This window comes from Cupressus sempervirens, chromosome 9 (assembly GCF_028749045.1).
Source record: "Cupressus sempervirens isolate cs-2001-9-10 chromosome 9, ASM2874904v1, whole genome shotgun sequence".
Taxonomy (NCBI): domain Eukaryota; kingdom Viridiplantae; phylum Streptophyta; class Pinopsida; order Cupressales; family Cupressaceae; genus Cupressus; species Cupressus sempervirens.
In genome coordinates, this window is record NC_143126.1 from 329,996,953 (window position 1) to 330,141,131 (window position 144,179).

General features: G+C 36.7%; 1 protein-coding gene across 1 annotated transcript; it reads right to left on the minus strand.

The window, feature by feature from the left end:
* Window positions 1-24,530: 24,530 nt before the first annotated feature.
* Window positions 24,531-103,503, minus strand: LOC149538693 (pescadillo-like protein). Its single transcript, XM_089800025.1, has 15 exons — window positions 103,302-103,503; window positions 103,173-103,220; window positions 101,376-101,461; window positions 101,142-101,270; window positions 73,717-73,836; window positions 73,499-73,624; window positions 71,680-71,764; window positions 71,441-71,551; window positions 71,075-71,168; window positions 70,569-70,903; window positions 48,957-49,064; window positions 48,649-48,770; window positions 48,276-48,495; window positions 47,844-48,071; window positions 24,531-24,992 (listed from the first exon to the last, which is right to left on the minus strand). Exons 2-15 carry the CDS (start codon window positions 103,194-103,196, stop codon window positions 24,909-24,911), a joined length of 1,872 nt encoding a protein of 623 aa, XP_089656151.1. The 5' UTR covers window positions 103,197-103,220; window positions 103,302-103,503; the 3' UTR covers window positions 24,531-24,908.
* Between the last annotated feature and the right edge of the window lie 40,676 nt (window positions 103,504-144,179).

The window sequence follows — 144,179 nt, forward strand, 5'->3', positions numbered from 1 at the left end:
TCTTTTCTACCAAAGTTCTTTTGTAAATATCCTATTGATAGACTTCAAATAGATCATCCACCACCAAATCATTATTTCTTTTTGTGCAATTTTATTGGGAGATCATATGCACCTAGTGATTGTCATTATGAAAAGAAAGAATGAATTTCTTGATTTCCTCTATTGTGAGTTTCTTACTTAATTCCTTATCTATTATTAGTGATCATTAAGAGGATACTATTTTTGTTGTATTCTTGTGTGTGTTATTAGTCACAATCATTATCTTCAAAAATGAATAGAGTTTCGTAGAAATTTAAGAAAACACTCACAATGTCTTTATTTTCATGATACCAAATATTGTTATCTTCAAGGGGCCTAATTTCTTCTCTATATTTTTTTTTATTTTTCAATTAAGGAAAACTTAGCACCTATATATGCTTCCATGCTCTAATTATAGCCCCTTGGGCTTAAAGAGTTCAAAATTTTATGCTATTGCGTTTAATAATTTTAATTTGTTCATTAAGGTTCACTAAGGTTATTGTTTCAACTTCCATTAGATTGTCTTGAATCATACATTATTTCTTCCTTTTTTTTATTCCTTCTATCTTCCATATAGACTTGTGCAATCTTGGAGTGTATATTATATCTTCCTATTTTCTATTGCCTCCCTCTCCCCTATAGCCTTAAGCAATCTTTGTAAGTTGTCTACTAGTGAGTTTCAATAGATTTGTTTGTCCTTCTATGATTAACTACTTGGGTAATGCTTATGAGGGTAGAAATTCCATCTACACAACCTTGGTTTTTTCGAGGATTGGTGTTTAGCTTAAAGAGCCCTCCTTTAAAGTTGGTAGGTGCATGTCTATTTTCAAATGCAAAATTGAGGTTTTAATAGGATGGCAGTATGAAAATGCACCCCAAATCACTTAAACAACATTGTTATCACTATTTCCAATAAAACAAATGTTGGCTCCTTGTCCATAAAATCTATTCAACCTCCAATAAACTCTTCCACCTATATCTTGATTGTTGCACTGTTTTTGTTAGATCCCCTAATTGTGATTATTCTTTCCTTTGAGAGGATCAATTAATTCCATTATTATTTTCATCCCTCTCGAAAAAATATACATTCCCTTTCCATCTTCAAGGTCTCCCTCCTTTCTTATCCTCTTTATACTCTACCATATTAAAATCACCCATCAAGACCCAATGAATCCTATCAAGGGCATTAATCATTCACTGCTACAAGGAGGCCCTTTCTTGGTGTTGCCATTAGGCGCATAGATTGGACACATTCTGAACTTATCTTTGAATTTAGTTCTTTCAAGCCAATGACATCGATTACAGATGGAGAATCCATGGTTCGAGATAAATTTACTCCAATTTTCATTGACTATAACTATTATTCATATTCTTCCTTTATTATGGTCAATATGAAATGTCTCGGATCCCCTCCAAATAAATTTCAGAATATTGATTAGATGGAATTCAATTGCTTGAAAATCTTCAAGGAGTAATAAATCTTTATTTTTATTTTTATTTCAAAAATACTTAATTACATACTTCCTATTAGGGCAGCCAAGTCTCTTTACATTTCGCCTAACAAAATTGATCATAGTTAGCTTTAGGGCGATAATCTAATCTAGCATTTATGCAATAGATTATTGAAACAAGCATGAGGTTCATTTCCTCTACCTCTTTTTTTCATCTTTGATTGCATTTTTTTGTCTTACTCAGTGCTTTCCTCTCTCCTATCTCTTCCCAATATACTCCTTTCAATCATTTCCCCCTCTTCTTTTCCAAGGGTTTGATCATAATTGTTAAGACAATCAATGCAGGTTATTTTTCCATTATCATCACTATCAGTGAGTCCACCTTAACTTATAAAGGAAAAGTTTAATTAGTCTTGTCTGATAAAGGGCCATTATTAATATTTATTTCCTCATTGATAACATCCAAGCATGATGCATTACCCTCACCAACCAGAGCTAGGTTATTGTTGTAATCATATATGTTAGATGCTTGCTTATTAATAGTGTTGTAAATTTTAATTTTGTTTGGCTCTTCAATATTATTATTTAATGCAGCCCCATTCTTATCTAATGTGTTTCTAGTACTTTAAGGATAAAAAAAGGTGTTGGTTATTCATTGTTTGACTTTACTCAATTCTTTAATCTTTCCAAGAACTATTTCTTAAGTATTTTTCTTTCTAGGCCTTTTCACTTCGTTCCTTTGAATCTTCATTATATTTTTATATGTTATTCAACCACCTTTTTTGCATTATCAATAATAACAATAGTTTCCATCCCAATTACCTTTTGAAAAAAAAATTCCATTTCATCTTTTGGGAGTGACCTCAATGAGGTAGATTGTTCCAATAGGTTTGAGAATTTAGAGGAGAAATCTTCAACATTGTGCCAAATCATTTTAACAATAATCCACCTTGGTGTAGACCAGAACAAGATTTCATCCTAGAAGTTATTGGGGGCTCAAGGAGTGGTTTTGAATGAGGGTTTTCCCACATTCCAAAAGTTTTCACACGAATCTTTTCTTATTTTTTTATGATTCTCCAAAAAAGCCAACATAATCCTTCTTGTGTCATTTTATAGAATGAAAACACTTTCCTATTTTTATTCTCAAAATAAAATAAGCAAATTATTAACAAATTTGGGAGGCAAACTATTATTATTTTAAGCATGTGAAAAAAAAGCCACATTCTTAATCTTGTACTCTTCTTTTTGAATGGTAGCAACCATTTCCATATTAGGGTTAAGTTATAAAACCTTGGTAAGCAAAGTATCTTTACCTCCCTCTATTTGTGAGTTGATTATTCTCCTTCCTTGACCTTCAATGTCCCATGAAACATTTCTTTTGATAATTAAATCAAGAAAAGCCTCTTTTAGTGCTTATTCTATTTCCTAGGATTTAAGAGCTCCCTTAAAGGTTTTGTAGGTATGGACTTGTTAAAGTTTTTTTAACTTCATCTTACTTAGTCTTCTCCCTCCTCTCAACATTTAAGAAACAACCATCCATACAATGTACGTGAGAGGTTGACTCAATTTGCAAAGTGTAATCAAGTCATGACTAGGGTTACACACCATTGACATGACACACACACACAAGCAAGAGAGGACACACCACACCACATACAAAATAAAATCATAAAATGTGGAAGAATGAAAAGAAAAAATAAAGTAGAGGAGGAGGAGCCTTGGGGGTACACAAAGCCTTGAAAACCCTACTAAGGGTCTTGTTGATGCATACACCTCCACTCTCGATGCAAATCAATAAAAAATGAAGAACAAGAAACTTAGTTTTATTTTATCATATTTTCTAAAGGTTTTCCAAATCTTGAGAAAAATTTCTATAATAAATAAATATTTTGAACAAAAGTGAAATATGGAAGAAGAAATCAATAACTAAAAAATTACATAAATCATAACATGACTTGTTTCTAAGACGAAGTTGGCAACAAACCTACTCGCAATTGCAAGTCCTCACTACATAGATTATTTGAAACAAACTTAGAAATACAATGAGCTATTCCAACAAGTAGAATAACAATAGCCTTCTCAACACTAAAAAATTCCTACAATTTCACTCCACACCTAAAACTTTCGAGGCTCAAACCACTATCCAAGTGTACCGTCTTAAAATGGTTGCACTTCGTTTTGAGATCTTTTAGCCCTCACTAGTGTAGTTTTGTTCTCTTTCTCTTCTTCCCAACCTTTCTCATATTTCTAGATCATCTCTTATCTTCCAGAATGATCCTTTAGGTATTTCTTTATAACCTTTTTGGTCATATCTTATGTCAGTTTAAGTTTCTCCTAATTCTTTCTGCATCTTCTCCAAGGCCTTTGAGACCCCTTTCTAGGACTCCTCTCAAGAATAAGTTGACATAAATTGACCTATTCTGGAATAGGTTGACGTGTTCCTAGAAGGTCTTCCTCTTCCTCGAGGAATTTTGATTGGGAGGCTCAAAGTGCCTTGGGTTTGCCAATTATTTAATCTCGCTCCTAGGTCAACCTACTTTGTTTTCAATCTTGAAAACTAGTATACAAGGATGTTTGGATATTTCATTTACACACACACATGCTATTATCATCCATCAAGGGAAAGTATACACATGTTCAAGAGAGTTTAAGCAAGCATCTTTTAGCCTTCTTCAAGTTCAAGCATTTCCTTCTTGTATCAAGATTCTTCACTCAAGATGGTAGAGGAGTTTGGCTTCTCAGGAGGAGATCCGTCATTCCAAATCATTTAAAATATTTCATCCTTCATCATGTCACATACATTCCTATTCTTGAGGTTTTGGCTTCTTTGATTTCCTTATGATTTCTTTTAGTCAAGGCTATTACATTTGCATACTTGATCACATATCAAATTCAATTGCATCTACAAAGGTAATTGTATCTCTCAATTGATATTCAATCCCACTACATGAACACATTCCCTTTATGAGTAGATTTACATTTAAATTTTAAGTTTGGTTCCTCTATCTAGGGCTTGAACAAGACAAGCCCTCGTCAAACCAAAACAAAAACTAATTTTAACAATGTTGAGAAGCAAGATAGCAAAATTGTGACCACATATATGAAAATCATTTGTTGAACCATTTCTGAAGAAGTTGGGTAGACTTTGCTACTATGTCTCGGGAACACAATGACTTTATCATCAAGTGTCTAGAGAATGTTGCAGTAGGTCAACATCTTCTTAAAGCCTTGAGAGAAACATCATTTTCTGGGTTTTCTATTGTGATCACAAATCTGTAGTCGAAAGTTCCCTTACTCTCATATTTGTGACATTTGGAGTGAAAAGGCATATTCCTCTTCCACATTTCATGGTGAGTATTTTATCATTTATTTCATCTTTTAGTGTAGACCTATTTTTATATCTTAATTGGGTTGACTGTAGATATTTGGGACCTAGATCTATATCTTTAATCAAATTTTACTTTGCATAAAAGAGTACTTTCTTGCATACTTCCTTGATATCGTTTGAGTTTGACATTGACATCCCTTTATCCCTTTGGGTTTTGGTAAGCTAACTTGCATTATATTTAGAGTTTTGTTTGGAATTCCCTCTTTCTCTTGTATTGAATGTTATTGGTAAATGAAGGCCCTACCCTATTGCATACTTCCATTTATCTGTTAAATATTTTCGTGAAGCTAACTTGTCTCCATTTTTAATTTATTTTGGTGTTAGATCCCTTGATCTCCCTTATTATTCATTTGCATTACGTGAATTGGATTTGGTTATTTAGTAGTTAGATCTTCTTTTTGCAACAATGTCATTTTCTAAGACATTATGATGCCTAATGCTTTTTATGTTAACTCTTGTGCTTGCATCTCTTTATCATGCCAATGATGTTTATGCAAGTTTCTTTCATTTTATGATGCTCATGTCTTAGCATGTTTTTCTTGCATATTTTTTTTATGAGGTTAATTAATATATGAATTTCTGATAAAATATATTTTAAGACAATCATTAGACTTTCATGTGGATTTTTCATTCATCTTTTGGATGACATTAGATATTTTGTTATTGATGCTCCTAATCCTAATAGTCCCCATGATCAATCCCCTCCTACCCCTTCTACCTTCAAAGTATGATTCAAGGTCATGTTATTAACCAGTTCTTCAATGACCCATCTTCTTCACCATATCCCACTCCTAACCCTTAATCTCCTATACATACAACTTCTAATTCCATTCCTTCTTACACTAAACTCACTTGTCACCATCAAGATAAACCATTCTCTCCATCCACCCTTCACACTACTTAAACAATGAGCTACAGTAATATCACTAGACAAGGTCATGAGGGTTTAGGTCTTGGTATCTATGAGCATGATATTAAGCTCCCCATCCACATTCCTCGCCAACACCCTCAACAAGGCCTTGGTTATATTTTTATAAGGAAAATGAGTTTTGAAGGGACCCTGAAACTCGTTAACATTCCAAATACACCAAAAGATAGTCAATGACCCTTATACATGACTAGTCCTAACAAAAAATAGGTTCAACATCAAAAACATTCTATCCCACTGACAATAAAACAAAAGAATAGGTTTTGGACACAGGGACCTGCACCCCACAATAAAAAATTGGCAGTGACAAAAAGTGAAACAATTAAGCACCAACTACCTATACATAAGAAACATCAACCCTAAGAGTTCCCCTTGGATGTCAACTTGTGATATCTAAGGGACATGTCAAAAGGAAGAGAAGGTTTCCTTGAATGTTTACCTTTGACTGTAATCCATTCATTTTCGACCTTGGCTGCCTCACCCTGCCAAGCCAACAAATCTTTAGAGCCAATAGAAACAAAGCAAAGTCCCATAGAAGTAACTTTCATAGTAGTAGTCACTTTGGAGGGTCTAGCAAAAACTAAATCCACACAAGAATCCCCATCTACTTTAGTAGTGCCAACAACAATAATACTATGATCTGTAGCAACTGGCTGAAAAATGTTTACCTCCAACCAAAGATGAACCATTAGAAATACCAGAAGAGACTAGACCGACATTAACAACCTTGTCTTGAGAGGGGACATAAGAGGGGCGTGCAACCCCTTCTAGAGAGTCCTGCACTGTTACTAGTCCAGAGGACCCATGTATAACTTGTGAAGGAGAAGGATTCTCCTCTTGCTAGGGGAAAGATTTGGTAACTGTATAATGTTGGGACAAGGCACCTTTCCACCACAATGAAGGCTTCTTGGATTTTACCTTGTCATTGTCATGCTTCGCTGCCACATGACCAATTTTAAAGCATTTTTTGCATCTAAAGGGGAGCCCTTCATAATCCAAAGGCTAAATCCAAGGCCCCTTTGGAGAAAAAAGTTTAATCTCTGCTGCCAAGCCCTTGGAGGCATCAATGTCAAGAAGAACACAAGAATAGGTAGTGTGAAGAATATCAAAAGGATCAATATCAACCATTAAAAGTCTCCTAATGCCTCCCCAATTTCTTCAAGAACATAATCTATCCAAAGATGAAGAGGAAGGTTAAGAAGATGAACCCAAATTTACATCTTACAAAAGGATTCTGAAGATGGATTGAAGTCCTTATGCCATGGCTTAATCATCAAGGGAAAATGATTTTCCCAAGTAAAAAAATGGTCACAAAGGATCTTCTATCCTATGGATTGTTGAATCTAACAATAAAGAAGCCTTTAGCTAGGGGGAAGGTCTAGACAAAGTGAGAGATATGAGGTTCCTAGTGGTTAGAAACCCAAGCATGGAGCCCAGGGAGTGTGGGCTAGAATCCCCTAAACCTACAAATGACCACATCCTCAAGGAGAGCATTATTCCTTTGATCAATATTTGAAACAATCTCTTCCTCCAAATTAATCCTAATGGAGTGAAAAATTGGGTAAGGTTATGTCCTTTAAATAGAATCCCTAGGAACCTTGCCCGAAATAAGGGTATGACCATACGAAGGAACCAAAATATCTGCAGACCTCCCAGTAGATATGCTAACTACAAAAGCCTTCACCCCTAAACCAACAAGCCCTGGAACCCCCACACTAGCAACTTATTGGTTAGGGCACACAGGGGTCACCAATGCAAAATGTTGAGGCAAAGAGCAATCTATAGAAGAGGATGAGCATCCAACACCATCACTTGCACCAGGTGCACAAACTCACTTCGAACACCCAACCATGTCCCCACCAAGTGATGGGGTTGCCACACCTGCACACACGACAGACATGCAAGAACCCATAGGAGGGAAAATGACAATAGCATGTGGACCATGCTCCAAATATCCAACACCTTTAGAGATCAAATCCCCTCTAGCCCTCTTCCCTGTAGGAGCACAAAGATTTTCCCCATTGTCCTTTGAAATCCTGATATGCCCTGGAGAACCCATTAGAGCCCAATTTCAGTTTCTATCATTTCCCATACTCCTCATTTCCCTCCTCAACGACCTCCTATTCATCTAATTTTTCTAATTCCAATCTTATCTCCTAATGATAATCAAGAAGCCTTTGTGTTACAAGTCTATTGTCACCTTTTGACTGCACCTAAATTAAGATGTCAACCTTGTCAAAAAAATGCTACTGCTCGATTTTCATGCCCCCTTTGCTATAGTAATGAACACTTACTTTGTGATCGTATGGAATTCATTTTGTATGTTCATGATAAAATAGAAAATGATAAGATTTCTTATACACAAGAAATTTCATTCCTTCATAAAATAACTTAGCATTTCTCCTCCTTATTGGAGCCACTCTATATTATTTTACATAATATGTTCAAAAGTGGCACAATAGGTCTTTCACTTTGTCCCTCTTTACTGGGGGCCAAAGTTCATCTCTTCTTGGGATCAAAGTTCATCTCTTCTTGGGATCTATTTCAGCTTCTTGGCACATGTTTTCTATACTTAATATCCTATCTACAAAACACACATTTGGTATCTTGGGAGACATGTTTTAGTGCGCTTAAATATATCCCTCCTTTTTCCTTTCTAAATGTGTATTCTTTAGAATGTGTTTGCATTGATTTATTGTGTTACATTTTGATGTGCAATTTTATCTTTGTATTATACATGTTATAAGGGATCTATCGTAGAGGATTATTGTCCTTTTTATCTTGTAAGGATTCATTATATCTTTCATGTTTTTTAAAGTAGGTGTAAAATGGTATCTTGTTATCTCACTCTTTCATTTCTCTACAACTTAGCATTAATTTATGGTACATTCTTATCCATGGGTATGTAATCCTTTGTTTCATGCACAACGCGTGATGTAGAGTAAGCACAAAGGAAGCAAAATTTACTTCAAACCTTCTTCCCAAACCTCCACACTTCACAAAGGGTTATTCAATGGCTTGGCTCACTTCCCAATATAAAATACTCTAATTTTACTCACTCTTCAATAGGGTCTAGTCTTAACTCCTCAAACAAGACAAAAAAACTACTACTTCCTACTTGGAGCAAACAAGGTTTACTACCCCAAAATGACAAAATGTTGAAATTGATGCACTTGGATTTACTATCACCAAACAAGGCCTAAAACAACTTCAACTTGACCAAAAAAAGACAAATCAACTATTGGATCCACTCCCAACAACCCACAATGCAAGATGCTACATTTGACCTAGTAGCCCATTAGGCCTCCTAATCCAGTTTTTCACCAATAACTCTAAACTCTTCCAAAGGACCTGGCTAACAAGATGCAATTTTGAATACCCTTTTCCAAGTGCTGATAAACTCCAAAGTTTCAAGGTTTTACTCCAATCCATCATGCCTCAACCAAACCATGCACACAGGCCTAATTAGTTACTTTAGGTGTGGTCTACAAAGTAAATGAAAAAGGATGGGTTCATGAAATCAAACCTTCACCTTCAAAGTGTTCTCCCAACTCAAACAAGGATGTTTTTTTCTTACACCAAGTCCCCAACTTCCTTCCTTCTCATTATCCAACCAATTTGCATAAAAACAAGGTCAAATACATAAGGATATTTGACCTAGGGCTTGCTCCCATAATTCACTACTGCAACCTCCTATTCCAAGACTTTGAAAATATGAAAATACATTACTCTAACTTGCTCCATGCCAATTTGGAACAAATTCCAACACTGGAGATTCAAGGTAGGGCCATTTGTTTGGCCAAACCCTGATTTTGGGGGTTTCACAGGGCAGTGAGCAAAGAAATTCAATAACTTGAATGCTATAAATGATGAAAACTTGAAACCAAAACCAAAACTTCACAAATGAACAGGGCTATCAAATCAATGCAGAATTTTTACCCTCCAATTGTTAAATGTCGTACTGTATGGAAAAATCAAACAAAATTGTCTTGGAATAGAAGATTTTATTCATCAAAACAAGTATAATCAGTACCTAGATCCATCAGATTCTTAGAGCCTTTATAGGCCATTTTAGGTGGGTAGAACCACCTTATGGTAGTTTTAGCCATTGGGAATGGTTGTATCAAAAAGTTGTCAAGAAATTGCAAAAGTTGCTAAGCAACTTTTTGCAATTTTTGTAATTTTTGCTATTTTACCACATCTTCTTCCAAATTAAATTCTAACCATTCCTAAATGTTCCCCTAATGCTCTAAACACTCAAACTACCCTAGAAAACATGAAACAAACCAAATTCCACCTTATTTGGACCAAATGATACCTAGGTTTATAATTGCACCATGGGTTCTTATATCCATTACATGGGTGGATGGTCTTAGGGAGATCATTTGATCAATCTCTAGACCTTATTACATCAAATAAAAAATGCGAGTGTTATTGCCTATCAATGTCTTTCCATACCTTGGATTTGCATGCTTGTCATTTAATAATCATATATAGTTTACTTCATATGTGATATCATTTCTAGCATCTTATGTTATTTGGAATTGCATATCCTATGAGATTTATGTCCTTTCTCTATGGTGTTGCATTATCTTACGTCTTGTTTGATATAGAGTTTTTTTTTGTGCACTACTTGATCATGATTGTTGTTTACAATCCATCTTTATATCTTAGAAGATTATGTTTTATAATCTACGATAGACTTTTTTTTCTTGCCTCATGCTTCAGGGGTAGGGTTCTCCAAGGAACTAAGTCTTCATCACGACCATCTCTTATGTATAAGAGGGGTGCATGTCTTTGATCATCACATCTTTATTTGCAAAACTATGTTCTTCATAAATATCTACCCTTTTGTTGTGGATTCAATGTTTGTCATCCTTCATCCAAGGATTCCCATCCAACCTATACACAGGGGGCTGAAAAGGTGCATTCTTTTTCTTCTTCCCCTCTTTTGTCTAGAAGTTGTTATCTTTGTTTAGACACTCCTCTTGAAGGTGGATGTCTTGTTAACAAGATCTCTTCCTTTGAAGGGCCCCTTCTCATAAGTGACATATCCTATCATAATTTATCTGTTTTCTTAAGTTACAAGAGTCACCACTCTTTGGTAAGTTTGTGGCATACATTATCACTTAAAGGATGCCTCCTTATTGCTAGAAGTAGTTATCATTGATTCTCTTCCTTATGATGTTTATGGCTACATAGTCATTGTAAGGAGGGGGCATACATATGCCCTCCTTGTACCATAGTTTACTTTTTATGCACTTTTATTTTTACTTTTTACATGCCACTTCCTAACATGTATCAATGACATCTCCATCATAGGGAAATACATTTGCATTTTATATTTACAGTGTCACTCTTAATGGGTATTGATGATACTTCTCCATCCCAAGGAACACGCACACACAAATTTTCTCTACAGATAATTAATCCTTGTCCATCCAAAAAGAGCACAAACATATTTACACTCTGTGGTGATACCAAAGAATTGATCCATGGGTGGCCACACATACACATGCATGCCAAGTCTTTGACGGGTGCATGAGATTGACTACTGGGTAGACAAACTCGCTAGACTAATTGATCCTTTTTTTTTGGTGATTCATTGTAAGACACAAACCTTATTGGGTGAGAGAATGACTCTCTCTCTCTCTCTCTCTCTCTCTCTCTCTCTCTCTCTCTCTCTCTCTCTCTCTCTCTCTCTCTCTCTCTCTCTCTCTCTCTCTCTCTCTCTATGCTCTGATGCTAATAGGACATAATCATGAGGGATATGCTCCTTTGTGGTGCTCTTGCCTTCCTTATGTGATCCCTTATGCTTTGTAATAGCCTTCCAAATATGATATTGATGGGTGAGGCATTTCTTTAGTTGGCAATCACTAGTCAATTTGGATTTTGGTACTAATCCTTTTTTGTGCCTTTTGATTTTGTTTTTGCTTTCTTTATTTGTTTCCTTTTTCTTTTTTTTTGTGTTCTTATGCATGAGAATGGATTTAGGATCTTGGGTTTGGGGTCTTATGTCCCTGAACTTGGTGATGTTCTATCTTGTTATGACATCGTCTCTACCTCCTTCCTTTACCAAGAGTATGACTTGCCTTATACTCTTGCTAAAGTGGGGGCTAAATGTACCATCTTAAAATGGGTGCACTTCATTTTGAGCCCTTTTAGCCCTCCTTAATGTAGTTTTGGTTTCCTTCTCTTCTTCCCAATCTTTCTCATATCTCTAGATCATCTCTCATCTTCTAGAATGATCCTTTAGGTGCTCTTTTATCACCTTTTTGGTCATATCTTTCAACATTTTCAGTTTCCCGCTTCTTTTGCACCTTCTCCAAGCCTCTAGGACCCCCCTCAGAAATAGGTCAACCTTTTCCAAGAGGAATTTTGATTGCAGAGCCCAAAGTGCCTCGAGTTTGCCAATCATTTACTCTCACTCCCTGGTCAACTTCCTTTGCTTTTTATCCAAAAAGCTAGTATATAAGGAGGCTTGGGCATTTTATTTACACACAAGATATTACCATCCATCAAGAACATAAATACACACATTCATGAGACTTCAAGAAAGCACCTTTAAGAATTCTTCAAGTTCAATCATTTCCTTCTTGCATCAAGCTTCTTCCTTGAAGATGGTAGTGGAGTTTGGCTTCTGAGGAGGAGATCCATCATTCCAAATCATTTAAGATCTTTCATCCTTCATCATGGCATGTCACATACATTCCTATTCATGAGGTTTTGGCTTATTTGGTTTCCTTCTGGTTTCTTTGAGTCAAGGCTATTACATTTGCATACTTGATCACATATCAAATTTAGTTGAATTACAATGGTAATTATATCTCTCATTTGATATATTCAATTCTACTACATGATAACATTCCCTTTATGAGTAGATTTACATCTCAATTTCAAGGTTGATTCCTCAATCTAGAGCTTGGCCATGGTGAGCCCTCATCAAAGCAAAATAAAAATGAATTTTTACTATGTATGAGAGTATGATAGCAAAATTATAATTATAGAATTTGAAAATCATTTGCTGACCATTTCCAAAGAAGTGGGGTCAACCTTGCTACGGTGTTTCGACAACTTGATGAGTTCATTGTAAAGCATCTGGAACATGTTCTACCATGTCAACGTCTTCCTAGGGCTCTAAGAAAAATAACATTTTAAGTGTTTTTTGTTATGATATTGAATCCACAGTCAGAAGTTGCCTCACAGTTTAGATCCAGGATTTTTGTATTGAACAAGCATATTCCTCTACTCATTTCAAGGTGAGTACTTAATCATCTATTTCATCTTTTAGTCTAGACCCATATCTTAATTGGGTTGATTGCCTATATTTGGGACCTAGATCTATATTTTTAATTAAACTTTACATTGGATGAAAGAGAACTTGCTTGCATACTTCCTTGATATAATTTGATTTTACCATTGACATCCCCTTTTCCCTTTGGACTTTGCTAATCTAACTTATGTTATTTTGAGAGTAATGTTTGGAAACCCCTCTTTCTCTTGTATTGAACGTTAGTTGTGAATAGAGGCCCTACCCTATTTTCTACTTCTGTTTATCCATTAAACACCAAGGATTTATATACATAAGAAAAATACTTAGCCTAAAAATTACTAGTATTTCTCAAAACCACAAATTCACATAACACCTCATTTAGGGTAACCATATCGCTAGTAGTGTCCAAAACCTCAAATCCACACATGATACCTCATTTAGGGCATCCATATTAGGCGACACACATCACAACACCTTTTCTTCATATTCTAAGGTTCTCGTACATATTTTATGAACCAACTCAAAATAGCCAATTCCCTTTGACTTGCATCTTACCAAAAAAAAATTTCCTCTTATAGAATGTCATGCCCTAATTAACCTAGGTATTCTATTTTACGTCATTTAGCAATCTCAACCTTATGCCATATGCAACACCCCCCAGTGGAACCATACTCTAATTTTCCATAGGATTACCAATTAAGGTATGGTGTATATTTAGGAATATAAATTGCCAACTTTCTATTTGGATCTAGGCCTTCAACTAGGCTAGTTATCATTTAGCTAGCAACCATGTACACATATGTGCGTGCATGTACCCAATTTGCATAGCATTCATACCCAACATTAGTTAAATTAGCTAGATCAGAATTGAATGTATTGTGCATCATCAAAATGCTTGAACAATATGTAAATTTGTTGCCTAGTTTTATAAAAAAAATTGAGCAAAAGGCATATAGCCTATACTATATTAATATAAAGAAATTTTACTTGGATGGAAAATGATGCCTAGTTTATTACTTGCAATATGGAAAGACTATTGCTTGATCAAATATCTTATTACTCTTCTTTGGTTTCTTTGATTTGTTGTTTTCCTAGTTTTCTACTTTGCTTTTATGTATTCCTTTGACTTACTTTTATTTATAATGTCTACTTCAATGCTTTGACTAAATTCTCCTTTACTATCTATTGGTGGAAGGGTCACCCTTCTTTATATCCTCCAATATGAAGGAGAGTGGAGAATCACACCTCTTCACAATGGTTACGACCTTTCACAATTACCACCCTTTGAAAGAGTCGCTTCATTATCTTTTATCATACCTTTCTTCTTCAGCATATTTATTTTTGTTGCTCAAATTTTCCTTCCCCCCCCCCCCCCCCCCATGTCCCATTTTAGATGAACTCTTTAGATCCCTTTGATATTTCACGTAAGGGGAGCCACACTCTTCATTGCATGCCTTTTGACCATTCATTAAACTTAATAAAAACTATCTTATATTTTTATAGTTTAATTTTGTTATTATTAATATAACCTATTTCTCAAAGGAGAGAACAAACCATATTGTGTGAATTGTGTGAAGGTTTTCCTATTCAATTTTGGTATCCTTATCTTTATAAGGATCTATTTTTCATAAATTTCTAAGTTAGCTCAATCACATAAAAGATCTTCATTTGTAGGTAAACTATTTATAACTATAAATATAATATTTATTATAGTCCATGAAAATTCTAAATTGGTGCAAGGGTTTCAATTCAATGTTGCTTACCATATTTCACTGTCCTTGATCAAAGTTGGAAATTGACGACTTCTTGCAAATGTGGAGCTTCTTAGAACATTTATTTGTTGTTGGGGCAATGTGAAAAAATATTGTAGCATTCCCAACCCACAAATTATTTAATTGAACATGAAACCTTATACAATCCTATGTTTCTAACAATTGATATTATTGGATTATAACCAAACTTTAGTCTGAAGTGTATTATCATTTGGATGAAGAATTGAAGATTGGTTTCTTCATTGTTTTCAACCTTTAATCTTCCCCAATGTAAGACATATCTTGGGAACACTAAATAAAATAAACCCCAATATTTTTTTAAAGTTATATCCTTTTGATTATTTGAAAACATTTGATAAATTTTGTTGAGTTAGTACTGTTTATTTACTTGAAAAGAGAGTGGGGTCAAAATTCATCATTCAAGATCTCCCAATATTAGATTTAAGGAGACTTGTCACTTTTTCATTATAATTATTCTTGAAATCATCAACTAGTTTTATGATTTTTTTAATAAACATGACAGTCGGATGCAATCATTAAAGTCCATTACTAAGAGTATGAAGAGTTCCAAATTTCTAACTGTGCTAATGTCAAGTAGACACTTGAAGATACACGTATAAAGTTGTATTGTCCTAAAAAGTAAAACACTTGATTTGGCTCAATTTGGGGCCATTTTTTAGTCCAATTTAATGTGTTTCTTATGGTAGGACCTCATATTGTACTTAAATACACATTTAATTCAAACATAGGTCCTTCTCCTCCAATCTTGTTTAAACTCGAGGTTGGCTTTGACTTCCATGCATGATTACCTAATTTGTGCTCAATTTAGGACCATTTTTGGGTCCACTTTAGTGTGTTTCTTATGGTAAGATCTCATATTGTACTTAAATGCACATTTAATTCAAACATAGGTCCTCCTCCTTCAATCTCATTTAAACTCGAGGTTGGCTCTGACTTCTATGCATGATTACTTACTTTTCCTATCTTATCACAAAATTTATTTTTCCACATGGGACTTGTGCATTTACTTTAGGATTTTGGGATTTGCCTTGATCTCCTAGAAGGTTGTAATTTTTACCACCACTTCTTATGAAACTTTCCTATTTCCCAACAAATTTTGAGGTAATTTTACTTGGACTGGGTCAACATGTCAACCTTGTCCTAGTGTTTTGAGCACAAGTTTCGCCCGGAGCCCAATGGCAAGATTTTCTTCTAAGGTGAAATTGCATTTGGCTTGACAAAATTTGGATCTTGAAATATGTGTAAAAGGCATCAAATCCTCTTTTTTTCACATCCCCATTACATCCACAATCTACATATACATATTGCAAATAAGTTATTATACATCCATTGTGCATTCAAGAGATCCACGTGCAAGCGAGCATCCATTAGTGGAGGCATCCATTATCAACCATTCTAGTTCAAGGAAGACATCATGAGCCATTAAGCATTCAATTTTTCATTTCATCATGCATTCAAAACATTTCCTTCCGTAGATCTAGCTTCTTTCCCCCATTGGAGGTCAAGCAAAAGAGTGTGCAATCAAGGAAGGATCTATTCAAGTTTAAGGAAGCTATTATGAGCCATTAAGAATTCAATTTTTAATTTCATCATGCATTCAAGACATTTCCTTCCATAGATCTATAACTTCTTTTCTCCCATTGAAGGTCAAACAAAAGAGTGTACAATCAAGGAAGGATCCATCAAAACTTCTCACTCTTCCTCAATCCAATGTCAAGGCAAATTACAACATCTATTACATGAGGCTTTGTCTTACATGTTTTCTTTTGGTTTTTGTGTTGAGTCAAGACTATTCCATCAATATACTTGATTATATCCTAAGAGACAATTTCATCTACGTGGTATGATTTACTCCATTATTTAGATCAAGTCTCTGCTACATGGAATCCCTCTTTCAATTTCATTTACTTCATTTCAAGTTTGATTCTTAAACACGAATTTGACTTAGGCAAACTCCTCCTCGCAACCTTCTCTTCTTTTATGTGTGCATGAATAGGTTGCAAAGTTGTAGATCTAAATTTGGAAGGTATAGACACAATCACAGATTGTTAAGGATTTTCATCAGAGTTGGAGCTATTGGGACTAGGTCAACTCTTCTTCATCGAATTTGGAGCTATTAGGATGGATTCTACTTGTGCCATTTTCGGTAGTGATGTGGTTGGTTTGGATGTTGTCACTACTGGCACTGGTGTTGGTGTCCCCGTTGATCTAGTGGGTTCTCCTTTGCTAGCAAAGGGGGTCTTTCTGCTAGGATTGGCTTTGTTGTTGCTAATACTTGTGTTGTTGGATTTGTTATTGGTGGCGTGGTTGGTTTGGATGTTGTTGTTGCTAGCACTTGCACTAGTCTCCATGCTGGCCCAGTGGGTTCCCTTTTGCTGGCAGAGGTAGTTTGTGTTGGGCTTGTTGGCAATGTTGATTGTGTTATTTTTCACTGTGGGAAAAGAGAGAGCCCCTCATTGGGTCGAATGCTGCCACAAAATAACATTACATGTCTAGCAAACCACATCAAATCAATGAAAGAGTAAGGATAGTTGGGCTTTTTGTAGATTGTGTTGGGCTTTCTAGCAGTGCTAGTTATGTTGTTGATACTTCTATTGCTAGATCTATTGTTGGTGGCTTTGTCCAAATTTCTATTACTAGATTTGTTGAGGTAGATTTGATTATTCTAGAATAATAGGAAGTGATTTCACTGGTTAAGGAGGGGTGGATCCCAATTATTGAAAAACATCATGAGAAGCGCTATCCTCATTTTGATATGATGCTTCACTCCCAAAAGAATGGAGGTAAAGGAAAATCCTTGTGTTTTCCTCTTTCTATTTGGTTGATGATTTTCTTTCCCTTGGGGCAAAGTGGGTCTTCATTCTTGTCATTTTTTCCACTTCTAGTCTCTTCTAGTTTTGTTTTAGGTTGTTGCATTTCTCTTTGGAGCTGATTTGGTATTTATGCTTAGTTGAAAATCTTCTTGTTGAGAAACTGCAAATGGTTTTGGGGTCCCTTCAAAACATGTTTTCAACTAAATCAAAAAAGTTCTTTGTAGCCCCAAGGCTAGGTCAACTATTCTCCATAGTCTTGTATTTTTTGGCTCAAAATTACACAATAGATAGTTAGATGCATCAAATTCCCAAATCTAGAGTTGTAGCAAAATTTGACTTTCCTGCAATTATCAAAATTGGGTCCAAAGTTCAAATTTCTTGTTCTTGTTTCAAGGTGAGTCTATTCCTCCTATTTTCATCTTGTAGTTACTTTCATAGATCAGATCTACTTTTCTATAATCATTTATCACATATCATATTCATATCAATCATAGTGTTCTTAAGGAATCCTAGTACCTTCCTTTACTTAGATCTTGCATTAACCCATGTTCGTCACTTTAGTTGTGTTAACCAAATCTAGTTTAAGGGTGGGTTTGTATTCTTGTGTTTAGGGCCTTTCCCAACAAAAGAATTCGGTGAGTGATCTACATCCTAATATTGCTTGACATTTTCCTCTATATATTTGGTGAAGGAGACCAAGGTAGGGCCCGGAACATGTTAGGGTCAATTTTCTAGTATTGTTTCTTAACCACTTCTTGCTGGTGGTTTTGATTATTAAAAAAGATAATGAAGATTCCTTTTTGAACCAAGCGGAAGTGAGAAAATTGAAACCCAATTTTATTGATCCAAATATTGTGCACCCAATCATTCATAAATTTTCTTGAGGGAATATTATCTACATCTTGTGCTACCAAGAATATTAAATAATCTTTTAGCCTACTCTTCTCACTCTTAATTGTTATGGATATTTGTGTATTAGGTTTGATAACATAGGAATTACCAATCTTACCTCCCTCATCTATCTAGAGTCAACGTGAACCTAATTAGTTCTTTTTGAAGAAGCATGGGCTATCGGGTAGAGCAGAAATGCCTTCAACAATATCTTTGAAACCCTTTGCATTTCTTTTAATCCTCCCTACCTTGTCTTTGGAAGCGTCATTCTATTGATGCTCAGAGCCCATAAAAGATCAATCACAACCTATGAATTAAATGTTATTAATGGGCGAGGGGACCTTCCGTCAAGGGAAAGGTTTCCTCGACGGTCGTGCCCTAGTTGCAGACCTCAATCCTCAACCTCCCTTCATTTTCACCTACCTTGCAATAAATCTTTTCATTGAAGGAAGAATAAAATATGGAAGACAAAGCCAATTAGAATCACCAAAATAATTAGATATATAACAATCTCAAAGACTACTCCCACGTACAAATATTTTAGAATATGCATAAGTATTTTGGAATATCCACAAATATTTCAAAATGTGCACAGTTAAGGCATGTTTCAATATGGTATCCAATTATGATGATTACAACATATAGAGGGTGATTCTCTAGAGTATTAAGTTGATGTCGCAATTTCTTTCCATGCCTCTAGAAAGATCCCAATATGGAGTTTTGTTATGCTTCCATTACATTAAAATACATAACCTAAGTTGGGGGCTTCCAAATACAAGTTTGCTGACATTGGAATAGCGTGTGCATGGATTATTACGAAGTAGCTCACACATGATCGTATTCTTTGCATACTTTGTTTAGGGTTTTCTAGAGTAGAACTATGCTAGATAGCTATGGGTATGTAGGTTTATGTAAAAAAAATTAATTCTTGTGGTTGTTTGTAATGTGGAGAAAGAGTATGACTAGGAGATTCTCACAATGGAGCATTACTCAATTGTTTCCAATACATTTCATTTCCATAACTTAATATTGGAGTGTATGCACCCTCAAAAGTCTGTGCACTTCCTGTAATGTCCCTCTAAAATAAGATTTAATAATTAATAGTAAATAAATAATGAGATATAAAAATAATGAATATATAATAATGATGATAAATCTATTATTATTATCATATTTAATTATTATACTTTTAATAGAAGAATATATAATTAATATAATTTAATAATTCATAATTACATACCTTTACTAATAAATGTAACTACATATTATAATTGAAATCTAAATATATACTAATCAAATATTTTAATGTAAAGGAATATGCTAAATATTAAATTATGAATAGCCACGATGGTCAACTTATACTCATATATTAGAATGGAAGAATGTCGACAGGAGGGGAATATGGACGGTAACCAAGAAGAGTATTAAATAAGATTTCCTCCTAACATCGGATCAGCAGACCTACTTTTACATCAATGGGGTTAATATCTGAGCACACTCCATAATTCATTTGGTTTATATCGTCTAACAACATTTAATCTTGTAACACTCAATCTGGTTGAAGCACCCATAACACTTCGCCCGGTTGAAGCAAAGGTAGATCCTCCATTGGAGGGGTTGCCGGAATACGAATTGCATGGGCAGGGTCCTGTACCCTCAATAAAATCCACAAACTGCGTACCTGGTATTGAAGGGATCATCAGATATATATTGTTGTCGCGTGTGGAAAGAACATATATGTTAGTTATGAATTCGATGTTCACAATCATCATTGGGTAGTAACTGTATAAATTGGAGATAAACAATTGCATTTGATTACTTTACAAACAATTGCATTTGATTACTTTACAGACTATAGCATAAGTCAGTAACAAGAGGTTAGCATCATTCCAGGGTATCAACGATAGAAGCCTCCACAACATTGATCATGTAAGGAAGGGAGAAAACTCATATACCAATAATAATAGCTAAGCTTCAGACAGCAAATAAGAGAGACGAGTCATCTCTAAATGATAAAGATCACAGAGCAGTTAGAAGAGACGCTCTAATAATTAAATAAAGAATACCCTTGCAGACTACAGCAATAGAAATAATAACTTAATTTCTCTCAGTACATACTCATCAAGTATTTAAATATACATCCGGTGCACAACGCAAATGATGGATATCCGTGATTTGAAGATGAAGCAAGAGGAACTTGATAAAAAATAATGCTCCCTATAGACCGAAATAGAACAGCAGCTGAAATCATGGGCATCTATTTGCAGCAACCCCATTTCTTCCTCCCCTCCTTCCGCTACTCTCTCTGGCATAGAGAAGCTTGTCCAAACTAAGATAGCAGATGAAAGGGTCAAGCATGCCTGTGAGCTAAACTTGAGGGTCCGCCGTCTCCCTCTTCCTTGCCCCAAACCTCTTGTAGCAGGCTACTCCTTCCTTAAAGACCAACTCGATAGTACTGACAGTTCACTTGTTTGTGCCTGGGTTGGGCATGACAATACCCTCTTTATCCGGTTACTTTCACTTGTTAATGGCCCTCGGACTCTTAGGGCAAAGAGGAAACTCTTCTCTCTCCCTATCAAGATTTATCTTGATGAGGATCTCACCAGATCGCAGGTGGCAGAACTTAAGGAGGCTTGGGCTCTCGTTGTAGCTGCCAGACAGGAAGTTAAATGGGCAGTGATCAGAAACCTCAAGGCTTTCGAGAGACTTTACCCACTGGTTGGGAGTTGAGATCAAAGTAGGTCCTAAAGGCTAGGTGGCTGCACTTCTCTCTCTCTCTCTCTCTCTCTCTCTCTCTCTCTCTGAGCTTGGATCCCTACTCCTTGTCAGGGTGATTCTTGCTCGCTTCTTCTTCTTCTTCCTCTTCTTACTCTTTTGGTTTTTGTTCTTGTTCTTTCGCAGACACCATTTTGTGTTCTCCTGTTTGTTGCTTTCATGGTTGTATGTTCTCGGTCCCATAGACCTTTGTTGGTCTTTCTTTGGACATTAATAGAATTATCTTATCTTATCAAGGTCGAGAATAGAGGTTTCAGTATTCATTACTCCAATTAGAGGCTAAGTCATTACATAGACCTCAATATATTATACTCTATCAGATACAAATTTATCTTCAATTCATATTCCATATCAAAAAAGTAGATATACAAATCATTCTTGCTGAAATCAATAGATATAAAAGTGACCTTATTCCTAGGATATTAATAATATCAATTCCCTAGTCACTATTACATTCATAACATATAATTTAAGAGATAAATAAATAAAATCATATAATTTGGGATTTGTAGGCAATCGTCCTCCTACTATTCATTATACTCAAGCAAAGGGACATTACACTTCCCTACTTTCATAACAACATAATGTTTTATTGAAATGTAAATTTTATTTCTAGAACTTAATATTGGAGTGTATGCACGTTGAGAAGTCTGTGCACTTCCCTTTTTTCATAACAACATAATGTTTTATTGAAATGTACATTATGTTTGGTGATGAGGATGTGGAGTGTTGACTTGGTGGTTAACATCTCTTTGGAGATTTGTGTTGTGGATCCAAGTAAGTCTCGACATTTGCATTAGGCATTAAAGTTTGAGCTTTAGCTGCAAGGGCAAATGCTACCTACAAGTGGTATCAAAGCCCTTGTGATGCAGGAGCATCTCAAGGTAGTTGGTCATCTTGCATGTTGCAGGGATTTTGGTGGAGTTGTGTGGACCTATTTGGGACTTGGTTAATTGTTTTTGTTGTATTTAATAATGTTGTAAGCCTTTTCAGGTATTTGGTATTTAATTTATATAGGAGGCTTACTTGTGGCTCTACATGTAATTAATATAAGGGTTATTTATTTTGTAGCTTACTAAGCCAACTTGTGGTTTAGTTGGGTATAAGTAAAGGATCTCGTGGAGCCTTTATGCATTCATTTCATCCATTCGGAGGAGTGAGTCTAGAGAGTAGCTGAAGGGCAATTATTTCCTGAGTATGTGAACAGAGCGTCGAATGTGAGGAAATTTACAACATGATTTTGATTAGTCATCCATCTTGGAGAAGAGGAGGTAGTAGAGGAGTGAATTTTGAGAAGGGCTAGTAGTTGAGGCTTGGGAAACAAGGATATTGCTTGGTGGGCTTGCAAATATCAATTGGATCTTCTTTGCAAGTTTCTACTAGAGTGTAGATCTGAACTAGCTAGGGTTTGGATTGGATCTTGAGAGATCTTGCAGAACTATTACTTTCTTTCTATTTGGTCGTAACTGGGAAGGCCTTACAGCCCGGCACATTGCATGTAATCAATTATTTTATGAATAAAGAGTTGCATTTGGTATCAGATTTTGTATCTTATATTGTGTTTCTACTATGTGGTTATTTGTTGAGGGCTATGACATCTCCTTTAGGGATTCTCCTGCCTTGCGTTGCATCACCTTAGGTCACGGATTTAAGTCTCCCTTCAATTGGAGTTGAAGGTCCGATTGGTGTTAGGGGGGAGATTGTTGAGTGTTGACTTGGTGGTCAGCACCTCCTTGGGGATGTGTTGTGGATCCGAGTAAATCTCAGCAATAATATCGAAAATTAAAAGTTCGAGCTTTTGGTGCAACGGCAAATGCTACCTACAAAGGACTTGTGTACCAAGAAACAATTGAAATGGTATGAGAATATCAAGGGTACAAAACTTAAATGTAAAGGCAAAAGAGGCTTTACAAGAAGAAACAACTATTAAATCAAACTTGCTACACAATCTATTGAGAGTAGTCGATGAGAATACCTATCTTTGACTTCAAAAAGATTAATCACAATCTTTTGAAATAAGGTCATGTAAACATTTGTTTGGAAGAGGTATCAATATGGCCATCATAAGAGATTACTAAGGAGATGAAAATTTAGCACTAATGAATAATCTATGCACGTGTACAAAAATTTAATAAGAAAAGAATATAAGTAGGTTATAGGATTACATCCTTTAGCAAACATCCATATTAACTTTAAAATGGTCTCTAAGCTGATTAAGAAGAGGCAATATAACTTAAATTCTAGTCTGTCGCTATTTAGGTTAAAGTAAAAATATACAAGATATTGGTTGCAACCATCGTACCTAAAACAATGAAACAAAAAGGGAGAGTCCTATGGTTATTTCAATTAAGGACAACATGATCAACGTTGGCGTAGATCCCCGTGTTGAATCAAGTGTGAATCATTATTTCTTAGGATATTACTCGATGCAAAGTGAAGAAGAATGTATGTTTAGAGGGGTAACTTTTTCCTATAACATCATACCTTACATGTTGAAAACGTGCCAGCAATGTTATTCATCATAGCATATATGTTTGGATACCCAACTAGTAAATAGATATATATTCTAATACTTGATTTTATGTGTATTTATTGTAGATGTATTCGAGGGCTTAATTTTATCATGCCATATACGTTTTCATACCCAACTAATTGATGGACGAATATTCTTATGTTGATTTTATGTGTGTACACATATATATATATACTCATACACATACATACATATTCTTATATGAGTTTACATTTGTACACACGCACACGCACACATTTGGACACACACACACACACACACATGTAGACATGTGAAATGAGTAAACATTTCCATTAGTTTTGCTTAATTTAAGCAATTCACATAGCAGCATTTAATAATGCCAAATTTGCTGGATGCAAGATACAAATTGCTTTTTGCCACAAGAGCTAGGCTAAACATCTAATCTACAACCCAATAAATCTATGAAATGAACTAAAACTATCAATAGCCAAATGCTCATAATAGGTTGCCAAGAAACAAGAAGACACTTTTAAGCATTTTTTACCAAGAGGGTACATCTCTGCAGATGGTATACAATTAAATTTTATATATGGAAGGCCATATTGTAGAAAAAGCTGGCCTAAGAATTAAAGAAACGAAACAAAATTTGGAAGTTAGCATGTGCTGGAATTTACTTTTCAAAAGGTGTGCTGAGCATGTGCTGGAATTTACTTTTCAAAAGGTGTGCTGCAGTGCTTAACTTTAAAGCATATGTTTAATAGCCCAAGCGACAGCTGATGAAGATTATGCAATGGAAATTTTACACTAGAATATGCAATATGGCAGAGAATATTCCCCAAGATTTGGAAGCATTCCCACTCATTCTTGATCACCTTATCTGAATACAATAGAAATACCTCTCACATGATGTCTATCACCACCAATTGCCGATACATTAGAAACTCCTTGAAGGATAAAAATTGTTTTAAATACATGGAAACTACTAACCCCTAGTATAAGTATCATTATATTTTCCTTTCAATGGAAAGCATATGATATAACATGCATTATACCAAAGAATGTTTTTCAGCAGTTGGAAATTGTCTCAGTCTTTCTTGCCTACTTTGTCTACTTTCTGTTTCCTTTCTTCAAGGAGCTTGACATGCGCTTTCTTTTTGGCTTTACCCATCTGCATAAATGAGCCAAAAAAATAAGTTCTACATTTCCATTACTGTATAGTAGTTTATAACGCAATTTAGGACAGCATTTCAACCAAAACACTGTAGAAACAAAAAAGCACTAAAATCATATGTCTCAAGAAAGCATAAACCCTGACAGGTATTTTCAGCTTTCAAGCATTGAAAACAATAGCTTGTACAATAGCATCTCAAAAGCCAACAATAAAGAAAACATGATGAGTACTGACCATAATTTCTCTTTCATTAATAAAATAATACATAACCAAAAAAAGAGCTTTTGACTTTTTTTTAAATTTTGAAGCATTAAAAAACTATCAGGAACTATTATACTACTTTCAAACACAAGAATTACAGAACATCGGGCTTATCCATCTTTAGGTACTACAAACAGAAGAGTACGGATCCTCTTTCAAATAGTCAAAAGCTACAAACACCAATGAACTTGTTCACACACACAATAATGCTTCTTTCTCCAACACATTTATTATATATGGAAGAATCCAACTCCAAGAACAAACTTAAAAATCATGTATGACCTTAAAATATATTAACAAACAAACATAATGCAGCAATTGATTCCATGTAATATTGTTTTCATTTATCTTTTCTATTTAATTTGTTGGAGCACAAGCTCCTTCAAATATGTTGTAGAAGCGACAGGGAGAAAGAAACGCACAAATGTTTTAAACCAGGAACTTAATATTACTGTTCTAAAAGTATACATAAGCTAAAACTGGCAACAGAATGATTAAAAACTGAATCTCGTGCTCAGAGAAGGTAAATTAGAACAGTGACCAGTGCAAGCTATTCTTAAATAAATGCTTGAGCACAAATATATGAAGAGACCACCTTTTATCAATCCTTGCGTGACTTCAAAACCACTCAGTTTTACTACTATTTGGTTCAAATTTCCAATGAAAAAGCAAAAAAGGAGCAATGGTAGACTACAATTTAATAAAATTTGAACAAAAAATGTTGTTTCCAGAAAATATTAGTGGACTGTAGAGCTCAGACTTCACTAAAACATGAAGTGTCCTTGCATAACACAGAATGCCTATGAAATGAGAGACTCCAATCTCTGGCATTTTTAATATAAAAGTAGACTAGTGATATTGAGATCAGGGATTGTATATGGCAGATGCTATTGAGATCAGGGATTGTATATGGCAGATGCTAATGAGCACTGATGTTTACGCATTCGAAAGTACAAACATAAACTCCTTACAAGAGCTGCATGATTGGAAAACAAAGGAAGCAACTTTACCGCTGCATTCCATTTGATGAACTCTTCTGTCTCCAATAAGTATTATATTCTTAACAGGTTTCCCACATGACAAGTATTAAGAACTATAGAAGTCACTAAAAATTGTTATTTACATCACAAAAAATAATATAATAGATAAAAGTTAAACCATTGCTTTCATTGTTCTTGAGATAACAGGACTAATTTGAGAGTAGTGTGATTGTCTTTGTAATTAGTCCTTATGAACTAAGGATGATTGCGGATCCCAATACAGCACGGCTGCTCAAACGTAACATTGATATAATAACATCATTAAAAACACCACTGGTATTTAGTGTGATTGACGGATTATTATAGATTTATAAAACTGAAGTATGCACTGTCCCACTAAAATTGTTTTGTTTTGTTTTTGTGCTTTTTTGTGACTAAATACTTCAATGCTAAAGATGTTTTGAGTGTTTTTATAGACCCTCACCTTTCTTGTTGCAACATAATATGGTAGTTTTTATACGGGACAACTGCATGGGAAAGTAGGCAAGGCAATAGCATAAGACATTTAAACAAGATATTCCAAAGGGAAACAGACTCGAGATTAGAAACAGAATTGAACCAATTCAGGACTAAAAATGATAATGAAAAATCCCCTAATGAAGGAGAATATTCAATAACTTGTTCAATGAGTAATGGCCAAGGCGACACACAACAAATGGCTCGACTGATTAAATAAAAGTGTCTCTGCATTTTTTTGGGAAAATTTGTGCAACAAAGTGCAGCAAACATTGAGATTTGACCCAGGTATTCAGAAGTATGGAGACTGCTTGAAAATAAACTTTGAGAATAAAGGTTGGCTCTCTCTATGCATAGGAAGAAGCCATTTCAAATTTATTCAAGCAGCTTGCCCATATCATTAATGATTTTCCAATTTTTTTTATAACCAGGGAATAGGAACAAGAACTTGATGTAGAAATCAAGGTAATCCAAGTACCAGAATTGTTTTTTGGGTGTCGTATATGTCTGACAGTAGAAGTCAGCATCCGAAAAAACAAACAGCATCTCAAAGATAGATTCCACGTGAAATTAGAATGCCAAAAGTTATATCCCCCTAATTTGCTTCATGATCTACCATAGCATTTATTCTGTTGAATATTGTGCACTCTTGTATGCATCATTACAGGCTATGGCAGTAAATATAAAGTTATACCAGTCATGAGATTGTATTGGTATCACAATTATCTTTGGGAGGTGATTGATATCTTTAGTTTTATAGATCATTGTTTACTATTTTTGTAAATTGTATTCTGAAGGAAAAAATCACCATAAAATTGCGGGTGATATCACAATATATACAGCCATGCACAGTTTTCATTGCTTCTACAGTTTTAAAAAAAAAAAGTTAAAGATGTTGACTCATGGATGGTTCCTACTAAATTCTTCAGGATTATCCGATGATACAAGCATTTTAGCTGTTTTCTTACAAATCATTTTAAGTAATTTTAGCTTAGCTTTACTTGTACTGATTCTCTAGATAAGAAATTTTGCAGATATGGTCCATGAGGCAAGTATCTTTGCTGTTCATTTGAAAAAGCCAATTTCAGTCAAGAAACAGAAAAACTTTTCCTGTGGGTGCTTCATGTTGATTTTGGTAGCTTTCAATAGATCTACCTGTGATGACCGTTGATTTTTGATGTGCTTGTGGTTTTCCATCACTGCCGTATATTTTTCTCCAGAGTTGTTCATGATTCTTTGAATCTTGAAGCTTCATATCAGGCCATTTCTGTTTGTGCTCTCTGTTTGATGCTTATATATGCTATTATGTTTCTTCAGCTTCAGCAAATATCAATCTTGATCGTATTATAATTTCTGGTCCTTCCAATTGCCGTCATTGGTTCTTATGCTTCATATCATGGATACTATATAATTGCTGACTTGGTAATTTTTAGTGGTGGAATTTATATTTCTTTATCTACCAGTTTATTTTGTGCTCTTGCATCTCTTGGATGTCTGCTATCATCATATTGACTTTGTCAGCAGTTATTAACTAAGTTACTGGTTCGGGTTCGGTTCCAAGTGCGAAGTTCAAGAACCAGTTCGCAAGTTCGTCAAAATTTTGAAAAAAGGTTTGGGTTTGTTGGGGTTCGTTAGAACAAAAACATGTAAAAAGTATAGATATATACATATTTATGAAGCATGAATTAAATTTAAAATGTAGCATAGTAGCATAAACACATTTAAACAACAAAAACACCATAGACTTGTAATCATAGTGATCATATCATCATATAGTTCAACGTCAAAAATTCAAAACATTAAAAATAAATCATAGCATCAAGTTCAAGTATCATTGTTTCACGTTCATTGTTCAACTAATGGAATAAAAATCTATTAATATTCTATGTTCTTCAATCTTCATGTTCTTCTTCATATTCATCTTCTTCTTCTCTGGCATTAGTTGACTTAGCAATAGAGCTAAGGCCAATGGGATCAGCAGCAGCAACAATGGTATTGGCATCAAATTCTTTGAAAAATGACAATGAGAGGCCACCAAAAGCATTTCATAACAGCCTTTAAGGATTGTGCATGCCCAAAACTTATTAAATTTTGCAAAAAAAAAACACTTTATTGTCGTCCGCAGGGCCCAGAGAGCACATGGTTCAAACTAGGTTCAAACTTGGTTCGAACCAGATCGAACCAGCAGGCAAAAATTGGAACCATGTCCGAACCAGACCCAAACTTCAAACCAGTTCAAACTTATGCAGGTCCGGGGGTTCCAAGGGAGAACATGGTAACTTAGGTTATTAATATTAGTTTTAATACCGTTCTTTAGAGTCTTGGACATATGCTATTGAAACAGCAGCAGTATTATTCATTCAAGTAGAATGCAATCAGTTTTAGTGTGTTGTTTTTATCATTTTGAGATTATCAGAATATCAAGCGCATCTAATTCAGAGATATCTGTGTGGTCAATCCTGATAGTAATATTATATTCTGTTATTTGGTGAAAATTACAGACATTTTATAATTATTGGTGTGTGAAGATTCAGATGATCTTGCCAATCCAATTAATTCAGTTGATTTTCTTGACTCTATTGCATCTGAACCTTCTACTATCTAATAAGCTTCAAATCAGCAAGTGTGGAAGGATGCAATGATGGAGAGGTACTGTCTATCCTTAAAATTGATGTATGGGATATACTTCCAAGATCAAAAGGTAAGTCTGTGGTTTCATTTAAATGGTTATTTAGGATCAAACATGCTACTGATGGTTTTACAAAGAAATACAAGGTTAGATTTGTAGCTAGAGGTTTCTCTCAAAAGGAAAGTATAAATTATGGAGAAACTTTTACTCATGTGGCATGTTATACTTCCATCAGGACAATCATTGTTATTGCAGTTGTAAAGGGTTGGAAGCTTCATCAAATCAATGTAAAAACAAATTTCTTAAATGGAGTAATTGAAGAGAAAGTTTACATTGAGCAGCCCGAAGGGTTTGTAATTCATTATAGAAAGTCACGTGTGTGTAAGCTGAAAGATGTAGGCTGAAAAAGGCTTTGTATGGCCTTAAGCAAGCTCCTTGTGTTTACTATGAAAGAATTGATATCTGTCTTCTAAGTTTGGGCTTTCAATAGAATGATGCAGATTTGAATCTGTACTTTAAGGTAATTGATAACAAAATGTTGATCCTTGTGCTTTATGTTGATGATTTACTTCTAACCGGTGATGATGATCTTATTGTTAAGTGCGAGAATGAGTTTCCGTCAGAATTTGAAATGAAGGATCTTGGATTGTTGCATTATTTTCTTGGATTTGAGGTATGGCAGAAATCGCATGGAACTATTTTAAGTCAAGGAAAACATACAATAGATATCTTCAAAAGACTTGGTATACTAGATTGTAAATCTATGATTACCCTTGTGGAAGCAAATCTGAAAAAATTACATGAGGATGCAGCTGTTTCAGATTTGGTTGATCCTTTTGTGTTGTGAGGTTTTCACACCATCACCCCAAAACTTTGGGAACCCCCTTTTTTCACGCAAGCCCTAGCAATTTTTGTGATTTTTATTTTTTTTGGAATTTTTGGTCCAGAGCCTTCGAATTTGAAAATTTTATGCCTTGGACACCTTCGGGCCAGGAGGGATGTGATTTGATTTGATTTTCACCTAGTGTTAACTTCATTTTCCAAAGCATGTAACTTTATCCTTAGACCAAACAATTTTTTTAAAAACAACATTTTTTCGATGGTTAGAACGATATCTGGCAGGATAGATTTGCAAATTTTGCACTTAGACGGATTTTTGAAAATCTGAAATAATTGTATAAGCTTGAGCATTTTCAAAAATGAAATTTTTTAGATTTAATTGTTTTCGAAAATCTTGAATTTTTTGGTGAAAAAGGAAATTCTATGATAGTGAAATTGAAACTAGAAAATCGATTTTGAGTGACAGGAAAAGGATTAATTTGGTTAAAAAATTGGAATTGTTTTGCAAAATTAAAATTGGATTGAATTGCAAGATCGCATTAATTTGGTTGAAATATTGCCTATAAGATTTTTAAATGTCAAAAGGAATTGGTAATTTGGAATTGAAAATCGATTTTGGCTTGCTAGAGTTGATTTTAATGATATTTTAATTGTCAAAACATTGTTAAATGAAAATTTTAACATCTCCTAAGCTTTCCTTATTCTATTTTGCAATTTTTTATCAAAACTGGCAATTAAATGGGATTATTTCACTACGGGCTAGGTAATTTTAGTGATGCATTTAAATTTGGGCCATTAATGAAGGCACTATTTTAATTTTGATTTCCTCCAGGGCAAATCGGCCAGCTTGGAGAGGCAAGGAAATTTTGGTATAAGAGGGGCTTCCCCCTCTCTCATTTCCTCATTCCATCTTCCTCCTCCTCATGTATTGAGCGATTTTTCTCTAGAAGGGCAGCTTGCAGACTTGGGCAATTAATTTGGGCAGATTTTTCCCTGCTTGGCGTCATTTTTTCTTCTTCCATCTTGGGCAAATTTCTGCCCTAGGTCAGATTTTTGGAGCAGATCTAAATTTTCTCTTGCTTGGGCGATTTTTTTTGAAGTATGATTTTCCTTCCAAGGGCTACGAATTCCTGACCTAGATTTGGGTGATTTTGTTTGGTGGAGAAGCCATGAGATCCAAGGTCTGATTTTTGGCAAATTTGGGCGATTTCAAGGAGGACAAAATTCTAATTTTTGCTAGGGCATCATTATTTGCAAGGAAGGTTGAAATTTCGAAGATCTGATCCGAATTTGAAGAGGGCCCAGTTATTGGTAAAGGCAAGTTTAAGGTAAAATTCTATTCATTTTTAGAGTTGATTGTTGAAGACGGATTCTATTCCTTATTCTTGTTTGGTTTGTTTCCCTTATATTCTTCTTGCATTCATCATCCACCACTTCATCATTCCATTTATCGGTTGAAGGATGGAGACTGATAAGTGTAAATCTCATAATAGGACACTTGGCGAGGCAGAAATAAGCTAGACCACCCTAGGTTGAAGATGGGAGATAATAAGTGTAGACCATCCTAAGGTAACGAAGAGGCAGAAATAAGTAGTAGTCTCACCCCTAGATTGAAGGTTGAAGATTGATAAGTGTAAAGATCAGACTTGGAGAGGCATAAATAAGCTAAATCTCATCGATAGAAAGAAGGTTGGAGATTGATAAGTGTAATCCATATCATTTAGAGCGAAGAGGCAAAAATAAGTATTTAGGATGGTAGAAGTTAGTGCAAGCAAGAACCCAAAGGGAACAAATACCAAAAAAGACAAAGAAGACATGATGCCTAAGACCACCTTCTTCTCGAAAGTGAAGCGAATAAGTGATATCAATATCGGAATAGTGAACATGGTACAGTTGAAGGACAGATTGAAGGAAGGACAATCCCCTATGGCAAAGAAGATCTACAAGAGCGGAATTGTACACACGGCAGCTTTCCCTCCTACCTTGCCTTGTCTAGAATTGGTAATGGAATGTGCATCCCAGATTGATATTACTACTAAGTCCATTTTTGATGAAAGGAAGAGAGTGTTAGCCAACATCGGCAGACAATTGGTCAAATAAGTATTTAATATTCCCCAGTATAAAAGCATGACAGTGGTAATGCTGGATCAGGCAGCTAAGTAATTTCAAGATAATCAGGAGGCTTATTTCATTCATCTAAAGCAGAAATGGTTACAGGCAAGAAGGGAGTTACCAGGTCATCAAGGCTCACTAAAACAGATTTCAAATCAGAGTATGGCGATCTAATTGTTCTTCTTAGCCAAATCATGGGCTTAGCTCAAGGTATGCAATTCAAAAACTAGATGTACTTCTTTATTGATAAAATTGAAAATGGAAAGAGATAATTTGATTGGGCTAGAACCATAAGCGAAAATTTAGAGTTGCAACTTAGGACAGTGCAAAATCAAAAGCAACTCTATATGGAGTCCTACCTTTTCTATATGATTGCGAGACTATATGAAAATATGGGGCTTAAAGCTTTAGGAGTGATTGGCAATGGACTGAGACAATGTTTGGTGCATGAATGCTATCCACAGCTTCATATGCACAACACCAAAGACTATAAAGTATTTTATGATGCCTTTGCCATGAAGACAGTAAGGATATTACAAGGGACACCTGCTAAGAGGCTCTCAATGGAAGCGGAAGTAAAAGTTAAAGTATGGGAGTTGGTTCATCCAATTTTCGCAATTCACATATATCAAAATAGCAGGAAGTACAATTTGTCCCAATAGACTTCCAAGATACCCACCCGACAAGGTAGTTTTGCTAAAGTTGGCTAAGCAACTTGAGCATTTTGACAAAATGATGAAACTTAAAGGTGAGACAGGGATTACCTTCTCATTTGGAATAGGAAATGATACTTGCCCCAATCCTCTCACCTTTGCAGCTATGGTGAAAGAGTTAGAATGGTCTCATCTAGGATTGTACAGAGCAAGACAAGGATTCGATCCTAATGATCTTATCAAGGCATCTCATGGAAATACATTCAAACATATTCCTACTATAGAAGATTTTTGGGCCAATGCACAGGATGACTTTCATGTGAGGAAGCTAGCTTTCTCAAGATTGTCAGTGAGCATGATGAGGGCAATCAGTTGGAGAGGCCTTGCTATTCCCGATCAACTGGAAGATGATGAAAATGTGCTAAGAGAAGATTATGATACAGTGGATGGAACAGAATTGGGTCTAGTGGATTGGGATGATCATCAGGATCCTTCCTTAGAGGCAATTACAAAGACAATTGATCTACACACCGAGTCGTGGTACAATGGGAAGTTGACGCAATTACAAAGAGAGAAGATATGCCTTACTTATGAGAAGATGAAACCAAAGGAAGAAGGTCCAGCAGAGTCAGTCGGACAGAAAGGTGAAGGTAGTAGCCAGCAACAAAGAGTCGTTAAGAGCAAGAAGAGAAGTTTGGAGGTTGAGAAAAGCAAAGAACATTAGGAACCTCCAGCAAAGAAATAGAATGTAGTGCCTTCAAGGGAGAGCATAATTGAGACTAGAAGCCAAGAGGATAATACAAGTAGACAAGGGGCCACGGTAGAGGTGAGCTCTGATTCAAAACTAGCGGTTACAGTGATAGTACCCAGTACTCTCCTCTCTTGGAGAACCAACATGGAGATGATATGACAGTCACTAGTGAAGAAGAATATAAGCCAATTGATATTGAGAAAATAAGTCAAGCGCCCGGGGCTGTTGGTGATGTTTTGCTAATTGAACCAAATCTAAATTTGGGGAGATGCACTTCACCACCATGGTTAAGGCAAATGCTTATGCCAAGAGGCGAGGTGGTGACTACCCGAACAGTTGAATATATCCAAGGGTTATGGAAAGGGAAGATAGCGTGAAACAAAAACAAATTACAAAAACGGTGGCTAAGGTAATCAGGAGTGATGCTGAGGGTCACCAAAAAGTTCAAATTGCTATACCAAAGGTTAGCAAGGCAGTGGATGAGATTGTAGCCCAAGAATATGAGATAGTTGATCATAACTTGGGAAGAATCATGAATGACATGGAATGTGAGGAGATCTAGGAGGGCATGGTTTCAATCAAAGAAAGGTTGAGGAAGGCAAACAAAAGGATTGTAAAGTTGGAGACCGAGAACAAGTATTAAAGAGATTGCCAGCCTATCCAACAGTTGCATTAGGCAGCCCTTCCTCAAGACAGTGGGAGCAACATAGAAGAGATATCGGCTCAGTTGCACGAAGTCAAGGATTGGATCCATGATACAATTCAAGATGGGCGAAATTTCTTGCCTTCCTTTGTCTCGACATTCAGGTCATTAGTAGCTATTAGAGATAAATTCAGAACATTTGAAGGTGAGTGGAAGGATTTCCTTCCAGTCAAGGACTTGGCCATTCCCAGGCTACTAGCATTTATCGAGCTAACGGAGAAATATTTGGAGAGGGCCAAGTTGGTAGATGGAGGAGGAATGAGTAAGGTGGAGTCTTGGTTTGTTGCCTTGACTATCAGATTAAGAATACTTGAAGATATACAGAACGAGATTGCACAGCACAGCCCAGGCGTTCACACTTCCATTTCCACTACGATGAGCGATGTTGGGGTTGCGCTTGATTTGAAGATATCAGAGAGGAGGACGTCAATGAGATAGGATTTGAATCAAGATTGGATGAGTTAGTGAAGGTTGCCATTAAGAAGAAACATTTGGGCACCCTTGCCTCCCTCAGTGCCTTTATCGGATATGCGAGAGAATATGAGGAGTATGAGAAGGCACTGTAAGCAACAAGCAACATGATGAATTCAACTGAGCTCAAGATGAAGCACATGCTTTGCCCTCCCATGAAGGAAGTCAACGACAAGCTAGCCAAGTTCATTGCTTTGGCTAAGAAGATGAAAGAAAAGGGTAGATTTATATTAGAAGATCATTTGATGTAAGCCCACATGGCAATTTCTCCTTCTTGGGTAGGATAGGTGTTTGATTCTAATTGGCTACAATTTTGGTGTCTTCTCATTGGTTTCCACTTTTCCATTTTTCATTGGTCCATTGATGAGGTGGCATCTTCTCATTGGTTGATGGGGTGGCAACCCTAATTAGGGTTTCTGGGATTCAATGTGGATCGTTGATTTTGCCTCTTAATCTCTACCGTTGATTGTAATTTTGGCCTCTACATAAGGCCATTTGCTCTCATTTGTAAAGGGTTGAAGAAAATTGTTGCTTAAGATAATACCAAAATTGCCTCTCTTTATCATTGTTGTGACTTGCATGGTGATTAAGAACATTTGGTGTTATTGCATAGTTTCTACTTCCAATAGTTTAGATTCCTTTGAAATTGTTAAAGTTGATTTCATTTCAATAAGTTGTTAAGAGTAAGAGTAGATGGATAGTTATATAGTGATATTAGTGGATGTTTGATAGAGATCTATAACTAGGCCACTAGCATCCTAGTGGCTTGTTAGGAAGCCTTGCGTGGTAAACTAGTCTTTTCCCTTGAATCATTGCATCTATGGAGGTAGAGCCACTAGTAAGCTTTCATTAGATTCGATCCCCATCCATTTACTAATATTTCCATTCATAGGAGTAGGAGTAGAGCAGCAAGTAGTTTAGTAGTTGGAGTTCAGTCAAGAGAGAAGTTAGGAGAAACATCTTTGGCAAAACATACCCCCATCATCATCACCATCAGCATCATTTGGCGCTCATATACATTGCAAAATCCATCATCATCACCATCACAACAAAAGTTCAATAAGCCTCGAATGAACAACGTAAGGCCGCCTACGTGATTACCAGCAAATCACATCAATATAACTGAGTTAGTATCCGCAGGTGTAAGGAACATTAGAGTTTTTCTCATGTCTTCATGAGTATTAACTTTTCAAGAAAGGAATTGAGTGTTTGAGATTCCAAATCAAGTATTCAATTGCTAATATGATATGTAATGGTACAAAACTGACATCAACACTACGTATAGGCAGCTGATTGGTTTCTTAATGTATTTAGTTAACACAAGACCTGATATATGTTATACAGAAAATACATTATATTTGGATGTATCAAGTTTTCTTGAAGGTACAAACTGTATTAAAACAATGATCCAAGTATGATCATTGAGTATTAAAGAAGTTATCAGAAACAGATATTTTGTCTGATTTGAAAAATTCAATAAAGGAAATATTTCTGGTGGGCTGGGTTGTTTCCCTTGCTGAGGAGGTTTTTTTGCAGGATAATTGCATTGCTCTTTTTGTTCAAATTTGTTAGTCTTCAGTTCTCTATTAAATTATTAACGCATACCTGTCTCAGTGAATATTGCTTCAGGCCTAAATTACTATAATATATTTCATTGATGTCATTTTTAAGTTGTAAGAATAGATTTCATTCCTCCAGTTCCCTGCCTCGGCAAGGGGGTTGGTATTCACGGGCTTGTCATGATCATGATTTAAGAGCTTGGTGTCAGCAAAAGCGAAAAAAAGTATGAGGTTTGACTAAAGTTGGCATATTTAAAATACATCAATTTTCGAAATAAATGTAACTAATGGGTAAGAACCATAAAGAATGACTTAAGAGAACACAAGTTGTCTTTAATCAAATTAACAGAAGTGAAAATTAAGGGTTGACTAGGCAAACCAAAAGCATAAATACAATTCAATTATTCAGTATTTATTAAAGAAAATTTGGAAATATTAATGAAAACGTGGAAGAGATATTGCTCAAGCCAAATAATGGGGGGAGGGAAGCTATTTTTTCATTCAGTTTATAGCTCAAAACAATTTTTAGTTTTAGTTTTTTCAAACCAGGAAGGTCTAGGGTTGGTAGCCCCCAGCAGATTCTAGTGATGTGCCTCTCATGGAATGTGAGGGAAGCACTATCCCTGGGCCTTCAAGGCCTAGGGAACCTTCATAGCACATACCATGTTCGTCATTTTATTGCTTTTGAGTCTTTGACCCACTGCAAACTGCAAATCAATTCACAGTGCTGAAAGCATTGACAAAAATTGACATGATCTGGGCATGGTTTATGACATGATAAGTATTGAGGCTCCTGGAATCCTTGCTTGGGATTGTATAATGATTTTAGCAACAGCAAAATTCTCATACTCCAAGACGATCAAGTCTAGGCCAAAACTTAATGTGTCTGTTATTTACAAATTTGTTTGTTAGACACAGCTAGCAATTTGACAAGTAACTTGTCTACCAAACAAGATGCATGAGTTCTGTCAAGTTTGGCTAGTTTTACCAAATTTTAAAACTATGGTCATGATAACATCAATAATGCCATCTTCTTGATGCACTAACTTTTAAGGTTCCCACTGAATCTTTTTTTAAACACTAAAAACTGTATTCCAAATTTGAATTGACAATGACAGTGATCCATAAAAATCAAAATATGATGAGATCTAGATGCTCAAAAATTCATCAATGCAGTATTTTTTTGCTCAAAATGAGAAATTAAACAATCCTATTCACAAGTACCAATTGCAATTATGACTGGCAGTTTCACTAATGATGGAGGCAAATATACTTCTGCACACAGATGTCTTTTTCATGCTTGTGGTTAAGCTTGTATTAGCAGCATTTACACTTATGCCAAGTAGTTGTGAATGTGATGGTAGCAGTTATTTGTGATAGTCACAGTTATGATTGTGCTAGTTGTTGGGACCCAGTCTAACAAGTGCAAATTTGAAGTATTATGAGCCTTTGTTACCTTAACCTGCCTTGCCCATCATTGATAACCAGTGTTACATACTCCACTCGAAAAAATCAGGTTTACAGAACAAATACATCTCTAGGACACAGGGACTTGGAGGGGATATCCCTCCATCGCCCCAACTCCAGCACCACCATCACTAGGACATCTCTGAAATGTAGGGACATTCCCCAAGGTCTTCGAGGGACTCCCAAGAGTCTCCTACTCTCAAGGACACCCAGGTGTCCCTCACAAAGACAGCCCAAGAGTGAATTTGTTAAAAAATTTCCATCATCTCCATGCCAAAGGCTGAATCCTCAAGGCCTATGGGCCCTACCCAAACCCCTATAAACTTTCTGAAAGTCCCTCCTATCTTCATTTCAACTCGAAAAAACAAGTCAAGGAAGTCTTGATAGCTGTGAGTGATAGAGCTGCCAGTGCAAGGTGAAAGAGAGAGTGAAGAGCAAGAGGGAACAAAGAGGAAGGAAAGAGTGACGCCAATTGCCAACTAAACAAACTGAAACTAGCACTTTTCAAGCAAAAAGGTAGGCTTCTGTAATTGATTTTTCATTTTTTCAGTTATTTCCTGAATTATTATGTTAAATAGAAACCATAGACATGGCTGTGCGTTGTCATCAATAAAATTCGTATACCAAGTTGCAAATTTCAATTTCAAATTTTAAATTCAATAGTTGTTAGTTTGGTTTTGATTTTGCAGGAAAAATATGATTGTACAACAGCAAGCTGACATAGTTCCGATTTTTTGTTATGTTTTACTTGTAAACCATGTCACACAGGGACGTCTCCCCACCCCTCAACACCCCATCTTCGTCTCAAAGAACAGGGGGCATACCCTAGCCATCTCCCCAATAAAGTAAATTTAGAAACATCCAACACACATCCCCAACACTGGGGATGGCAAGAAACATGTAGGGGATGCCTAGACATCTCCAAGCTGGTCGTGGGCATCTTATACATCCCCTGACCATCCCAGAGACAGCCAGGAACCCACAAAAAAAAGATAACTGTTATAATTTTGAAATAAAATAGTTCATAACAATTGAAAAGAAACTATTAAATATCTCATGAGAACACAGTAACTAAATTAATCACAACAGCAGTGACAAGAGCGATAGAGTGTAACTGCGATAAATATATCATCATTCAAATTCTTATTTGACAAATATAAGTTATATAACAATTAACACTATCAGAAGGAATTTTCAATTTCAGATTTAATTGTTCAAAAAAGTTGCAAACTTCAAATTCTTGATATGATATTAACGGTGTAGTTGCCCTAGACTGGTATGTCACTTGGTATTGTGTGAAAAGTACAAACAAATATTCCATTCCAGAATGTACTTAGCATGCAGGCTTCTGCAGACATCATCCAACATCATTTTAGCATTGTCATGTTATATTGTTGTTTATTGACTCACAGAGAATTTGACAACAATATAAAATGTATACTGTCAGCGGATTTGTATTTGCCAGTAGCATTCCATTTCATGTGGCTCGCTCTCCTTATTATAATGGATGTAATAGCAAACGTAGCAACAGAAAGACCATCGAATATACCACTAGGGGATTTAAAATTGACGAACACAATCTTGGCTAAGAGCTGGTCCAGGATAAGTATATTTATGGACAAAATAAGGAATCTTGGGTTGCAAGTGGATATAGCAATAACATAGACATGGATAGGTGGACAAACTTTAAGCATCATCCACTAACTGCAACAAACCACAATTTTTGTGAAACAAATCACCAAACCCTGAATTTTTTTGGAAAATTTTTAAAAAACCTTGAGACCAGCAACACACCAGTCTTCATTTTGTTGGAAAAAATCAGAAAACCCTAGAAATGATTTTTTAGGATAAAAAACCAAAAAAAACACATTTTTGAGGGGAAAAATCAATCAAATCCAGAAGCCATTTATGAGATAAATATATCAAAACCCAAAAATAAGTTTTTCGGGGATAACTGAACAATAATTTTTTGTGAAAAAAAAAATTAAAATGTGGACTGTATTTTTTTATGGAAAAACTTATAAAATCCAAACACCGAAACATTAGTGTAGCTGCCACAGAATCGAAGACACTAATCAATATACAAAAATTTGTTTTTGAGGAAACACAGGAAAACCCAGATATAATTTTTATTTGTAAAAAAATTATAAAACCCATGCAGAATTATTTTTAGGAGAGGAAGTATAAAACGCTACTAGAGTTTTTTATAAGGAAAAGAACTATAAAAATCATTACTATATTTTTTATGGAGAAAAATTAGAAAAAGTTAAAACCAATAAAAATCAAAGAGCCCTCCGGAATTGTGAAAACCTTAACCGAGGCAAACAGGAGCAAACCCTTCCCGTGTACTACATACTCTTGGCACAATCTACAGCAAATAAAGTTGAGACCCTAGATTGGGCGGAACTGCAGAGAACATGAAAAAGTTCATGAGAGGAACCCATCACGATTCGTATGTAAATACAGTAAAAGGCCCAAAACACAATCAAAACACCCTCTGCAAATAAAAACAGTGCTGAAGAGAAAAAGGCAAATCACAGCCATTCAAACAGAGAAAGAAATCATGGAAGACACCTTCACGGGCCATGAAAAAGTGAAGGAAGAGGAAAAAACCTTCAAATTGAAAAAATGCAAGTCATTGCTTATACAGGTCACGAACAGAAAAACAAACCACAAGAGGTCGCACAGGCCATAAAAATAAATGTGGGTTGTGATCTCAAGAAAAAACTAAAAACTCCAGAAATTTGTGTGAGATCAAGAGAAACAAAACCCATTGAACATGTGAAAAGTCCAACAAGCAGATAAATAACAGGATGAAAATGGTGCCTAAAAAAAACCCTTCAACTTAGTAGACAGAATGGGTTGAAAACCCCTCAAATTTCAGAGGTAAAAAAGCCACAAATTTTAGTTACTAAAAATTTTGCCAAACAATAAGAGACCACAGAAAAAAATAGCCAAATCTTATGAAACCCCATCAACCTGGTCCAATACCATATAGTGGTAATTGTATATTCAATAAAAGAAACAAATGTAAACATAAGGCAGAATTTGAAACTACCTAATCAAACTGAAACAACTAAGATGATAATTAAAGAAACATTATATTATTTTGTCACCAGTCCCCAAAATGCACCCCCTATCCCAAAAACTCAACGAGACAGAGAAATTTTGAATTTGACATTTTCAATATTAAGTTGTTAATGTTCACTTCAAGATTTAGATGTGTAATGTAGTTTTAGTAGTTTGAGAAAGTTCCATTTGTAATTCGTATTCAAAAGATCAATAAATCCTTTATTTTCATAATCCCTTTTAATTCAAAAAAGGATTTTTCACAACTTTATTTTCTCTTGAGGAAGCAAACATCTAACATAATAGATTTTTTCTCAATGTTGTGTTTTCTTTCTGGTGCTTGAGTTATGTGCCCAAGATGCAAAAATTGAAAAAAGATTGAGGCTCCCTGTTTCAAATTTTGGCTCAATGTGGGTTCTTTGACTTTTCAAAGCCAATGTGCTTTCGCTTGATTCCCTACGCCCTCATATTCCTATTCTCGTCTAGAATCTTAGTTCACTTTTGGTTTTCAGACTTCCCATTACTCAAGTCCCGTGAGATCGAGTTCCCCAAACTCCACTATTTACTCTTCCCCTTTTTCTTTCAGACCTAAGTCTTCGAGTTCTCTCCTATCAAAACCTAAAAGGTATCAATATCTCACATCCCTATTCCATGATCCCCAAAGAATCCCCTCACTATTCTCTTTCTCCTTTGGAATTAGGAATAGCCTAACCTCAATCCCCAACAGCTTTTACTCCATTTGTGGGATTATGGATCTCTCCATCCCCATTTCCTCAAAATGCATCTAGTACCTAGTAGTCCCTAAACTGATAATTGATTGATATTCAATATAAAACAGAGGAGACAAAAGCTCCTTAAATAGAGATTACATGCAAAGTTTCTAAAATAGAAACAAAAGATTGAAAAGAAACATTCTAACAAGAACTACAAAACAGAAAGATCTTAACTTAAATGACCATTATAAAAACATTACACAAGTACTTTAAAATTCCCAAATCTCAATCGTCGCTGCCTCACTCCAAAATTCTCCCTCTAGTAGTTGGTATCCTCTAGTATTAATCCCCCCTTCCCCTTCATTATTTCTCAAGGAAAAAAAATGTAGTTCCACCCTCCACCCTCCCTCTTCCACAGTAGTATCCAGTATGTCATTTTCCAACTTTTGTCCCTCTTCATGCCCCTTCCTTATGAGTTTCGGCATTCTTAATGCCCTTACCCCACGTGCACATTTGTCATGTAAAATCCAAAAGCCCCAGTTCGCAACTATAGATCCTCCTTCACATCCTAAGAAAAAACTTCCCAAAATCTCAACCATCAAGCATGTGGTCTGGTTTTTCCCCGAAAACAATATATAAGCATAAGTTTCCATGGAACCCTAACACTCATGCACACTATTTCACCTGCCTCCCATGTTGCTACAAGGACACCATCAAGGACTAGACTTGAACGCAATAGAAATGTGCAATCTCTAAAATCCCACCAAATTAGCATTCAGATCATCTAAGGAAAAAATTCACATGCACGACCATGGGAAACTCAAAATTGGTACGGGTGCCTCAACACCACAAACAAATCTTCAGACATAAGTCTAAAAGCAGGTCCCAAGCTACCATTTAAAAGGTGAGGATGATATTCTCATTTCTCTTAGTTGTCCTACACCAAAGCAAGCATAATTTCTTCGTAATGTATGTTTTAAAGTGTCAGTGCATTGGCAATGAAAAAAGCCCTCGGACTTCAGAATTCTCCACCCAAGCAACTACGTAATGTAACTTTGTCATAAATGTATATTTTAAACGAAGGTTTGTCATTAAGCCAATTTCTTGACTATGTGTCTCAAGGTGGCTCCAAGGCATCAAACATTGCAAGTTTGATCTGTAAAGGAACTAGATACATTTTTTAAGCCATGGGACGGATGTTCAACAAACACAATGTATTTAAGTATATATCCATGTCAATTTGAATAATTCCAAGGAAGCTTGAATAATTCCAAGGCAGTTTGTAATTATTCAATGGATACTTGAACTTAGTTGTGGTCCATGGATCATCTCTTGCCACAATTATTGGTATTAATGTATGAGGGGTTAGATGAATGCATGACAGGTTCTAATTAACCGCAAAGATTTTGTGATAGTCTCCCATTTGTTCCATGTGGTTCTTGCAATACTAAGATGTATCTGTAAATATGTCCACTTGCATTGTGTGTTCTTCGATGTAAATGCGTACAAACATCTTCTTCCACTTATGCTTTTCAAGTATCTCCTCTTCCTTGCAAGTCATGAATCTATTGCCCATTGGAGTAGGCACCAGTCCAATTGGGAAATATGCCATATATCTTTTATTTAATCATTCTTCTATCCTTAGTAGACTAGGAATAGATTAGGGTTTAATATGATTCCATGATTCAATTGTATAAGTCCAGGATTACTCTAAGTGGGCACAAACTATTGAGATTGTTAAGAGACTAGTGTCATGAATGCCTACAACTTGCACTTGTGAGTAAAATGTTAAGTGAGTTCACTTATGAGAAAACATTATTGTTGTCGTCTGTAGGTGCATATGTGAGTCTATAGTTATCAACTTGGTAAGAGATTAAATTTTCTTGGCCTCGTGAGAGATCTTAGGGTCAAGCCTACATTGGCCATGGCTGTTGCTACTTCAATCAAGTCCACCATTCATTTGCTCGGACTTCTACTATGGGTAACTCTAGGAAGACCCTCCTGAATTTAGCTTAGCCCAAAGTAAAAACAAGTATACCCACTCCCAGAATTTTCATTCTATTTCCACTAAGGCAAATCCCTAGCCTTGAGTCTCTAAGATTGTGGATAAGCAATTAAGGGATACAACATTATATACAGTTTTCCTTGAACACAGCAGAAAACATAAAAAAATCATTGCAAATGTTTGTATCTCTCTTTTATGATTATCTTTAGGGATATAAGGAATATCACCAAAATTATATAACTGAGTGACAAAGGGTGTCAACTAAGCAAGGACAATGACTAAAGAATTATATGGATGGATGAGTCAGATAAAACAACTGAGATCTGAAAGATCAAACTATTAATTAAAACCCAACAGATAATTTTTAAGGGAAAATTCAAAAAATAAATAAACCCAATAGATAATTTTTGAGGAAAAAATTATTAAAACCCATCAGAGAAACCTTCATGCGATAAAATATGAGAAATTGTGTGATAACACAGCACATGCAAGCAACATGCAACTCACAAAAAACACATGCAACTACTTGCAACCCTTGAAAATCAAATATTTGCTCAAAGCTGGAAATCGCACAATCAAAACCCTTGTCAAGGCTTTGCAAATTTAGTAAAATATCTTTGAAGACGAACCACAAAAATGTTCATAAAATACCTCCACTGATTTTTGTTGGAAAAAAAATTGAAAAATAACATCTAGGAAAAAAAATTCCAAATCAGAAGATGCTCAGTTTTTTTAAAATATTTGCCAAATTTTATGAAATCTCATTGACCCACTCTGATACCATGTTATGGTAAATCAAAGTTGTTGTATTAAACAGAGGAGATGAAAGCTCCTTATATAGATTAACAAAGACGATGTTTCTGAAAGAAACAATTGTAAACTAAAGGCAAACTTAGAAACTACCTAATAAACTAAAGATTAACTAAGATGACATTAAAGAAACAGTACAATATTCTAAAACAAACAACAATATAATGCTGTTTCCTATGCTCTATTCAACTCCTTGTAATATGCTGTATAGGGAACAGACAGTAGTGTTGTGAGAGATTCTCCATTAAGCTCTTTGCATGTTGTCCATTTGATTTAGAGAATTGGTCATCAGTTGGAAAGAACACGTAAATTTAACACACAAGAGTTTGAAAGACAAAATCCTTTACACCATATATGTTTCCTTTATTTAATCCAGCAATTATCCGCAAAAGAGGGAAAATGACCTGCACACCACTTTAAAACAAGTTATTTCGCAAATTTTGTAGACCAACCTTTTGTCAATGTTGGCATTTCAACTTCTCAAACATTAGTATTTAGTGCTCACTTTTTAAGCTTACTTTTAAAATTGGGTATCATCCTATCTACCGTCCTATTCTTCATCATCCCAAACATAATTCAAACTATTGTAATGCCACTTTGATTCGGCAATGTTGACTTTCATTTGGATTCTTAGAAACATAAAAACTCCATCCTCTAATGTTGTCGGTTATGTGCTTTATTCTGAGACTTCTTCAATTTTCACACCAGAAATATTTCTTGTTGTTTCCCAGTAGATTTACCAGCATCTAGGAAGAAAGGCATCTTCTAGTTTACAGCCACATCTCTTTGCAATATTCCTCTAATAATGAAATCTAAACTTTACAATTAATTAAAAGAATGTATATATGATTGCTAATTGAATTACTTAATAAATACTTATGTATAAACATCAATTAAAAATAAAATAGTATTAATATTAAATTTTAAAATTGCCAATATAATTAATGAATATTTATGAGGCTCGATATAAAGATAATGTATCACCAAATATATTAGTAAATCCATACTCACTCATTATACTAAGAAACGTATTCCCAAGAACATTTCCCATGTAAACATACTAATCACTTATTCCATAAACACAACAAATAACCAATGCCGAATGACAAGAGGCACAACCCATTAAGTGAAAGAGGTATTATATAAATACCATACAAATCACATAGCTGAAGGGATATAAAAAACAGAGTAAAAGAAATGGCAAGGAAGGGGGCCAAAAAGGAAATCCTGATGAAGAGGGCAGAAAAAGGATAGATTCCATATTCCAAACATTAAAAAAAGATATCTCATCACTCACATGAAGAAAGATATAAGATTAACTATACATATTGAAAGTAAAGGATGAGCAAATTTTATTTAAAGAAAGAAACATTATAGCGGCAAATCAAATGAGAGGGGATTATTAAGACAAAATGGGTAGTGTAATAAGGAGATTTAAAAAATTAAAGATATCTTATAAAAAGGTGAACATACCTCACAATTCTACACACAAGGGAGGAATATAGTCTTATTCCCATTTAATAATGAGAAGGAGAAATTAAGGAGCAGCTACGTGAGAAAAAAGGGAGCCTTATAAAAGGTAAAAGCCTGAGATGATAAGGGTATGTTTTACTTATTTTATTTTATTTATTTATTTATGTGAGTTTAGGAAGTCACATTATATAGTAGATATATTTATATTTACATTTTTATAATTGTATTTGGAAATTCACATTTGTATAAAAATGATATTTAAAGATTTTATATTATGTTGATTTAATAATGAAATTTGACATTAGAATATTTGTGGTTATTATTAGAGTTATTTGATGTTTGTTATAATAAATCAATATAATTTCTTATGATGAAATAATTGATTAATTCATAGTGCCAATGTGAGAGGTTAGTGCAACTCTCGTAAGAATAACTATCGTGCTAGTGTGAGGGATTGTTACAACCCCATATGAATGGCTAGATGAGTAGTAAATAGAACCTCAGTGTTACTGCAAGAAGTGAGATCCTCCTATGAATGGCTATCGTGCCAGTGTGAGAGATGAGTAACCCTGTATGAATGGCTAAATGAGAAATGGATAAAGGCCAGAATATACTGATGATGTCAACATATGCATATGTGATTGGCCTTGAATAGAGGATGTCCCGTCCAAGAAGAACCTTAAGGAGTGCACTCCTGAGAAGACAATTGAATAATTATGGGTTAGGAAACCCAATCTAGAGACATCTTTAAGGTTGGGATAGAGGGTACAATAGTATAGTGATATTTGTTATTATTATGATTCTAACAATTATTTTGAAGGGGCTTGTTAACCCAAGTAGTGGGGACATTACACTCTTCCAAACATAATCTTACTTTGGCATCTAATTTACTTCTATTCTGTCCTGCAATTAGTAAAAAAGCAACACAACCAAAACATGCATGGCACTTACCATTGAACTCCTTCCCAGGTATGCTTCCTCACAATGTTACTGAATCAACAAAAAAATATAAGCACTTCTAGGTAGAATTTATCCTAGAATCAAGGGTCAGAATCATGTTGCATCATCAAAGAAACTCGGGTGATTCCAAGTTGAATGTGATGGTTAGGAGACATTAAAAGGTGATTCCTAGCAATAAGGGGGCTAAAAAGGTGTTGTTCTCATTCCCCTCTTTGACTTTAAAATTTTATTTTTGTTCAAGAACTCTTTTTTGAAAAACACTCTATGACTAGATCAACTGAGCACACATCCATCCATGCTTAAATATTTCTCCTACTTTTCAAGCCATGTTTATGCCTAGTGGAAGCAGTCGAGATGAGCATAATTATATTGATTCCAACATCGTGATTGAGCATAATTACAATGCCAAATTCTACAGGATATAAATGATTGGAATCATTGCCCATTAAGAAGGCAGAAGAGCCCAATTATTGAGTAAGGAAGGCATTAAGCAGGTCAGGAAACGAGGTGACAACAAAGGCTAGAGCATAACCACCCAACTACATGTAGTACAGCTGGACGGAAAATATGACAGTGGTACTGATTAATAAGGTGTAGTTATTCAAGAGGCGTGAGGAGGATTGCCAAGTATGACCCACCACACTCCTTGTCTCATCCATGACCTATAAGAGCCCCATTTTAGTATTCTGGTTGATAAACCATAGATAAGAAAATGGAAAAATGAACATCATGTTTCCTGGTAAAATCATTTGACATTTGTTTTAGGAGTTCTAAGTGGTAATACCGTAACGCACTTTTTAATATTTTTATAACTATCTCTATATCTGCATATTACTAGCCATATTTCCAAATGTAATATGAGACTAAAATCAATACCTGCATGGCTTCATATAGCTTTCTCTTCTTCCCAGACATCATAACCTTTGACATTGTCTTAGAGTCATCGGTATCCTTTTCTGGCCCAAATCCTGTAGATGCAAAATTCTCCTCCCGATAAGCTTCATGCAACTCTTCCTTCTCCGTGCCAAACAGAGATGCAGAATATGGAATGCCTTGAAGTTCCTTTGCCAGATCTTCTTGATACACCCGCTCACTCACAATTTCCTGAAATAATTCACAACAGAGTACTCCAGCTGAACTAAAATCTTATTTTAAAAATTAATTAGATAAGGATATTCTAAAGTTTAAACAACTTAAAGCTCAGAACTTCAACTTCTCAAAAGCCTTTGTTATTAGAAATATCAAATCAGAAAACAGCTCAAATGCATCCCATATAATTTATAATGGAAGTGATATAACAGCACATACCACTTTTTCCTTTTCTGCCACTTCGTTAGCTTCATTACGACGAGCAACAGCATCTGCCAGCATGTTTTGTGGATCAGTCATATCCTCATCTTCCATCCCGGGCATAGGTAAAAGTTGCTTCTTTTCAGCCACTTGCAAGCGCTTGATTGTTTCAGCATACTCTGGCAAGTAACCCTCCAATTCGTTATTAACAAAAGGTGAAAGATGAGGTGGAAGAACCCTGGTATGGCCAAATAAGAAGAAGTATTAAAGCAATGCATTTCAAGGGCAAGGAAAACTATGAAAAATGGCGTGAGGGATCTTTCAACAACTAAGATCAGTTTCAATCATAAGCACTAAAACAAAAGTATGCAAATTATCATTGTGCATGTACCTTCCAACCATGTAATCTTCTGTAGGTAAGATAAGTCGTGCATTGACACAATCATAAATCCACTGAGGTTGAACATAGTCCCTAGATAAATATTTATGACCCTGAGTTGGCCGATCCACTATCTGCTCAACACAGTCAGCGAGTCAAGAACTTGACAGAACAACACATACAAATATTCTTCAATCTATTGAAAGAACTAGCAGCGATAATATGGAAAACTACCACTAATTTCCAGCTAATGCAGGACAAATTTATTTATCAAATTAATCCACTCTAATTGAGGGTGTGTGATTCAAGCCAATCAAAACCTGATGTGTAATGCTTTCATCAGTTTCTTGAAAAGGAGCTCCATAACCATCCCATGATGCAATGCCACCAAATGCTGGAATCACAAAAAGTAGTGACTCTCTTGGAACCTGTTGCAAGTAATAGTATCACTATCAGGTAACATTTTTACCAGGCTCAAAATAACTGAGAGCCTTAAAGGCCCTCAAATGCTTTTCAAAAAAGGAAAACTACTAATTAATGGTGGCATGATTTTTGTCTTAAAAGCTATATAAATATAATAAAATAAAATGCCTTGGTTAAATTTCTTTTTGATATTTTCTATAAAATTTCAAACCACTATATAATTCCTTGCTGGAGCTGGTGGATGCCTGATATATTTCATATTGAGATTGCCAATTTTGGGGAACCTTAACATTTCTACACCTTAATAAGCTTCTTCAACCTTAAAAGGTAACAACACAAGTTATTATTCTAAAACTTGCAACAGGCAGTATGCATCTTTTACTGCCAATACAAGAGATATAAGATGCACGTAAAGCTGTTACAATCTTCAAACAAGCTTTAAGCTGTAAGTTCTTAGTTCTCAGTTAATGTTCCAGTGTCATCTTCCTCTCTAACTACTATTAACCTCATTGATGACTTTGGTGTCATGCCTTGTGATACTTCTCTAGCTTGTGATTGCTTTTTAATGCAAAAAGGTGACTTGCTCCCAGCACTAATTTTTGCCATACAATACATCTCATTTTTCCTATTGTGAATGAAAAACAAAAATAATTTTCCGTGCTTGCTATTTTGTCATTGCACAAATAAAATTGGTGATTGATCATTGAATGCTCCAAGTTGGTTGTTATGCTATTTCTATGCATTTGCAAGTGTTGCTTTGTTATCAAGGCAATAGTAAAGGAAGAATATTTCAAAATAGTTGGATTTTTAAAGTTTTTGTTCTCTCATTCTTTTTCAAATGAACTCTCTTTTTTTGAGAGTTTGTTTCAAATATGTTGTAAACTAAAATTGTTGTCATAACTCATAAATATTTACAATAGCAACTATTTCTAACCACAAGTGCCTACCGCAATTCAAAATAAAACCGCTCTCTCCCCTTTGAGAAATGTTGAAATGGTATAACTTCTACAAAACGGAAGTTACACTTGGATTTGTGGTCATTGCAAAGCAAGATAGTCAAGCACATACAATCAAGTGAAAGGTCATTTTTGCCTTATCCCTAACTAAATCATCCAATTTTGTCCCTGCCAAAAGTGATATAAGCCTTCCAAAGAAACAAGCCTTTGCATATAATGAAGCGCAAGCAAAAGCAGACCAAGCAAAAGGGTAAAAATCTGTAACTCATACTTGGCTAAAGACTAAGAAAGGATCAAAGGGGATGAAGGCCCCCCACTGCCTTCTAATTTTTGATCTACAAAGGGCCATCTATTTTTATCCACACCTAGAGAACAACTTGTGACCTTTACACTTAAGAGATCACAGAGACTCTTGGAAACAACATTTCCCAATGAGTCTAGAGAGATTGTTTAACAAGACAGCTAGATGTGTCTATGTGAATGGATTGACATTCAAGGTTGTTCGCTCACCATATTCACAAAAAATGCTGGAAAAAATTAATGATGCTGCCACTTCACACTTTGCTGCAATTGAAGTTGATGATTATGAGCTACCAAGTGAGCATGACAGTATTAGTGCCAATGCTGGTGCAGTGCCTAAGCCAGTGTCAGTTCTGTTAGAGATTGTAGCTGCAATAGAGATCTTTCTCTCTGTTTTTATGAGTTAAAAATGTGACTGTTATGGTCATCTTCAGCTGAAGAAGATATTTATAATAATATTCGAGATAAAATTATATGTAGAGACATGTGTCATGCAAAGAGGCGTGCATTTCGAAATATGAAGAGACTTGTTTTGAAAATTGAAGAGACCTTCGATTGTGATGTGAAGCATCTCTCAATTTTATATATTGTGTGGTTACTTTGTGCAAAAAAAGACATCGCATCAAGTGAAAGCATTTTACTCAAACATTTTATTATCAATAGAAATTATATTTTCGTGGTGTGGCTGGGTTTTTCCCTTCAAGTGGAAGGGTTTTCCCAAGATAATCCCGTGTGTCTTTTGTTTCTATTTTTGTTCTTCCTTATTGCTGTCATCATAATTTCTGGACTAAATTAACATGGTATCAGAGCCTAGTTGATATCAGCAATATAGAAGTGTTAGAAATATTTATTAAATTTATGTTTGATGCTTTGAGTCTTTGACTTTGTAAAGGTTCCATAGGCAAAAAATATGTTGATTCATAGGTGGGATGTGAGCCATGCTTTATAGTATAACATTGCAGTATTCTGAATTTGTATGTGCCCCTGTTTTTTCTCTTTACCAGAAAAAAAATCGTAGGAATAGTAATGGATTTTCATTCTTGGTATGCTGTGATTTCTTTTTAATAATTAATCAATTTTTTGCATTCGTGTAGCCAAAGTGTTATATAGAGACGCAATATTTAGACCCATGTGACAACATCTTGAAACTATGCCCTCTTGTTGATTGCACTCTCTTTTAAACTATTTTTTTCTATAGGATTCTTTCTTTATTTTGAGAGGATTTTGTTTCAAGAGTTGTTTAAGGAGATGAGATTCCGGGTTATTCTGGTTTGTGTTCTTTCGAGCTCAAGAGATGAAATCCCCTCCAGCTGACAGTTTTGACACCACTGGAGTTTATGGTCCTAAGTATTGTTGCATTTTGTGCCTCCCCGCCAAATATTTGAATTTTGAATACCTACCCGCCAACAGCTAGTTCCCAGGTTTAATGTTATTTTATGTTTGAAAAATACCAAAAAATTAAACAATTAAACCTTAGTGTATTTCACTTTTTTTCTTCCGCTAGCCTACAACTTTCGCGCCATCAGATCTTCCCCATATCAACGGTCGGCGCTATGTCGCTATGAAGAGTTGCACGTTGTTTTGCATTAGCGAAATAGAGCCTCTTTGCCACGTATCAGGTGGGTCCTCCTTTTCCTTGTTCTCCGGCGCCGGGTTTCGCTAAGTCAACGGCGAGCGCTATGGCGCTATCGGGAAATTTGTTCTTCTCGTCGTTAGCAACATAGCGCCCAGATGGAAGATAACATTACGGCAACATCAGAAGGCAGGTAGGTCCCAGGTATGCCCTGTCGGATATCAGTGATGTAACCGGGTCCTCGTTGGCAGTTAATCAGTTTTTTCATTGGCTAAGGCATGACTGTGTGGAATGTGGGCCCTACGAGGACTTGTTAGACAGTTTGGCATGCGGCCGGTTCTCATTGGTTGGTACACTGATAAGTCAGATCTATGTTGTGCACTGTTAGATCTTCCCCAGATCCACGACAGGCGTTATGTCGCTATGGAGAACTGCGAAAAATTTTAACCATAGTGACATAGCACCTTGGTGACGCGTGGCAAGTGGGTCTGTTTCCATCTTGTGGGCTGCAGGACAAACAGGGGGTGGCTGAGCTGGCAGATCGGTTGGTGCCCGCTTCCTCGCATTCTGAGCTTTGTCAGACCTTCTGACAATGCGAGAAAGCAGGTGGAGGGCACATGTCCCAGTTGACGTCATTTACCCGCCCTCCCCGCAGCTAGGTACTTGATGAACCCTCACCGTCCGATGTGATCTGATCCACGGTTGGCGTTATGTCGCTATGGAAAGCTGCGAGAATTTTAACGCTAGCGACATAGCGTCTGGGCCCGCCCTTCTCCAAAGTGATAGTACAGCTCGTCCTCGGTGGCAGTTGTCAAATAGGTCATAGTACGGTGGCGATTTTTCATTGGTCCATTCGGCCAGCCCGGTGCCAGATCTAAAGGAAGATCCACGACAGGCGCTATCTCGCTATGGAGAACTGCGAGGATGTTAACGATAGCGACATAGCGCCCTTTCGCCACGTGGATCAGTGGGCCTGAAATTTTGAGAGGATAGCGCAGCATTACGACGAGTCTTCACGGTTGTCGGATCTACGGAAATCGACGGTTGGCGCTATGTCGCCATGGAAAGCTGCTCGGAGGATACGCATAGCGACATAGCACGTAGGTGACACATGTCCCAGTGGGTCCAGTGCAAGCAATAACAATTAGCAGCTGGCAGTTAGTATGATGTCGCAGTCAAGATTTTTTAGAGAAAAGATGGCGCGGTTAGTTAAAAAGCATGGTCAACTCGGGAAGACCTTGCGAGGTGGCAGAAAGAAAGGAGGTTCATTGGCCCACGTGGCTCCTCCTACTTATGGGTCTCGTTTGACTTGCTGACTGTGTTGACTCCCAATCCAGAAACAGGGGAAATCAAGAGTTTTACACGAATCTAATCTTCATGATCGATTCCAGCTACCAGAAGTGAATGCGAAACATACAGGAACACTCTACCCCCCGACCCAACCTATCTACTTGGTCAGAGCACAGTTATGGCGCCGTTTCTGTCTTCTCAAGGCATTATTTGACACAAAAAAATCAGATTTCTTCAGATCCCCATGATTGTTCTCTATAATGGCAGGTGGTTGGGGAGTAATTACAGTTGGAGGGAAAATCCCAGTTATGCCTGAACTATAAAGGCAACTTTTGTAAATTTTGTCCAGGTCGACCTTTCTCTGTTTTCTTTGCTATTGCTCTGCAATTCCAGTGTAAATTCCCCTGTGCCTCTGAACTGTATGATTCTCTACTTTATCTCCTTCAGCCATTGGTATGAAAGTGCAAGAACTCTTTGCCTTCGACATTGTTTTGTGGAAGTATGTAATCTGCATGACTGTATCTCTTCTGGCCTGTGAATGATATATAAGTGAATCTTCTCTTTCCTTGTGTCATTCATTCTGGTTTTCTAATCTACATGTGGTTATTTGATTAAAGCAAGTCTGAATGTGTATATCTTTAGTTTCATTCTGGTTCAATAGTGCATATATGGGCAGAGATTGGTCTGAACACTCTATTTTGGTGCATCACCTCTTTAGATTAGATTAGGTAGATTTACTTTCATGCTCTCCTTCTCCCTTTTCCTCTCAGAGAGTAGTTAGGTGCACCCTAATAGTAAGAGAAAGCCAGCCTTCTTTGGAGATTCAACCTCACAGTTCAAGTCCCACAGCTTGGAGGTTGTTTCCATGTTTCACTAGGTTGTCCTCACGCATAGGCTCTGGACAAGGGTGCAAACCTAAGTGACAACAAGTATATTATGGCATTGTGGGGTGCTAAGGAACAATTCCAATCTAGCAAGCTGTTGTTGGCTGCAGTGATGATCTAGCTACGGGAGGAAAATCTGTGAATACTTTTTGGCAGTTATCATCTGGTCGGGGGTGTTGCTTTCTGAGTCACCACCTCATTAATACAGCAACCATGAGAGTTAGTGGCTGACTCATTTCAAAAGAGAAGAATAGAGATTATCAGTTTCTGCTCTGGGAAACAACAACAACGAGATTTAAATCTCTCCAGCAGATCCAGCTAAAATTGATGTAGCTCGTGCTTGTTTTCTTTCAGATGTTATCACTACTTCTTCCTTAATTGTTTTGATGTCGTCGGTTACCTCTTTACCCGTTGTCTTTTTCTGTCTATGGTGGAGACATTCCTGTAGTGTCTTTCATAGATTGCGATATTTATGCAATGACATTTTTCAGTTTGTAATTGAACTAAGGATAGTGTTCGTTTGGAGCTTTTTGGTTCAATGTTCATGTCGATGACAAGATGAAAAGGATAGCTTCTCCATGGTTTTGGAGCCGACTGATGAAGTAATTTTTTTATAAGGTCTGGTAAAAGAAAAAGATAACAGCTCAGCTGTAGTAGTATTCATGACAAAATTTCATCTCAAGAAGTGTTCCTCTAAACAGCAACCTGAATGCATGGAAGCATATTTCAGTCCGTTTTAGAATTGCTGTTTTCTTTGTCAACAGGTACAATACAGGATGTGGGAGGCGAACATTCTAACAGTGGCTGCAAAATCAACGGTGATTAAAAGGATATTTGCTTTTTGGTCATAGTGGGCAGAGCAGTCATTATCAAAGCTGTCTTCAGGCATATCGTGTTTCTTTCTGTCAGAATTTTTTTTGATTATCTAATTATCCTCTCTATGTTCTTGTGGCATCGGGCATGATGGTATAAGTCTTCAGTTTTATTACTTCATCATCGAACACTGTAGTTTTTATTTTATTCCTTCTGTCAGATTTTGTTTTATTTCAATCAAATTTTACTGATGCTAACCGGATATATAAGCAGGGTGGAAGACTTGGATCCAGGATCATCCGTATTGTCTGTATATGCTTTCATCAGAAACTCAGAAACTTCATGTTGCCGGATTCGTCCCCTGCTACCCGGATTCGGGTCCGGGTTCGTACGGGTCCGGATTCGTCCCTGGGTTCGGTTCGGGTCCGGGCTGGGTCCTTAGTTTTGACTGTGGATTCATCCAGGTCCTTGCTGAAGCGAACCCAGATGAACCCACAGCGAACCCAGGGCTAAAACAACATTAAAGCGTGTGTTTTTTTAATTGTGTGTGTTTATATATATCAACTATACAAATACCTAAGTCATGCCATCATGTCAAAAGCATCCCAAAGATTTAGTTTACTGCCCCATTGGATACATCAACTATACAAATACGCTATATTACCAGATCCAAGTCTGGTAACTGAATTCAGAATCTGGTCTGATTCCCCTATTAAATCTGGTAGGGCATAGAATGGCAGAGCTAAGTGTGTCTAAGACTTGGGGAGGATTCAAAGGATCCCATCTAACCCACATAGAACTTATTGATTTATAACGGTTTTGTTTTCCTTTTGGCTTTTCTTTTCAGCTTTGTCTTTGACCTGGTTGCCCTATAATGAATTCTTCAACCTAAAAGTGCCATTTGAAGCATTTCAAACACCAAAACGGAATCATTTTAGCTTATTTTAATTGTAAAAGACAAACCATTTCAAAAGGCTGAGCTTTCTCTTCCTTGTGATTCAACAAAGAGAGTTGAAGAATGATCATTGACAGTTCCACAATGGTTGCATTGCTATTCCAACATGTGCAAGTGTCCATTAAATGCCAAAAACAAACAATAATATTTTGTTCAAATGAGGTAATATTTTTTTATTTTTTACGTTTATGTTTTACTAAGTAACGAATATAATACAAACTCTCTTGCTTCACCGTTCTTTCATTTTTTCTATGAATGTATCCCTGCACTTATATTTTTTTGGGGTTAAGTATTTATTTTCTAAATTTTATTTGTTTTGAACGTGTTGTTTATAAAATAATTGCCAGAAGAAATACAGTGGCACTTAGTTCTAGCTCCAAAAACGGACCTAAATTCATAATAGATGAGTTCTTTTATTTGAAAGTATGTTGATATAATATAGTGGGTTCTAGGAAGTGTGGGTTATATTTGGATATGCAAGGTGGGTGATGTTAGGTATTCAAGTTCATAGAGTCAGGTGAAAGCCCATCTATATGGAATTCCTAGATAAAGTATTAAAGCTTTCCCTAGAAACAATGGTGTACGTATGCTATCAAAGCAAGTGATAGCATATATTAATAAGCCAAACAAGTAGGTAGGCCATAGAGAAAAATAATCACCATGCTTTTGACATGATGGCATCTCTTGTGTGTGTTTATATATATATATATATATATATATATATATACTCACGAACCCACCCACGAACCCAAATGGGGAAAAAAAAATTTGCCCGAACCCACGAACCGAACCCCGAACCCGAACCCGTCCCCGAACCCGAATCGGCAACTTAGTCAGAAAGTAAAGGGGGAAGCGATTCTTATAAATCTTGTAAGCATTATTGTTTGATAATGATTTTTTCCTGTTGCCGGTCACGTTTATGTGCAGTGCTTGCAGGATATGTTTTACTATGACAATTCTTCATCTATCATAAGTTAGAACCGAATTTGTTGGACACTACGGGTTTAACAGAAAATCTCTACAGGCATCTACAGGTTTGATAGAAGACTCTAGAGGTTCTATTTTACTGCATGATGTGCTTTGCGAATGATAGAGTCTAATTTATGTTTTACTTATCTGAAGAGTCCTTTCAATCTTGTAATTTCTTTATATGTTTTACCGCATCTTTCATATTGGTATTAAAGACATTTGTTATTGTAGAAGTCTGGGCTTTTCAGAAGCAGACTCTCTGTTAGCACTTCCTATTTATTGGTCGGCTTAGTGTCACCATGGGGTACTATTTTAATATTTGTTACTCCAATTCTCTTATTTGGAGGGATTATATCTGAAACTGCTGTTCTTGGTAGGGTTTAACAGTTGGTGCTATAGTGGCAACTCGCACCTGTGGTTAGTGCACTTGTTTGACTCTGTTTTTCAGATTGCATGGCCATAAGTAAACTCTTCGATTTGTTGTTAAGCGAAGGACATATTACAGAACTGAGTTGAAAACATTGGTGAATTTGCATGTGAAAGAGATTAAGCATTCCTGATTATATCTTAAATATTGAATTCTGCTACAGCACTGGGTATAGTGTTTTCCTGAGCACTAATCTCCTTATGTATCTCTTAATGATAGATTATTTTATGAATTATTATTAATCTCCTTCTTCATTGCAGGATGCACCAATGAGGTGATGAGAGATTGATGAACATGAGGACATTGCTTGTATTGATGATACGTATCTCCATTTAAAGAGGAAGATTATATGCAGAGGGAGACTTTTCAGCTCCAGAGGGAGGTTACATGACAGAGGGAGATGTCAAACTGCCAAAGCTCCCTGCTTGGTCAAACTGGAATCAGCCATCTTATTGTTGTGATCAAAACTGTCCCTACTAAGAGAGAGTCTTTGTTGAGAGAGAATCTCAACTATTCTTACATGTTGGACAATGCATTCTATGGGAGAAGTCTATTGTGAAAGCCCTCATTCCACCCCTGCGAGTAGGCATGGTGGAAATGCATTCTTCTCTGGGAGAAGTCTGAGGTGAAAGCCAAGCCCTTGTTCCACCCTCTACAAGTACATATGGTGGACCACCCTCTGCAAGTAGGCATGGTGGAAATGCATTCTTCTCTGGGATAAGTTTGAGGTGAAAGCCTTCCTTCCACCCTCTATGAGTAGGTATGGTGAACCACCCTCTGCGAGTAGGCATGGTGGAAGTCGTGTGTGACTCCATGACTTTAGTTTTATGTGCTTATGAAGTAAGCATGATAAATTATGTATGTTGAGAGAACCTATGTGATATTGACATCCTTGATAGCAGCAATTGCACCTGCCATTCTAAAAACTCTCGCTTTCTAAGAGGGAGTGTTAAAAATTGTTGCTGTGATAGAGCTCTTTATCTCTGTTTTTATAATTTAGAAATATGACCGTTATGGTCATCTTCACTTGAAGAGGATATTTATAATAAAATTCAAGATATAATCATATGTAGAGACATGTCATCTGAAGAGGCATGTGTTTGGAAATATGAAAAAACTTGTTTTGGAAATTGAAGAGACCTTCAGTTGTGATGTAAAGGGTCTCTCAATTTTATATATTTGTGTGGTTACTTCATGTAAAAAAGACACCGCATCCAGTGAAAGCATTGTACTCAACATTTTATTATCATTAAAAGTGATATTTTTGTGGTGTGGCTAGGTTTTTCCCTTCAAGAGGAATGGTTTTCCCAGTCTCGTGTGTCTTTTTCTTATACTTCTGTTATTCCTTATTGCTGTTATCATAATTTCAGGGATAAATTACCAAGTGCCAATAACAATGCGCCAATGCCAGTATCTGTGGTTCTTCTACTTTACCATGGAGGATGATATTTTTGATAACCCATTTGATATTTGATCACTAATGGTTAGATTGCTGACACTTGACATTATTGATAAGTAGGAGATATTTTCCACAGCAAGTCAAATTGTGATATTGCTATCAGGGTTCAACTATGTAGATTTTGAGTCAAACTCATTGACCCATGGTTCATGAGTAGTGGTTCACATGAACCCATCTCCCATGAGAATGAATGGAACACTTGACATTATCAATGTTGAACTTTAATGTATATCATAATAGTTAAGTTTCACTAGTATTTTACAATTAATGGTTGTGTATTTGGCTATCTGATTCGACTACTAGTTTGGCGATGTATATTAACTTAATTAATGCTGCAAATATGTATATATGTCTGATTTTTATATTTCTTTGTATTGACAAAACCAAAATGAACCAGATCCCCAAAAAATAATTGCCGAAACCTACAAAAAGAACCATCACAAATGAACAACTGACTTAGATTAAATCGTACAAGATGTAATTAGTATCTGCCACAAGTATCATCAAATGAACACTTAAAGCATTCTCTAGAATACAGAACCCCAAAAGTTCAACCGTTTGAGGAAAATTTTAATAAGATGGGAAGTGGAAAAGAGTTCTATTCACTTTGTTGTCCCAAATCATTTGACCGCAGTTATAGGTCGTCATTATACATTTTAACCTTACTTCGGCTTGTAGTCAAACCGGTACTGTTCAAAAGGAAGCCTTTTGTTGGTGTTAACAATATTATACACCACAATCACATCTACAATACTAGAACCATCCAAGTTACATCCCAAATTTTGCCTAATTTAAAAATGATCTTCTAGCCGTTGAGATTTCATGTGAAATGGAAATATGTTTATTCATTATAATTGCATGGGAAGATGACATGTTAGTTAATCGTTATGATCATTGTTATCTTGAAATTATGGAAAAGTGGTTACTCTTTATGAATTCATGAAAAATGAAATGGTAGTTAGCCATTATGATGTTTTCATAAAAATGATAACTTGCATAGTATCTTTGATATTGGAGAATATGTTATTATCTTGGAAAATTCTCTTTTGCAAGACCACATCGAAGAGGGGAAGCATTGCCAGAGAAGCAATTGGGTAAGGGACACCAATCCACCTATGGGTTGACAAGTATGGATTCTAAGCCATCTTGGTCAGGGAAGCTAGACTAGGCAAGCAAGGTCATACCAAGTGATCACCATGAACAAGTTAGTCAGCACACTTAATAAAATAATGAATAATCAACTAGAACAAATTATTACCTTGATGTTTGTAAACGATCCCTAAGCTTCCTGTCAGAGCAAGGCATGTTTTAATATAAAGATACCATGGTACCTACACATGCATGTACATGTACATACATATACACGTATACATGCATATATTCCTTATGATTCTTATGAACATATATATCTTAGACATAATATACGTATATACTTGGAATATTACATTTGCATACATATACATGTACTTACATATGCAAGTATGGGTGGGTGCAAATGATACCGCTATATTAAAACATTAAAAGAATTCTTATTTCCAACTTATCTCAATGATTTAAATTCCGAACTTTAGCAAATTTTATAATTATATTTGTGCCATCAGCCCATTACTTATTCGGCGGCTTATTTTAAATTTTGGAGCCTTTGTTTTATCAGCCACCTTGTATGGTTCTCGAATGCAACATATTTTGTTGCCACCTTTTTCTTCTTGCTCAAAACCGAGCATGCGGTTGCAAGAGATGAGCTCATCACATGCAATGGGTGTATTTCAAGAAAAATCTTCTCTCACCTACGATCCCCAACTCTTGTTTTTCATTTTCAAATATTCTCTTTATTTTAACATCTATAGTAGCATTAAACCGCATATCTTTTCTAGTGAGATTACTTGCACCAAGCTATCGCTACTTTTTAGGGTTATGTATAAGCATTTGTTTTCATAACTGGCTGTTGGATACAGAGTCGTGAATCATATTTTTGGAAGTGCATATACAGCAAGCTCGGCAATTGTCGTGAACCATTGATAGTTGATTTTCAATCCCAATAAGGAGCTGTAGCAGGAGGCTCAGCTCTCCAATAAACAAGGAGTTCACTTCTCCCAAGTCGTACTTTCTTCCACAATTCTCATTTGAATTCTTACATGACAAGCTCTGTAATCTCGCTAAGTATTGATGGAGTTTTTCCTAGTTAGAACATGGCATGAGGAGCCCGTATATTGATCAGCCATTTCGTTATACGTATGATTGGAAATACTATTGCATAAGGAGCTTGAATATTGATTTGTCAGTACATTATACATTGATTGGTAATACTATTACATGAGTACCCTGTATACGCTACCTCTGCAAGATTATACTTTGTTTTTCAGAAATTGATGTTTGAAGGATTTTAGATCTTGTACCGACTTAGACAGAGGTATTTATCTTATAAACTCTTGAGATAAGGAAGGCACCTTATACAGTTTAGCAATTGTTATCGATTTACTTATGAATGACAGTTATAAGCACAAATCTGGCATAAAGAATTGAAAATTGTGATGAAATGAGTATGATCAATGCTATAAGCAACCACACCAAGATTTCATCTAGGAAGACCAATAAGGTCGAGATGAATGGGTTATGCTAAAAGAATGGCAAGTTATACCTACAAGTTAAGAGAAGGAAATAAGTAACAAATAAACAAATAACAAGATTATTTACTGTACAGGGTAAACGGATATTTATCGCATTAAGAGATTAGCATGTAACACAGAACAAGATACTTTATTCATATAAGCAGATATGCAATTCCAATTACAACGATGATTCATAAATCCATTTGGACGATGTACGTATACTTCCTGGAGGGGTGACTCAACTGCGCAACCTTTTGGACACTAGCTAATCATGTCGGCTATAATATAGTTTTTATCGACAACATCATCCTCCCCCCCCCCCCCCCCCCCCAAAAAAAAGGTTGTCTTTGGATGACAAAATAGAGACAACTACTAAGTACATCAAGACTCAAAACAAACTAAGAAGAAGAGGGGTGCGTCCCTAGTAGGGCTAGTGTGTTAGACGTCCTTTGTGCCCATAGCTCACTCAGCTGTGTCTGCAACTAGTGTACCTGTTGCTTTTGGGCATCCAAATTCACTTTGGCTTGCATTTGAAGTTCCAATGCTCTCTTCATCATTTCGGTTATGTTTCGGAGCTCCACCTCCTTTGCATCTACCTCTCTCTTGGCATCCCCCAACTGAGATAACTGTTGCCTTCTCAGCAATGAGTGTTGTCCGCTCCTTCTCCCAAGCTACCTACTGTGTGGCCAAAATGGCCTCTACTATGGCTAATCTAGTATTTGTCTCCTTACGAGCCCTTGTTGCTACTACCTGATTAGCCTCACTCTTGCATAGAGCATAGTACGCCTCTCGATACAATTGTACTATTTCTCGCATGAATTGCTCAGCTCTTCTCTCCACCACAGGCTCCAGAGTAATCCACTCCCTCTGCATCTCTAGCGTCTCTACATTCGGTCATTCTCTCACCTTGAAACATACTGAGAAGGCCACTGGACAACCAACTTGCATAAATGCCAAGACCTACTCTAACTCCCGTACCACCGCCTCCAAAGCACGTCTTTGTGTTGAGACTGCTACTCGGCGACCTCAAGTCAACACATCCACAAGTATGTCTCGACATCCTCCTACTCTATAGTTGTCGAGGGGTTAGTTGGTGTGGTGTGCTCTGTGGCCATCACTACCTCTACTGCTTCTAACATCCTCTCCACAGAACTCCCTGTCGGAGGTGGGGGTGGTGGTTGCTCCACTGCGACGATAAGATGACTCTCTACTGGTGGGGTTGGAGGATCCATCACCTCAGGTAATTCTCTCATGGGTGAGATAGTGCCAAGTGTCAATACTAATCAGTCTAATGCTAAATCTCCTTCCCAAGTACCCACTCAAGTCCTATTCACTTAAGTCCTCAGTCGCAGTACCTTCACTAGTGGCCAATAATGCATCGTCTATTGTGACCACCGCATCTAATCCCAATACCTCCAATTTGACCTGTGATGTCCACGAACTCTCAGGAACCTCCTGTGCAGGTAACTCCATCACCTCCTCTAGCAAGGTTGTCATCAGTGATGAGTGTAGCTCTGTCTCAACTATGGCCATGGCCATTGCCTCCGAAATAGTCAGAGTCTCTGCAGTCGATTGTGTTGCTATTGTGACAAGGGTCATCACCACTAGCTGCCTGAGTTGTCCAAATCCTAGAATGTGTGCACTACGCGTACCCACCGGAACCAAATGTGTTGTCGCCGAAAGTGCAGGCCGCAGAAATAGAAACGATGTTGTCGTAGTAACTTCCACCTCTTCATCATCTTCTTCCTCCTCTCCATCGGTCCCACTCTCATCAGAAGATATCTCTTGCCGACCACTATCTGTATCTCCTGCATCCTATGTGGGTTGCTTCTGCCCGACCATGGCCTTGCCGCCAACTGTGTCCAAGTGTCTCCACTACATAATAGAGGGTTCACCTAGCATGAACGGCCCAGGTTTGAGCTCTAGACTATCGAGAGGAATCATCTGTGTTGTCGCCTCTAGGAATAACCCAATTGCGTAGTGAAGCATGTAGAATGTCTTATGTTGAAGTGTCATGAACTCATACATTCTTGCTACAAGTAGTGCAGCCCAATCATACACTCTCCCATTTAGGATTCCATTCATCATCGCAACCTGTGGAAATGAGATATCGGCTGTGTGGCTTGATCCGGTGCGCTGACTCTTCACTAAGTCCATGAGGCAATGCCAATGCCCTTCTTGAATGTTGGACTTCTTCAGTCCTCTACCCTTCGAAGTGTCCATGAGAGCTTCTTTCTCTACTTGTGACAAGTTACCACATACCAATTGTATCAATTGTGCCTTCACCTCTCGATTTAACTTTTTCGGCTTGTTATCCATTTTCTTCCCCCATGTACATGGCCAAGTATTCCAAAATACCCGCGTAAAAATCCAGTGCCCTGAATGAGATTACTAGGTCACATTTGAGATAAGCAAACGAACTAGTTCGACAGAACTGATCGTAAGTCTCTATCATCATGCACAAAAAGCCTTTGTAATCCCAAATGCAAAATAATGGCATTTGTATCGCCCATTCCACCTGCGCCTTCTGGATGCTATTCTTCACTAGATGGTTCTCGGGTGTATCTTGCCACCATTTCCTGCATTTGGCTCCATTCAAACCTTCTAAAGAGATATTATGTGGTGTGAGGTGAGCAGGTGCAACTGGTGGCTATGCTACCTGTTTGCCCTTTCTATTTGTGCTTGTGCTTGTGCCTCCTGCAATACGCACACCTGAGGGTAAAGTCTTCACATTTTTGTTCATGTTTGTGTTGGTTACTGAATCTTCATCTAACTTCTTCCAAGCTCTCTTCCCAATTCACTGCATAATTGTCACCTCTTCTGTCCTTTTGTGTGAAGAAATACAATTAGGGTATTTTGCAATTTTCCCTAAAGGCAATGATGATACGGCAGCTATACTTGACAAATTCACATTCGCGTGAGTCTACAAGATTGTACGGACTAGTACTTTAGCTTGCGTGAGCAGCAGCAAATAGTTTAGTCTGCTCGACTCCTTCCTATGTAGAGTCTGTACACTGCTGAACGTGTTTCGTAGACTCCCTGTGTGCACTTATCTCAGTCCCGTATGCACACTATACTCCCTCTAATATTTCCCTTACGTACTGTACGGTTGTCTTGCCTATGCTTTGCTTAATAGTACAGTGTGAGTTTAAACTTTGCACCATTACCTTTTCTGTGGCCGTACAATACATACCTTTCCATTCTGTAGGTAAAGTACACCTTCCTTAAGACTGTACAGTGGTGTCCCTTTCCTCTTTTCTTTTCAAACCATACAATGTACGGACCTATTGCCTATTCTACCAAGTCTGTATAGTTCGTTACAATTATAATCTGCAGTGTTTGTTTTTTTGCCCTTATGGTGCATTAATGGTGTTTACCTCTATCCATATAGTGTCCCATGTGATTGCTTTAGTTGTATGGTGCGGTCTCAGTTTGCCTGGTGTTTGTATGGTGTCTCTAGCTTGCCTTATTCGCCATACAGATACACTTTTTCCCTCATGCCATGACCTAAGCCCAGACCATATGGCTTACTCTATCTCTCACTCTTTTGTCTCCAACATGCGTATGGCATACGGCTCGCAGCAAATGAAATTTCTCCTACTCCACCTTCTAAAATAGCCGTACGGTGCTCACCTTCCTCACTTTTTTGCTGAGGCCATCTGGTGGGCACACCGTTTCACATATGTTGTACAGCTGTATGGTATTTACTAGCTGGTTTCACCTATTTTCTCTTTTGAGCATCATATGATTCAGTTCATTATATTCTACTTACAGAGGTTCATGCACTTTTGCAAAATCCTTCCCTCGACTAATGTTAACCTCACATGAACTCATTTGTTAATTACATATTATTATATATATATATATATATATATATATATATATATATATATATATATATATATATATATATATATATATATATATATATATTATTATTATTATTATTATCTACTTATTATCATTAATTATACTATTATTATTTACATTCTTTTGGAATTATTCGTTCGATTGTTATTATCTTCTCGAGCTTCATTTCGCTCATAATAGATTTTTAACTTAGACCCATTTACTGCACCGGCCACCTCTTTCCCATCCAACCTCCATAATCTAATTGCTCCGTTATCACCCACTTCACAAATTTTGTATAGCCCAACCCATTTCACCTTAAATTTATCGAGTTTGATTTCATTACACCAATTATACGTTAATACTAGTTGCCCTGGTTGGAACCTGTTTAGTTTCAAGTGCTTGTCGTGCCATACCTTGCATCTGCATTGTGAAGCTTCGATGGCCCATTGTGCTTGTAGTCGTTGTTCGTCGATTATATTCAAGTACAACCTTTCCTTGAGACTTTCCATGTCTCCTAGTTTATTTTCAATTGTTATTTGTAAACTCGAAACCATAAACCACGGCCTCCTGACTATACACTAGCTGAAACGAAGTGTGTCCCATGGTAACTTTGTAAGAGGTAACGTATGCCCATAATGCCAATGGTAGCTTTTCTTCCCAATCCTCCCCCCTTCAACTGCACAAGACTTATAAATTACTTCAACCAAGATTTTATTTGTGACTTCCACTTATCTGTTTGCTCTAGGATAGTACGGGCTCGATAGAGAATGGTATATTTTGAATTTTGTGATCAATAGCCAAATGACATGATTGACAAAATGTCCCCCATGGTCATTCATCAATTGTATCGAGATCCCGTACCTTGTAATGAACTGCTCGTAGATGAATCTCACTGTGCTCAGTGCAGAGTTGTCTGGTAGGGCCCGAACCTCTACCCACTTTGTAAGGTACTCCGTTGCTAAAACAATGTACCTGCATCTCCGAGTTTTGCTCACCTTGAGAGGCCCGACAAAGTCCAGCCCCTAGCGTTCAAATAGTTCTTGTGCATGTGAAGGGTTCAGCGGCATGAAATCCCTCTTTAGTGGTTTCCCAACCCTCTAGCATATATCACATGCAACGACCCACTCCCTCGCGTCATTGTGTATGGTTGGCCACCATAATCCTACCAAAAGTATCTTGCATGCAGTTGTATCTAGCCCCATATGTCCTCCTACAAGCCTTGAGTGTGCTTCCTTCAATACTTTTGGTATTTCTTCCTCCAAAACGCATCGTTGTAAAATCTGGCCAGGTCCCATTTTGTATAGCAACCCATTGATCAATTGGAACATTTGACTTCTCATTACTAGTTTCCTCCTCTCGCTTGGTGGCATTTCCCTAGGAAATTGCCCTATTGAAAGATATTCCCTAATACTGGCATACCAGGATGGTAGTACGGCAATCAAAAATAGTTGTGCGTTAGGAAAGTCGTCACTGACTCCCTCCAGAGGTTCTCTCGACTTGATCCTAGATAGATGATCCGCACTAATGTAGCTTTCCTAGCCCGTACCACGATTTTAAATGTAAATTCTTACAACATAAGTAGCCATCTACTTATCTGTCTTTGGATGATCGGTTTGTTCACCAAGTATAGCAAGGCCTGATGGTCCACGTAGAACATGAATGGAGTTGCCAGTAAATAGTGTCTAAACTTTTGTACGGCGTACACCATTCCAAGAGCCTCCCGCTCTGTCGTGCTATAATTCTTCTCTACCTTAAACAATAATCTACTTGTGAAGTACACCAAGTGGTCCAATCCATGATCTACTCTCTATGCCAACGTTGCTCTGATTGCGTAGTTTGACCTGTCGACATGTGCATGGAACTCCTTGTCCCAATTTCGATAAGCCAGGATAGGTGTTGTGGCTAGTCGTGTTTTCAATCCCTGGAAGGCTTTCATCCTGCTCTGTTTCATGGACAAAGTGTTCTTCTTCCAGTCGTGTTTCACCTTTGCTTGCACCAGCCAGCCCCTTCCGAGGATAGCGTCATACCCTTTCCTTTTCAGCGGAATGACCACGAAGTCCAGTAAGAAGAGTTGTGTCCCGATTATTGTAGGTTGTGCCCCGATTGTTACAGGTTGTGCCATTAGAGTCCCGAGAGGTTTGATCCCGTGTTGATCGGCTATGAGCAATTGGAATGTAGACGGCCATTGGGTAGGTTGCCCCAACTTCTTCCATGTTTCTTCGGGTAATACATTTACTCCCGACCCTCCATCTACGATGATGTCCATGAGGATAGTTTTGAGAATACCCATCTCGACTACTATAAGATGTCTTCCTGTGTTCAGCGCAAATAGCATTGAGTTTGTGCGATTGTTCTGCTTCCACCTTGTGTATCCTTCCTTGGCTCTTCTACCACCTTCGGGGATGGTGTCATGTTCAGGATTACAGTCCGTCACTAAGGCATTGCAAGAAGGTCGTTCATCTTCATGGGAACCTCAACTTGCATTACCTACCGTATGATACTTTGTTTTGCATGGTTCCTCCTCGAAGTACTAGCAGTGTCCTTCGTTTGTGATTTTTCAAACTCCATCTCTTTTTCTATTTCTACTCGTGCTTGTTGCATCCTTTTCTTCTCCTCTTTTGGATCTGGATACGTTGTCTTCTTCGCTTGCGCGAGAGTGAATGCTAATGTTTCCTCGTCACATGTTTCTATAGTTAACAGGTTCACCTCGAGTTTAGGGCATTTTGAATCATCATGGTCTCCACAACCACACCATCTGCACAACAGATGTGGTGTTCCCTTCGTAGTACAGTCTTTGGTGAAGTGGCCCTAGAGGTTACAGACACAGCATTGTATCATTGGCTGTCCACATGGATCGTACTGTATTCAGCTACGGCCCCCATTATAGTTGAAATTGTTATTGTTGTTGTCGCCGCGTCCACATCGGTTATTGTTTTGGTACACTCCTGAGGTTGCCGCGTCATTACTTATATTTGTTCCTGCTCCCAAGGTGGGCACTTCTTGCTTTAGTAATACTTATTGGTGTCCCTTCATTTTCATATTGAACGGGCATTCCTTGGTGGAATGTCCCGCAATCTGACAGTTATCACAAAATTGGTTCTTAGGACACGAGCCCGTTGTGTGGCCCTCCTCCTTACAATCCATACACCATTGTTCCCTTTCTCTCGTTTGGCCAAGGTTCTTTTTCATGTTTTTGAACTCTTTCATGATACGTAGCATGTCCTTTTGTAGTGCCCAAACCTTTTTACTTGATTCCTCATCATTGCTGCTTTCAAAGAATGAATCTTTTGAATCCAACAATCTGTCTTTCTTCTTTTTGTCCATTTTTTGTTCACTCTCCAAGTCCATCGCACGGTTATATGCATCAACGTATGATGTTGAAGGTACAATTTTCATCTTTTACCGCAATGGTGGTCATAACCCTTCGACGAACCACCTTTTCTTCAACCCGTCTACTGGTTGGCTTTCCATCTTTCCTACGAGCTCCTTCAGCCTTCTCGCGTATACGCGGACTATTTCATCCTTGCCCTGTTTGGTATTTGTAGATTTCCGCTACTATCTCATTATCATCCCTCAGTAGTCAGAACTCTACTATGAATTCTTTCTTGATGTCCGACCATGTAGTTAACTTCTTCGGGTCAGTGTCTAAAAACCAATCGATCGCTAGACCTCATAGGGTAGCTGGAAACTGTCAAAACCAGTCATCTTGATCTGTTACATAGTTCACAGTCTAGATTGTTTTACAATGTCTAACTGGATTGGTTTTCCAATCGCCATTAAATTTCAGCAATTTTTCATTTGGTCCTGCCATTTTTAACTTATTTTGTATTTGTGGTACTTGTGCACCTGTGTTGTTCTACGCACCATATTGCTCTGTGTACCCGCGTTGTTCTACACAACCACGTTACTCTGTGGTGTGAAGAGGTCTTCTACAAGCGAAGTTGTTCGATTCTCAACTTGTATACGTCCATCAGGTGTATCGAGAACGAAGAGTTCACCCAGCGCTCATGCTCCTTCGGCACTTCGAACCATGCAGGTTCCTTCCCTTCCGTCTGGATTCTCTACCCTTGGCATATACAAGTTTAGGAACTCCTCCCTTGTCTCTTATACCAAATTCAATTTCTGTCGTGTTTCCTCAAGCAAGTCCTCAGCACTCCTCAATCTGCTAGGTGAATGCACTCCCTCGGTCCATTCTCCTTCACAACTTCAGTGCGCGTTGGTGACCTATTGAAACTTTTGCCTTCACTCCACATGTTTTGTGAGAATTAATGCTTCCTGTGTTGTGCGTACATCATCCTTGTCTTTTATTTTATTTCGATCTTTATTGAACAAATTCGGCATTAATCTTCATAACACATCTTTTGTACCAAGTTCGACTGGCAATGGTGCCAAATGTTTACCGTATAGGGTAACGGATATTTATCGCATTAAGAGATTAGCACGTAACACAGAACAAGATACTTTAGTCATATAAGCAAATATGCAATTCCAATTACAATGATGATTCATAAATCCATTCGAACGATGTACATATACTTCCTCGAGGGGTGACTCAACCGTCACACAACCTTTTGGACACTAGCTAATCCTTTCAGCTATAATATAGGTTTTACCGAAAACATCATCCCCCCAAAAGGTGATCAAATGGTGTAAATCTTGTTGTCCAGTCGAGCAGTGGATGATCGGTTACACTGTGTCCATATAAATCAACACCCGGGGTAGGTTTAGTGGCATGTTTGCTGCTGTGATCACTAGAGGTCAGGTTGCTAGCTATTCGCAGATAGGTTAGAAGAAGGTACCCAGGACCTAGCCAACTGCCTAGCCGATACTCTAACACCAAGATGCTCAATGGCAAGACAGGGTGTCCCATGCCTATTCCCAAGTAGAGAGGGCCTTTCTCGATAGAGATTATGTGGGGATACTAAAGGGTCTGCAGTTGGGAGGTTAAGCCCCTGACAATGCTTCTCCTCTTCACCAAATGCCAAGGCTTGGACATTCATTCAGTACTGCATGCATTCCATCTTCCTATAGTGGGTATTTTACTTTTTATGTACTTTCCGTCTCTGCAGTTAATTCAATTATTTTCCTTCCCTTATGCAGTTAATTCATTTATTTACTTTCCATTTAGATAGAAGTAGTTAATTCTGTTATAGCCGTTAAACTCTTTCAAATGATTGTGTAGAGTAGTGGTTATATCTATTTTTGTTTCAGATGAAAGTGAAAAGAAATGTAAAATGTTGTCATTTATCAATACGTTCTAATAGTTAGGAATTTGGTATGTTACAATCCATATGATTTTGGGAAAAAAGGCGTGCCCAGAAGTATGATCTTTTGCAGCTATCTAATTGTGCCAATGCAGATTCTTGTGTTCCAAAGGGAAACTACTACCAAAAAGCATACAGATCAGAACAGAAACCAATACCTCACGACCCAAGAAGAATTTCAAACCCTTAAAAAGAGTCCTGCACAACTTTGTTTCTTCATCTTCATCTTCCCCGTCACCAGTTTGCTCTTTAGCTTGAATTAACATATCTTCATGCTTCGAGTCACTCGTTGCATCTGTTTCTTTGTCCATTGTTGAAAGCTGATGCTGAAGCAATGCTAATCTTGCCTGTGACTCTGCTAACCTTTTCTCTTTCTGTTCCACCTCAGTTACCTCGGACTCAGTAGTGTTATTACTAAGAGTTGCATCTGAAGAATCCTCCTCCTGGAGGTTTGCTGTATTAGAAGCAAGGCCCTTGACCATTGCATACAATTCTACAAATATTGGAAAGAAAAATAAAATTAATATCACCTTTCCATGAAAGATATACATCTCCATATAATCTATATCTACTGCCTTGGAAAAGCCTATTTTAACTCCTAGCTGTAATTTATATCGACTTAAGGAGCTTGAGATTATTTTCTTATAAAAAAAAAGTTAAAAACCTGCTGCTGCTGCTTCCAGTTGTGGATCAAGCACAGGTGGATATTTTAATAAAATGGAGCTATAAAGCTTGAAATTTACAAATCCCATCAGTGTCTGTGATTCAAGAAATCAAATCCAAATCAGTCCCTTGATTATTTAATGATAAGTGCACATCATTGAAGACAACAAAGAAGTTCATTTACTGTTCAACTTGTCACCAAACGCTGTGGAAACATATTCAAGTCTATTTTGATTTTACAAAATTTTCAGTTCACTATTAATAGCATGAAGTTGAACGAAATGCAAACAAATTCAAACAATAAATATCAAGATGTATGAGCCCCAAATAGTTATGAACAAGAATCATAATTCTAGCAAAAATCGACCTCATAAAACTCTACAAATGTCAGCATAACACGAAAATCAACATCACTGGGGAGAACTTGATGTAGAACATGTGGTGTAAGCCATGTTACAGTCTGGCCTTCTACTTCTGCCTGTAAATTTCAAGAAAATTAAAGGATCTCAGTAGCAGTTTATTAAGGAGCAAGTCATTGTGTTTCTTACAAGCAGTTGCCTGAGAAAAATCAAATTCACATTATCAAATCATGTAAATCACACTAACCTGGTAATAGATGCCTTTCACAGACACAAATGTCTTACGTAGACAATGCTTTCTAGAAACATAGACCTGCCACTCGAGACTTAACCTGTCAACAAAATTTAACTGCTCAGTACCTATTAACATAGATTTATAAAAATTCCAAATCTGCAAAACTAAAAATGGATAAGGAGTGAACCATGAAGGTGCAAATATAATAGGAAGCAGTTCAGAATGATTTTCAGATTCATTCTGCTCGGTACCTATTAACATAGATTTATAAAAATTCCAAGTCTGCAAAACTAAAAATGGATAAAGAACCATGAAGGTGCAAATATAATAGGAAGCGGTTCAGAATGATTTTCAGATTCATTCATCTCATCCAGCATTCAGGTCAAAGTTCAAACAATCCAATGTACAATTTGACATTTTTTGTTAGAAAATTGAAGGTTGGTACATGGAGGAATCAAGAACATGAATCAAATTGAAACTCTGAAGCAAACTGAAAGGCTTCTAGTTATGAAGGAAAGCTAGGGATGTCAAAGCAAGTCCCATAAAATGATGCACAGAATGCACACACTCCTGGGGATGAATAATGTGAAGTTTAGAACTAAAAGTTAATAGTGCAGTAAGGGCTGAAAAGCTGGAAATCATGTCAACTAAACCTATAAGTGAATATCAGAAGAAGAGAGAATAGACACAGCCAAGTTCAAGAGATGTGCAGTTTTAGCTGTACAACATATTGTGACCCAGGGCCATCAACAGTAAGCTTGAAGGTAGACAAGCAAACATACTTTCAAGCTCCCTTTTCTTTGAGTTACCTTGATGGATGCTCCCTTTACAAGCATCTACATAAATCTCTAGCACTGGCATTGTTTCGAAGTGTAAAAGCTTTGAGGTGTGATCAACTAGAAATCCCTTATGTATAAAAATTTTAGGAGCATATTTCTCCTATGCACAAACTGCAACAAGTATTGAACTCCTAGGCTGTCCGTATTATGTCTTTCAAGAAAGAAAGTATTGTTAATGTCAAGTATTGGTGATGCCTTGATGGATGTTCTCACCATAACGATCTACAGAAATCTCCAATACTGGCATTGTTTTGAAGTATTAAACCTTCGATACCTGATCCGCTATAAATCTTGTATAAAATTAAAAAGAACATATTGCTCATATTCACAAAATGCAACAAGTAGTGAACTCTTAGGTTGTCCATCTTATGTTATTCAAGAAAGTAAGTGTTGTTAATATCAAGTACCGGTGGCAGGAAGGGAGAACACACCCAAAACTCACATCATATACTATTTATATGTAAAAAAACATTTGAATTTCAAACCATAAACAACTCCACTAAGACAGTAAACATGTACAGACTACAACCAACAAATTATTTTAGGAATATTATTAATGAATACTTTTATGTGAATGATACAGAAAGAAAATAAGAAGCCAACCTTGACCATATTGTGCCATTGCACATTTTATGTTATCCCTAAAGACTCTTCATGGTTCCAAGTTTCTAACCATTTGGAAAACAGAACCAAAAAAATGTCAAAATGATATAAATATTTTTCCTCAGACAAAATTTAATAAAAGAGCAACATTAAACTTCTACAATTATCATATTTTCAGATACTTTAACAGACAATAGCTGAGTGTGTTTATTGTATTCATCTGGAATATTGAACCAATTCACATAAGAATAAAAATGTAACTTTGAACATCAAAACAAAAATAATTTATTTGCAGTTAAATTCTGAAAATACAGAACACTTGGATGTCCAGAAATCATTATGATTTGAAGGATATAATTCAATGAACAATTATAGATCTAGAAAGAAACCTTCGACAGCTATGGACCCGCTCAACGGGAATATCTTGCGTCTTTTCAGCAGGTAATGCTGCAAAAAGATGGATCATTGTAAGGGCATCATCCAAGTCGCGAAGGGCATCTATAAATGTTGGATACCTGAAAAATTAAATGCATGATCAGATAGTAGTGAGTCGTTTGTTACATGAAAATCTATTGACAGATTGATATGAAAGAAAGTATTGCAATACCTCTGTCTCACAATATGATCAAGAGTGTATGATGGCTTGTTATTTTCCAAAGTATCTGCCAATTTCTTGTTCTTTTTTGCTAAAGCTTTTTTAATCTTTTTTTCAAATGCCTTTATTTCCCTGCATGGCATACAAAAGCACAAAAGTCAACCAATCAAGTTGATAACATAAGGACATATAACCAATTAATACAACTGTATAGCAGACTAAATACAAATGGACTATTGTACTCTGTCAAGCTTTGTCTGCAGAAAACATACACACCTGCACAAGTTGCTCAGAATTCTTATTTTCATATAGACCGCATTTTGGTAAAAAAACAAATTTCAAATTTATATTTATAAAGTTGAATGATGATCCATGATGTGTTACTTGTCAGTTAACCGAGCGAAAAGCAGCCTATGAGCTTACAGCCAAAAAAATGACAACTGAAGGATGTCAAAGTGCTCTTCAGTTTAAGGTGCAACTTAGATGCTTAATATACGGCTCCTCTCAACCAAGGAAGATTATGTCACTCAGAGAGAAGTCATCTACAAAATTAGTAATCTCCCCCTTCCACATTTCCTGCTAGTTTACAATATTTTGTGTTTTCCTTAAATCATCTTCTAGGTGTCTGTGTGAAATTTCTGGGTTGTGGCGGGGTGGAATGTTAAATCCTCCCTCTATACCATTCACTGTCCAAACTTGAAGAATATCCTTAAGAATAAATGCAAGAAAATATGGTACTTTCTCTAGCTCGCATGGAAGTTATTCAAAAAATGATCTCCAATAATTGTCCTTAACCCTCAAGGTGTGGAATAGTGGAATAATGTCTCTACAAGATCATGCTCTAATTTGTCACTTCCTGGATATTAGACCCATTGCAGAAAGTTGAAACTGCCAAGGCATGAATAACTAATAAGTTAAAATAGGTTTCACAGTGATGCCTTCACCTGTCAAATATTTCTAAAGCTATTTCAAAATGCAGCAGAGCATGACCAGATTGGAGGACGTATCATGGCTTTATGCAAAGAGTGGATTTCTGCACAAAAGGGACAGTTTGACTTTAGTCTTTGGAAAGTATTCTTTCCATTTTGCCTGTTTAATAAAGACTTTAATCTCCTACTGCAATTCTGGCAAGAAAATGCTTTTGAGAAAATTGAAGAATTATTTGGTTATCAATTTGCTTTTCAAAATTAAACAAGTTAAAACTGTGATCATGTCAAGATGTATTTCAAACTGGATTTAAGAAAAAATCCTAGAAATGGCCTCTGCAAAGCTGAAAGCTCTTGGCTACACTTTGTGTCAAAAAATTAACCATGAACACATCCCATTGAAATTTCAAGTCTGTTTCAAGCACAGCCATTTGGTAAATGGACGTACAAGGTTGATTGCACAGGAATTCAAGAATTAAAGAAAACAACTGGTAAAGATATGAAATTGAATTAAGATGGATTAATAGCTAGGATACAGAATAGCAGTTGAAATACCTAAGAAGTAACACCAAAGAACCCCAATCATTTACAACAAAATAAATCTTCTTGAGGGCAATTGGCAAAGGGATGTCAAAAGCAGATTCAACAGCAATCCACAAAATAAGGCAAAACAGTGACAGCAAATAAACCTGAGTTACAACCAGCGAATGATAAGGATTAGAAAATGGTAATTAGATTGTCTAGAAAGAAGCAGCACAAAACTCAACCAGGTACCTTAAAGTCAAAAAAATTTGCTTTATCCTTAGATTTAAATTTAAATAAGTCTGTTCAAGAAAGAAAGGCAGGGAGAGTTTTAACTTTTAAGATATCAACAATCTACACATCAAAACACTCAATAAGGAAAACACAAAGTAGCAGCTCTCAGGGGCTGGGAAAAGCTGGCAGAGATAACAAAAAGAGAGCTTGGAAGAAAAAAGCTCCTTTATGAGCTGAATCAAGATACATCTGGATTAGAATTATACAATCAAGGGTTGAAAGAATTATATAAATATCAGCAAAGCCTATCATCAACTGATCATCCACAATACTTATCAACATCACATCCAATACAAAGCAGCTGTCATCATAAGTCAATATTGGCAACTCGGCCAACTGTGATTGCCATAACAGAGCCAATCCTTTCAGCATCTCACCATCATTTGGCAGGAGAATATCTCAAATCTCAAGATCATCCAAATGTCATTCCAAGATGAAACCCAATGGCAACAAACTAGAGATCAGTAACACACAAGAAAAGAAGATGATTACTAAATTGAATTCAATTCATCCCAGACAAAAATGATTCTCAGTAGATGGTGGAACGAAGGAGAAGACCAGGGTTTCGCAAGATTGGCTGCAGGCAGCGATGGCAGGATGGGAGAGGAGCTTGGAATGGCTTGAGGCAGTCATGGAAACCTCCGCAAAACCAGACTGGAAAATGGGGTGGCTTTTTGGATCGGAAGGGGCGAGGAGTGACTCGCAAGATTGTGGAGGATTCACAGTTTCAGAAGGACGACCATGGGAATACCCAAGGGCACTCAACCGGTAACAGCTGGAAATGGGTGAGAAGACAAAATGATCGTCCTCCAAGCCTTGCAACTCTTACGAAGGACACCCCGACCAACATTGGAGTCAAAGGCGACTGATATCCAGATCGACACGAATGAATGGAAGTCAACAGTTGAAATGTTGAGGGATAGGGCTTTCTTTATGAAGTGGGGAGGAGGTTGGCCATCATTAACCAAGCTGAGAAAGTGGGTAAATGACAGCTGGGGGCCGAATGTCTCCATCAAAACCTTGACAAATGGTTTCTTCCTTATCATTATGGAGTCAAATCAGAAGAAAACAAGGGTAATGTATAATGGGCCCTTTTTGATGGACGAAGTTGGCTTTTTTATTAAGGATTGGGTCCCGAACTTTAACCTTAAACAAGCCAAGGTGGAAGAGGTTCCAATATGGATCAGGTTGTATAATCTCCCTCATGAATACTAGAATTCGAAAAATTTTAAGATGATAGGGGACAAGTTTGTCAAGGCAGATGAAGCAATAGAACTTCAAGATTTCAGCTAGTATGCGAGGATTTGCATATTGTGGAAGCCCCATCTGCTGCTCCCACATGCAATAGAACTTTGAACGGCAGAAGGCTACTGGTGGTAGGAAATAGAGGTTGAGGAAGCAATAAGCCGTTGTAAAGTCTGCAAGGAATGGGCTCATGTGGCTGAAGACTGTACAATAAAGCATAAGGGTAAGGAAAAGGTGGTTGAAATGCCGAAAGAAACAATGGGTTCCAAGGACCTAGGCTCATCAAAACCCTCCTCAATGGATTGCTCCATGGCTGATGTTGAAAATGATGGTATCAGCAAGGTTCTTGAGATGGCAAATGTAACTGTGGAGCCTCAAGGAAAGGAAGATGGCATGAGGATTGGAACCCAGACCAACATGCTTCCACAAGGGAATCCCAATTGTGGTGATTGTCAAGACTACAATCTGGGGGCAATAGTTACGGCAGAAGAAGAAGATCTCAAAGGACATTGGGGGGTAGGGTAGTAGAAGACAAGGATGCAAAGGATGATACTCATATGAGGGAGCTGAATAAGGATGTAAGGGAAATTCATATGGATCCAATGGACTAAGTTTGCCCTAAGAAACCTGAAGGAGAGGAAGGGAGAGCTTAGACATTTTTGCTTCTCCCTCAAGGCTGATGGTTCCCTATTTGGGAGGTATTCCAAAACTTGAAGAACTTCTTGGAGAAGATGCAATAGTAGAACAGGATGGGATTGGGCTGATAGAGCAACGAACAATCTCACAATCGAAGGCAAAGGAGGTCAAGTCTCAAGGTAGGCCCCAGAAATCAAGGGGTAGGAAATTGACTCAGAGGTTGCTGGAGGATGCTGGCAACATGAAGGGACAAACGCGATTAAGATCCGGGAGGGACATTGTCTCTCTTGGGCAGCCATGAAGTTCCTTATGTGGAATGTCAGGGGTTGCAATGCCCTTGGCAAACGGTGTCTGATCACGAGAGCTCTTGATTAGGCAAAAGAAAATGTTGTTTGCACTCAAGAAACAGAAATGGAAATAGAGGAAGCAGCTAGGGTTTTAAGAGTAAGAGAAAAGTGGTCAGGATTCTTTGTTGGGGCTATGGGGACCTCGGGAGGTTTGGGTATTTTGTGGAATCCAAGATTTCTTAAAGGTGATCCTCTAATTAAAAAGAGGTATTGGCAAGCTATGTGTTTTTCTTCATATATTGTAAATTTCTCAAGGGTTTTGATAAATGTGTATGGACCCACAAAATCAGAGGAGAAAAAAGTAGTATGGGAGGAGATTTCTCTCTTTTTAGCTACTTTGGGGAATGAATTAAGATTGGTGGTAGGATATTTTAATGCCACTCTTTGCTCTGCGGATAAACGAGGGGGTGTTCAATCTTTTGGTACAGTACAAACTGATTTTCAACACTTTGTTCAGGACAAGAAGTTGTGGGAAGTTCCTACAAAGGCGGGTTCTTTCACGTGGACGAATAAGAGGAAGGGCTTCTTACATATTGCTGAGAAGTTGGACATAATCTTCTTGGCTAGAGAATGGCAATCTTTACCAGTCGTTTTTGAAGGAAGAGTACTAGGATTGTCGAGCTCTGATCATTCCCCGGTGTCTCTAGTAGTTCAGCAGGACAGTATTCCCCTCAGGTGTCTTTTAAATTTGAAATGATGTGGTTCAAGGAAGAAGGGCTTCAGGAAAAGGTAGTAGATTGGTGGACCAATGCACCTATAGTGGACGACAATGTGGCCTTTCAGTTTTTCTCAAAACTGGGATATCTTAAGCAAAAACTTAAAGAATGGAACAAATTTCATTTTGGAAATATTTTTAGCATTAAGTAGGTATAGAGGCGGATCTGGCAGCTTTGAACAGCAAAGTTATGGAGGAAGGGATTGATGTAGTGGACTTTCAAACCGAACAAGCTTTGATGGGAAAGCATGGGGAAAGTTTGAAGAGGGAGGAGGTTTACTTCAAATAGAAATCAAGAGAGGATCCGCTGAGGCTAGGGATAGGAATACAAAGTTTTTCCACGGCTCTTTGAAAATTAGGCGGAATGTGAATCGCATTCTCTCTATTGAGGATAAAGACGGGGTGCTATTGGAAGACGCAAAAAGTATCAATAGAGAAGCAGTGGAATTTTTCTTAGAGCTATGGAGGTAGGAACAGGTGGATAGGAGAGATGCTCTGGAAAAGGTCTTGGGAGTTATTTCACACATTGTTTCAGAAGAGGACAACAAGATGTTAATGGAGACAATAAAGATGAGTGAACTGAAGGCTGCAGTGTTTGGATTGGAAGGAGAAAAGGCACCAGGGCTTGACAATTTCTAGGCATTTTTCTATCAAAAATTTTGGAAGCTTCTAAAGAAAGAGTTGCTTACAATAGTGGAGGAATCGATGAGGGAAGGTTTTATCATCAAGGACTTCAATAAGACATTGATAGCACTCATTACAAATAAAACACAACCATCAAGGTATGATGACTTTAGGCCTATTTCTCTTTGTAATACAGTGCATAAAATTATTACCAAGATTAATGCAAATAGGTTGAAAGTTGTAATGACCCGTACCAGTACTGTAACAAATCCGAACAGCACCGTACTGTCCTGAGCCTGATTTTCTCTTTCCCTTTTAAATGTAAATCTCAAAGTACAAACCCATTAACAAATAACCAACAATATAAATAATAGATGAAATTTCGAGATAGGAATTTACTCAAACTCACTCTTAGATAGCACAACCAGCAATACATCCACATGCAGATGGAAAATACAAACAACAATTGACACCCGAACTAACTCCAATAAATCTTTGTTTCCAACATGATACTAAAGACTCCAGTATAAGGAAAATGCAATACAAATCAAAGTGCTAAACCGACAACCTTCCAACAAATCCGAAAGCGTATTATTGCACTATTCATCAGCAATATAACATTCAGCAATTTCCAAATAACCTCTAAAACATTATCGTATTATACAACAGCAATACAATATCTATCCAACCACAAATCCAATCTTCTACACAGATGTTACAGTCAGATTGGAAAACAAGAAAAGAACCTGTAAGCTCAATGAGACACCTATGATGATATCTCCCCGAGCAATGGGTTTGCATCCACTACCTGCCTGCCAAGGGGCTACGTCCTCACACGGGCTGAAAGCTAAAGCTTTTTGAAACTCTCCAAGAGAGAAAACTAAACTGAATAGTAAAATCAAACATACCGAACGAAAGGGTCTCTTCTCCTCTTATTCTCACAATTGTGACTCTTCGACTACCTTTCTATCTTTTCATCTTATCTCTCCTTGTCCTCTTTTGTCCACTTGGAATATTAATTTGACATTTATTTAATGACGTTTCAGCTCTCCTAGCAGATTTTAATATTATAGAGATGACCCCCTTAATATTTCTAATGTCCCCAGAAAGGGACATTACAAGTCTCCCCTCCTTGAGATTACTTGCCCTCAAGCAATTACTACCAAGATCCCATAAGAATCTGTAGTTGACCCTGTAGCCTGAACTGAAAACAAATTCAGCCAAACTGTGTAGCAAGGTGTCACGCTGTAAACCACCTGTCAACCGGTTTCCTAGATCCCATATTACTCTCTGGAAGAACTAGGCACCTACACCTGTAAACTAATCAGCACGGATCAGCTCCATGACCATAATAAAATCCTTGTCCGACCATAGATATAATCTGCCAACACTTGGATCCCAAACTCTGTTATGTCGTTCCACTGCTATGATGAGGTAGAAGCATATCAAAGGTCCATGTGTAACCCAGTAGAGTGTGAAGACCTGCCCTAAATGGGTGATATAGGAAATGAGCTGCTCATAAGCTAAAACAACTATCTCAAGGACATCAAAACCAACACCATCGTCATCAACCTGGAGAACTTCCAAGTACATTGGTGCTATGAATATGGAAGATGCTGGAAATATAACCATATTCCTCACATGGCTACTCCGCCAAGAATTACTTAGCAGCTGATGAAGGAAAATCACCCAACTCCTGAGAGGGTTGAAATCGGAAAATATGTTGGGGTTGATCAACTGATAAGCAACAGAAGTTGATTCATCATTCCCAGGTTGAGTCCCCAAATCACTATCAAGATTTGAATCAGTATTCTAGGGTCTGAAATCAATTTCTTCCTCCGCACGACAAACAAGAGAGACTCTCTCATCTATCATAAAAAGTGGGTTATCGGGCGTCCAGTCAGCGGCCACTTCAAACAAGGGGTTATCTATCAACTGAAAGTGATATGAAGTTTTGCTACTTAATCGTTTGGGACAGCTATCCAAGTCATAAGTTTGTTGAATGCTCTCAAGTTCATCGATGACTTCTAGGAAAAATTCCTGTCTCATTCTATCCTCATGTTCCCGAGATTGATTCATGACCTTGATCTGATTTTCTGCTCCTTGAAGAGAGAATTGAGCCTCATCCAAAGCATCACGAACGTCCTTCAGCCCTCTATTAAGTTCGTCAATCTTATCCTTCCCTCTGTTTGACTATTCAGCATATATCTCAGCAATCTTAAAGATATAATCCCTGTCGGTTAGTAAATACAAGTAATCTGATTTCATAGTTTCGAGGGCTATCTTGACCTTCTGCAAGTCATAAACATTCCAATCTCTTCCCGCTTCTCTTGGAATCCTCCTATAGAGCTCATTAACCAACTCATGGGTCCTATCATAACGTACTAAAGATGTCACAACCATATCTTCACTAACCCTCAGTTGATTCGTTAAGGTATGCATTTCGTTACTACTCTGCTAGAACTGTTTATTACCTTACAGTGTTATCTTAGGGGGTTCTTCCAATTTCAAGCCATGCGTGTTAGGAATATAAGGTTCATCATAAAAATGCTCCAAACTACTATTACCTTGTGGGCAACCTATCTCCTCAACCTTCTTGTCAAGGCTCACTTCTAAATCACCCACGAAGAAACTTGCACCTCATGTAAAATCTTCTACGTAATTGCAAGTAGGCTGCTCATCTCCCATAGTCATCTATTCTTCTTTTTCAAGATCATCCAAAAGATAATTTTGGTCTATCCAAACTTCTTCGTACACCCCTGTGTGTTGTTCATTTGCAAAAAGATCCTAGGCCAACTCCAGATACTTTCGTTTTGCATATCAGTCATATTTAGCTGCTTGAGATAGAATTCCAAGTAGTCATTGAATGATAAGTCATTTTGGATTCGGATAGAAAATTCTTTATACTTTCCATAAATGTCGAGTATTTCTTTCCTTACATCAGCTTCAAAATCATGAACTAACTGTGCTTGTGGCTTCATCGTACCTTCCTAGGTTATATCTGAACTCTATGCTTACCAAATAATGCTACTAAATCACGAGATTCTTAGATTTATTATGATAGAGGGATTGCCAAAATTTGGTGAGGAACTTTGTAACTTGCAAACTGTGCAACCTTGGCTCCCATATCTGCTAGCAACATCCGATCTCATACACTGTTGTTTGTAATTTGCCTCGGATTTGCATGTGTTATTCAAAAGGAAAACTGTTCACAAACTTACCACCAGTGGGCTTTCAACCCCAAATTTCTACCCAACCAGGAATTCTTGAATCCCTGAAATGACCCACTCCTTTTTCAACAATTTACTTGCAACTTGTAAAGTGCTTTTTCTTTCAGAATGGATTGGAAATGCATATACAAGTGCAAAAAATTTCAGAGATATTGATTTTATTTATAGATAGTTTCCTTGCAATTGGATAGTTTTATAATTGCCTGAACAGTTCATATTATCGAGGAATTACACCAGAGTGTAAGTTTAATACCCAGACTGCACAGACCAATGTTTTTGCTCAGCAGATTGGCTACCAATCATAATGAATTCCCAGCAATGTCTCTGCTGTCTAACGTTGAGAACCGCAACAACTACTTGCTCTGAAAATACCTTATATAGCTCAGCTCCTGATCTTCAAACACTATGGTGCTAACAACTTACTTCCCTCACAGCAGTGCCTTCAACTACCTGGAAGTGCTAGGATCTACGATTATTATCTCCTTGTCCAATTATATACCAATAAAATGTCTTCTTTTCAACACAATCCCTGCCTCTAACGTCATGGCTTGATGACTTAGTTTCTATGTCCACAATTCTAGGCTGAAATTGCCGTTATAGTCACACCCGTAACTTAGGTTGGTAAGCTTCAATCGAGAGAATAAGAGACCAAGAGCAAATGAGGCGACAAATTATCGATTCACACTCCTTGGAAGCTTCCTAGAAAGAATGTCAAGAATACCCAGGCGTTTTCACTCTGAAGGAAAACCACACAAGAGAAGATAATCTAATCTCCCAGGTCGTAATAATGCAGGATCAAGTGAATATGGTCGACTAGCAGATTTTATATGCTTTTGCTCCAATTAAGATAATTTACTGGTATCGATTTACTATAGTCAGCCACAAACATTTATGATACCCAATGTAACACCCAAGGATTAAACATCCAATGTAGACGACGTTGTAGAGGTCTTGCCTTCTATTCCGCATTGACGTGCTCAGAACTCATTCATAAAAATGATCATGGTACATAATCAACACATTGGTGTTGTTGTTACTCCTGCGATTATTCCCGCCTATATTCATTGCCAAGGTTCTAAAATGCATGCGCTACTGACGGCAGATTAAAATAAAATTATAGACATGCGTTACTGTAATAACCCGAGCTGATAATTTTATCCTCCGCCAGCGGACACTGAAATGGGAGTTACACCTGTCAAGACTTTCTTTAGTAACGCCACCAACTCGCACGCATGAACTCAGCATTATTCCAATCAAAGTAAAGGCGACGATAAATATGGCTCCTCAGAAATCGAACTTCAAGATTGAAGGCGTCAAATTGCCCTCAGCACTTGTGTATTCGGAACTCTTTCACCCTAGATTACAAATGTTTATTTGTCTCCATCCGAATTAATCCCGTGAACGGGATATCCGCTAATAACCCGTCCCGTGAATGTATTCTTTGCTCGCTTTCCCACTGCTCGATTCTAAAGACTCCGTTGATAGATGTAACGGAGGTCACGTTGTAGCTCCATTCGAATGATCTCTATTTCAAATACTATATCCACACCTGGTTTTACAAACTATTATTCCATCAGGTGTATTTACTTGCGACTTGCTCACCCGATGTTGGCCCTTGTCCACTCTATACTGCACGTAGACTAAGTATCTCACCCTAAATCCCAACCGCTAAACCCTCAGCAGCCACTTTAACTACAGCCCCTAAATCAATCGAGTAGCTTCTAATCAGTCTATTATTCACAACAATGTAACAAATAAGGGGTCCACCTGGAATGGTTTTTTGGTAACAATGTTTGCCGCATAGACTTCAACAGTTTTAACCTCTTCAATTTTGATTCCGCTTTTAGAGCTCTTACGAATATTTATGGGTCTTTGCAATATGTTAGAATTGAGCAATTGATGCATCTCTAAGTTCTTTAATCTACATCATCTCCATCAATGGCACAAAGATTTTATTTCTGATAAAGTCTAGGCCATATCAAAAACTGAAATATTCATTATATTTTGAATACTGGCTTTGTTTGAATCAGACTTCATTTGATTTTCCTTTTGACTTGAAGAAACCTTGGATGTATAAACAGCTCGTGCATACATCCCATCTTTATCTGTTTTTTAATCCTTTAGAGGTATATCAAATTGCACTTTTTGTGCCTTTAGTACCTTACCCTTTACTTCATTTCCTTATGCATACTCAGAAGCCTTTTTAGCAATTCCTTCTTTCACAAACCAAGCTGCTGGCTTACCTTGGTCTGAGCATAGTCCTACTCCTCAGGTTATAATTACTTCTAGCCTGAGCTAATGCTGCAACTGTCAATGGCTTGAGTACCTCTTCATCGGGTCTCCTAAGTTTAACATCATCCTTACTTGCAGGATTATGTAATATCCTGTCTAGTGTTCAGAAGATATAATGGTGCTGCCATGACTTCTATTGGGTGCCGCCTGTAGCAAACTCTAATTCTCAGTCGGAAGTTCCTACCATAGTTCCCCGCTTTCACTGCCAAATACTACTTATTGCCACTAAGAAACACACCACGACTTCCTCCCAGAACTGAAACTACGGTTACAATGTTGTTATTCTCACATGTAGATCACAAAGAAAACTTATCACATACCCAATTTTGATAAACCGTCTGCCTGGACCATGAAATGACCCCGCTGGAATTCCTTAAGACGAAAAAAGTGAATCTCTTCTTTCAATTCGATTATAACCTGAGTCACAATCAAAATTTCTGAATCTGAAAGCAGGAACCCTTACACAGGTTCACACCAATAAGTCTCAGATGTCACCTCTATCTGAACTCTGAAGTCACCAATGGCACAATTCACCTGGTGTTTCACAGATTCAAAGTGCTTAAAACTTTAACAAGAATTCACAATCCCTGCAGGTTGGGTCTTCCTCAAATCCTTGCCCAAAGTATTCCTTCTTTCTGAATAAACTTCCATAGGATGGCAGGATCTCAAGCTCTAATACCACTGTAATGACCCATAACAGTACTGTAACAAATCCGAACAGCACCGTACTCTCCTGAGCCTGATTTTCTCTTTCCCTTTTAAATGTAAATCTCAAAGTACGGACCCATTAACAAATAACCAACAATATAAATAACAGATGAAATTTCAAGATAGGTATTTACTCAAACTCACTCTTAAATAGCACACCCAGCAATACATCCACATGCAGAGGGAAAATACAAACAACAATTAAACCCGAACTAACTCCAATAAATCTTTGTTTCCAACATGATACTAAAGACTCGAGTATAAGGAAAATGCAATACAAATCAAAGTGCTAAACCGACAACCTTCCAACAAATTTGAAAGCGTATTATTGCACTATTCATCAGCAGTATAACATTCAGCAATTTCCAAATAACCTCAAAAACGTTATTGTATTATACAATAGCAATACAATAACTATCCAACCACAAATCCAATCTTATACACAGATGTTACAATCAGATTAGAAAACAAGAAAAGAACCTGTAAGCTCAATGAGACACCTATGATGATATCTCCCCGGGCAATGGGTTTGCATCCACTGCTTGCCTGCACGAGGGGCTACGTTCTCGCACGGGCTGAAAGCTGAAGCTTTCTAAAACTCTCCAAGAGAGAAAACTGAACTGAATAGTAAAATCAAGCATACCGAATGAAAGGGTCTCTTCTCCTCTTATTCTCACAATTGTGACTCTTTGACTACCTCTCTGTCTTTTCATCTTATCTCTCCTTGTCCTCTTTTGTCCACTTGGAATATTAATTTTAATTTTAATTAATGACGTTTCAGCTCTCCTAGCAAATTTTAATATTATAGAGATGACCCCCTTAGTATTTCTAATGTCCCTAGAAAGGGACATTACAAAAGTGTTGTTAGCCTCTATCATCTCTTCGGAACAGAGTGGCTTCATGCCCAGTCATAGCATAGTGGATGGCATCATTGTTGCTCATGAGGCGATACATTCAGCCAGTAAAAGAAAGGATTGGAAAATGATGCTTAAATTGGATATCCGTACAGCGTATGATAGAGTTGATAAGGGTTTTCTTTTGGCGGTATTACAAAAATTTGGATTTGGGGAATGATGGTTGAAGTGGATTAAGAGCATGATTTTGGATTTCTGAGCTTCAGTTTTAGTGAACGGCAGCCCCCAAGGCTTCTTTTGTACTAGTCGGGGAATCAGGCAGGGGGACCCAATCTCTCCTTCTTTGTTCATTCTCTTGGCGGAGGTTTTGGGAAGATTAATTTTGAAAAGAGAGATGCAGGGTCATGGAAGGGAATCCTGATTGCAAATGGGATAGAAGCAACTACTCATTCCCAATTCGCGGATGACACCCGTTTCTTTGGTATGGCTTCAATGGTGTAGGCTAAAGTCATGAAGCAGGTCTTAGATGAATATAGCCTCGCGTCAAGGCAGTCAGTGAATTGGGATAAATTTGAAATCTATTTTTCAATACAGAACAAAAGTCGCAGAGGATTATTGCCAGACTTTTTGGTGTGGGAATAGGGAAACTCCCAAGCAAATTCCTTGGCACAGTGTTATTCGCAGGAGTAGGTAATAGCACAATATGGAAAAACTTGGTGGATGATTGTAGGAAGAGGATGGATAGCTGGAAAGCACTGTGGATAACATTGGCAGGAAGGATTACAATGCTCCGGTTGGTCATATCGGCATTACTGATCTATTCTATGGCTTGTTTCAAAATTCCTAAGAAAGGGATCCTTTTGATTCAGCGTAGCATATAGAAATTTTTGTGGAATGGATCGCAAGAGGAAGGTAAGATATTGTTGATGGCTTGGTCACAGGTGTGTCGGCCAAGAGGAGGTGGTGGGGCTGGTATCCGAGATTGGTTGTTGTTAAACTTAGCCCTTGGTGCCAAATTAGTTTGGCAGATGTACACCATTGGAAGCTAGCGTTGGGTTAAGATTCTTAGAGCAAAGTATTTGGATAGCATGGAGCACGAGTGCATTCTAACTATTGTTGACCCTCCACGTGGCTCAACAATCTGGAATTTCATGATGAGTTACAAGAAGGTAGTAGCTAACCATGGAAGATTGGGGATGGAGCAAAGGCAGATTTTTGGAAGGATTCGTGGGATGGTGGTCAGATTTTGGACAGCATCAAGGGTCTCAAAGTTTAATTGAAGCTACACAACAGCAATGGGGATCCAAAATATTGATGGGCAAAATACATCAAATGGTTTACCCAGGAAATGGAAGGAGGTTTCCACCCTAACCTCATTAATGAAGATCAGGAGCAGATGAAACAAATTATGAAGGAACGAGCTTTAGTATCTTCCAATGTAGGGGATCAGCTAATATGGTGTGGATACAAAAGTGGTTGTTATACAGTTAAAATTGGATATCAGTTGTTGGAAGGAAGACATAATAAGGTGGCCTGGGAACAAAACCTGTGCTGGGATAGAGTGTACTTACCCTAGGCAGGGGCTTTCACTTGGCTAGCAAGCAATGACAAAATTTTAACTAGAGAAAGACTTAAGAGGATGGGTTTTCAAGGACCTTTTCGGTGTTCTCTAACAATTGATCACCTCCTGTTGCATTGCAGCTTTGCCCAAGAGGCATGGGCAATGGTAAGATCAAAGCTGGAGTGGGTAAGTCCACTAACAAAAACTCTGAAGGGATGGCTGTAAGCTTGGTGGGAGCCAAAAAAAGGACATGTCTTTGGAGTGGCATGTAATGTCATACCAGCGACAACGATTTCAGAGATCTGGAAGGAAAGGAATAGGAGAATATTCCAGGAAGGAAAGGAATAGGAGAATATCTGATCTGCGGCCTCTTCCACATGTCCTCAAGATACTCCATTTACAAGGCAAGATTCCAGGCTGCAAAAAAACTTCCCATCAATTAAATTTTGGCTTGTTAATGGGTTTGTGAGGGTCGATCCTACTCATAGAAGAGAACAGTGTTGTTGGCAACCACTAGAGGAGGGATGGATTAAAAGAAATTTTGATGGGGTTGTTCGAGGCAACTCGGGTAAATCTGGATGTGGATGTATAGCACGAGACTATAAGGAAATTCCTTAGCCTTTGTGGCTAAACGTCTAAGGGATGGCACAAAAAATGTGGCAGAATGCGAAGCAGCCAAGGAGGCTCTAATTCTAGGAGTTAAGCTTGGTATACATAGAGTGCATCTAGAAGGGATTTCAAATATTATCATTAATGGAATCAAGAAAGGGAAATTGGAGTCATGGCACCTTGATAAACACATTTCCTAGATTAAGTGTCTGTTGATAACTAGGAGATATTTTCCACAGCAAGTCAAATTGTGATATTGCTATTGAGATTTAACTGTGTGATTTTTGAGTCAAACTCATTGACCCATGTTTCATGAGTAGTGATTCAACATGAATCCATCTCTCATGAGAATAAATGGAACACTTAGCACTCATTAGATCTAGGTGTTTCTAAAGCACAGGGACTTCCCGAGAGGTCACCCATCCTAGTACTACTCCAACCTGAGCGCGCTTAACTACGGAGTTTCCTCGATGGTTAAACCCAAAGCTTGCAACCCCATTTGCAAAACCTTCACCAAGTGTTGTGCCTTATGAACCATTCATTAGAAAGCCCCTTAAGCTCATCAAATTGATAAGTAGGAGATAATTTCCACAGCAAGTCAAATTGTGATATTGCTATCAGGATTTAATTGTGTGATTTTTGAGTCAAACTCATTGACCCATGTTTCATGAGTAGTGATTCAACATGAATCCATCTCTCATGAGAATAAATGGAACACTTAGCACTCATTGGATCTAGGTGATACTCACAGGGGTGAAGCACTAGGACTTCCCGCGAGGTCACCCATCCCAGTACTACTCCAGCCTGAGCGCGCTTAACTACGGAGTTTCCTCCATGGTTAAACCCAAAGCTTGCAACCCCATTTGCAAAACCTTCACCAAATGTTGTGCCTTATGAACCATTCATTAGAAAGCCCCTTAAGCTCATCAATTGATAAGTATCTGTTGGCAGAATTTAAAGACTTCAGGATAACCCATGTCTATCAGGAGGCAAATAAGTTGGCAGACAAATTGGCCAACTTGGAAATGGATGGTTCCTTGGGGAACTGGGATGACATTTTTAAAGACCTTAGGCTTCTCAATTTGGAGTAAGGGCTATGGGTGTTGGAACAGTTTTTTTGTGTATTTAATTTTCCCCATTGCATGTCTACCTCTCTCAATTATGAGATTGAGCTCCCAAATTGAAGGGCACTCATGAAGGATTAATACCTCGTGTGTGCCAAAGGATATGTAATCATAAAGCAGCACCTCTCAAAGTCTGGGCTTCCAGAGATTTCGAGGGCGTGATTAAAGACGGGCAAGGACTGATTTCAGCAATAATATTTGCTCAGAAAACTAAGATGGAGGCTAATTTCCCACTGGAATCAGACAACCAGACCCAATCGTATGAAGGGAGGATCACAGCGAAGAGGCTGAAGAACATTTTCTTGTTTGAAGACAAGGAATTTATGGCCGGCATCCATGAGATTTTCGGGTTGGAATACTTGGACCCTTATTGGAGGTGAAGGTCCAATTTGGACATTGTGTCTCTCTTCGTGGCTCTAACTCTGCTAACTGGTGAATCAAAGGAGGAAGTTCGCCGGGGTGTGGTAGCTTGTATAGATCGGCAATGGTTGCTAGGGATTGATGATGTTGTTGACAAAGCAATGATGGGTGTTGGCTTGGAAATAGGGTAGGGCCCGTGGAGGATGATTGGGGGGAGATTCTCAGGTTCAACCTCTGGTAATTTGGTCTTCTGATTCTCAGAATGGAAGAAGGTGGTCACTTTCCCGGAGGAAAAGGTCTGGTTTAAGGACGAGGCAAGGAAGGGTTTCATGAAGTCGACTCCATGGAAGAGCGTGAACATGCCAAGGGAGCCGTTGAGATTTCAGATGGCAAGGGATGGACGGGATGCCTCAGGGGAGACCACGGTGGTTGGTGCATGGATAGATGTGTCACTAGAAGTGGAGGCGGACACAACTTCAACTGGCTAGAAGTGCCTTCAAGGACCAGAACGCAAGGGCATGCCACAGGCTGTGGAGGATGACCGTGCCATTCCAAATTTCACCAAGGAAGATGCAGCTAAATGGTTCAAGTGAACCGAAACCAAAGTCTTTTGGCTTATGTTCTGGGGTCTTGATTTTGTCTGTTTTGTTTACGTTCTTCATGAAATTTGAAAATTACTGTGACAGGGTTTGGCCTTTTTGTCGGTTGTTAATGCCCCCTTGTGTAAATATTGACTATATAATGTCAATAGGAAAAGGGAGATTAGGCACGGGTATGTATGTTTTGGGCCACTTAGTACTATGGTATATCTGAAACTTTTATCTCTGTAAGCTCCATCTTTACTTAATAAAATCAATATGTTACCTATCCAAAAAAAATGATAATCAGTCATCAAAAGAAAAGACAGCACTTCAAATCAAGCAAATCTATGCAAATATGATAATTTGCAAAATTCAGATTTTCAGCAAAGTGATGAAGCTCAGCAAAAAACTGATACATGCAGTATCTTGCACACACTTCATGCTAATGTAAGCAAGCATATAACCCCTCTAAGCAAGCACAAGGAGTTGATAATATAGTTGTATATAGTTATACTATAACTAAGTAGAGCTTATGATATTTACTCAACAGTTGCTGCAAAGGTGTATATATTCAAATAATCTTGCAAGTATGATGGTAACAAGGTGCCCTCAAATTTCACCCTACCCGATCACCCCTGTCCAAGTGTATTTTCAAGAGTCATATAACATCCACTCAGAATTTAAAAGGGAAATTAAAAAACTTCAAACACTGCTTAACGGTCATCTGCCAATAAAAACCTCTGAAAACTTTATAGGCAGGACAGATTCAAATTATATCAAAATTAGTGCTACAAAAGGTGAGTAAAACATAAAATAATGTTTCATTTCAGTAAATTTTCTTCTAGTTTGAGTATGTTTTGTTTTTACTTTTTGAAATTTTCTTTAATTTTTTAATAGGTTAACAAGACTCAAATTGCAATGTCCCCCTTTACCAAATGATATTTATATAATTATAGTAATGATAAGTTGATATATATAAATACATGTATATATATTTAATATTATATAATTGTAAAATGCAATATTAAATTTAGTTTAATCAAAAGTCAAGGCGCATGTGAAGAAGCGTGACTATTGAAAAAAGAAAAGATATATAAAAGACAACAAGGAAGAAGAAGACACCACCATGCAAAGAATGCATCTTTTATAATTTCATTATTAAATTTGAGCTTGAAATAGCAATTAGTTAACTTGGGGACAAAACACCTCATGGCAATGTGATTAAAAGACACAAGAACCTTTATTTTCCTCACTGAGTTTGTTGACCAAAACCCACGACTCAAGCAGATTTACAAATTATTTACCGAAGTCATTAGAATACTCTAGACCTTAACAAACTTTAAAATACTACAGAAAATAATATCTTATATAAATCTAGGAAGATTATTGGGTATCCAAAGCAATTTAATAAATTTAATTTTATCACCCGATATTGAATCAGCCAGTTAAAAATCAATAGTTCTTCTGAATAATTAATTGTGAAATATATATGTGAGTTAGATATTTATTATTTATAGAAAAAAGGAAAACCCAAAAAGAAAAATTTTAAATGGTATCAGAGCAGCAGTACTGCTAACCTGTGGGTCTAGATCCAATTTCTGTAGAGGGGAAAAAAGACTAAAGACAGCATCAGAAGAGATTAGCAACCATATTGGAAAGGGTAATATGGCCGATCGAGAGGGAGAACAAGAGAATGAATGGAAGGCTCATATGCAAAGACATGAACAAATGACACAATTGCTCCTTCAAACTCTTCAAAATATGAACAATACAATTGATTCCCTCAAGCCTGCACAAACTAATTATGGAGAAGATAGTAATTCAAATCCTTCCTGGTCAGAGTATAACAACAGAACTCCACTTGGATCACCACCCAAAAACACAGAGTCCATATATTTAACTAGAGTTGAGTAGCACCAAAAAGAAGAAGAGCCAAAAATTAAATTAATATAATTATAAAATATTAAATTAAAGTTAATGTAATCAAAAGTCTAATGCAAGAGCATCTTGGGTGCAAGGGCAATCTTGCATCACCCCAATAATATTTCTATTTCGAGTTTTCCAGTTTTTGTGTTTTTAATAAGGGCTATTCCTGTATAGAATTGCTATTTGTGGGAGTTTGCTAGTTTAAGTTGGTATTATATGCTCAGATTGTTCTGATCTCATATGTGGAGGTTCATCTTTGACATATCAGCCTGCTAAATGAGTTTTATTGTCATAACATATGTATTGGTGCAGTTATTGTAGATTTTCGATATGAATTTTGGCTATCCAAGCTTCACGTCCAACGATGAAGGCCTAAATGGGTCCGAAACGAGGCGGAACCTCTTGCGCCATTAGCCGTTGTAGATCACCAGCCGAGGATTCCAAAATGAGATTATAATAGCCCATCGGGTCAACGATCTGCTAGTTTTGGTCTCCAAAAGTAGACCCATCTGAAAATGTAATTTGTAAATTGTCTTGAGTCGATCTTATGTAATAAAGTGTAAAGAAATGATATAATATGAAGTTGGTTGGCCTCAAGGGTTAGGACTTAGTCTCTAGACCCTTCTCGGGCGGTTGACAGTGCCTATAGAAGGAAGGCCCGTAGGTTGTCTAGGGCAGTTTTGGGTGATAATAGGAGCTCTGTCTTGCAGATTGTTGTAAAGAAGTTGCCTATGTGGGTTTGCATATTGTAATTCTGTAATTTTGTTTGCGGCAATAATAAGAAGTCCATATTTTGTTCTCTCAATTTGTGTTGTTATTTGTTTCTGTTGTTTGTCGTGGTATTAAGGGAGCACCCTTCATGAAGTGGTATCAAAGTGGGAGTTCCTGAGTGTGTAAAGAGATGGTCAATTAGGAGGCAGTTTTCACCAGGACCATGGTTTGGGCTAAGCATGTGGATAGATCGCCGATTGTGAAGCAGTTTGCAATAGGTTTTCAATGGAAGCACGAAAATGCCTCCACGAAGAGAGCGTGGTGGAAGAGTCATAGGTGTTACACCTAAGGGTTTTAGAGCCCTCCAGAGATAGATGCAAGCATTGGAAAAACAAATGCGCAAAGGAATAAATCTTGTCATAAGAGATGAGAGTGAGGATGAAGGAGAAGAAGAAGCAAATGTTGAAGAAAAGGCGGTTTTGAACCCAGAAGAAGAAAGGCTTTTTAGGGCTATCTCCAAGATTGGAAAAAGACCTAAGTTTGAGGTTCCCACATTTTTGGGAAATCTTAACCCAAAGGAATTGATCGATTGGATCAATAAATTGTAGAAATACTTTGAGTATGAAGATATTGAAGATCAGGATGAGGTCAAATTTGCGAAGGTCAAACTGAAGCGTCATGTGAAGATCTAGTGGCAAGAAATTCAATTGGAGCAAAATAGAAGAGCGAAGGACACAATCACAAGATGGGACCGGATGATAGCTAAATTGAAGCGGCAATTCATTCCTGTGTATTATGAGCTTAATCTACTGAAGCAGCTGCAAGGGTTGAAGCAAGCGGGAAGATCTGTTCAGGAGCATACCAAAGAGTTCTACCGAGTTCTCATTAAAACTGGCCATGCGAAAGTTGATAAGGAGAAAGTTGTTTGTTATCTTAATGGGTTGAGGCCAAGCATTCAGGAGGAGCTGAGTCTTGTTTGAATAAACAGTTTTGAAGGTGCATACCAGCTTGCCCTAAGAGTTGAGGAAAAGCTGAATAAGAAGTTTGATAAACAAGAATGGTGAAAGAGGTCGCAATAGAAGATCTAGCGAGTGGTCTTATGGAGGTCGAAATGATGATCAGAAGAACAAGGATGAGGCTAGCAGTAGCAATCAGAACCAGAGGGGAAACAATTCCAAACATTTCCATGATTAGAACAATAGAGATCAAAGAGGAAGAGGAAGAGGACAAGGATCTAGAAGAGGGGGTTTTCGTGGAAATAGTTTTCACCAACGGAGAACAAGGGCATAGAGCATTTGAGTGTACCCAATGCCAAGGAAGGACTAGTAGAAGAACTGAAGGCCAGTCCAAAGTAGCCAATGTTGATGAAGATGCCAAATCCTCACATTCTAAAGATGTTGAAAGAGGAGAAGTCCTAGTTAACTAGAAGAGTCTTGTTGAGTGGTGAGAATAAACCTAATCAAAGGAAGAGCCTATTTCATACAAGGTGTGTTATGATGTGATCATTGATAGTGGAAGTACAAACAATCTTGTGTCAAAAAAGATAGTCACGGAGTTAATGCTGAAGAGGCAAAAACACACACATCCATACTGTATTGCATGGGTGCAAGATGACCACAAGGTCATGGTCAATGAGCAGTGCCTAGTGAAGTTCAAGATTGGAAGCTACCAGGATGAGGTGCTTTGCGATATCATGCTAAGTTGTTGGGTAGGTCGTGGTAGTTTGACAGACATGATGTACATGAAGGGCGTGCAAATACCTATACTCTGACAAAGGATGGAGTGAAACATAAGTTGAAGCCATTGAAGCAGAAAGAAGAAAAGGTATGTAGCGTTGCCAAAATATATTTTGTTGATGGAAAGCAGTTTCTCAAGGATATGAGGTGTGAGCATATGTATTTTTTTGTAATTCCAAAAGATGGTAAAGAAGTAGAGGAGGTACCTACAAAAGTTATAGATTTGTTGGAAGACTTTCCAGGTATTGTGTTAGACAATGTACCTGATGGATTACCCCCAGTGAGGAAGATTGGTCACCAGATGGACTTGATTCCAAGAGCTAATTTGCCAAACAACGCAGCACACAGAACGACACCAGCAGAAAGTGAAGAGTTGAACAGACAAGTTCATGAGTTGTTGCAAAAGGGGTCGATTCGAGAGAGTCTAGGTCCATGTGTTGTACCAGCAATATTAGCACTGAAGAAGAATGAAGAATGGAGGATGTGTACAGATTCAAGAGCTATCAACAAGATCACAATCAAGTACAGATTTCCATTGCCACAGATGGATGATATTATGGACTGTTTGAGTTGTGTATTTCACAAAGATAGATCTGAAAAGTGGGTACCATTAGATTCGCATCACAGAAGGAGATGAATGGAAGACTGACTTCAAGACACAGGAAGGATTGTATGAGTGGTTAGTCATGCCTTTTGGGCTAACCAACACACCAAGCACTTTCATGAGACTCATGAATGAGGTACTGAAGAAGTTTCTGGGTAAGTTTATCATTGTTTACCTTGATGATATTTTGATCTTTAGCAATACATTGGAGAAGCATCTGATGCATATTCATATGGTGTTTGACAAGTTGAGGGAGGACAAGTTGCTGGTAAATTTGAAGAAGTGTAGTTTTGTGAAGAAGGAATTGGTGTACTTGGGATTTGTATTATCAGCAGAAGGTCTGAAAATGGATCCTGAGAAAGTGAAAGCTATTCTTGAATGGCCTACTCCAAGGAGTGCGACAAAGGTAAGATCTTTTCAAGGACTGGCTAGTTTTAGCAAAAAATTTATCAAAGGTTTTTGCAATATTTGTGGTCTGAAACAATGAGAGGAGATAGGAAAGAATTTAAGTGGATTGTAGGGGCAGATAAGAGCTTTAATATGTTGAAACAGAAAGTTACAGAGCAACCTGTTTTAGCCCTTCCAGATTTTAATAAGGTGTTTCAAGTAGGTTTTTATGCTAATGGTACTACAATAGGAGTTGCTTTGAGCCAAGAAGGTAGACATGTTACTTATTTTAGTGAAAAATTAAATAACACCAAAAGAAAGTATTATATTTATGATCAAGAATTTTATGCTATAGTTCAAGCATTGAAGAAGTGGAGACACTATCTTCTTCCTAAGGAGTTTGTTTTGTATATTGATTATCAAGCTTTGCAATATTTGAATAGTCAAGAAAAATTGAATCAAAGGCAATTTAAATTTGTAGAGTTATATATTTGTTTTGAAACATGGGAGTGGGATGTCTAACAAAGTTGCAGATGCTCTTAGTAGATGACAACTTTTGCTGACAGAAATGCAGATTGAAGTTGTTGGGTTCAAGGAACTCGTGAATTTGTATCCGAAGGATCCTAATTTTGGTGAGGCTTGGAAAGCTTGTACAGAACCTATTACACTTGACGGGACAAAGTGGTTGGATTTCATAATCCAAGATGATATGTTGTTCAAAGGAAGACAGTTGTGAATTCCCAAAAGTTCTATGAGAGAGAATCTCATCAAGGAGAAGCATAGTGGAGGATTGGTTGGACACTTTGGTAGAAATAAAACCATTGCTTTGGTTGTTGAGAATTATTATTGGCCACAATTGTAACAAAATGTGAAAAAATTTGTACAGAGTTGCAAAGTATGTCAAATGGTAAAAGGAGTAAAGCAAAATTCGGGCAGCCATTAACTGTACCTGAGAAGCCATGGGAAGATGTCAGTATGGATTTCGATCTTGGTTTACCAAGGACACAGCAAGGGCGTGATTCAATATTTGAAGTGGTTGACAGATTTTCAAAAATGGCACATTTAATTCCCTACAAGAAGACCAGTGATGTTCATGTGATGGAGTCATTTTTCAAAGAAGTGGTGAGACTACATGGTCTGCCAAAGACTATAGTTTCTGATTGAGATACCAAGTTTGTTGTGTATTTCTGGCATACATTGTGGAAGAAATTGAAGACAAATTTGAAGTTCAGTTTATCCCATCATCCACAGATTGATGAACAAACAAAAGTTGTGAATCGGAGTTTGGGGAATTTGTTGAGATGCTTGGTTTGAGATAAGTCAAAAGATTGGGATCTAATTTTACCACAGGCAGAATTTGCATACAATAATTTTGTCAACAGGAATACTGGTAAATCACCATTCCAGATTGTATATGGAAGCAGTCCCAGAAATGCTTCTAAATTAAAGTAGTTGGATAAAGGAGAAATAACTAGTGCTGAAGCAACAGATTTTATTGAACATTTGAAGAACATCTATGAGGAGGTGAGCAAGCACATTACAAAGATGAATACACAATATAAGGCTATGGCAAATGTGAAAAGGAGGCATAAGGACTTTCAGATTGGTGATGAAGTCATGGTTCATTTAAGGAAAGAGAGATTTCCAGTGGGTACATATAATAAGCTGAAAATGAAGAAGTTTGGACCATGCAAGATAGTGAAAAGGTATGATTCTGAAAATGCTTATGAAATAGAGTTGCCTGCTGAACTGAATATTTCACCAATTTTTTACATTTCAGATTTGACAGAATATTATGAGGGAGGTGATGGAGATGAAGTTGCAGAAGCACAGTGAAGTATTTTGGCATCTACTTCAGCTACACAGGAGATTTGAGGAGATATTGGACAGTCGTAAGGGAAGAAGCACAAGGAACAGAACATATGAAGAGTATCTAGTCAAATGGAAAGGGAGGCCAATGGAGGATTCATCATGGCTAGCATGGGAAGAGGTTGACTGTCTTGGTTTTCCTCTAACTACCTAAGACATGACAGGCACACTTCTCAAATTACCCCGAGTGTCTAATGCAGGAGTGTCCTAAGTGCAAGGGCAATCTTACATCACCCAAAAATATTTCTATTTCCAATTTTTGTGTTTTTAATAAGGGTTATTCCTATACAGAGTTGCTATTTGTGGAAGCTTGCTAGTTTTAGTAAGTTGGTATTATATGCTCAGATTGTTATAATCTCATATATGGAGATTCATCTCACATATCAGCCTGCCGGATAAGTTTTATTGTCATATCATATATATTGGTGCAGTTATTGTAAGAGGTGAAACCTCGGCTAATGGACACTTACACCATTGGCACCTATAGATTGCTAGCCGAGGTTACTGGAATGGGGTAATAATAGCCCATCAGGTCAATGATTTACTAGTTTTGGTCTCTGAAAGTGGACCCATCTGAAAATGTAATTTGTAAATTGTCTTGAGCCTATCTTATGTAATAAAGCAATGTAACAGGGGACTCGCACCCCCCTCCCAAACATCAAAGTACCCGCCCCCGAGACGTCCCTGCACCGAGTACTTGCATACCCAAATACTTCCACCTCTACCATTCCTCAACCATGCTTCCGCTAGAATGGGTACTTGAATTTTGTTTTTTGAATGTTAATATTGGGTATGTAATATGTTAATATGTTGAATGTTCAATTGTTCTAGTTCATGGTGCAATTTTGATATATTCAAGTATTTTAATTTGGTTTGTTCTCCTGAAACATCATTTCATTACAAGCATTTCAAATTCTATATGTATACTATACAACACCCTCCCTACCCCGTCCTCCCCTTGCCACCATCCCCTGCTGTCTTGAAAATGAGGCCCATTTTCTCCCCTACAACACAGGGTTAAATTGTAATAAAGTGTAATGAAATGATTTAATATGAGGTTGATGGGCCTCAAGGGTTAGGGCTTAGTGTCTAGAACCTTCATAAGCAGTTAAAAGTGCCTATATAAGGAAGGCTCGTATGTTGTCTATGTCAGTTCTGGGTGATAGTCGCAGCTTTGTCTTGCAGACTGTTGTAAGGCACCCATGTGGGTTTGCATATTGTAATTTTGTAATTCCGCATTTGCGGCAATAATAAAAAGCCCATATTTTGTTCCCTCAATTTGTGTTGTTCTCTGTTTCTATTGTTTGTCGTGGTATTAAGGGGAGCACCCTTCATCAAAGTTAGAAGGGTATGTGAAAAATCTCAACCATTGAAAGAAAAGATATATATGAGACATTGAACAAGAAGTAACCACCAAAATGAGGAAAATAATTCATATCTGATTTCTGTCCCTTGTGAAATGCACAATGTGGTTCAGCTAATAGAGGACAAAACTCCTCAATGACAAGAGGTTTAAGGACGAAAACCCTTAATTTCTCTTGCCAAGTTAGAGGACAAAAACCCCACTTTAGATAGAAATTTTCAAACAATTATACAAATAAGGAAAATACAGTGTGGAAGAATGACTACAGCAGAATATAAGTTTAATATTTTCAAATTTATAACAAGCTTAAATTCAAAGTTCACAATCATCAAAATCAAAAGGTTGAAGTTAATGTTTATTAATTATGCAAGTATTGTAGTGACTTATGAGAGTGGAATATCTATTTAATGCAAAAATAAGGAAATTTCATAAAGGGACACTACTGTACCAATAACTTGAATCATAGGATGTATCACCTCACCTTCTAATGCATTTTAGCACAAACATTGAAAACCATAGCCACAGTTCACCATACATAGTATTAGCTATAGGTGAGTTAATGAACCAGTTTCTGTAAATCGTGAACTGAAATGATATTTTAGAGCATGACACTGCCAGTTCATCTGTTGTTCTTGAGGAAATATTTTGTAATGGTTTAAAATATAAACACAGATTGTAACAAATTACAGAGTTAAAGATCCTGCCACAAACAAATTCATTAAGACAATGGAGTTTGTGCTTAAAGATTTCAGTGATACCTGAAATCAGTACAACAAGCAAACGAAGGCCAGGAGTATGTCTATTAATTTCTTGCTTTGAAGCAGGCTAAATCTTATGCTTTAAATGTGACCCCTCACTATTCAGCAATTTACACAATGAATATCAGTCTCAGGTCATATACGGCAATTCTATTGGATTATAAGACCTGAAGAGACCACTCACAGATAACCTGTGCTCTTGGTGTCTTTTGGTTCCTCCAGACACCACATGCAACTTCGATGATCACTGGAAAAAGGCCTCCCCCAATACAGTGAGGAACACCAGCCCAAGAATCATTTTAGCTTCCACTGTGATCTCAATATATTAGTTTGCAATGCAAGCAGCTCACGCTAGTTGGCATTTATTATTTATTTAACTTAATATTCCATTGGAAACAAGTTAATATTTAAGTTGCTTTTGTGTCCCTTGGAAACAAGTTCTCCAGGTAAAAAACATTTCATTGCAAATTGTTGTTATTTGGGTAACTATTTCAGTGCCGACCATCTGAACTTCTTTACCTACCCATTAAAAAACATCGTGGGACCAACATAGGACAAAAGGGCCATATTTTAACTTTTTTGTATGATCACAGACCTGAACAAGAAATTACAGCATAGAACTTTTCAAACAAATTCAAAGCATTTTTTTTCAATTCTTCATCTTCAGACTCTATCAATATTTTTGTCACCATTATTTTATTCCTTATATATTTATTCAAAGATACAAATTAATTTTCTTATTTTGCTAAACAAAAAGAAAATGTTTAACATTTCAGATTTTGACATCTATGAACCCCGGAAAGTTGAGTTTTGTTTATATGGTCAAACTATAATACAGCTATTGGTCGCTAGAAACTCCAGCTTTTGCAATTAGAATGCTTGTTGGAAAGATGTTATAATAATTTTGCCAATTTTATCAATCCATCAATGGAAAGTATCATGGCAACAGTTGAATCTGGAAATCAGTTGAGATTGAAAGTATGAAAAAATGTGAGCATGCAGAAGCTAAACTAATGGAGTACTATTGCTCATAAAGCCCACCAAAATGAAGCCAAGAAGCCATTGCTGTTAGCATTTATACTTTTAATTGATAGTATAATGTATAGAGTAGGACCATTGTACTAAAATTCTGTACAATTTCATAGGTGTTGTATCATTTGGCTTGAGCACAAGCCATGTTATTGCAGTTAATGCTATAATGTTTCTTCTGGAATCTAGGATTACCTATATGTTGGTTGAATTTTTTTAACACGTCTTATATTTCCAAATTTAATTAAATCCTCATCATTTGGGGCCATTCTAGACAGAGAAAATGAAGTTAATTTCAGCTAAGTGGACTACATATGAATCATAAGTTAACTGCACTCAAAGAAAATCAGAGCTTTGAAGTCAAGTAAATCAGTTGCCTAATACATTGTGAGAGGATTGAAACGTATCATAACATATTAAACTGACCTGCTCTTCACAAGCAGTGGTTCATGAGCAAGAAAGGCAATATCTTTCATATGATAATATGTTTTATTATTTCCTTCAAGCTTTTTCTTCGGCTCCCTTGGAAAGATTCCCTTTAAGATACACAATCGCCTGCATGACCATTAATCCGTATTGATACTAAGACCACAATGATGTCAATAAATTGACAAGAGGCGAAATTCCACAAAATAATCACATAAGGCATTCTGCATTTACCGGAACTCAGGCAATTTCAGTTGAAGGCGAGTCAGAGCCTTGTTTCTTGTGATATATTTGGCTGCATTTCCTTCCTTCTTCTTTCCCTGCATTTCAGAAAATGAGCTAAAATTTAAGATTCTGTCTGGTAACATCTATGCACATATACAAACACATAAATTAAGAATAACTATTGAGACCTGTGAAAAGATTCATTATTTTATGAAAAATTACAGCTTTGAAGGCCCGCTTCAGCTTTATGCACATTTTCATATGACTTGCATAAAGATAAATCCAATTCAATTGAGAGTAATTCTTCCCTGCTTCATATGATTTATCTGGGCTGCCTTCCTTTTAATAAAATATCTACCAAGCAAGTTCATCGTGGAAAACTCATATAGTATTAATTTATTTTAATCTAGCATATCAACTATGTTAAAACATTTTTTACAGCAATAGCATTATTAATATTTAATATTTTATTATTATTAATCGATATATTATACAAGTAAATTTATGCGATATACTAAATATACTAGAGAACATTATCTGATTCATTTGTTGTCCACAAACTCACTTAACCTCATAATTCTGTCATGTTGCAATTTCTGTCAAGCACCTCGTTTCTTGTTTCTGGTCACTAAGTTGATGATTGGACAAACTATTAATTTTCCAAAGAAGGCATAACAAAAGATGTTGAAGCAGCCATCTTGGAAAATTCATTTGGGAAGGGGCTGAAAAATCTGAAAAAGTATACGAACCACTTGTCAAAATAAAATGTTGAGAATGGTTTATAGTGGGAGACCCTGTATGACCATTGTGTATGAAGACATGGATAGAGAAAAGGAAGCGATTTAAAAAGTTTTAGAAAAAGATGATGAAGTTCAATGGATTTTGACCATTATGGGCAACCAATGGGACATGTTCCATGCAGCAACTTTCTATTTAATTCTTAGATAATTATGATGGAACATAATAGACAAGAGGAGATTAAAAAAGGACTTGTTCGCAACACTACATAAGTTAATTGTTAATGACGAGTAAGAGGTAAAAGGTGAGGACAGCTTATTCTCTCATAGGTAAAAAGAAATTGTTCGATATGAAGGAGGCGAAGATTAAAAAATGAGGATGGAACCAAACAAATGATGGCAGACTTAAGGGTCTTCTACGACAGAGTTGCAAAAGCCAACCATAAGAATCCATGGTCAGAATTCCAACGCTTTGGTATGTGGAAGAAATCGCACAAACATGATTTGATCCATGCTTACAAAAGGAATCAACAAGGGAACAAGAAACTTTAAAATATTGTGTTTGTTCAAAGCAATTCACAATCGCCTACAGAATCTCTTCGAAAACAAAATGACTATGCTTGCTTTAAAGAAGTATCATCTGAAGAATGAAGGAGATGAAAAAGAATATACTGGAGGATTTCATCAATGCTGATTCCAGTTTTTATTTTGATGCTGCATATGTTTAAGACTTGAACTCTCATTCCAATTATAAGCTTATGATTGAAACTTTGATAAAGATTACTCTATGTTTTGATCTATTAGAGATTTTTAGCTCTTTATGATTTTATTATTTCTACGTATCTATATATTTTATTATTTTCAGACTTCTACTCATAAAATTGTTATGAAATTTTGTAACTTTTTGAAGGTTTCTGCTTTCTGAATTTTCTGGACCATCCAAATGAATGAAATTTTCACAACCTACTAACTTTGGTTTCCACGAATGGCCCGATGAGGTATGTATAAGAGAAATGGATGTGGGAGTTATGGATTTAGCTTGAAAAAACAAAAGAAACTGTCAACTTACGGGCGGACGGTAGTGCTTCGGCATATTCGCGGACTTCCGAGTGAATTCCTGCAATCAACAGGCATAACTAGTTAGAGAATATGTCCATTGATCTGCGTTGCTCCGCAGTCTTCATTGCAGCAGCCTCACCTCGTAGCGAATAGAATGTATAGCAATCTCCTGAAAGCAGACAGTAAGCAGAAGGCGCCTTCAAGCAACGTTTACCAGAGGAGGAGATTGAGCGGCTTGAGATTTACCGAGAACGACGCAGGGCGGAACGCAGCGACAAGGTTCTAGGGTTTAAGGTGTGGCCCACGTTTTACTTCCGGTCTTCTCATTTGAGGTAATGTTCTCATTTGCCCCTGCTATTAATTATTTTAAAGACTAGTGCAATAAACTAAGGTTTGGAAAATAAAGATTAAATTTTGATGAACTATTTCTGAATTTTTGATTGGTTTAAATAGAATTTGTTTGGTTTATATCTATTTTCTTAAATTAAAAAATTAGAAAAATATTAAAAATTTGTAATGTCTATTGTTTAATTTTGTCTTTGCACATGGTAATTTAGTCGATAGGCTATTTGTTTTCAAAATTGAATTTTTGACAGAAAAGTTGTCAATTGACCAGAAAAGTTGTCAATTTGATCGAAAAATTGAAAAGCCTTCCTATTTACCAGCTAGTTTTTATCTCACTCTACTTTTAACTCTTGTTTTGATATTTATTAGTTGTTATCTCCACTTTTAACTATTATTTTTCTTTTTCTATTTGTTAGTTGTGATCTTTTCTTGTTGTGATTTATATTCATTTAACTTTTGATTTTTAAAATTAATATAGATTTTAGTTTTTAAATTATTTTAATTTTTTTTTTCATTAGTTTAATTTTTTTTAAATATTGTTTTTTAATTTATATAATTTATTTAGTCAATAGAATATTTATTAGATATATTCTTTTTGTATTTCTCTTATTAATTTTTCATAATAGATTTTTTATGAATTTTTTTAAATAATTTTTTCATATTTGATAAATTTTATTTTAAATAAATAAAATTTATTAATCTATTTAAAATATTTTAGTTTATACTATTTTAATTAAAAATTATTAATAATCTAATTTGTTCACATAAGATTATATTTTAAATATCCACTTTTAACTATTGTTTTTCTTTTCTTATTTATTTAAAAAATAATTACTTTGATTTCCCCATTAGCTTATGTTGTGATCTCTATTTATTTAATTTTTTATTTTTTAAATTGATTTAGATTTTAGTTTTTAAATTATTTTATATTATTTAATTTTCTTAATTGATTTAAGTTTTAGTTTTTTAATTATTTTATATTATTTTAGTTTTTCTTTAAATACTATTTTTCTAATTTCTGTAGTATATTTAATCAATAGAATATTTGTTAGAGATATCGTTATTTTTTTATATTTGATAAATTTAATTTAATTGTAAAATCTTGAAATTATTGAACACATTTCTTAAGCAATATTCAAATTTCCTAAATATCGTAAATTTTATATCTATGTTTTAATCTTCAACTTTCTTTCTTCTTTTTTTATTTTTTTAAAAATTATATTTACATTATTTAATGTTCATTCTACATTTTTCTCTTAAATCGCATCTCCTATCGGCGTACTTGTTGCATGTACAAAAACATGTGGTAGTTACAAGAACTATATTATACTTACAAACTTTAAAGCTTAAAAAAAGTAAGCTAAACTTATTTTTTATTTTTATAAATATTTTAATTAAATCAAATAGTAAATAATAATTTTAAAAGCTACATTATTTTTAAGTTTAAATTTTACATTATAATAAATATTATGTTTACAATAAATTCATGATAAAAATTAGTTAAGATTATATAATAAATATTTTTAAAATAATATTTTTAATTTAGAACTTAAGTAAAAATTATAATTTTACTTTATTATTAAAAAATTTAATCATAAGTTATTATTATAATTATATAACTTTTTAAAAATTATATTGTACAAAGATTTTTGTAAGCATAACATATCAGTTTTACTTACCAATTGTTATTTTAATATTGAAAATAATAATAATAAAATATTGATAAATATTTTTATTAATTGATTGTAAACTAACAATTTTAAATTTAATACTTTTAGTTCTCCACATCCTCTTCTCTCTTCTATGTCTATCAATGTCTCTCACTTTTTCTAATCTAACTAAGCATATTCATTCTTCAATCTATCTATATGTCTCTATCTTGTTTTCTCTTTATTTTATTTTCAATTCAAGATTAATAATTTATTTTTAAAAATCTCCTTCTTATACTTACATTTAATACCTTATAATATTAAAAAACTATAATATGTATCACCCGTAACATAAGGCACAGACTCAAGCTCTTCTAGAGCTCTTGTTATTATTATTATTATTATTATATAAATATATTTCATTTGCACCAATCAGATTTCATATTTTTTTAAGATTATTTTTGTTTCATAAAGTTTCACAGTTTTATTATATTTAAGAAATTTAATATGTTTTTTGTTTTTTATAAGAAAAAGCAACAAAAGGGTGTTGAACTGTGGCACAAACAAAGGACAAGCCCAAAGGGCCAACACTGGACACAATTAAACAACTTTAATAACACCTAGTGTCAAACAATCCAGTAAACATCTTATGTCTACCCCTATCAAAAATAAAGGTCCAAATGCAGCACAACTAGCGATCATAAATTGCATTGTACAAGATAATCACAAGACAAGCACCCATACTAGTTGCATTCCTTACCCAAAAATAATAACCAAGGACTTAGGTGAACCCTTGAAAACTAAGAACAAACACCTAGTCACCAGCAGAAAACAAACAAGATACACACATCAACAAAAAGCTCATTGACCAAACTCAGGCATAGGGTAGCCTGTCCTTCCTTCACCATCATAAGCACAGCTCTGAAGCCAACAAGACCATCCATTCGGGTCAACATTCCCCAAGATCTTCCTCCATGTTGCATACTCCCTTCTCACCTCAATAGCAAAAGGATTCACCTCAATAGAAGCAGGGGGTGAAAGATCACAATACCAAGGAAACATCTATCAAACAAGCCATCAATCTTCTTCATCAAAAATCTAGATATCTTCAAATAACCTAGCCACTCTTCTAGACCATACAGACTAGGATAGAAATCCACCAAACTACCCAAGCATATTGAAACCTTACCCCCAAAAACATGGTGGTGGCATCAGTCATTCCAATCCCATCAAACTCGTCCCAAGAGAGCTTCAAATCAACCCAAGATATGGTGCAAGGATCAACAGTGCATGAGGAAGGCAAGAAACTTTGCTTCCCTCCATCTTCTCCAAAATTAGAACATATATAGAGCCAATTCACAAACACTTGGACATTTTAAGTCCTCCTCAAAGCATACAACCTTAAAAGGAAGGTGAAGAAGAGTGGAATCCACAAACAACACCACTTCATGATCTCCCCAATAGTCCAACAAAGCACAAGGTCAGACCTTCCACCAACAGCCACTCAAGCATGTAATATCACCCCCTCAATAGATGATGCCTTCATGTCTATAAGAACTAAGCACTAAAGAGACAGGATCAGAAAGCAACCCTTGTTGGAAATACAATAGGGAAGTAAACTCTGAGAGTGGGGGTGAATTAGCACTTAAAACTTTCAACCTCTAAAACTATTCACTACACATCCATCTCACAATCTATGCATATAAACTGAAATACCAAATTAAGCATATACATCCATAGCATAAAAGTAAAATATTCAACACATGTATGACACAAGATGTTTGGTTACCTAGAAACCCTCTAAGGAGAAGGTAAAACTGGGGTGGGGATGACACCCACAAATCTTCACTACTGCAGTAATAAAGTGTATCCAATGAAGGTTACAATATTTGATCATGAAAAATGATCTACCCAGTGAAAGGTCTACCCTGTTAAAGGCTTGCAATATTGTTATATCTTACCCTGTTAAAAGATTTAAACACCCTACTAAAAGTGTGCCTGGTAAGAGGACTTTAACTTACAATGAAGTAAGCACCTTGTTAAAGGATTTACAATAGCTTATCAAGACTACTTTGTTAAGAGATTTAACTTATTCACCTATTAGAATGTCTGAGCAATGATCCTTCGATTAGCACTCTATTGCTTGATGTCAAATTACCTCTATACTGATGTGCACTTCATCCTTTCCGATCATTTATCTTTGTTGTCTTCTGATTCCTTTCCTCTATCCTCCTTTAACTGATTCTGCAATGTAACTCAAATCATAACACCTTAATCACTATGAATACTTAGTTTGTGCATGCAAACTCTCTTTAATTCTCCTTAAGCATTCATTACAAAGTTTAGGGTTTATCTTCCTTAAGAAGACCTGGGTAACTTAGGGTTAGGTATGAATCAATGGTAATGATTCACCCATATTGTTGCTTAAACCTTTCCTTTTTTTTATTGGATGCATGTAATGCATAGGGATTCACAATTAAGATTCATCCTTATCATCAAAGATCGTAAAGCAATCCTTAAGTTAGCCCAAAAATGGTTTACATAGAAGTTTGTGCCATTACAAACATCTATGTCAAAACTGTGTAACTTGGCACTTGAAGTCCATGATGCTCGGCATCAACTGCAACTTCAATGTTGTAACTCGGCCTCTGAATGACTTGACATCCATTGATCACTTAGCATCCAAATAGCTTGGCACATACTATCTAGCTCAACACTTGAGTGACTCAGCACTTACTAGTTATTCGGCTCATACTAAACATATGTCACTTGGCATATATTATCTGACAACTTATGCTCGGCATGTATTACTTGTTCGTCATGAACTAAGTAAATGGCTTAAGCATATTGTCACTTGTATGTCAAAAACAATCTAAGATTAACAATCTCCCCCTTTAACATGAGTGGCAAAATACTTGATCATGTATAAATAACATTTAGCCTCTCAAACATAACTCATATAATATCTACATTCATAAAAAAAATGTAAACTTCAAAATTTTGGAAAAGCTTATGACTCATCAATCATATCTCAAAATTCAATAACTCCCCCTGAGTTGATTATGTTGTTCTGTATTTGAATCAAAATTGTTCATCGTGTTGAGTAGATTTGTATTGACTGATTTGTGTACTCTATTTTTGTCATCTCCCTCAAAAATATTATCTCCTTCATACTTCTTGTTTCTCCCATCTTTTATTTCTCCCCCATTTTGACACTGATGTCAAAGGGTTATACACTAATATTGTGTTTATCCAAAAATGATTTGTGGACCTCAAGCATGATTTTCACTGTTGCATCCTAGTTATCACAAGCTACCTCCAATGACTTGATATGGATGGCTAGCTCGACAGCAAGGTGAACTAAGCCTTCATAAGTAGAAAGATGCAGATCTTTCTTCATGAGTGTTACAACAAAGGCTAGTTTCCTGTGCAATATCTCCATATGTGGAATCATAATGAACTGGATGTTGATCAATTTAACCTTGATGTTTGCTTCATCTATGTGTAACACTGCTAACTGACTTTGGAAGTTAAGGAGATTCCTAAAATGTTTATTACTCTGAGCTGGAGATTTTGGTAGAGTTATACCAGATGATTGCATACAACTTTGCAAACTCATAATATGACTCCTTATTTCTTGTGTGAAGAGTGTGGGATTACACAATTTGGTGTACAAAGAGAAAATGTTCTCTAGTATCTTCTTCACACTATCAATTTTGGTTGCTAACTCAACCTGTGATAGTGCAATATCACCTGATATTTTTTCATCAACCTTGTGTTGAAACTTCTTTCAGACCATTCAAGTAGTTTGACATTTGTATCTAGGTCTACATCATTTACTTTCTCAACAAGGCTAGTTACCTGCTCTATGTTTGGCTTGGTTTCTTCTAGTGTTGGCAGGCTAAATGCATGAAGAAAAATGTCCTTGATATCTATCAAAGCTTGCTTCTGCCTTTGCTCTTACCTTAGCAGTTCTTGTTGTTTCTTCCTTGCAAGAGCATCCTAGAGCATGATCATCTACTCAATGGTGATGGTTGCAAAATCAAACTTGGGCAACTCAATCACTTCATCCAAGTTCACATCAACAAATGATGTAGCTTTATCTGCCTTGGATGTGCTTGGACTTGACCGTGATGATTGTAGGGGTATAGCTTCTATACTAGGCCTATGAAGAGCTTGACTAGGAGGAGTAGCAGTTTTTGGTAAGGTTACCAATGTTTGTATAGCAATTTGCTCCTCAAGTTTGGTAGTCATACCTAGCTCTTCAGTCTTATCCTTTGCCTTCTCTATATTCACAGATGCACCTTGCTCTTGTGTTGTAGGTGTAGGAGTATTTGCCTGACCTATTTGAACTCGTGTTCCTTCAATCTTTTCTGTCCCATTTTTCTACTCTCCAACTGTCTCACCCTTGTCATTTTCACTTTCCTTTATAGGGACTGAGACTGGAGTACTTTGTGCCAATGTATTGATGGTAGAAGTAGCTATCTCCTTCCTTTGATATACCGCAAGGAGTAATGTAGATTGTACAAATGTGAATTGAGGTGGGTTGTAGGTGTAACTTGTTTCTATATTTCCTCCCCTGTAGATAGTTTGTCTACCTTCTCAATTTCATCAACACTCATCGATACAAGATTGTCACAAAGTTTGGCCTGGGTAGTGGATTCTACTAGTATCTTCTTCAAGTCATCCTTTGTAAGGGGATTGATGTTCTAAGTGGCAGTATCAGAAACATCCTTAACTTTTCCAATATCATTTTCTGTGTTAACCTCATGTGGAGGACTAACACTCGACACTAGTGTATCTGGTACATTGTTCTGTTTGTTGCTCATCCTCAGCTAGTCATTTGTTTTAGTGCCTTCCTCTTGTGTAACTGTCTCAGTGTCAACTATGATTACCTCAGTTACCTTTTGTTGCTCTTCTTTGTCCTCACCTACCTCAATAGATGCCTACATTATTGCCTTGGGTATTTTTAAACCATATAATGATTTCTAGATCAAAGTGGTCTTTTGTACAACATCCTCAACCTTGTTTTTCAATATGTTGAATGCCCTGTATTTTGGTGCAAATTTTACAATATGTTTCTTTAATGCCCTGGCCATAGTTTCTCTATCCAATTCTGGCATCACTCTAGCAAGTGTAGCCTCTCTTATTTGTCTTTCTATTTTTATACTATATTGCCATTTTTGCTTAACTCTATCGGATAATTCCTTTGGTAGAGAGTTGGAAATCTCAATTGGAGTTTGTTTAAATGTTGTCATCATGGCATAAATTGACTCCTCTACTGGATTCATCTAAAATTTTCCAAGTGTATCAAATTTAATGTGTTGGAGACCAGATAAATCAACATTATTACTTATGTTCTTACATATATTATCTAAATCTGAAGAAGGACGATGACTCGGCACTTGAAATTGGTTGTTGTCATCAGATTCAATCTTCTCTTCATCAGATTCAGCTAGAGCAATGTATTTTCTCTTTGATCTCTTCTCATGCTCCTCTTCATTGCTAGCTAGTCTAGCTCTCTTGTCTTTTAGCTTGACTGCTTCTTGAGATTTCTTTGTAGTAGCCCTTGTGCTTGCTCTTGTAGAGGGAGCTGTAGGCTTAGATTTTGCAACCTTCCTTGGTTTGCTAGCAGCTAGTGTCTTAGCTTTCCTCTTCTTTTGCTCTGGTGCTTCACCGAATTCTTCTCCCTTGACACCTTCTTTAATTTCCACTTCTTCTTCTTGGTCTTCTCCTTGACCTTAAGTCAAGGCCAATGGTTCTTGAACATGCATGTCTTCTTCTTCATCATCATTATCATCTTCTTCTTCTTCATCTGCTCCTTCACCAAATTTCTACTTTAGCTTCTTCACAACTTTGTTCTTCTTCCTAATGACCGAGGCAACCTTCAAATCCATAGTTATCTTTGATTTGGCCATGTCATAATTTCCAAAGGCAGTAGCCTTAGCATCTACATCTTCTGCAAGTAATGTTGTGATTACTGCAAAGGCTTCGTCAACATTGATTTCATAACCTAGTGGCCTTAGCCACCTTACCCTTGGAACAACAACTTGAACATATGTAAAATTAGCGTCAACTAGAAAGAAAACATCATTGAAATGTTTCTCAACTAATGAAACTTGTATCCTCGGTCTCTTCTTCATTGATTGTTTGAAGTCCTCAAAGTAGCTAGTCATAACTGACTCAAAATTGTTCCCAAGTTGCTTAATAAACTCACCTATCTACACTACAATTGATCTATTTGTTTTCCATGAAACTTTACCAAATATGGGGAATTTATTATGTACATAAAAGAACATACATACAATAATTGAACCAAATTTACATTGTGCACTTTTGGTCTTCCTATAGCTCCTGAATTTTCTGACAATTGTTGCATCTGTAACTCGACAAGATCATAGGTATAATCCTTCTTAACTATCTTATAGCTCATGTCAACAACAATACATGGTACACTGTTGAGCCTACTTGATTGGTAGAATTTATGTGCTATTATCCTCACTGCAAAAGCAATTAGGGGATTTGTGATTGTATCAATTGTCCTACCTCATTTATTCCACACTGCCCTTGTATTCTTCTCAATGACCTCTTTAGATTCATTCCTCATGGTTTTAGGTTGATCAAGTGTTGGATATCCAGTTATTCTATGTACAATTTTCTTGGTGATTTTCACCAGTCCATTATCCAACCATATAGAATTATCATGAATTCTACTCAAAACTATCTTAATCCATTCAATCTTAAAAATATTGAGGAAATCTAAGGCATGGGTCAACCCATTTCTCTCTATGATTTTGAATTCATCCTTCAATGCTCCATTTTTATATAATTTCCCATAGGTTTCCCTAATCTCCATGTCTCCTATGGAATTTAGGGACATAGGTTTACCTTGCATGTGTAGCAACATCTTACATCTTGAATCATCAAAACTTGAGGTGGTATCATAGACAACGCACCAAATGGATCTTGCTTGTAAGTAATATCAGGAATGGCTATAAAAATAGGTTGTATGATCTCATTTCTTATCAATTATACATTCAAAACTTATTTACCCTCTTTAACCTTAGTAGTTGAAGAATTAGATGCCATTATGTAAACTAGGATTTGCAAAAATTCAAACTACATAGCTCAACACACGATAAATACCTTTATGAATCTGTTGTGATGGTGTCAAGTGACTGTTGAATCCGGCTTGCAAATGTTGGTATGATCTCTTTCAATTTGCCTTTCAGTCTTCATGCTCTCCTTCAAATTTGAATGATGTCAAATGAGTAAAAATTGATCATATAGACCTTAAAAATTTGTATTTAATGCTTAGTGCTTACATAGTTGTAAGCTCAACTTCAATAGAGATTTTGACTCACTTGACTTCCATGAAGTTCCCTTTTTACTCGGCAACCACTATGAGCTTAGTCAACACTATCAACTTTGATAGGTCAACATCAACTAATGTTTCACTCAACAAGCATAGTGAAACTTTTCATGCTTGATAGTAACATGAAAACTAACAAAACTTAAGGATTTCTTCTAGATTCTTAACAACACCTTGCATCTTTATTCATGCATATGCAATATTTTCAAAACTAAATCCTTGGAACTAATGTATAGTATATCTTTTAGATATCAGTCCCACATAGCTCTTGATTGCTTAATTGGAGGAGGTGTGATCACCTCACCCATTGGGTGAAGTGATCCCATCTGATCTTGATGTGTTGCAATCTTCCTTTCTCTTCCATGTCTTGTTCATCTAATCTCTAACATTCTCAACATCTGCCTTTCCTTTTCCTTTGTTGAACTTGTTGCTCAGTGCCTTTGACCTTGTTGGACAATTCCTACTTGTAACCAGTCTTCAAATAGCTAAAACATGTGGTTTGACTTAACCATCTACTGTAGTCACTTCTGAAATGTGTTCTTATGTAGTTTTCAACAACATGTCCATACTCTTGATAGTAGTGACAATTATACCTTGTATTATAATCCCAATTATAAGAGTTGTCATTGTGCTTTACCTTTGTCTGCTTGTTTGATGACCATTTTGGCTTGGATCTGCACTCATATGCCCTATGTCCATACTTTTGATAGTTATAGCAGTATCCTTCAAATCTTTGTGTGATTATGATCTTAGTTCTACATTCATAAGAAATCTTGTTTTATGGCTAAAGATTCAGATGGTAGTGAAGATGATGAAATGGTATATATTGTTGTAAGAGATGAATTTGATGACGAAGGAGATAAAATGACACTTATCTCTCATGTTAGCAAAAATGATACATGGATTATTGACAGTGGTTGCTCACATCATATGACTGGTGACAAAACAAAGTTTGAACATGTGGAACATTATGATGGTGGAAGTGTGAGATTTGGAAACAATGAACGATGTTGCATAAAAGGAAAAGGTTGTATCTCACTAACAAATAAACTTAGATATGATAATGCTTATTGGGTTGAAGGACTAAAGAATAATCTACTGAGTGTGACACAATTGAATAACATTGGCTTTAAGGTAGAATTCATGAATGGGAAGGCCAAGTTGCTGGGTGGAAAAGGAAATCTAGTCGGGTCAGGTAAACAAACCAAAGGTAATCTATTCTACCTAGATCACAATGAAAGTTCATGTTTTATTGCTCAAGAATGTTGGTTGTGGCATAAAAGGTTATGTCATGTGAACTTTAATAATCTGATAAAGATAAGCAAAAACAAAAAGGTAAGAGTTATTCCTAGCTTGAGAAAACCTGATATGGGCCTATGCAAAAATTGTCAAATTGGTAAGATGGGAAAGAGAAGTTTCAAAAGCAAGAACCATCATTCTGAAGAAGTGTTGGAGTTGGTTCACACATACTTATGTGGACCTATTGGTATAGAAAGATATAGTGGAGATACATATTTTATTCTTTTTGTTGATGATTATTCTAGAATGATGACTGTAATGTATCTAAAAGAGAAGTCAGAAGCTTTTCAAAAGTTTAAATGGTATCTGGAAAGAGTAGAAAAAGAAACTAAAGTGTTTGAGATTAGATAGAGGTGGTGAATTCATCTCTAATGATTTCAATGAATTATGCACTGAAAAAGGAATTAAAAGACAAGTATCAGCTCGAGGTACACCTCAGCAAAATGGTATAGCTGAAAGAAGGAACAGATCTATCATGGATTGTGCAAGAAATTCGATGATAGAAAAGAATGTTGCAATCAAATATTGGAAGGAAGCAATTAGTAATGCAGTGCATACCTTGAACAGACTACAGCTAAAGAAAGACTCAAATCAAAGTCCTTATGAATTATGGTATAGCTACAAACAAAATGTAAGTTACTTGAAAGTATTTGGTAGCAAATGTTATATTCTGAAAGAGACTAGGAAAGGTAAATTTTATGTCAAAGGTGATGAAGGTATATTCTTAGAATACTCCTGTAGAAGTAAAGCATATAAATGTTTAAATTTATCCACTCATAAGTTCATAGAAAGTGCACATGTGAGAATTGATGAGTTTGAAAATAAGAGTGAAGAAGAGAGCAGCAAAGAACCTGAGGATTAAAAAAGGTTTATTTACTATGAACCTAGTACATTTCCAAATCTAATTGGAAGTTAGGAGGCTTCACCTCCCAAATCTCCAAAATCTCTAGAAGCACCCAAGTTGTAAACACTGCAACTTGAGTCACAGTTTGAAGGACCCAAGTCGCAATCAAAGGCTATTGAGTTGCAACTAGAGAAAATTGAGTCTGAAGGACTCGAGTCACATTAAATGATGTAGAAGTAGTGAAAACCAACCTCATAGATTGCCAAGACCACCTGCATGCAAATAACCTGCTAAAGAGAAACTAGAGAAGGAAAGGCAAAGCTTGGAGAATCTCAATGGTGTGAGAGAGAAAATATATTCCAACAATGAAAAATGAAAGTGTTGTACAAAAGTACACTAGGAGAGCCTCTTTACAAAGGCCTCTAGGATGCTTCTAGAATGAGCTAGAAAGAGCTAGGAGATAAGCATGACAACTAAGCATACATCCATGAAAAGTGGATTATCCTCTATATAGACGAGAGGATAAATATGACAAGGTAGGTGCAAACTCTTGTGTTGTCAACAAGTCAACACATAAGAGTACACTTTGTCCTAGGTGAAAAACTAATAAATAATGCATTTATCTAAGTAAACTTAAGTAAAGTATAAATAATAATAATTTACACTAACAAGTGGGACCCAAGCTTGATATAGAAGATAATGAAGAGGCTAGTGGAACAAGTTCTAAATCCAAAGTACCGATGTTAGCAAGATATGTCAGAAAGCATCATGCACCTGATCATATCATTGGAGATAAGTCAGATGGGACAATGGCAAGAAACAAATTGAAAGGTACATGTTTGCTTGTTGAATTTGAACTAGATCAGTGAAAGATGCTTTGGATAATGAAAGTTGGATTGAAGCTATGAATGAAGAGATTGAACAGATAGAGAGGAATAAGACTTGGACTCTTGTTCCTAGACTTGGACTTTTGTTCCTAGACTCTTGTTTCTTAATTCAATGGAATTAGCCATTGAATCGAATTATGATATGTATTTGCAAAGTGAGTTGTATTTATTCAGATCAACCTATTAGTACTTTCTAACCATTGTATCAATTAAAAATTAACAATCATTTGTAAATCCTTTTAAAAAGGTGAAATTCTAATGGAATGTTCTTAAGTCCTCTAACAAGACCACTTCTAATAGGGTGATTAAATCCTTTAACAAGGTCACACCTAATAGTGTGTACTATAACCTTTAACAGGGTTGGCTCCTAACATAGCTCATTTCAGAAGAATAAAAAATTGGTGACATGTTGTTGGTAGTTTTTCCCAAATTGGGTTTCCACATTAAATCCCGGTGTCTTACTCATGTGACAGTTATTTGAGATGTTTATTGTTTAAATTTTTATATTCTGCAAGTAAGTTATTATTGGGACAGTGGACTACAAGTTTATGTTATTGATAAGTTTCTATAGAGGCTGAGTCAGTTATATATTAGATCTAAGTTGTTTGATGAGTTGAAAAGTTTAATTGGTAGACTTGGACTTAAGGATAACTGATTCACCCCCCTCTTAGTATTCTAAATCATTCTAACAAACATCCATAGTCATCAACAACTTCTAACTTATAGATAAATAGAAAGCAACCATAAGGTTTCATCTTCTTCAAAATGATCTGAGAAAATTAACATGCACACCTTTATTCCTGTAATACCAACATCAAATAGGTTTTCTGTCCAACACAAAAGATTCAGATTTGTATAGGTAAAATCAAGATTATTAATGTGCCTCAAACCTCTTGTAATGGTCTTCACTACAAGTGTCTAAAACAATATTTAATATAACTAAAGGGTTTGTTTTCTAGTTCCCAAAAAATATTTTAGTTATATTATATTATGTCTTGAAATGTTTTGTATCATAATCATAAAGTTATATTAGTCAAAAGGTTCAGTTAAAAATTTCAAATAATAGATTTCAAAAATGTTTATTACCTATTTTCTTGAAGCTCTTTACTTTTTTTTGAAGAGCACATATACCCAAGATTGAAGAGAGTGTATTTTGTCATCACCTCTTTTCGCCAAGTTATGAAATGTTTCTAATCAGGATAAGGACCCAGAGATGTTTCCAATGCATTCCCAAAATCTATTATGCATGGTAAAAAACTGGAAAAGACTTAGGCAAATATCGTAAGCTATGGTAGAATGTTAGTATTTGACATAGCCAAAGTATTGAATTTATTGAGATATGTCATACATTTTATTGATCCTCCAAAAAAGTGTGTTAGACATAATAAAAGTATTGAATTAGAATTAATTCTACTAAGGGGGAAAATGTTGCAAATTTAAGAGATTTGTCTTTTTGCAACTTGGCACAAAAGACTCTAACTTCCGAGGCATACAATTATCAAGTTCATGTGAGACAATTTGTTTCCAATAATAAATGCATTCCCTTATGGTACAAGAGAACCTAATGTTTAATGTTGAAACCCTTAATTTTGGTTTGAAAACCCTTTAATGGTATTAAGGATGTAATAAGGGTAGATGATAGGCACATTAGGATGATTGGGTCAAGTATAGTGACTTTTTGTTGTGATTTGGTCAATAAGGATCTAAAAGTTCTTAGTATTGTTCAAATAAGCATATACCCTCATGTGGAGTTAGCAAGGGAAGTAAAGGTTCAATAGGTGTTAAAGGTTTAAAATATCATTTTGCATTATTCTAGACCAAAAAGAAGTGAGGTTTTCTAAGTTGTCAAAATGTTGCATAAAATGTTGCAATGCAACTTTGCAACATTGCAAAAGTTGCTCATGCAACTTTTTGCATGATGCTACATCTTAAGAGAAATTAGTTATGGGTGGGTGTAGTTGGTTGAAACATAGTTTGGATGTCCATATGAGACTCCAAGATCAATTCTATGAGGGTTGTACATTCAACTTTTTGCATTTGGCAATATTGAGCAAGTTACACTTTCTTGCAATTTTTGTACAATCAACTTGCAACTCAAGAATCTATTGTTTAATGGATTACATAGAGGCTTCTTCCATTGAATTGAGTTAGAATTCATTTTTTCCCTTTTTTTTACAATTTTTTTTGAATTTCTTAGTGGTTTGGTGTGGCAAATAAAATTCAAATTGTAATTTGCCTATCTTTGACAAACTTAGGGTTTGAAAAATAAAAAGCTTCTAACTTTTAATACCACCATGGAGAATTAACTAACCTTGAAGGAAAATTAGTAGAGGTTGTGTACTATATGTTCCAATTTGAAGATTTATAAAAAGCCTTGTTTGTGTATTTTGCATGCAAACCCTAGGCGATCACACAACATGCCCGATTAGGTTCTTGAAATGGTAGACATAATAAGTTGTAGGAGTGGATTGATTTGAGTTAGGTAATGGTTGGATAATGTTGGTAGTAGTCACAAGAGTCTAGGTGAATAGTTGAAACCTTCTAATGAATCCATTTTTCCATCTTCTTGCAAGAACTTTCAGTTCCTTACCTAGTACAAGTAGTATAGGCCCAAAATTGGATTAGGGTATTTTGTGGAGGTCATGACCCCAAAACCTAGAAAATATTTTAGGTCTTCCAAATGGGTACCTGATATGGTGATTTTTTTTTATGAGTCATTTGGAAAAGTTTTGGAAAAAAATCCAAAAATTAAAACAAAGGCGTAATTGGAGTTCAACCAACTAGGTCCCTTTTGCTTGTTGTTGCATTTAGTGAACTTTGAGATTGAGAAACCACCTATTTAAGTTGGAATAAGTGTTTAATGGGATTTTTAGTGTCAATCCACTCCTAATTGAGTCATACCTATTTGTAGAGGTATTGAGAAAATTCATTGAATAAACCTTGGGTGAAATGGTGGGTTTAGTTGATTTTCTTAGGAAGCACTAGGGGTAGAACATGTAAAGCATGAACTAAAAAAAATGTGTCTAAAACTTGTAGGATCATCCATAATTTGTGGAATATTTATATAGTGTCAAGATCAAAAGAAGCCAACTCCTAGGACCTTTCTATCGTAGTGGTATATGATAAAAAAAAATTATGTAAGAAATAATGTACTTGCTAGTTGTAGAATCAATTGGTAAGAGTTGTACATCAACCAATGTAGAGCTTGCGAAGAAGGTGAAAGAAAAAAGAAGAGAATAGGTTGTTCAAAGAAAAGTTGATTTTTTGGTAAAACAATATTGGAGAGGTAGAGACCAAAACATATAAGGTAATTGTGAAGGTTACTGAGAAAGTGGAGAAATAGACAAAAGTCATAGAGGAGGATGAGGTTGTAGAGGCTAATCCAAGTTTACTTGAAGAGCCATTCCTCAAAGCCCTTAAAGGTACTGGTAGAAAATCCCTAGAAGGGATACCACTCTTTAGTGGGAATATGGAACCATACTTGGTGATGGAATTGATTGAAGGTCTTGATAATTGCATTGAATGTGAAGAGATCGGTAAGGTATAAAAGATGAAAGTGGCCAAATCTTGATTGACAGGAGCTACCCTAACTTGGTGGAAGTTGGTCCAAGAAAAAAGGAAAAAAGAAGGTAAGAAGCCCATAGAAACATGGAAGGGATGTTTACAAAGGTTAGAGAAACCTATGTACTAGAGAATTATAAAATCCAATTACACAAGAAAAAAAAATTAAGGTAGAAAGACCTCGATGTCAATGCATATACCGAGGAGTTTCAAAAATTGTGCTTAAGGTCAAGTGTTGCCGAGGATGAGAGTATTAAAGTAGCTAGGTATCTAAATGGATCAAGATGGAATATCCAAGAGGAGGTTAGCCAATTGAGTCCTACCACAGTGAAAAATGTGCTATTAGTTAACACCTAAGGTGGGAAAATAATAAGAAAAGGCAAGAGCAAAGCCATAGAGGTAGAGGTGTAGGCCAAGGTCCCAAGGGGGGTGTAATCCATTAAAGAAGAGTGGGGACTCTAGTAGCAGGGGAAGCTATAAAGATAGGAGACCTAGTAACAAAGGAAGGTTTGGTGGATTACATAGAGGATCCAGCTTCTCAATAATGAGATGTTATAATTGTAATAAAATAGGACACCTTGCCTTTAGAAGCCCTAAGAAGGCTTCTTCATTGCAAGGAAGGAATAAGAGAGTGAGTTATGTACAAGAAGATGCATCTGGTGTGAAATATCCCGAAGTTCAATTAGACTTAGAGGGTGGGGAGAACATCATGGTGAGGAGGATATTGCTTAAGGAACCAATGAAGAGGGAGACTAACCATAGAGGTGTGTATTCAGGATCAACTACAAAATCTTAGGAAATGTATTCAAATTAGTCATATACTCTGGCTCTATTGATAATATTATACCTAAGGAAGGAGTTAAGAAGTTGAAATTAACTAGAATCCCTCATAGTAACCCATACAAGGTGACTTAATTAAATAAAAATCAACATGTGCTAATTAATGAACAAGCATGGGTTGAATTTTCTATAGGGGGATATATGGATAAAGTTCTTTGTGATGTCTTACCCATGGATGCCTTCTATTTACTTCTAGGTAGACCATGGAAACATGATAGAAAGGTACTCCAAGATGGAGAGAATAATTCTCATTCCTTTCAAAAGGATGGTGTCACCTATAAAATTTAGCCTTTAGCAGATGGAGAAGAAGTGAAACTAATTGGCAGTAGTGTGCTATTAGAAGGTGAAAAGGAATTTTTCAATACTTTAAGTGAAGGAGATAAAGTAGGAATCACTCTAGTGGTAAAACCCAAGGAATAGAAGAGAGAAAAGAAAGTAGAGATCCTTGTAGAGGTGAGAACTCTATTTGATATTGTTGGTGTAAATAAGTATTTACTTATTACACTTACTTAAGTTTTACTTAGGTTAATGCATTATTTAATTATTTTATTATTATTTTAGGTGAGACACTTAGGAGTTTGTGTACTCTCATTGAGTTACGCAACTCTAATTATGCACATGGTGTCCACAACACAGGAGCATGCATCATTCACTGAGTTGTCATGATGACAACACAGTTATCCACACTCCTTATTTAGCACATGTTGTCTACACCACTGATTTGCGTGCTAGACCATTGTAGGCTTATCCTCACATCATCACACTTAATCTTGTTCTCAATGGAGGATAATCCATATCTGGTGGACATGTGCCTGGTTGTATGACATATCATGATGCTAACTTCTATGCATTCTAGAAGCTCTCTTGGGGCCTTTATATTTAGGCACTCCTAGTGTACTCTCATCCAGTTATTGAATGAATATCATCATTCTTATCATACTCTATCTATTTTGGTTTATTGTGTGCTTGTATTGAGTTTTTTAGTTCTTGGGTGAATTCTGGCCTAAGCCAAATTCTTACAGATATATTTAAAAACATAGTCAATGACGGGACACCAACTACATTACCACCTTAGAGAGCTATTAGCCACCAAATAGAATTCATACTAGTGACTTCCTTGCAAAACAAAGTAGAATTTAAGATGACACCTTGATAGATTGAAGAAGTGGCTAGACATGTCCAAGAGCTGTTAAATAGTGGCTTAGTTGGGGAAAGCATAAGTCCTTGTGCAATGTCCACAATTTTAACACCCAAAAGGAGGATACATGGAGGTTATGTACTAAATCAAGAGTAACTAATAGGATTAGTACTAAATATAGGTTACCAATACCTAGAATTGAAGACCTTATAGACTGCCTAGGAGGTGCACAATACTTTACCAATATTGATCTCAAAAGTGGCTACCATAAAATTAGGATCAAGGAGAGAGTTGAGTGGAAGATAACATTCAAAACCACATAGGGACTTTATGAGTGGCTTTTCATGCCATTTGGGGTGACAAATACCCTAGTACATTTATAAGGCTTATGAATGAAATCTTGAAGGAGTATATTGGTAAATTTGTGGTAGTATACTTAGATGATATATGGACATTTTTATCAAGACTAAAGAAGATCAAATTAGGTATCTAGAAATTGTATTAAAGAAGTTGCATGATGAAAAATTGACTATAAATTTGGATTAGAGTGAGTTTATGAAGTAGGGCCTAGTGTACCTTGGCGTTGTGGTCTCCAGAGGAAACTTGAAGATGGATCCTTCAAAGGTGGAGGCAATCTTGAGCTGACCACCTCATAAATCTGCTAGTGAAATCAGGAGCTTCCACAGTTTGACTCAATTTTATAGGAGGTTTATAAGAAAATTTAGTGAAATATGCTTACCCATTATAGATACAATAAAAGAAGGAATGATTTTTTTTTTTTTAACTAGACATAGGCAACCAACAAAGGATTCAAAACATTGAAGAACAAGGTAGATACCTAACTAATTTTGGTTTTGCCAAGCTTTGACAAATTTTTCTGTAATGGAGCGCGATGAGAAGTCCTAAGCCAAGAAGGCAAGCTAGTAGCTTTATATAGTGAAAATATCAATGATTCAAAAAGGAGGTATTCCTCATATTATTTAGAATTGCATTCTCTTGTGCAAGCCTCAAGGAAATGGAATCATTATTTGTTGCCCAAGGAATTTGTAGTCTATATTGACAAGTAATTACTTAGCTTCTTCAAATCACAAAGATAAGCTCAATCATAGGCATATGAAATGGGTGGAGTATTTGTAGGCTTATACCTTCACCATTAAGCATAAAAAGGAGCACACCAATAAGGTTTTTGATACATTAATTTTTTTGATGCCTTAATTAGAAAGGTGGTGATTATCCAAGAAATCCAGTTGAAGAGCATTAAGATTGACAACTTCAAGGAATGTATAAGGAGGATGAAGACTTCTTTGAGGTATACAAGGTATGTGAAAATATTTTGAGAATCATTTCCATAGTGACTATGCAAATTATACACTATAGGATGACCTACTATTTTAGAGGTGGACAATTATGTAGACCTATAGGGTCTACGAGAGAAAACTTGATCCAATAAAAGCATAATGGTAGTTTGGGGGGACATTTTTGTATCAATAAGACCTTACAGCTAGTGCAAAAATATTAATATTGGGATGGGATGCAAAAAGATATCAAAAAACATGTGGAAGTTGCATAATCTACCAAAGATAAAAGGTGATATCTACAAATGCAAGGCTTTATCAATCCTTACCCATTCCTAAAAGGTCATGGGAATGTACTAACATGGAGTTTGTAGTTGGATTACTTAAGATTAAAAATGGTTTTGCAAGTGTTAATATTGTGGTTGACAAGTTTACCAAGATGACTCACTTCATCTCATGCAAGGTAACCAATGATGTATCCTAGATTGCTAATTTGTTCTTCAATGAGTTCATAACAATTCATGGATGACCCTTAATATAGTAATAGACAAGGAATCCAAATTTGGTGGTCTTTTTTAGAAAACTCTATCGAAAAGGTTGGGAACTAATTTTTCTTTTGGGTCTGCATACCATCCTTAAATAGATGGCCATACTGAGGTAGTTAATAGGACCCTAGCTAACCTTCTAAGATGCCTAATAAAATACATGGACAATCATGGGATCAAGTTATTGATCAAGAAGAGTTTTCCTATAATGACACTATCAACAAAAGCACAGGAAGGAGCCCATTTGAGGTAGTATATGAACTACATCACTGGGGAGTGATGGAGTTGAGAGACTAACAAGGGTATATAAAACAATTGGCTATTTTGAAGACTTTGCCCAAGCAATGCATAAGGTACATGAACAAGTGAAGCAAACACTAGTGAATAGTACTCAACAGATCAAGCACAAAATTGACTTGAGGAAATGGAATGTACAATGCCATTGTGGAGACCCTGTGACGGTGTATTTAAACAAGGAAAGGATACCTAAAGGATCTTACAACAAGTTAAAAATGAGGAGAATCAGACCTTGTAAAATTATGGAGAAGTATGACATAGATGTTTATAGGGTAGACCTGTCCATAGATATAGATTTAACTCCAATATTCAACATAACATATTTAATACCTTATAAGGGTTCTCCTCTAGCAGATAACATAGTGGTACCTACTGTTGAGGACATTGAACCCGAGTTGCAACAAATGCCTAGTAAAATATCATCACAGGCTAAAAATATATTGGGGTCTAGAGCTTCCAAAAAGACTAGACATCAAATATATATGGAACATATAATAAAATGGAAGGACTTACCTGATGCATAGGCTACATGGATCCAAAAGTATGATCTCAATAAATTAAGCATTAATCAGACACTTTTGCCACCCCCTATGACTTGAGTTCTATTCACCTTAGGAGAATGGTGCAGGAGCACCTAGGGTTTAGTGTTGAAGCCCTCAATTTTTGTTTGAAAACCATTGAATCAAAGGATGTAATAAGGGAAGATGGTAAGCCCATTAGGATGGTTAGATCAAGTATAGTGACCTTTTGTTGTGATTTGGTCAATCAAGACCTAAAAGTTGTCATTATTTTTCAAATAGGCATATACCCTCATATGGAGTTTGAAAGGGTAGTAATGAATCCATGTTTCCATCTTCTTTTGAGAACTTTCAGTTCCTTACTTTGTACAAGCAATCTAGGCCCAAAACTAGATTACGACATTTTACGAAGGTCATGACCCCAAATCCTAGAAAATATTTTAGGTCTTCCAAATGGGTATCTGACATGGTAATATTTTTAGGAGTCATTTGTCAATGTCTTGAAAAAAACTTCAAAAACTAAAAATGAATGCCTAGGGCTCATTCCAACTAGGTATATTTTACTTGTTGTTGCATTCAATTAACTTTGAGATTAATAAACCACCTATTTGAGTTGGAATAAGTGTGTGATGGGATGTTTATGTCAATTCAATGCTGACTGAGTCATGTCTGCACTTGTAGAGGTGTTGAGAAAACCTATTGAATAAACCTTGGGTGAAATGGTGGGTTTAGTTTATTTTCTTGGAATGCACTAGGGATAGAACTTGTAAAACATGAAGAACTAAACAAAATGAGTCCAAAACTTGTAGTATCATCCCTAATTTATGGAATAGTGGTCTAGTTTCTAGATTAAAAGAAGTCAACTCCTAGGGCCTCCCTACCACCTTGGACATATGGGAGCTTGACTCTAGCATCCACGAAAGATTCTTTCTTCAAAAAGCAAACTTGAACAACTAAGATCACTCTGGTAGCTACCTCGACTTTCCTCCACTACAAAAACATTGTCAAAAATATATCCTTTGACCACCAAAAGCAATAACTACAATTTATAAATTACTAACCATAGCATGAAAACATTATATATAATTAAATAATGAGGGAATCCATGGTGTGAAACTAAATCACTTGACTTTTAATATTATTGTTATTTATTAATACATTTATAATACTCATTTAATCTAATTTTCTTACTAGACTTTGTGCAATTAAATCACTAAAATTTTAATATTATTGTTATTTAGTTATACTTTTATAATATTCATTCAATACAATTTGCTTACTAGACTTTGATTTGGCTATTGTCATTTATCTCTAACATGTCATTATGGCACTAGATACTTCTCAAGACAACCCTTGATGGAAATAATGAGTGGTCACATGAAAGGTAAGGATCTCGTCAACACATTGTTGCTTTGTTATTTTTGTTTATGGATGTCTCCACCTCTACCATATCTTGGACTTATGCTTGTGTAATTAAACTATCAAATCCACCATAATAAACATTTTACTCACGTAAGGTATATTTAGTTTTAACTAACATGAAAATGCCTCTTGCTAGCATACTTCATAGTTCTTGCAATAGACTAGGAAGTTGATTCCATTGTTTATGATGAAGTAGGTAGGGAATAAGTGAAAATCTTTTAACTATGCTAATTCCATAGAGACAACATGCTAATAATTAGACTGATAAAAGTGTCTGATGATGTCAGTTGAGATGAATTGACAATAATCATTACATTAATGGCTAATGTACTTATACAAACAACTTTTAATGAATTTCCAAAATGACTAGTGCTATACAACTAGGTTAAAAAAAACAAAAAAAATTCCCTTGTGATTGAGGATTTATGCTTATAGCTGAAATGATATGGCCCATGTGAACCTTATAGTAGGTGTGGTATTATTTTCTTTGTGTATGCATGTAGGAGACCCAATATGTACAAAATTTCTTCCCATAATTTCTAATATTCCTTCTTATTTTTCCTAATCTTAACCATAAAAATATTGCATTATAATTTTATCTGATCTTATCTAGAAAAAGTACTACACTATTGGCAGGAACTTTGACACTTTGGGTCTCTTGTTTTATTTTGTTTCTCTATCCTACGCTAAGGAAAGGCTTAAAACTATACATCTTGAACATATAGCTCCAAAAACCATCTACATGTTAAATGTGCAACTCAATACAGAAATAAAACTCTTATAGAATTTTAATGAACCCTACGTAGTCTCTATCAATGGAAGTGTTGGTAGATATAAACCAAAGTTTGATAGGTTTTAGCTAGCTAGAACTATTTTTACACAAATCACACCAATTGATCAGTCTAAGGTAAATGAACTGCAAACATGAATAGACAAGGCTATAATGCACAACAACATAGATTCTAGTAGTAATATCTTGGAAATGGTTCAGGGGGATAGTTTAGTATAGAGACCTGTCTTTGGGATGATAAATCAAGGGGTTTATTGTTTTTTAGGGATGTTCTCTCCAATTGGATTTGGGAACTCTTACAACCTGGGAGAAGCAAGTAATAATCTACAACTAGGCTTGTTGGGATTTTCCCAACTCAATGCATCATCTTCGGGGGAGGGGGGATTGTGTATATACGAATGCAAAAAAAATACAAAGGAATAATCAAATGTAGAAATATTTGGAGGGTTGAATATTTGAGAAGAGGAAAATTGGTAGTTATACTACACAAGCTAATACCAAAAACCTTGGATACTAGTGTTAGGAAACATGGGAAAAGGGAGCACATTGAAACATCTAGATTGATTCCAACTCCCAAAGACAAAGGTAAGGTAGATGATTCTTACTCAATAGACACAATGAAAAATGTGTTGAAAAATACTTACAACCCTATGAAAACACCTTTGACATGATGTCTAGATCTATATGTGAATGACCTAGTGCTCATGAAGAAGAGGTTGGTAGCATTAGAAGAGAAGAGTCACGTGGAAGATACTAAAGTAAAAGATTTCACGAAAAAAATTGGAAACTAACAAAAGACATCACTATACTTAAAGAACAAGTGCAAAAAACTATAGTTTAACATGGAAAAGGGGGAGTACAAGATGATTTTGTTAAGGAAGCAATTAGGAGAGATAAAAGTAGTTGAAGGAGAAATGGTAGGAAGAAGTGAAAAAGACAGAGATAAGGACCAATAGGTTAAAAAATTACAATTTGCAATGATGAACATGGAACTAGAAGAGAACCAACTAGGATAAGGAATTGAGGACGTAGGGTTGTGGATCCATGTAGTAAAGGGGGCAGAAAGCATGCCTAATGACATCATATAAAATCAAGTAAGGAGGCAGATTAGGGAAGAAAAAGATAGAAATTAGAAGGAAACAAACCTTGTCATTAAAATGTTAAGATACTATGGTAAACATGAAAACCCAAAATAATTAATAAAAAAATTCTTAGAGACCAACTATATTGAGATGGAGCAATCACACAAACACACATAATAAAAAAATGGATGAAGGGTAGAAAGGGAAGATATATAAGAGTGATGTTGAGGGATTAAAAAATAGAACTATAGAGACTTGACCTAGTGCTAATGCATGCAAGGGGACGCTAATGGTTGTTAAGGCAGATTCCCTACCCTATAAAATTGTGGAAGAAATAAGAGGTTTCTCAAAGGTGGACATATCTATCTTGACAATGACCTTGTCATAATCCAAGAAGATAAAAGAAGGAAAGAATGGGAAAAAGTAAAAGCAACAAGAGAAAATGGAAAATGGGCATGGTTGCAAAATGAGAAATCCCAAATCAGTGAAAAAATAACACATGATAAATAGGGAACAAACAAGGACATTAATCAACAATCTACAATGACTGGAGTGTGTGGCGCGAGCGGGAATGGGTTTTCGTATCAGCAGCAAGGCGGGAATGGAATTTTGAATCAGCAGCTAGGCGAGAATTGGGAGAACACAAGCGTTGGGGGGCAATCTGCAGGTGCAAGGCAGGAATCGGAGGTGAATGATGTAGATGCCTCAAAGGATGGGGACCCATGGGAGTTGCTGCCTCACCCAGGTGAGAAGATTTATCCCCTTCACTTGGGTGGTGGGCCACCTAGGGCCTGGGGGCGCTGGTCGAACCTATTTGGAGTCAAACCATTAGGTAAGTTGACATTCCTGAAAGTCATTGATAAATCAGATAAGGAGAAGGGTATCTTTGCTCTGGAAGTTCCTCAGGAGATTATAGACCACAATATCCTCAGTATGGCGAATACCTTGGTGGGAAAATTTGTAGGGCCAAGGCCCAACATTGATGTTGTGAGGATTTTTACCAGAAAAAAATGGGATTTAAAGGGGCATGTAGAGGTGACAGCAATGGTAAAAGGTTTCATGACTTTTGAGTTTTCTTGCTCGGAAGACTTTTCCAAAATCTTGTGCGCAAGGAACTGGTCTCTAGGGAGATCTACTTTAATCTTGCAGAAATGGTCTTCCAATCTGGACTTGAATAATGATTTCCTATCCCAGGCTCCAGTATGGATTAGACTCTCAGAATTGCCCATGGAATACTGGCATGAGGATGTCTTTGATGGCATTGCCAGGTCTTTTGGAGAGCTTCTTTCCATTGATCCTGTAACGGTAGCTAAGAAGAGACTTACCTATGCAAGGATATGTGTAGGAGTGACCGAAGGATAGGATATGCCTCAAGTTATTGAATTTCAATCTCATTTGGGAAGCAGAATCCAAATGATTGACTATGAAAGTGTGCCATTTGCATGCTTCCATTGTAAGAAGGCAGACCACAAGGCTGGATTCTGCCCACTATTCAAAGGAAAGGGAATGGGGGGAAAGGCCCGCCCTCATGGTGGGAAGAATGTTTCTCATGTTCCCAAAAAGACTTGGAAGAAGAAAGAAATGCAAGTCAAGAAAAATGGAGAGGTTGAAGAAAAAGCTAATGATTCTGTTACTGACCTCCAAGCTGAACCCCGGGACCTCCAGGTTGTAGTGGATGCACTGGAAGGAGAAGGGAATGAGACAACTGAGGAAAAAACCAACCCTTCCCAAATGAAGGAATCCAAGGATAATCTTGAAGAGGCAAGTATTTTGGAGTCTCAAATCCCTGAGAGTTCTAAGGAGGTTGATCCGAACCTTTCCTCTGTCCCAGACTCTATGGAGGAACAAAAGGAAGGGGAACCATTGTCTCAAAACTCCACAAACCTAGTTAGTAGGGAACTCCCTGTAATAGTGAATAGAATCTTAGAACGGCTGTCTACCTCAACAGTGGAACAACTGGCCAGGCTAGATGCTTTGTTTGATTTATATAAAAGAAGAAGAAGAGCCACCCTGGACAGAAGTCAGAAGAAGAAAGAAGAAGAATAGCCGGGACACTTCTCCTACCTCTCCTGCTTCAACTAGAAGCAAGGCCAAGGCAGATCTTGGTCATAAAACCAACCCAGTGGGAAGGAAAAACAAGAATGAAATCAGGAAGGAGGAAGCAAGAAGAAACATCATGGATGGAACGCAGTGCACCATCCAAGAAGCCTGCTCATCAATTAAAGCATGAAGATCCTCTCATGGAATATTTGTGGACTTAATAGAATCCACAAGCAAGAAGTTGTAAGGAATATGATAAGGGATCATAGGCCCGATATATTTCTTATTCAGGAAATGAAAATGAAGAAAGAAAATCTGGAAAATATTAGATTCAATAGCAACATGAATGGAATTGCCTCAAACTCAGAAGGAGCATCTGGAGGGCTGCTGCTATTATTCAATAATAGACATTTCAATATTGTGCCTGAGTATGATGAGGATAAAATCATTTTCTGTAGAGTACAACATTTGCTAACTAATGAATGTTGGTTTTTAGTGAACATTTATGCTCCAAACAACAAGAGAGATAGAAAAAATTACTAGGTCAAAGTTGGAAAGTTGGTGCAAGCCAGTGACATCAAAAAAGGCATTATCCTGGGAGACTTCAACTCGCCGCCGAATTGGGAAAGCAAGCAGGATCTTTCCAATTTCATCAATGACCTGGCCCTAATGGATTTGGAGCTCTCGAGGGGTACCTTTACCTGGTCTAACAAGAGAGCTGGTCAGGACTGCATTCAGGTTAGATTGGACAAAGCTTTAATCTCCCTGGATTGGTTGCACTCTTTTAGCTGTAGATTATCTCTGCTTCCTAGAGTTGGTTCTGACCACTCTCCCATTTCTCTTTCGGTGTCCCCTCTTGAGCCCAGGAGAAACTACCCTTTTAGGTTCGAGAAAATGTGGACCATTCACCCATACATATTGGATAATGTCAAAAGATGGTGGGGGATTGGTGTTGATGGCTCAGCCATGTTCAGAGTCACCAGAAAGCTCAGAAATGTGAAGAGGATGGTAAAAATTTGGAACAAGTCTGATTTTGGCCATATTTTCCATGACAAGGAGGAGTTGTCAGACAATCTATCTGTCATCCAAGATAGTATTCAGAAGGAAGGATATAATTAGAGTAACAGGGAGGCTGAGTTGTTGATCCTATCTGATCTTCATAACATCATCAACAGGGAGCAAAATTTCTGGAGGCAAAAATCGCGAATCTCATGGCTTAAGGATGGAGACCGAAACATGAAGTTCTTTCATCTCTCCACCCTAAAACATAGGGCTAACAACAGGATCTCTGGAATCAGGAAGGGGCAGGTGTTGTTGTCTGAAGATCCTGTTATCTCGGCTGAAGCGATCTCCTTCTTCTCTTCTCTTCTCTCCGAGGACCTCCTGCTTTCCAAGGTGGATCAAGAGGATATCATCTCTTGTATTCCTCAGATTATTCAACCCCACCATAATAAAATTCTGTATGCTATTCCTAATGCATTGGAAGTTAGAGAGGCCCTTTTCTTCCTACCTGGTGATAAATCACCTGGTTCGAATGGGTTTCCCACCTTTTTCTTCCAAATGTACTAGCCGGTGGTCATGGGGGATGTGGTAAAGGCAGTTCAGGAGTTCTTCGAAGCTAGAAGTATTCTTAAGGAGATTAATTCTACCTTCTTGGTTCTCATCCCTAAATCCCCAGGGGCTGACTCTTTTGACCAGTTCAGGCCCATCAGTTTGTGCAACTCTTTCTACAAGATTATCTCTAAAGTTCTCACTTCCGGAATGCTTAAAATCCTGCATCTGATCATTTCGTAGCAACAATCGGGCTTTGTTCTTGGGAGACAAATCTTGGACTCGGTGCTGATGGTTCATGAGGTTATTCATTCTTTAGAAGCTTCCAAGCGAGAAGGTATGTTGCTCAAACTAGATCTTTCAAAAGCCTATGATCGGGTGGACTGGTCCTTTCTTGGAAAGGTCCTTCAGGCCTTTGGTTTTGACAATAAAGTGTGTAAACTCATTTCTCAATTGGTGTCTACCTCCTCTCTTGCTATTCTGATTAATGGAGCCCCCTCTGAGTTCTTTAAACCTTCTAGAGGTCTCAGGCAGGGAGACCCCCTATCTCCTATCCTCTTCATTATTTTAGCTGACTGCATTGGGAGGCTTATTAAACTTAAAAAGTCAGATGGAAGTCTTATAGGGATTAAGCCTTTTTTGAGAAATGATCCCTTTACTCACCAGCAATTTGTGGACGACACTATAATGGGGGGGGAAGCTTCTGTGAAAGAAGCTAAGACTTTGAAAGAGGTTCTTGATACTTACTCCAGAGGGACTGGTCAACTGATTAACTGGAAAAAAAGCTCGACCTTCTTTGTTAACACCCCTGAAGTAAGACAAAGGAAAATTGCCAGAATCCTTGGTTGTGGGGTGGGCTCTCTCCCTTCATCCTATCTAGGACTCCCCTTGGGCTCTTCTCCCCCTGACTCTTTCTGGAATGGTATTCTGGACAGATTCAACAAGAAGATGGTTGGATGGAATGGTGCCTCTCTCAGCCAGGTTGGGAAATGTCTACTGGTCAAATCCACTCTTCAGAACCTTCCCATTTATGCTCTAAGCCTTTTTGGAATTCCTGTGAAATTTGCAGAGAAAATGAAGAAAATCCAAAGAGACTTTCTGTGGACTGGACTTGAAGGAAAGAAAAGGTACCCTCTTGTTGCCCGGGAGAAGGTCTGCCTCCCCAATAGGTATGGAGGTCTGGGCATTAGAAAGCTTACCCATCTCAATAAGGCGCTTCTTGCAAAACAAATCTGACGTATCTTCAATAACACTGGTGAATGGAGAGACATTCTAGAAAATAAATACCTCAGAAGACCCTTTCTTCATTTTACTTTATTCAATGAGGACATCCCTAAAGGGTCGACTATTTGGAATGGTATGCTAAAGGCCAAGGACCTGGCTAAGGCTAGGGTCTCTTGGAAACTAGGAAATGGGGAGGATATTCAGTTTTGGTCTGACAGGTGGTTATGTCAAGGCCCACTTTCTAGCAACCCAGTTTTTGAGAGATGGGTGCAAGAATGCACGGAGCTATATGGGTTTAAGGTAAGCAATTATAGGGTTGGTCAGGAATGGAGAGACCTTTCCCTCATTTTCGAGGACTTGAAACCAATAATGACTATGCTTAACGCTTTGATCCCTAGTAATAATAAGGATGAGATGGTTTGGAGGGATAATCCCAATGGAAGTTATTCTGTTGCTTCTGGCTACAACTCTCTCTAGGGTTTAAAGGAGAAACCCCCTTGGACAGATGCCTGGCTCACGGGCCTCACTCCTAAGATCAACATATTTTATTGGCTGGCCCTTCAGAATAAAATTCTAACGCAAGATAACCTCATGAAGAGAGGCCATGTTATGCCCAGCAGATGCCCGCTCTATAAAAACCAGTTTGAGTCGGGAAATCATATCTTCATTCAATGTGACTTTGCTAGGGAGGTGTGGAATTCTCTTAATCAGGAAGTGGAGATTCTCTGGTGTTGGCCGAATAACCTTATCGACTTTTTCAATCATTGGAAAAGCCTCTGTAAAATTGCAGACCGGTAGGATAATTATGCCTGGTTTTTGCCTCACTTCTGCTGGAGTATCTGGAAGGAAAGGAACAACATAATTTTCAGGGATAGAGAGGAGCTGGCTATAATTCTGGGAAGGAAGATTTTGAAAAACATAAAAGAAAACCTTCAAGTGATGAAGGAGGGGGAAGTTGATATAGGGGACAGGAAGATGGTGAAAGAAAAAGACAGGGATCCCAAAAGACAGGATGCCAAATGGATTCTACCCCCAGAAGGATGGTCAAAAGCCAACTTCGATGGTGCTTCTAAGGGAAACCCTGGCCCCTCTAGAAGCGGTGGAATTATAAGAAATAGTTTTGGGGAGGGGATTGTGGCCTTTGCTCTCTCGCTTGGAACCTAGACCAACCATTTGGCCGAAGCCAGGGCCGCGTGTAGTGTGGTAAAGCTGGCTTTTGAAGCTGGAGTTTCCAAACTTTGGCTTGAAGGGGACTCCAAAAACATAATTAACAATATTAATGGTATCTCCCCTCCCTTGTGGTCAATTGCAAATATAATTGATGAGACACGTGCCGCCCTCACAAAATTTGAGAAGGTCCATGTCACTCACGTATTTAGAGAGGCAAACCTAGTTGCTGACTGGATTGCTAACAAAGGGGTGGGAGCAGACAAAGAGATGATTTGGCATTCCAAAAAAGATATTTCGATGGAGGCTAAGTCACTAATCGAGTTGGAGAAAATCCACAGAAGTACAGGTCAATCTAACTGTAATCATGTTTAATAAAGAAAGAATGGATGTTGGTACGAGCAATAATATGTTTCTTGGTTTTTGTAATCTCAAGGGATTTTCTCTATCTTTTCAACACGTTTGGAGGATCGTTATCATTTTCACTCGCTATTGTATTAGAGAGGCGAATGATCACGAACCCAATAATAGAAACAAAGCCAAAACCTTGGCTGGAAAAAATTTGCAGAGATTGGGGCTCATGAGAATTGTTCAAGAAAAAATGGACATCATGACTGGAGAACGGAGCAGAAAGGAGCTAGCGGGTGAACTAGAGAAGTTGAAGAATATGGGCAAAGTCTGGAAAAAACTAGAAAGGGTGGGGTTGCGAATTTTTTCAAGAAACTCCATGGTTTTGACCCTAAGGTCACCAACAACATGGTAAACTCGTGGAACAATGACAAGGTTAAGGTAAATGGGGTTTCTTTCCAAATCACAGAGGAGGTGGTTGCGGAGGTCATTGGTATCCCTATGGAGGGTTTCAAATTCTACTGGGACAAGAAACTTTCGTCCAATGCAGACAAGGAGTTCGTGAAAAATTTTGCAGAGATGAACAAGCTGGAAAAGAAAGAGTCTTTCTATGTGACAAAGACTATAAAGAAGTTCTGGAGGTATGTTTTATATGCCCTCATTAATTATGTTACCTTGGACCCTAGGTTTGATCAGGTCAGAACTCACCATTTTGTGATTTTAAATCATTTTCGCCATAAGAAAAGAATTTCCATTCCCTTTTACCTTCTCACTTCTATTAACAAGGAAATCTCTAGTTTCAAGAAGAAAGCCACTGTTAACCCTGCTTCGCACGAGGGATTATTGCTCCTCATCCATGAGCATTTCAAAGCTCAGTCTATATGCAAGAACCCTCCTAAAGTTGAGGATGTTGACGAAGGCAGCTCTAGCTTTTCTTTTGACTCTGATGACATTGAGAGCACTAGCTCAGAGGAGGAGAATGTTTCCTTAGGAAAGAAGAAAAAAGGTCAAGCCAGGAATCTGTCCACTGCTACAACTCCCAGCAGGAAAAGCCCTAGGGATCATGGCCAAGCTTAAGCAAAAGAGGGTTATGCTGAGGAGGAGGAGGAAATGGATACGAAAGATTTTGACAAAGTGTCGGAGGAGGAGTTGGAAGAGGAGAAACCTAGGAAAAAATGGAAGAGGGAGGTTGTGAGAGTTGAAGAGACTAGAAATCAGAGGACGGATGCTATTCCTCTTCCCCTCTCCCCTGTCCAGTCTTAGCCTCCTTCAGAGGAAAAAGCGAATGTCATCATTGGCAAGAACGAGGGGGAAGTGCAGGTCAAAAATAGGATAAAGGCCTGGAAAAATTTCAATGTGAGGACTGCTACTATGGGGATTTTTAGGGAAGCTATGAACCCTCAGATCCTGGTGGACAACCTGGAGGAGCCTAGGCTCAATGAGCTCATAGACCCAGCTATCCTGGCCATCTCGAACAATGCAAGGGAGACTGGAATGAACCTTTTGAATAATGCCCGTAGTAGTATGATTGACAACTTCAGATCAATCAAATGGCTATTCCATGAGCTGGAGGAAGTTAAAGAAAGGGTATCCTAGATGGAAAGTATTAAGAATAAGACAGGTAATGATAGCCAGGAGGACCAGGAAAACAGAGAAAGCTTAAGTGAAAGGAGATTAAGAAATCTTGAAAACTACAACCACAACCTGGCAAGTCAAATGATTTCTCTCCTGAGTTCGATGAATGACAACATCCAATCCCTTGCTGGTAAACTTAAGGATAGGGGCTTGCTGGTGGAGGAGGGAGGAAAGAATAGGGATAAGGCCAGGCCGGATGATGACAAGGCCACAATCAATACACTCACCAGTATGGATCAGGGCATGGAGAAGGTCCAGGATCAAATGGCAAAGGAGTAGCAAAAGATAGTCGAGGCAGCTCAGACTATGCAGGAAATGGAGAAGATAACTAAAGACTAGTTTTCCTGTCTTTTGTCTTTTCGTCTTCCTGGCTTTTGGCTTTTCGACAGGCTTTCTGTAGTTTGTTTTAGTTTGTTTGTTTTCTGGCCTTTATGTGGGCCTTTGTTTTGGGCTGGGCCTTCGGGCTTATTTTCAGTTGTTGGACCTCTGTTTTGGCTAGGCTTCTTTGGCTTATTATTAGCCTTGTTTTTGTAAAACTTATGGGTTTTAGGATCCCTTAAAACCTGTTTATCTTATAAAAAAAACATGATAAATAGGAACTTAGGCCCACCTAGAAATACTTAATTATAGTTAGTTGGATTTGTAGAGGTTACCCTTGGAGAAGAGGACCCGTGTTGGGGCCCATAACTAGAGATAATAACATTATTTTTCTTATAGAGACACATGAAAAGGATGGACGTAAGGTTGCAAAATTTGAGGGGTACAAGAAAGTCAAAGTGTGAAATGAGAGGACTGAAAGTGGCAAGGGGTGTGGAGGTATTACCATTTTAACTAAGGAAACATGTGACATATTTATAAGTATATTGAAAGAAGACATAAATAAATAGTACATATGGATGAAAATAATAGATAATCAAGTTTCTATAAGGGTGGCAGCCTGCTACTTTTCTCTTAAAGGCTAAAAAATGTACAAGAAGAAGATGTTAGATGACTGGGGGTGTTGTGATGTGGAGCCTAATTAGACTTAGAGGTTTATTCGACGTGGTTTTCCCCTAGATTATTTCTATGGGCATTTGGGGGAAGTGCCCCCAAGATGGGGTCAAGGGGAAGTGCCCCTACAAGGTCTTGGGGCAGCCCCAGATGCACTCCCTGTCACAGTACAGGATGGGGTTGAGGGCCAACACCTCTACCGGGAAGCCAAAAATGACCTTATATTATAAAAGGCATTGGTTGCTATTTTTTTCTATTGGATGACTTATTCTAGCCCTAATTTTGTAAGTGACAAAAGCTTGTATAACAAGGCTTAGGGTTAGGGATTTCATAATGTATGGTGATATTGTAGCTTCTTGTGGTGGTATTGAGTTGTAAGGGATTGTAGATTGTAATAAATGGATAATAATAATATTGGACTTGCTTTTGGTGGATGTAGCCTAGGGATTGGGTGAACCACATTAAACCTTTGTGTCTTGTGCTCTCTTCTCTACAATCTATTATTTTTTGATAATTGTTATATTTGCATGTAACTATTATTTCTGTCTGAGATTAATCCTAATAGAGGGGGGAGGGGGAGAATCAATTATCACCATTTATCCTATAGGCCTTAACAACACTTTTCACCAACTCAAACACTTTAATATTTGAGATGATGAGCTCGATAACCAAACCTAACATCAAAATATAAATTGATATATACTTTGAATAAAACTATCAACTTAATACATGTAGTATTAGATTTAACTTCCAATTTATACTGAGTTGCAAAATAAATAGTAAACATGAAATAAACTTGCAACATAATAAGCACCCACACAAATTTGACACAAGTATTTAATGTGGATACCCTATAAAGGGAAAAACCACCTAAGAACTGACAACTAAAAACTTTCACTCTTCTAAAGTGAGCTCTGTTAGGAGCCAACCTTGTTAGACAAATTGCGTAATGTGACCCTGTTAAAATATTTACACTAAAGATCATCTAGACCTTGTTCACTCCTTGACAATTTCTAAAGAGTGGCTTGCTCTAAAGGACTTATAAAAAATTATATAGAATGTCACCATATAGGATTTCAAAAGACTTTTAGGTCCACTTGGTTAAGATATTTTCTGCTACAATGATTCAAGAGTAACAATGAAACGATTTTTTAGGTTTTAGCACTACCTTGCTTGATCAGATCTTTGTGTCACTCAATATTTTTCCTCTTTCAACTTCTAATCCCTTCTTGGCTAATTCACACACTCTACACATCAAATTAGTACTTCACTTTCTCAATCTTCACAATGTAGTTATACTCGGTTAACCTTTACTTCTTCAACAATATCAACAATATCAACATAATCAACAACATTGAATCACAAGGGGATCTTTGAGCTCTTAGCAATGAAATGGCTTTGTTCTAAGGAGGCAAAATTTGAATTCCATCATTGTAGTGCATGAAAATATTCACTCCCTAGCTTCCTCTAATTCCCAGGGATTTGTGATGAAGATAAATATTGCGAAAGCCTATGACAAAGTGGAGTGGAGTTTCCCCTTGAAAGTTCTAAGGGCTTTTGGCTTTAGTGATAGGTGTTTGTAGTTTATCTCACAACTTATTTCAATGGCCTTTTTGGAAGTCTTGGTTAATGAGACCTCTTTTGGTTTTTTTAAGCCCTTCAGAGGGCTGAGGCAAGGGGATCCCATCTCCTTAATCCTACTTATTATTAGAGATGAATGTCTAGCAAGGTACATTGGGGAACTTGTGGAAAAAGGGGATATTCATGGCATTATGCCCTCTTCTCAACCTCTATCTTGTTCCCATGAACAATTTTTTAATGAAACATTTTTTGGGCGGTTGGTGTCTATTCAAGAGGCTAGGAGCTTTAAAAAGGCTCTAAACCTGTACTCCAATGCTTCAAAACAATTGATAAACCAGGAGAAAAGTCCTATTTTTTCATCAACACTACTATTCATAGACAAAGGAAGATTGCTAATATTTTGGGATGCTCTATTACTTCTATGCCAGGGACATATCTTGGTCTTCCTTTGGGTCATTAACCTCCTTACTCTTTTTTGGAGGAACTAGTGGAGAAGCTTAACAAAAAATTAGTTGGTTGGAAAGGTAACATGCTTAGTCAGGCTGGGAAAGTGGCTTTACTAAAATCTTCTCTTCAAAATCTGCCAACCTATGCTCTGAGCCTTTTTAAAATCCCTGCTAAATATGTAGAGACTATATAAAGAATCCAAAGGAACTACTTATGGATGTGGACAAAGGAAAGGAAAAAGATGGCTCTTATTGCTAGGAAAGCATTTTAAAACTAAAATGTGAAGGGGGACTTGGTATTTGGCCTATTAGAAGTATGAAAAAAGCTCTTCTTGCTAAATGTAATCACCAAAAAATGGTCATCTAGACTATGAGCCCCCTTTCTAGCATTTTTGTATAATTTATCTAATGCTTATCCTTGATCAAATCTCCAAAAATCCATTTATTTTATTTTATCCTATAGTTTGACCACTTTATCATTAGTTCATATTTAATTAAAAGAACATGTCCCCCTTTTAATTAAATAAAATTCCCCACTCATCTCTTATCCTAAGTTGCACACACAAAAGCATTTCTCTTATTTAAAAATAAAAGAAAAGACATTTTTGTCCTATATGGGGGACAAAAGTCAACTCTTCATCACGATTGGTGGAAATGCTTGTGCACTTGGATCACTCCTACTTTCAAACTCCATCCTTGATCACATGCATCTTGCCTAATGATCTCTATTGTGCATTTCTCTTTAAAAGGGACAACTCTCTCCTCATTTCATGACTCCACTCTTTTACTAATGTTATGCTGCAGGATTGAAGATCTCATATTTGTGGAACTCCTCTTCTTCTATCTTGTATTCTTCATTCTTCATACTTCTCATTCATTCTAGTTTCTTTCCATGCTTATAGCTTAAATCATCTAGTCTAAATAGGGGTTGTAATACTTATTTTCTAGTTTAGTTTGCATTCTACTTTCTCTCATTTATCTTTCATTTGCATTACATTAATTCTAGATTCTTGGATGCTAGCATTCTTGCTCCCATCTTTGAACTTTTGTTCTATGGGGCACCTTGCAAGAGTTGCATAGTTTGGTTCATTTGAGATCCACCATCTCATAGCCTTTACACATCATAGATAGAGAGTTATAAGCTACCTCTTGAGATGCCCTCTTTCATGAATACTGATTAATAGAAGTGTGACACTTTTTGTACACACATTTTTTGGCACCCATCGTGGGGTAGAATGTTCTAGTTTTGCCTCTTAGTGTGCACTTTTTCTTACATTTTCCACTTGTTGATTCTGTCTTCTTCTTTTTTTTTTTCTTGCAGTCACGATTATCATGCGATACTTTGTGAGTATCATACGATAGTTCTCAGTACTGTCATGCAATACTTTTCTAATAAAAGCATCACGTGCCTATACAAAACTATATCATACTAGTATATAAGAATCTATCACTAGGGTATAGTGTGAAGTATTGTACAGAGAAAAAGTATCATACCCCTATACTAAAAACTATCATACGACATTCTACTAGGATAAAATTATCACCCGGGCTGAAACTTGTTTATGTTTGGATTCTTTAATCAATTTTTTGTCTTTAGCAGTCTACTTTTCAGGTTTTTTAGAGTTATTACTGTCTAACAGAGGTTTTACTGTAGGTTTTCACATTTTTTTGGGACTAACGTTTGTTCTTGTAAGGTTGCTCTAAATGCTTGCTCTAAAAGAACAAATGTTAAAGCTTCAAATGCAAAAAAAGCAACTAATGGTTGTTTGTAGGGCTGCCTAAAAGCATAAAAACAAAACAAACAAGTGCTTGTATTTCCCTTATTTTTGTGTGCGACAATATTACTAGTTGTTCATCTTTCATAGGCATATTAAAACTTTTAATTAGGATCTCTTGATGGTAGGAAAGTATGCTCTTTACCCTTGTGGTGAATTAGAAATCTTGACCCATCTTTAGACTTTGAAAGCAAGTGGGATAATTGAGCTTTTTGGTGTGTTCATGGGAGACAATTGGGATAGGAGAGTATGCTCTTCACACTTGTGGTGAATCAAAAATCTTGACTCCCAAGAGTGGATCCAATTAGTTTTAGTCTAGAATCCTTTAGAGGGTTTGCTCTTGAGCAATCAAGAGGAACGACCCAAGTGGGGACAAGCGGATCTGGCTATTCTAACCCATTATAAACTTAGGGCTATCAAGGACATAAAATCTTGGTAGACATAGTGCTTTTCTTCTCTTAGTATGAGTACTTATGGGATTGGGACCATGACAAAAATGCTAGGCAAGAATGCTTAAGGTACTCTTGTGGCTTCGAGATCCATTACTTGTCGTAAGGTAAGGTGTCTTGTAATTGGGAGCAAGGAGAGTGATATGAACATAAGCCCCTTCTAAACACCCTAGGTTAGAAGCTACGTTATCTTTCTGCTCAACATATTGGTGCAAGGACCGATCCTAGTGGATTATCTAGATCACCCCAATAGTTTAAACTCACCATTTGTGTCCCCTTGGTTATGCTAATGAAATCTCCATGACAAAGCCAATATCTCTCGTGGGAAACCACTTGGTGTGAGGTGAAGGGGCATCAAGCATGAGCCAAGTTGTTGAGTAATGAACCATGCCTCTTAGGTAGATCTTGCTTGATGTGTTCTTGAATGTGTTGGACTCATGGAAACATTTTAAACATACACATAACTGTAGTCCTTATCAAATTTTTGCCTCTAAAACTTCCCAATTGCTTGTATTGGAAAGGTTTATTTGTCCCTTGTATAATTGCTTGAAGACATGTGTTTGTATCCCAATGGCTATCAAAACTTTATACTTTTCTATTAAAACTACAACTAAACATTGCTAAAACAGTCTATTTGGTAAGAAAACTCAACCAAGTTAAGTATTTTGGACAAAAACACTTCAAAATTGGTCTTTTCTATCAAATTGGTAAAGTATTTTCTATACTTTTTTATTTTTAAAAAGTATCGCATGACCTCTTACAAAGTGCAATACTACTTGTAAAGTGTAGCATGACCTCTTGGAAAGTGTAGCATGACATTTTATGTTGTCAAACTGTCACCTGGCTTACTATATTGTCTTGTTTGGTTGCTAAACTTGATTTTTCTTGCTCCAAACTTGTTCTTGGGTTGTCTATGATTGGTTTACCATGGTTCCTTGGGTCTAAAATCTACATGTTAGAGTATCTTTGGCTAAAATAGCTACCTTGATTTCTTGATTACATTGCTTGATTGAGAGAGTTGTGCACTTGTCTTTACCTATCTATCTACTTGGCTATTTGGCTTCTTGCCTAGCTCTTGACTTTAGTCACTCATGTTGTAAGTTTCTTGGACACTTTGTTTTATAAGTCACTCATTCATTTATACCTCTCTTTGACAAGTGGACACTCTACCCCTCTAGTTTGAACGTCAAGTTATCTTGTGTCATGTTATTATCTTCTTCTAGTCTCTTTCATGCGTGGTTATTCGTCTACAACTATGGGATTAAAATCTTGTGCTACCAAACCTCAATCAAATCTAGATGATCATGATATCCTCCATGCCACTAAAGAGTTTAATGTCATGCACGTAACCCAACAAGGTAAACACAACAATTTTTTTTTTTTTTTAATTTATTATTATTATTATTTTAAAAATTTATTTAAATAATCTCATTATTATTAATATTCAATTATGATTATTTGAAACACCCGTGCTCACTATTTTAATATGCACTCTTTAATTAATAGTTAACATTACTATTACATAAAACTATCATCAAATTCATTGTTACCTATACTACTTTTAGCAATTAAACTATAAACAAAATAATACTATTACTTTTCTAATTATCAGAATGTATTAAAATATCTTAAAATTAACATATATATCTATTCCTCTTAACATGTCAACTATTTCTATGATCCATCTCAACTTATACTTTATTATTGATATTAATTTTATTATTAATAAAGTGTTGATTTTACTATGGTCACTGTTCTTAATATACCTCTTAAATCATTATTATCATTTATAAAAAAAATATTATATTAATTATTCCTATATATATATATCTTATAACATAGTTTATACATATGTTTCCAAATAAATAATAACTATCCATCACATTCCCTTATCATTGTGGATAACAATAATAAGAAAATACATCTTATAAAAAAAACCATCACCCAACACTTTTATTTTTTTATCCTACCTCTATACCTACATGACACTTGACTCCCCTTTCAAATCTGACGCCTACTTTACCCACATCCTCCTAGGTGGGGGTGAAGCTCCTATTTCTACACAAGGATCATCTAGGATAGTCCCCACTTCATGTTAGAATAAGTACTCATGACATAGCTTTTTAATTTAATCCCTTATTGAAGGAAAGTTTAGCATAGGTTACCTATAAATCTCTATCGCTTTTAAACCCAAAATTTCTTCAATTAGCCCATGTACTTGGTGGTTCTTTCCAAGGCATATGTCTCAATCAGTAAATAGGGCCAATTTGAAGGTAAATCAACCAACCATCACTCCATCCTTGAAATGCTTTCCAAAGTTCTCCCTTGCTCTTCCCTAGGCATGGGTTGATGAAGACAAGGGTTGAATTATAATAATATTTTCCTTTTAAGTGGGGAATGCCTAGACAAGAGGGCTGACACATGTCAGATAGGAGGGCATGTTTATTATAGCCTTGTTTAAAGAGCTAACAAGAATGGACACCAAGTTGAGCTTACATAAGATTAAAAAAATTGGAAACATAAAGGGGATAATATTTGTTTATATGTTTAGCAAGTGTGAGGGACTTATTTATTTATTTATTCCCTTTCGTGCACAAGGCCACATCATATCACAAGGACCTTAATAACTTATGACTGCCACCTTATTAATGAAGGGGTGGTTTAGGATTAGATGTTTCTACTTAGGATTTTTTGAGATAATATGTTTTTATTTATTTATTTCTAACTCATCACCAATATTTTATTCAAGGTCTATTATTTTAATGGACTGTAATAGAAGGAGTTTTTTAATTTCTTTTTCCCATATGATTTCCAGCAAGCTATTATGCACTTCTAGGTCTTTATTTGAAATATCCCCGACAGGATTATTGCTTACTCCAGCACCCAAAAAACTCTTTATACTTCAGCTCTGATACCACTGAAATATTCTCGATAGGATTATTGCTTACTCCAGCACCAAAAATACTAAAACTTCAAAGGTTTGACATTTCGTCAAACAGTTGGCAACCAAAGTTGTAGATTTTATACCCAAATCTGCCTAATTGATGCCGTAGCTCTATGGTTCGTACCCCCTTTTAAGTCTATCGAATGGTGAAACCCTTATACTTAATCCCTTACCAGACAATCTAATTAATGGATAGCAGTGATTTAAAACATGTACTGAATTGTATTGACCAGGTAGATATAATCATGGCACTTCTTAACAAGACAATGAATTAGAAAGCACAACTACCTCTGCCCACCGAAGCTTAATCTCCACACACTTTCATAAAATATTTTAAGAAATATTCATACATTATCTGGCCAGAACTCCCAGAAGAATGCTACCTCAAATGCCTGGTCTTGCCGCCGTTTCTCTTCAGCTTCCAGCTTCCTTAACCTTTTGGAACCGGCACTCATTCCTTTGAAACTTCCTTTGGGTCGCAATTGACTGTTTTCTTTGGGAACAGAATAATGGTTCTATTCTGAAAACCGCCGACCTCCAAGGTTCATAATTCGTAGCCTCAATACGGGATTGGAACTGGTCCAGACTGGATCGAATGGAGATCAGATTCGTTCTTGTTTGTTCAGAGGGAATCGCTTCAATATTAATTGCAACCTGTTTCAACCCGTGTCCTTGTACTCTGCGATTATTTAGTGATCTCTCCAAACTCCACGCAATTGCCAGTGCTGTTTACGGATGCTGAAGGAAGTCGCTTGTATTGAAAGATGTTTCTTCTGCCCGTTTCCTTCTCAATCCCGAATGTTGCAGGTGGACAGATTTGAATTTATTCTATCTGCTTCCTCTCTCTATTCTGCCTTCTATCATTTGTGCCTGATGCCGGCTGCAGGTGATATTTTGTTGCAAGGGTTCAATGCGGACGCCTGTCTATCTTCGGCCCTGTATGAATTGCTCCGTGGTCCTGTTGTGACTCAATGAACCAACCC

What these genes read in the sequence shown, in the direction of transcription:
- LOC149538693 (XM_089800025.1), bottom strand. Translation starts at nt 103,196, where the DNA reads ATGCCGAAGCACTACCGTCCGCCC. An exon ending in TGAAAGGCATCTATTACCAG is followed by an intron (nt 71,552 to 71,679) that starts GTTAGTGTGATT and finishes TGAAATTTACAG; the next exon opens with GCAGAAGTAGAAGGCCAGAC. An exon ending in TGGCAGAAAAGGAAAAAGTG is followed by an intron (nt 48,072 to 48,275) that starts GTATGTGCTGTT and finishes GAATTATTTCAG; the next exon opens with GAAATTGTGAGTGAGCGGGT.